The sequence below is a fragment of the Rattus rattus genome, chromosome 2, assembly GCF_011064425.1.
Source record: "Rattus rattus isolate New Zealand chromosome 2, Rrattus_CSIRO_v1, whole genome shotgun sequence".
NCBI classification, from domain to species: Eukaryota; Metazoa; Chordata; class Mammalia; order Rodentia; family Muridae; genus Rattus; species Rattus rattus.
Window position 1 is genome coordinate 158,527,161 of NC_046155.1, and position 144,179 is coordinate 158,671,339.

Genomic DNA, 144,179 nt, shown 5'->3' on the forward strand with positions numbered 1-144,179 from the left:
ATAATTATTTGCCAAAATCAGTGATGAAGGAAGGAAAGGCAGAGATCCCAGAGGAAGGAAAGTGTCAGCTGTGAAGGAAAAACATCTGCCCAGGAAGTTGGGAATACAGAGTAACAGAGTGTGATTGCAGGCATAGGATACAGTAACCAAGTTGTAACATTTGAAAAGCCCACCCAATTCTTTGTTTCAGTTTCTACCTCCTCTATAAAAAGTGCATACCTGGCAATGAACTCTGCCACTGCTTTCATAGGTGACCTTAGTTACTGCCCTGGAGGAGGGAGGAAGTAAGCATGATGACATGAACAGGTGTGTGTGTATGATCAGCATTTTGACAGGATCCACTGCCTCCGCTCCTAATTTCAGAGAATGGTTCACATAAAACATGCTGTTATTAATTTGATGTGAACACTGACTCCTTATATTATCAAGTTAGTTGTTTTTCCCTAGGTTGTGTGTGTGTGTGTGTGTGTGTGTGTGTGTGTGTGTGTGTGTGTGTGGATTTTAAAACTATTTCTAAGAAAAGATGATGTAACCAGATTATTCATGCTCAGTTCAGAGGTCATTGAGTCAGTTTTGATAACAATAAAGGATTTCACGTAATCCCTCGGATTTAATTCACATATTGGCAAACAATACAGATGCAACTTTATACCTGCTGAATGTAGCTATTCTTATGTTTGCTGTCTTCCTACTTACACAAATGAAAATGATTTTAACACCCTCAAAATATTAATTGAGCTATGGGGACTGAAGAATTTTTTAAAAAGTAACATTTCTGCACAGTAACTTCAGCAACTGAGAATTAACACACACACACACACACAGAGAGAGAGAGAGAGAGAGACAGGAGACAGAGACAGGGGGAACAGAGACAGAGACAGAGACAGAGACAGAGGACAGAGAGTTTACTCTTCTCTGTTAAAATCCCTTCATGTTTTAATATCCTTCATAGATGTAAGCCTACATATTCTTCTTACATTCTTCAAGTTTTCCTGACACATTCTACCCTTTGAAATGCATGGTGGTACAATTTTTAGCAAAGTAAATCAGTTCTCTGGTGTCTTGGCTAAGCAGGAGCTTCATGCGGCTTCGAAGTACTCAGGAATAGCTGCCAAGAAAAAAAGAATGCCTTGAAACTGGTGAAATCAATAAACACTCTCAGCCCTCTGTGGGTCAAACCCTCATAGTTATCATGAGCAATGCTAATTAAGGCATTCCATATTTTTCGTATTCATAAACCAAATAGCTGACAAACAAACAAACAAACAAAAAGCGACACAACAGAGGAGATTTACGCTCACGAGATTAAGGCTCAAGTTTGAGGATCTATCTCACCCACAGTTAGGAAAACGCATTGAGGCAGAGGCGGCTTTGTCACAGCAGTAGGCTTGTGACGCTGATGCTCACATCTCGATGGTCCAGGCAAATAAACAGAACAGGCTGGATGAGCTGTAAACCGCAAAGGCTCTCTCCCTCTCCGCCCCTTCTTCCTGTTCAATCCCATCCTGTAAAGGTTCCACAAACTTCCGAAATCATACCCTCAGCTTGGGACCTTACAATGAACAGAGAGGCCCCTGTTGTTCCTTTTTATATTCAAGCCACAATCCATTATTTGTAAATGAAAACATTAAACACATAGTTTTGCAACAGAAACAAGAGTTTATTAAGATAAAATCAATTGATTTTGTAACTTTGGGAGAAGTGAAAATTTATCAGTTTTATGAACAATGTGAATGAATTTTTCATTAGTCTTGCAGTTTGACAGAATTTCAAAATTAAGGGTTGGAAAGGAAAAAGATAATGAAGAAAAGTTCAAGAGTTCTGAAGGATAAAATGTAAAGACAATTTTACTGCAGAATCTGCATTCAGTATGGGGCAAGGGAGACTCAACAGATTAGTCAACAGAAGCCAGATGTATAGAATGGCTGGTAACGAGGATAGAAATCCCTACAAGGGAATGAAAGTGGAGTACAGACAGCAGATCTGTAATATCTGGTAGGAAAGCTATAGACTCCACAGTTCAGGGATCCGAACCCACTAGATCCACAGCCAACTGGGTAGCAGATTCTAGATCCATAACCCAGGGAACTGCAGCTTCTGGAACCAAAGCTCAGCGAGCCAGCATATGTCCCCTGGCAGGGACTGCAGGGTGTGGAGCTCCTGGGGTAGTAGCAGGGCTTCTGGCAGGGGCTGTGGACACCACAGGACCTCTGGCGGCTGATGGGCTCTGGCCTTGGGTCTCTGGCAGCCACTGTTCAGAGAGAGGATCCAAGCTGACAGGTGCTGGGAGAGCAGCTGGTAGTGGTGAACCAGGTTGCTGGGGTAGGAAGAGGCAAGCAGGATCTGGGGAGGAGGCAGCTCCTGGGGCAGGGAGGAGAATTTCCAGGCGGCAGCTGTAGGCCCATGTTGAGGAGGAGATGAGGCTCAGCTGGATCTAAGAGGAGTTGTGAGTTTGAATGTCCCAGTGAAGAACTGGGTTTTATATGTCGCCAAGCAGGTGTACCCAACAGTCTCATACTTGATGCATTTGTGTGCTTCCTGGTTTACAAATGTGTAACTCGGTAATCTCTGTAATTGTAGTTGCATTTGAATAGTTTTCTACACAGTATATTTATGAGTGTTGTAACAAAGGCCAAAGAGCTACTCCTATCTACAAAATGCTATGACTATTTTATATTAACGCCTGCCCCCTCCTAGTTGTGGAAGCCCTTTCCACCCTCTACTCTATACTGCTTGCATGGGCTTGATTGAACACTTCTGCCTCTGCTGGTGAAGAGCTCTCTAAAACTTGAGAAGGAGATAGTGTTAATTATCTGGTTGCTGGATGGAAGTATTCATAGGAATGATCCATCTTGTCAACCTCCATTGCCATTCTGCCAAATCCCCTTATTGTAATTTCATGCGGTGATAAGAGAACACAATTATACCATGGGCTACACTTACACATTGTGTATCAAGTCTAATAGAGACCAACTCAAAATAGATAGAAGCTAAGGGAATAAGAGAAGAATCAAGAGACTGAACCCAGTCATTGAAAAGGATCTCAACAGAAACAGTTTCACTTGAATGAAAGGAGAAAGTAAGTATTATAATATAAGTGAAGGGATAATGACTGTTTCCTTGTTGTTGGGTTTATAAATTTTAAAACAAGAACTTGCAATAATGTCTTGTAGCTGTATTGGAGTGAGTGATTATCTGCCTGATCTTCCTCAATGTTCAGACTGAAGGTGTCAGCCTTTTCCACTCTTCTTGTCTTATTTCAATGCCTGTATAATCAATTTTTCTAAATTAACAATGCTTAAAATTTCTTCTTATCTTTCCATCATCTGCATTTATAATCATTGATGTTTTCTAACCATTACAGCATACTTCTCCTTCTCATGTTTTGGGTATCTAGTGACTTCCTGTTAGTGATATGTCCTGGTACCCAACTACACTTTCCTTCCTAAGTATGATTTCTAATCCTTTCCTAGCATTCTTTTCTGTTAGGGAGTATGTGAATGTGTAGAGCTCCTCTTCCCCCCCCCATTTTCTTCCTGTTCCTACTCTTTCTGTTCCTCCTCTTCTTCCTCCTACTCTTTTCCTCTCCTTTTCTCTCCTTCCATCCATTCTTTCCTCCATACCTTCTACCTCTTTTGCCTTTACATTTTACTTTGTCTTTTATTTTCTTCTTTCCTTTCTTTCATTTTGATTTGTTATTGTTTTCATAGCAAAGTATCAGTTTAAGCCTGAAAATGTGTTTGGTATACTTATCAATTATATTCAATTGATATAATTATATTCAATTTATATAATCAATTATATAAATTATATTCAGGTAGAACTGGAATTTACTGCTACAGTCTACTAAAATTTTTTCTCATTTTTATAATAAAATTTAAGCCATTTTCAATACCAATAAAGCTTAATTATATAGTTGTAGGGAAAATACTATAATAGAGACTATGAAACTCAAAGAGGGATGATGTGAAAATACACAGAGCATATATATATATATTTAGGTATAAAAATACTTACACAGATAGATAAAAGTAAAATTATTTTAAAAATATGGAGTTTAATACATACTGTATGCAGAGACTGAAGGAATGGCCATTCAGGCCTGCCCCACCAGGCAGATCAGCCATATGTACAGCCACCAAACTAGGCAATATGGATGAAGCCAAGCAGTGCATGTGACAGGAACTTGATATAGCTGTCTCTTAAGAGGCTTGGAAGCCAGAGCTGACAAATACAGAGGTGAATACTTGCAGCCAACCATTGAACTGAGAACAGGGTCCTAGTGGAGGAATCAGAGATAGATTGAAGGAGCTTAAGGGGCCACAACCCCATATGGTTCAATGCCAACCAACCAGAGCTCCCGGGGACTAAACCACCACCCAAAGACTACACATGAACAGACCCATGGCTCCTGCTGCATATGTAGCAGTGAAGAGCGTTGGGGTACACCAGTGAGAGGAGAAGCCCTTGGTCCTGCCTAGGCTGGACCCCCCCAGTGTAGGGGAATGTCAGGGTGGGAAGGGAGGTAGTTGGGGAGGGGGAATACCATTATAGAAGAAGGGGGAGGGGGAAGGGATAGGGGGCTTATGGATGGGAAACTGGGAAAGAGAATAGCATTTGAAATGTAAATAAAAAATATCCAATAAAAAACAACAACAAAACAAAACATAAAAAGAAATGTAATGTTTCAACAAAGAAGCAAGCAAAAGAATAAACAGGGATTAAGCAAACTCTACCACTGCAAAACAAACCTGGCCTTATTCACATTTCTGTTTACTCAACTATGTAAGAATTCTTACGGTCTAAAAGGCCTGTAAAATGAATTCTGAAAAACTTAAAAAAAAAAGAAGTGTGCACTATAAAAAGAAAAAAAATAAGAGGCAATTCTCAAACAGAGAAATATGCTAAGAAATAGAGGGAGGGGAGCAACTGTCAGCACTCAGGCTCAAATCCAATAAATGCTTTTATAGCGACACAGCATGAATGAAAATGTTTGGAAGAAGAATTTTATTGACATTTTTGTACTCAGTATTCAGTGTACCGGAGACCTCACGTGGGGCATTAGCAAGATGCTAACAGATGCGGTGGGTGTGAGCGGGTCAGATGCTGCTTGGAAATTTACAGCTACCAGGAAAACGGGAAGAAATTAAATGGTTTAGAAGGATGAACCGGAATGACAAGACAACAGAATAATGTGGGAACATAGGAAGTTAGAACTCCCTGTGTCTCTGTGGAAAGTAGAAATGTGTGACATAGGAAAGGCATTCAGAGTTAGAGAAGTCAGATACTCATAGCCATAGCATCTGAACGTGTACAAGCTTAGCAGCATCACCACGTTAATGTAATGAACTCTGAGACTGGCACGCTCATTAGAATCATTCCTATGCCATCTGAATATAGATACCTAAGAATTTGATAAAGATATCAGTCGAAGACTGTTTAAATATTGATTAATTCTTCCAGGAAAACAAAAGAAAAACGAATATCCAAGTCAGTGTGTGCATATAGGCATATATCACCAGGGACACACCGAAGCCTTAGAGAATGACAGACATCTCACATGAAGCAGAGCTGACCAGCTCAATCTGGAGCTTTGATGCCCTTCAAGTTGTATCCTGATTTAGGCATCTGTGATTAAAGCAAGAAAAAAACAAAAACTTTCAGATTCCAAGACTATAGGATGAGTTTGGATTTCTAGGACTTTCAAAGTCCTGGAGACTGTAGACAGCCAATTCTGACAAGCAAAGTTGAGTTTCTTTCTTTCTTTTTTTTTTTTTTTAATTAATTTGAGTATTTCTTATTACATTTCAAGTGTTATTCCCTTTCCCGGTTTCCGGGCAAACATCCCCCTAATCCCTCCCCCTCCCCTTCTTTGTGGGTGTTCCCCTCCCCACCCTCCCCCCATTGCCGCCCTCCCCCCAACAATCTAGTTCACTGGGGGTTCAGTCTTAGCAGGACCCAGGGTTTCCCCTTCCACTGGTGATCTTACTAGGATATTCATTGCTACCTATGAGGTCAGAGTCCAGGGTCAGTCCATGTATAGTCTTTAGGTAATGGCTTAGTCCCTGGAAGCTCTGGTAATTCCCACATTCTTATTAGGATGCAAGCGGAGCACAGAAACCAAGTTTAAATCGCATCAGTTCTCGGTTGGGTTGAAAGGATCTATGGTATGAGGGTCCTTATTCTAGCAACCTGGCAGAACTGAGAAGCCTTTGACCAGGTGAAATGTCTTTTATTCCCCAGAGCATGGAAGGAATGTACAAAGCCCAGGACACGAGAGTGGCAGAAGTTAGAATGTTAGTCAGGGTACATGTAAGGCAGAACGAGACATTAAAAGCACATGTCACATAAGATTGCTCAGTCAGCAGCACATTGCATAAACAATGGGGACTCTATAGGATTATGTCACATAGTGAAAAAGCAGCCATGTTTGTTTAAATATATCCTAACATTAAAATGATGAAACTTGCTAGCAGTGCATTCTCCCCAACCCACACCCATCATTCAGCATGACACAGAAATCTAACTATGCTAAGAATTTAACTCTCTGACGAAACAGGAACATTTGATGCCAGAAATAATTATAGTAGGAACAAAAAGATGCAACTGGGAAATTTGGTGGGGAAATAAAAATAATGGAATTGAGTCTAACTAAAACTTGAAAATAAAAAGTAACTAATTTAAATGGTTTGTATTTCATCAGGATCCTAATGATGGCTACTCCCACAGTGAACTGAATTATGATAAACAAGGATATTTCCAAACTAAAGGTCATGGCAAATGATTGAAAAGAAAGAAACAAGTATGAGGGCCATGGAACTGAGAATGTACCTCTTTGTTATAAGTGGATCTAAGAAATACAAGGATGAATGAGGTATCGATAATATTTGAGAATTCTATTGAGTGTGTTTGAGTATTGGTTAAAGGCACCAGCAATGAAACAGTTAAAAGGAAGGAACTGTAATATTTCTAGTCAGTATAAAGAGGGTTAGAGACAAGCTCAGTAGACATGATTTCCATAGAGAGACAAAACATCCAGTTCTGTATTTTTAATAAATCAGCACAGAAACTTGTTTTGCCAGCCCCATTTGGCAAAGAGACAGTACCCTCCTGGATTTTGTACTAACTGCTAATAGTAGGTTCTCTTTAGAAAACATTATAAACAGAATGTTCTGTATTTAGACTTCTTGTATTGTTTTTCTTCACCATATTCTCCCTCAAAATGAGGACTCAAAGGGAAGAGAAAAACCTCCCCTTGACTGATGCAAGATCAGGGTCATTGATCAAGGGACTTAGAGAACCTATGTCAAGGTTGGCCATCAAGAGCCTACTAGAAATTCTTAGACCTTCACCGGACTTGAGAACAGACCATGACAAACAGGGTCATTCAGAAATCTGGCCTAATTTCAGGACACAGTAGGAAGAACCATAGTGAGTAAATCCCCCTGTGGCTTAAGAGGTGAGAATCAAACCTGTCACTCAGTCACATGGATAAGGAGCCAGTATGACCTCAGGCCTCAAATCACAAACACCGAGTGTAAAATTTATTCTTTCTTCTCCTCTCATGAGCGTTTTCTTCTTGATATCTTACCACAAGGGTTTAGACTTTTGACTCTTACATTTCTGCTCTGTGAGATAATGACACTCCCTTTATCTTACTCTATCTTCCTCGGTCCACCCGTACTCAGCTTTTCTTAGCTTCTTGATAACATGCTGCTATTTACCTGGGAAACTCACAGGGAACACGGTGTAATCCATTTGGCATAATTTTGGAAAACGGGAATAATTTTCAATTGTTAATCTTTAATAGGTTCCACAGGATACTCAAAATAATTCTGTCAGATCATTAACAAAAGAAGAGGCACATTACTATCATGCAATACCATAGAAATAAAAAAATATTTTTCATATAAGATCCCCTGGCAAAACACATACAACTAAGTTAAGAAGAAAATTAGGGATTTTGTTAGACACAATGGAATAAGTACCAGTGCAAAACAGTCACGACATCTCTGACATAGCAGCAGGTCATTGTCTTAACTATAACAAAATGACACCACCAATAAATATACTGTGTAGAAAACTATTCAAATGCAACTACAATTACGGAAATTGCTGAGTTACACATTTGTAAACCAGGAAGCACACAAATGCATCAAGTATGAGACTGTTGGGTACCACACCTTCTTCTGAGACTATATAAACCCAGCTCTTCACTGGGTGACATTCAAACCCACAATCTCCCTCTTAGATCCAGCCGAGCTCTCATCTCCTCTCAACATGGCCTACAGCTGCTGCTCTGGAAACTTCTCCTCCCGCTCCCTCAGGAGCTGCCTTCCCTCCTCAGGATCCTGCCTTGCCTCTTCCTACCCCAGCAACCTGGTCTACACCACTACCAGCTGCTCTCCCAGCACCTGCCAGCTTGGATCCTCTCTGAACAGTGGTTGCCAGGAGACCTGCGTCGAGCCCATCAGCTGCCAGAGGTCCTGTGTGGTGTCCAGCCCCTGCCAGAAGCCCTGCTACTACCCCAGGAGCTCCACACCCTGCAGTCCCTGCCAGGGGACATATGCTGGCTCGCTGAGCTTTGGTTCCAGAAGCTGCAGTTCCCTGGGTTATGGATCTAGAATCTGCTACCCAGTGAGCTATGGAAATTGTGGCTTCAGATCCCTGAATTGTGGAGTCTATGGCTTCCCTTCCCTGAGTTATGGGTCCAGATATTGCTATCCAATCTACTTTGCTTCTCGTTCCTGCCAACCTTGTTACCGACCAATCTGTGGGTCAGGCCTCTATGGAATCAGCTGTTAAGCTTTTAACGCTCCCATGTCAGTCTATGCTCTCAAGCTATTGTTTTCCTTATTAATCTCTACAGATAGTCCACTGTCTTTCCATCAATGGCTTTTTTCTTCTCCAAAACCCGGCAGATTATGAGATTAATGGTTTATCCAGAAATTATGCTTTACTCTCTGCACTGTTGATGTATACACAGTCTATTTGCTTTCTATCCAAGGTCATTTGAAAAATGAAAATTCTATCTAATAAACGTGTGCAATCTGATATCTCCATGTATCGTTCACATTACTATTCCTGCGCTCGTGATTTTTGGCGCCTCTGGTTTGGGAGACTTACATAGGTTCAGGATGATTATCCAACCGGATCTGGGGACACAGTTTTGCATTAGTTTGATTTTCTTTCTTGGCAGTTGTCTGTTCTAGAGAGATCAGCATCTGTGAGGAGACAACAGGGCTCAGCTAGAGTGAGAATTGCCTGAGATTAAAGAACATGAATTTCTGATGAGGCAGAAAACAAAGCAATTAGGATGGGAACCAGAAATGCAAGCACCCAGAAGAAGATGTGTAACTGACAGGGTGAAGTGCGCATAGGCAAAAGCTTAAATCTAGTATTTGAATGTGCGTTTTCAGCCAGGAGAGAGGACCTTTGAACACCTCTCAGGACAGACATTTATTTGTTAGCTTAAAAGCTAGTCTTCCTGCCTCTTGAGGTTGGTAATGACCCTCGCACCCTATTCACACACATCTATAAGGAGAAAGGCTAGGATCATGTTTCAAGAGGTGCTGGAAACTACCTCACAGTAACCCGACTCCACTTCACTCAACAGGGGAAGACGGTTTCTACTAAGAGGTTTTACTCACTAGTTTTCCTCTGCAACCCAAATGAGTTGAACTTAAACGTTTTGATGCAATTTATGTGACATTTGAAAATATCGTAAAGTAGGCTTAAGATTACAAGTACTAGGTGCACTAAAGGGAGGAAAAAGATAAGCAATCAAAAGATGCATTTTTGAGTTTTTATAATGAACTACTAGAATCCCATGTTCCAGAGAGTTCCAAGACTCTTGAAGGTGTCTATTCCTGTGTCTGAACAGGGAAAGTCATTTTCCCTCACCTTCTATCTTTGATTAAAGTTCATAATTAACTTCATTCTCATAAGCATTAAAGGGAGAAATGACAACAAAACGTTCCATGTAAAATTTGAGATAAACAGGTAAGTCACAAAGATTTATTGAGAATATTGCAGGTGAGATATTTATCATAGAAGCTGTGTAAATCCCCCAGAACATGGTGTGCCATGGCCTGTATGTGATAACCTGTTATTACATGCTACATAGATCAAGATAGTACCAGACAATGAATTCTCACTTAACTATTAAAGGATTAAGAAAAAGAAGATTCTTTTTTCCCCTTTCAGACAGGAGGGAAATAAAATACAATATGGGTTTGAAGTTTGCCAAATTTTTAGATCAAATCTTGGTAAAATTTTAATACAAAAACAAACATAAGTTCCTTGTTCTTTCTTGACCTGTAAATAACACACACACACACACACACACACACACACACACACACACACACACACACACACACAGTTCCTAGTGCCAAAAGTCTTTGGTGCTTCTGCTCTTCTGGAAATCACTTCTCATAACTGCTTTAATTTATTACATCTATCTCATTGGCTTTATTGGCGTTGTTTGTTCTAATTTCTATTTATTATGTTTTGATTTTGAGAGAGATACTGAGAATGAATATGAAGTTGGGTGAGGATGAAAGTGAGTATGATCTTGGAGGATTTGGGATAGAGGAAAGAACATGATCAAAATCTATTGCAAATAACTTCTAAAAATTAGGTTTAGGGATAAAGCTTAGAAGGCAGTAAACAATTTTGCTTCACAGATACTTTTAACCATGTGTTAATATGGTAAATCAATAGGAAATTAATTGATTCCAGGAACTTTCACTATTCTGAAAAGTGTCATTCATTTAAATTACTTTATAATTACAAAATTAATATTTTATAATTCAGTTTAAACATCAGTGTGATCAATATTAGTTGTTCTTTCCAACAATACGGAACCAAATCAGCAAGTACAGTTAATTTGTCAAACTTCTGTGACCTATCTTCAATACTGCAAGTAATATCCTAGTTTTAACTGGTCAGTTATTTAGTTAGTTCCGGTTAGTTATGCTGCAGGAGAGTAGACCAGCGATGAGGTCATGTTAGGGCCCTGAGTTCAGTAATGTCACAAGTTTCAGAAAGAAAAAGACTGAGAGTGTGTCACCAAATGTGCAAGTTCATCAACAAAAGGAAGCTTCTTGAAAAATGTTTTCCCTTTATAAAACAAGTATAATAACTTGTAAGTTAAATAAAAACGACTAAAGTGTAATGATGCCATAGACAGGGGTGAAGTCAATAATTAACTGTCTTGGGGAAACCAAGCTTGCCAATATTATTTGGACATGTATATGTTTTTGCATGTTTTTACATTTCTGCTTTCCGTTTTGCTGGAATATTTCAGCTTGATTGGAAACAGCAGCACCTGGTCTAGCATGGCTATCATGACTGCAAGTGCATTTGATCACAGGATTCACACTTAATTTTATTTATCGTGACATCATCAGGACTCGTAGCTTTTATTGTCACCGTGACAATGCTAGTAAAGTGTTGGAGAGCTTTATAAGGATTCTTTGGATTAGATTGTGAAATCCAATTGCTAGAAATAAATACGTCTTTGAAACACTTGGCAACCCTGGCAGGAAGCTGACTGCATTTTATCGTCGGTGGTATTTCTCTTTTGCTAATGGCCTGGGATTTCATACTTGGTGTGATTCAGTCTTCAGTATTCTGTGATTTTATTTTATTTTTTATTTTTTTTGTCTAAGGATATAAGTAAAAGACATGTTATTGATGTGAGCAAAAATAACTGAAAGAGTAAAATGTTTGCCAGAGTCCTGTGTCAACATATCCTTACTTCTGCTAATGTTCCTGGCCATCTTTTATAGGAGCTATCCTATGTTTAGTCTTCTGAAGAACACACAGGCTATGTGTTTGCCTATCCCCTCAAATTGAGATATTTTCTCTGATTGGATGATCCTAGGGTTTTGCATAACTTTCTCTTACACCTTTCATTTTGGTTAAGCATTCTGAAGTCGTAGTTACCCATCCCCCACACTGCTCTATTTTTGAACTTTCTACCCTTGCTCTACCTATGTTAACCACTCCAACTGCAGGTACTCATCCTGAGTGGCACTGTTCTAGGATCTCAGCTTCCACATGTGCTCTCAGCTAAATATAGAAAAAAAGGAAACTGTTTTCAAAGCAAGTGTCTGTCAGAGAGACAACGCATGGTGATAGCACTTCTGTGGCAGAGTGACCTCACCCATTGTGATTTCTTCCCAGTTTCCTCCACTTACTTGATGATTCTATTCCATCTACAGCTGGGTAATATCTTAATGTCTAGGCACCATATTCTCAACCAATTTTTGCCGAATGTCTTGGGTGACTCCGCGTCCTCCCAATTGTGAGTGGAGCTATGAGGAACATAGACGTGGGAGCAACTCTATGGTAGGTTATTATATTTTGAATTTTACCTCGAAATGCTCACAGATGGTATGGCTAGGTGCTGCGATTCTTCTGTTTCCAGTTTTGAAAACTCTCCATACCCATTCCCAGAAGGGCTGTATCAGCATCAGTTGTGAGCAGTACCCGTGTATAACGGTTTCCCTTCAACACACCCATGGGGTACATTCATTGACATTTGTAGTTTTGATCTCACCAATTCTGCAGGGGTGATTTTAAAGCGATTTTAATCTGTGTCCCCATGATTGTTGAGTACACTGAAGACTTTTTTAGGGTTAACTAGACGTCCATTTCTTCTTCGGGGAATTATTGTTTTCTATAGCCTATTTTGAATTGGTTGGCTGTTTTCTTGATGTATAGTTCTTTTTAAGTTCCTAATACATTCTAGATGTTAAATTTCTATCAGACGTACAGTGGCCAAATATGCTCCCTCCATTTTGTAAGCTACCTCTCCCCTCAGTTGATGATGTTCTTTGCTGTACATAATTTTTAAATGCAATGAGGTTCTGTGTGTTGATTGTTGAACTGATTTCCAGTACAATGGGAGGTTATTCTGAAAGTCCAGACTTCTGCATGTAAATTAAAACACACTCTCTACTTTATCCTCCAGCAGTTTCACAGTAAAAGGCCTTACGTTGAATTTTGTGACCCATTTAGAGTTGAATTTTGCACAGGGTGAGATACAGGAGTCTATTTTAATTTCTCTGAATGTTGAAATCCAAGATTCCAAGCACTGCTTGTTGAAGATGCTGACATGCTCCCATATTTGATTTTGTTGCTTTTATTTTATTGTTAATTAATTATTTTATTAATTTATATTCCAGACATTGCCTCTCCCCTTTGCCTCTGAGGAGATGCTCCCCCACCTTCCAGCATCCCCCTTCCCTGGGGCCTCAAGTCTCTACAGGATTAGGCACATTCTCTCCAACTGAGGCCAGACAAGGCAGTCCTCTGCTACATATGTGCTCGGGGCCATACGCCAGCCCATATATGCTCTTTGGTTGGTAGCTTAGTCTCTGGGAGCTCCCAGGGGTCTGGATTAGTTGACACTATTGTTCTTCCCATGGGTTTGCCACCCCTTTCAGCTTTTTCAATCCTTCCCCTAACTTTTTCATAGGGATCCTTGACCTCAGTCCAAAGTTTGGCTGTTAGTGTCAGTGTTGGTAGAGCTTCTCAGAATACAGCCATGCTAGGCATAACATGGTATTAGTGTGTCAGGGTTTAGTGCCTGGGCATGGGATGGCTCCCAAGTTGGGCTGCTCATTCTCTGCTTCATTTTTGTACCTACATTTGCTTTAGACAGAAACAGTTCTAGGATGGCCCCATCTCTCCACTGGGGGCCCTGTCTGTCTTATGGAGGTGGTTCCTCCAGGTTCCATCTCCCCACTGTTGGGCATTTGGCAAGGTCATCCCATTGAAAAACACGGGTAGCTGTATTTGTTTGCATTAATATCTAAAAAACTCTATGTTATATGTGTCTATCTTTGAACCTTTCTGACACCAATGCTTTAATATTTTTAATATTTAATATTATAGCTTGATGGTGTGATTTCACATAGGGCATGTTCATATATTTTGTTGTTGTTCAAAACAGTTTTGGCTTTTCTCAGTTGCATTCCTGAATACATTGTATTATTGATTTGTCTATGTCTATAAAGAATGGACCTAGAAGTTCCCTTTAATATTTCATTGAATGTAGATTACCTTTGGAAGGATGGCCATTTTCACAAGATGGTTGCTTTTTCTGACCCATGAGTATAGAACTTTTTTGTCTTTTTAGATTCTTTTTGAATTTACATTTTTATTGTATTAAAATTTTCATTGTAGGAATCTCATTCATTTTCTTGTTTTATGTTGATTATTAGGTATGTGTCTGTGGCTGTGAACAAGATTGATTCTTTGATATTTTTAGTGTGTTTTGTAATCAATAAGGCTATTGATTTTTGCATGTTATTTTTTATTTAGCCACTTTTCTGAAAGTATTTATCAGCTCTAAGGGTATTTTCAATAGAAATTTTAGGGCCTCTTATGTGTGAAATCATATTATCTGAATACAGGCAGAGATTAGCTTCTTGTTTTCCTATTTGTATCCTTAGATTTATCTTTCTTTTCTTTTCACTCTAAGACTTTTTAAAGACTATATTGAATGGGAAATGAAGAGAGATCACACACTGCTCTTTTTCCTGACCTCAGTACAAATGTTTTCTGTCTCTCTCCATTAACCATGGTTACAGGCTTCTCATATGTAGGCTTTATTATGTCAGGGTATAGTCCCCTCATCTCTAATTTCTTTTACAATGTTTATCATGAAGAAATTTTAATTATTCCAAAGGCAATTTTGCATCTATTGATGTGAATATATTATTTCTATTTTGTGTCTAATTGTGTGATGGATAATGTTTATTGATTTAAGTCTATTGAACCAGTCCTGTATTTTCAGGATTGTCAACTTGGTCATAGGCTTTTTGATTTAATATTGAATTTGCCTTTCCAGTATTTTATTGAGAATATTTTCACTGGTGCAAGTTGACCTGTAATTTTATCTACTTATTGTTGTTTTTCTGATTTTGATGTCAGTGTAAAAACTAGGTTCATCAAAAGGATTTTGTAATGTCCAATCCTTTTCCATTTCATCAAACATTTGAGTAATATTGTGTTAATACTTCTTCTAATTTCTCATAAAAATCCTACAATGAATTTATTTAGATTTCTGTCTTTCTCAGTTTGAAGACTTTTTATTAAGGCTTCAGTGAATGACATTACTAGTTACAGACTTTTACAAATCTTTTTATTTCTTCTTGCTTTAATTTTTATATGTTATGTGTACCACACATTCTGCAACTTCTTTAGTCTTCCCAACACTATGAAACAAAGCATAGTGTTCTGTGTTTTGTCCTCAGTTTGCTTCCAGATCCCATTGGTATTTGTTGTAAATGTCTTTTTTTCTTTTCTTTTCAACATTGTTTTATTTGTGTCACCCTCCTTCTCATTTTACTGAGGAAGCTAATGAGTTTTCCGCTTCTCTTTATTTTATCAAAGAGCTATCTTATTGCATATTGGTTTCATAGCTTCCTGTTGTTATCACTACATATTTTTTCCTGATTTTAGTCATCTTTCAATCTACTGCATTTAGGTTTAATTTTCGGCAGGCTACATTCTTAGGTTATTAATTACAAATTGCTTAAGATTCCGATGTAGAAACTTACTGCTATAAAACTTACTCATACTCCTGCCTTTGTTATATCTCAAAGATGTTGGTATGTTACGTTTTCATTGTGATGTTACTCTGTGGATTCTTTTTCATATTCATTTCTTCGGTATCACAGCTATCATTTAATTGTAGTGGAGTGCTCTCTGTTGTTTCTGTTTCCTCAAAAGAGTGCCTGAAATCTTAATTGGTCAGATAAGGCTACAGCACATGATTGGGCTGTGGAAGGAGGGGCGGAGCCGAAAGTTTTAGAGAAGGGAAGAGGGGGGGGCGGAGGGAGAGAGAGAGAGAGAGAGAGAGAGAGAGAGAGAGAGAGAGAGAGAGAGAGAGAGAGAGAGAGAGAGAGAGAGAGAGCAGAAGAAGCTGAGATGGAAAGACAAGATGGAACCTGAGGGAGAGGATAAGCCAGAACCGTGATCCTAGGAGCTATAAGTAACTGGGGATTTCATAGATAAAAGATTGAGTAATGTAGAACACATTTGTCTAATCTAAGTGTGCAGCTTGTATCTATAGCAATTGAATTTTTGTGTTCTTTGCGTGGAGCATTTGCGGGCTTGAAGATTTACTGTTATAAATCTGTTGGATAATACAAATCTCCGGAGTTATCATTTTACTGGGCCTTTGCAAGCAGGTTTCTGCAGGCTAGCCACAGGGGCCAGGTGACTCGGGAATGCGGAGCAGTTCGGTTAGGCAGCAGCAGCTTAGTGAACCAGGCAACCACTACCACTTGCGGCTCCCCATGGGGCTGGATAGACAGACCACTGTTGCCCGTGGGTAGCAGGCTTTGTGCGAGTTTTTTTTTGTTTTTTTTTTATAACTACACGCTGCATTTAATAGTGTTGTAAACTCTATAAATTTGAATACTTTCTCTTGTTTCTGTGATTATTGATAACTGGCTAATTTATTTTACGCGTGACTAAATGAAATGTTTGAAGGTTAGTTCAATTTTCCTTTATTCATTGAATCAGTGCAGAAACTAGTATAGTCTTACATGAAGAATAAACTCTATTAGAAAGAGAAATATGTTCAACAAAATGTGCTAGATGCTCAAGTCCCAGTGTAGAAGCAAAAAGCGACACAATATTACGGCAGTCATAATGAAGAAGGTCTGAGAAAATTACAGACAAAGAATTTATAGTAGTGATTTTATGTATGTTCAAACAACTGAACAAGACATAGATATACTCCGAGGGAACAAAAGCAAATAGCTGAATGAAATATAAAAAAAAAATTCATAAATAAATGGAATTGCTACAAAAAACAAATGCTGAAATGAAGTTGGAAATTTAAAAAAAAAAAAACAAAAAAACTCAATGAGTTTCATTAAACCTCAGTGGAAAGTCTCATTAAAAGAATAGATTATGAGACAATATAATATTCAGGCTTAGTGAAAAGCAGTAATTGGAACACCCAGTAAACTTCAGTGATAAAATTTTTAAAGAAATATAGAAGCTGCATGGGAAAACTTTGGAACAAGATGGGGAAAATACTTTCAAATTGTTTTCATGGAAGGCGAATACTAACAAAAATCTCTTAAAACTGTATAGAAATGTCTATACAGGTATAAGAGGGCTACAGAATATCACGTTTACAAGATGATCAGAGAAGCATCATGAATATAGGCAAAAATACTAAAAACATAGAATACTGAAACTATATTAAATATGTAAGAGACAAATGTAGGCTCATTAGAATGATGCACTTATTGCTGGATAGAAGCCCTTTAAGGTCATGAGTTCTTAAAGATATAATTCAATTTATAGCTCTAAAGGAATAGAACTGCCAACCCATACTATTATACCCAGAAAAAACTATCTATTAAATTAAAAGATAAATATGAATTGCCAACGATAGGAACAGAATAGCACACTTTTATGGTCACTATGTCTGCTGCTCACAGCATACTAGAAAGATTTGAACTGAGGAGAAATATGAACAGACTCAAGGGGACCTGGGCAATTAATAAACAATAGCAAATCAGTAAATTATTAGTATAAAGAAACCCCTAAAATAAACAAAGTGATAAAAAATACCAAATGTTGAGGTATAATTGAATGATCTCAGGTTTCAAATAGAAACTTACTAACTAACCAATTGGCTTAAAAACAAAACCCATTATTTATCTGTCTCTAGGGAATACATGTTGCCATTATCAATAGACACTATTTTTAGGATAAATAATGGAAGCCAGTATTTCAAAAAAGATATGGACCTGGGAAACTAGGTCCGGGGAACTACAACTATCTAGAAGTTGTAGATAACCTCACATCTGACAATGTCAACTTTAAACCAAAAGACTTGAAGGTTACCACATTCATTAAAAGTATTTCATCAGATGTACATTACAAGTCTAACATACACAAAAACCACACAGATATACCCAACTTCACTAAATAAAGGCAACCAAATGTACAAACAAAAATGAATCCCAATACGGGATGTGTTGGGTAGCTGAGGTCCACAGGTAGCCACTCCCAATTCCAGACCTGAGTGGCTACGTTGAGGCAACATGATCTTATCCTCACTTTCACCTCTCCCCACTTCTGCTGTGGAACTCGAAGTCTGGCACCTTAATACTACCCTCAGTCCATAACTTCCACTCTGTGTTATAGAATTGCTGACCAGACTCATCTCTGACCCTTTTTGGTCTTGACTTAGGGAAGTCCTGAAACTGAAGCCCAGGTGCTCCTGCTCTGGTCAGCTCTGGATCTGTTCTGGAGACCATGACTTTCTTCTGACCAACTTGGTGTACTAATGGACTGTACACCATCACCTTGGGTCAACTTTCTTTTCCTGGTTCCTTTTACAAGTAAACTACACCTGAATCTTTTGACAAACAGAGAAGACAAGGGAAGAAAAAACTGTTTAGCATTTTTCTAGGTTGGTTGAAGCTGAGATGGAAAAGTATCAGGAAGTTGCCCCTGAATTCCTGGACCCAGTTTTTTTACGACCTAAGATAACTGGGTCATTCTCCTTCATATGTTTTGAGAAAATGGGCAGGAATAGTGCCTAAACTCTGGTGTCAGAGATGCAGCATTTTGATAAAGCAAGTTTATATCTTGAGAGTCTTTTCAAGGTTGAATTTGATATGAATTTTAGTTGAAAATTCATATTCATGTATTATATTTAAATTGTTCTCAGAAACATGCATAACCTAGTAAATTATATACTATCGTAATTTGATGGGAAAAATTATTCATGTCCATCAATTTTAGGCAGCCGCCACTTTTGTGATCCTTATTACAATTCAAATTACAATCTTCAATTATTCACTAATTAAAAATATGAACATGCCAAAACTAAGTTATTTGTTCTCGAAATCAAGTTGATTATTGGTATTTAATTGAATCCTCAACCCATAAATGCGAAAGTATAAAACAACATAATAACACCATCAACAAGGCATTGAGGGTTCAGATTGCGCAAATTTATTGGATTAAAATTTCAGTTTTCAAATAGGATGGATTGAACATGAAATAGCTGATTTCAATAGCATAATATTTGAGGCCTAATAGGGAATACACAATAATCTAATATTCTAACAGAAGTAGAAGAGGAAAAAATCATTAGTGGAAAGACAAAGGAAAAATGATAGAGATAATGAGTAAACATGTCTACAGGACGTAGAGAATTCGATTTTGATATTGTAAGAATACGGAGACCTAACTGTTTAATTTCTAGAAGCCAGTGCCACAGATTGATGTATAACAAGAAGGTTGAAATCGTGTAGAATCCACATACACTGGGTAGTAGGTTCTAGACCCATAACCCAGGGAAGGGAAGTCATAGACTCCACAATTCAGGGATCTGAAGCCACTGCTTCCACAGCTCGCTGGGTAGCAGATTCCAGATCTGTAGCCCAGGGAACTGCAGCTTCTGGACCCAAAGCTCAGCGAGCCAGCATATGTCCCCTGGCAGGGACTGCAGGGTGTGTAGCTCCTGGGGTAGTAGCAGGGCTTCTGGCAGGGGCTGGACACCACACAGGACCTCTGGCAGCTGATGGGCTCGACACAGGTCTCCTGACAGCCACTGCTCAGAGAGGATCCAAGCTGGCAGGTGCTGGGAGAGCAGCTGGTAGTGGTGTAGACCAGGTTGCTGGGGTAGGAAGAGGTAAGGCAGGATCCTGAGGAGGACAGGCAGCTCCTAAGGGAGCGGGAGGAGAAGTTTCCAGAGCAGCAGCTGTAGGCCATGTTGAGAGGAGATGAGAGCTCAGCTGGATCTAAGGAGGAGATTGTGAGTTTGAATGTCACCTTGTGGAGAGCTGGGTTTATATACTCTCAGAAGCAGGTGTGGTGCCCAAGAGGGTCACCCTTGATGCATTTGTGTGCTTCCTGGTTTACAGCTGTGCAGTCGTCCGTGAATAGTTTTCTGAATAGTGTATTTATGAGTGTTGCAATTTTCTTATAGCTATGACCATGAGCTAGTCATGGGTGCTATGACTGTTCTACACCGATACTTATTCGTGGTGTCCAGGAAAAATCTGTTTTCCCTTATGGTCTGATTTTTATGTGTTTGCCCAAAGGTTCTGAAGAATATACTTTTTCCCCCATAGGAGACAATGTGAAGAAATCGCTCTTCTTTAGTTAATGAATTGCAAGTATCATTTTGGGTTCCTTTGAACACTAACCCTTGCATCATTTCTTATTTCCATTATTATTCTCTGTGGATGCCTGGCATTTCCCTTGTACTTCACCTGCACTAGCTATGGTGGAGCAAAATATATTGAATAAGATTGAACCTAAAAGGAGAGTGAAAACACACTCCTACGGTGGCTGCAAAGGCAGTACTGAAGCAGAGTCATAAGCACGGGACATTTTAGGCTGTTATGAATGGAGTCAAAGAAATGAAAGAAGGAGACTACTTCATAACCTATGTATCTGATATGACCTGAGGTGCCACTGGGTTCTCATCTGGTTTATACCAACATGAGTGAGTCAGTTTTAACTTTTCGGGGAAAGAGGCCCAGTTGACTATTGTCCTGTATCTTGTGGGTTCCACAGAAGGTTGTTTGCAAGAACTGATCCCAGAGAATGACTAAGTTTAGGTAAAGTGAAGAATTTCTAAGAGATGCTGATGCTGAACTGTAACACAGGGTGCAGACTATGGTCTCTAACTAAGGAAACATACAGAGGCTCTGTGGCTCTTGAGGACTTTTCGTTTCGTTGAGCTCTTAGAAGAGAGTCTGGAGCAGAACAACAAGTTCAAAAATCTCAACAAATCTCACCTTACACAGCTTTTATAATCAAAATGGTTTCTGGTAGATATCAGAATTGAGATACATATTTTGTCTTCAACACGTGGAACAGGGTTGAGAGAGAAAATCCTTTCAATTGTTTGCTTATTTGTAGAAGCTCAGAGTTTTATTTTGGTATCTCTGTGCAGGCCACATCTAAATACTATCTTCTAGGTGCATCTTTAATGTTATCACATAACTGTGCACACTTTAAGAGTAAAAATAAAGGACTGGTTTAAAAAATGATTGCTTAATGTTAGCAGAGGAAAGGAAGTGTTGATCTATCCATCATGTGCATTCCTAGCAATTCAATGTTTCCTATACCAATACCTAAAAAGTAACCTAAAATACTTCCACATACACATTCAAGTTACATGGTTAAGAGTTAATGAAATCACAACTTATTAGTAATGATAGACTAGCCAGTTGGGGAAATTGTGATTGACAAGGTGTGGAAAGCCATGACTCCCAACAAAACTTGGGTTACGCATGTTTTTCACATTTACTATTTTCCATGTAAACTGTTGAAGCTGTTCCATTTGGCTGGATAATATCAAGTAATGTAAGTATTACAATGACAAATGAACTCCCTCATACAATTCTCAGTCTATTATAAAGATGTCTGGCCTTTATTATCATGGTGACAACAGTCATAAAGCTTTGGAAAGCATTATTAGGATTCTTAAGACCAGATTACGAAATCAAATCATCAGGATTTGAGAAACTTGCTATATCTAATAGGAAATGGATTTTACCTTAACCTAGGTGATTGTTTTTTCCATCAGTGGGCTGTTGTGTTATTTATGTTGTTGTTTCATTTTTTTCTTTAACTAAAGATTAAAAAAAAAAAAACCCAAACCCTCATATTATTAGTATGCATAAAAGTCATTTAAAACAATTGCACAAAACTGAAACAGCAAATTCATTTGCTAGGACTAGGCGATAATTGTAAAAGCCTGCACATTTCAATTTTATTCTTATGACATGTACATGGTTATATGAGGAAGGTCCAAAATTTGTCTTAGCAGACATTATCTAGATATAGGTTGGATATAAAGTCCTGAGTGAAACTGACTTCTTAATTGTTTAATTGTTTTGATTAATTAAATCACATATTTATTAATAAGGTTTTTCATGTAACATATTTTGATCATTTCTCTTGTTCTCATTTACTTGCAGATCCTTCATATTCATTCAATTTCACATTCTCTCTCTTTGTCTCACTCTGTATCTTTCTCTTAAAATTTAAACAAAAATCTAAAGTACATACGCCACTGAAAAATTACTTATCAACTCTATCATGTGGCCAAGAAATAAAACATCAATATGAATTCTCTGTATCCAACAACAGGTTTTATTTTAAAAGTATAACATAATTTGATGTTTTCTGCACATTGTTTTCTTTTATTCCAGATCTCCCCCATTTTGAGAGGACTCCAGGATGAGAGGTAAGGCAGAGACCGATATAGCCCCATGGTTGTGATGCAGCCTCAGTTCTGTCACTTCTGGTCTTAAAAACTTCAACTTTCTTCTCTCTGTTCCTGGGTTCAATCTCATTTGACTTTTCTTGGCTAATACTGTTTCCCTGAATTTGCGTTAAACTGCATACGCAATGTCACATAATCCACACACAATACTGGAAAGCGAGAAAGGTGGGGACAAGTAAGACCCATCTTCAGTCCATTCATTAGAAAAAACACAAAAGTAATGGATGCCAATTCATTAACAGGAAGGGCCAGCAAATTATAGTCATGCTAACACATGGTGAAGAAAACTATTTTCCTCATAACATCCTATGACAAAACATGAGATATATGTCAAGAGAAAAAGAGGAAAAGCTTTTTTTTTGGGGGGCAGATAATATAATAGTCATTACTGTAAAAGTCATGGCATCTCATGGCATCTCATCATCTTTATTTAATAAAACGACAACACCTATAAACATGATGCAGAAAGGCAAATGCAATGCAATTACAGAGATTACTGAGTTTCACATTGTAAACCAGGAAGCACAACATGTCAGGTTGTAATGCCCTGTTACCACACCTGCTTCTTGAGAGCATATAAACCCAGCTTCCACAAGGTGACATTCAAACTCACAATCTCCTCCTAGATCCAGCTGAGCTCTCATCTCCCTCTCAACATGGCCTACAGCTGCTGCCTGGAAACTTCTCCTCCACCTCAGGAGCTGCCTTCCCTCCCTCAGGATCCTGCCTTGCCTTGCCTCTTCCTACCCCAGCAACCTGGTTCACACCACTACCAGCTGCCTCCCAGCACCTGTCAGCTTGGATCCCTCTCTGAACAGTGGCTGCCAGGAGACCTGCTGAGCCCATCAGCTGCCAGGAGGTCCTGTGTGGTGTCCAGCCCCTGCCAGAAGCCCCGGCTATACTACCCCAGGAGATACACACCTGCAGTCCCTGCCAGGGGACATATGCTGGCTCGCTGAGCTTTGGGTCCAGAAGCTGCAGTTCCCTGGGTTATGGATCTAGAATCTGCTACCCAGTGAGCTATGGAAATTGTGGCTTCAGATCCCTGAATTGTGGAGTCTATGGCTTCCCTTCCCTGAGTTATGGGTCCAGATGCTACTACCCAACCTACTTGGCTTCTAGTTCCTGCCAACCATGTTACAGACCAAGCTGTGGATTAGGCCTCTATGAAACCAACTGTTAAGCCTCCTATATCAGTCTATGCTCTCAAGATGTTTTCCTGCTTAACCATTCCTGATATCTTACCATCCTTCCATTAACAGCTTCTCTCTTCTCTAAATTCTGGCAGATTGTGAGATTAGTGGGTAAACTGATATTGTCTAGATGTTGTTACTCAAGGTGCTGCAGATCCAGTGGCTTTAGATCTCTGCATTATGGAGCACGTGGCTTCCTGTCCCCCAGTTATGGGTCCAGGTTCTTCTACTCAGTGTACTTGGCTTTTATTCCATTTCAACCTCACACATTGAAGCAGTGGATCTGGCGTTTTTCCATGCACCTGTTTCATCTTTGTAGTCTTTCAATATCAAAGTCACAGTCTCTATGTCCTTTGGCTGTTGTTTTTGTTCTTATTCCTTACCATTGTCTTGTCAACTGTCCATCAACTACTTCTTTCATCCTCAACCTCTGGCAAATTCTCGGATTCAAGATAACTCAAAAAATATGCTTTACTGTGTGTACTCTCAAATATATATATTTGGCTTTCATCTAAAAATGAAAATTTTAATCAAATAAATTTGATTTCTGCAATCTGACATTTCAATGTATCATTTGAATTCTTACCATTTTGCTTATAGAGTTTTCAGTTAAGTCTTTTTAAGTCTTTAACAGTAATCAGAAGGATTATTAGACTGGATAATTGTTTTGTCCATGGGGCTGTGTTAGTGGGAGTAGTCAGTTCTGGGAAGGCATTCATTGGCATCTGCAAACAGGGTCCAACCTACAATGAGAATGGCTTGAGATTGGAGGGCATTGAGTTCCTCTGTACCCAGCAAATTAAAGTCATTAACATGAGAACTGGAAATGCAAGTACCTAGGATATGATATTATATGATTCATATGGTAAAATTTGTACAGAAACAAACATTTATCTCTATCTAGAATTTGAATATAGATTTTCAGACAAGAAACAACGTGAGTTCAAACAACTCTCAGGACAGTTAGCTGTATGGTGTTAATGACAATATCCCTGTTTCTCCGGTTTGGGGTAGCATTCCTGCATCCCATCTCTATGTACGTGTATGGAAAATCAAGTAAGTTGTGCTCATAAGAAGCTGGGACAACTCGATGCTTCCCCAAGAGTCAATTTCATTCAACAGAAGAGTCATGTGTCTAGGATAATTTGAGGTTTTCTTCTTTGTCACTCTGGGTCTCAAAGACGACTTGGGGCTACACACCTGGGTGCAATCTGAGAACGAAGGTATTACAGGCATCATGAGAATTAAAGGTTGAAAAGATTTGAAAAAATTCAAATCTGGTTTTTGAAAAGTGTTTATTTTAGTGTTTTTATAAGCAAAAGCTGGAATGTACCATTCCAGGGACTCCCAGAGGGTTTTTGAAAAGTACATATTCTTCTAGTCCATGGAATGAAAGTAGTCAGGTTTCAGTTAAAAATTCCACCTTCAAGAATAAGTTATATAAATCAGGGAGTTATGTATATGTATGAATGTTTGTCTACATGTATGCATGTGGTTTACCTGAGTGTCTGGTGCCTGAAGATGACAGAAGAGGTTATTGGATATCCTGGAACTTTACATGCAAACAGCTGTTAGCTGTGAAGTGGGATTTGGAATTGAACCTGTATCTTCTTCAAGAGTATCAAGTAATCTTACCTACTGAACCATCACCCTAGCTCACATTGGACAGTTGGAAAGTGTTTGCTAACCATTTGTGTTTCTTTTATGAGATTTAATATTTATAATTACAGTTAAATTGTAATTTTATATATTTTTCGATTCCTGTCTTTAATTTTTTCCATGTTCCAATCCCCTAGTCCATACTCACAGCAATGGCATTTTTACTTTATTATTGATACACACACACACACACACACACACACACACATATGCATATATAGATATAGATATAGATATAGATATATAAAATCTGTTTAGTCTATTTAGTATTGCTTGTGTGTATGTTACCAAGTGTGTGGATTCACTACTTGGTTTTGGATAGCCAATTAGGAATCTTATCACCAGGGAAGACTTACTCTATCTTTCATCATTCCTTATTCGCCTGTAGTTCTTGATCTGGGATTGGCTTCCAATAGAATTTTCTCTTTAACAATAGCATGTCTATTAGTGTGAATTTTTCTGGTCCTATTTAGGCAACATTACTTTTGAGGTATCACGGGTATAGCTTCCCTGTGTTTTCAAGGAAACAGAATCTAAGAGTAGAATTTTATTTATCTGTCTCTTGCAATCTTTTTAATATCTTGTATGCTATTCCCTGAACTTTGGTAGCTGGAGTTGTGCTGGAGAAGTACCCATTAAGACTTGCCACCCAACAATCAGCCTCTGAGTTTTGACTTACTGTGGTTTCGGTAATGGTCTCTATCACTGCAGGAAGAAGCCTCTTTCAGAAGATATGAGAGATACACTTAATGGGAGGTTACTCTAAGTTTTTAGAATGAAGTTAGGAATCATGTTGGATTAATAATTGTCAGGAGGAGGTATTGCAGGGTTTTCCTTCCTTGAACTGGGCCTTAAGTCCAATTAGACTCCTGTTGGTTGTCACCAAGATTTGAATGTCACTGTGGCACCTTTAATGACATCTTGCCATGCTGGCCATTGTAGTTTATAGGTGTCCAGCTAGGTGTAACTATGGGTATCTCCCTCCTTTTGCAATTTACATAGCAGTCTCTGGTATTCTGAAAGCCAGTAATCACAAAGGAGGCTTTCAAATAAAATCAAAATGCCCAAGTTCTGGGTCCATAGTCTATCATGTTTTTGGAAATAAAACTTAACTTCTGGGAAGGCACCAAGGACAAGGACATTATCAATACTGTTTTGAGAGTTTGTTGGACTCTCCTGAACAACAACTCAAAAGGGGTTTCTTATTGTTCATGCCTAGTACTAGGGCCTTGTGATATATGTATCTATAATATAGCTATATCGTGTATATCTATATAATCCACATAAATACATAAAACATATATGTCACATATATATACATATACTATATAAATAATTTTCAAGTAAATTAAAAAAATATGATTTTTTTGGCCTTTTCAAACACCTTTAACATTTCTTTTGCTTCTTCTCTCCCTCTTCTACTGTATTGAGTACTCTTACTTCCACAGCTTAGTTTTAATTGGTTGTTTTATTGATGTTTAGTTCTTTAAGTTATTTGTATTGTCTAAAACCTAATGAAACACCAGATGGATCTCTGGCAAGGATTTTATCCCAATTAGTAGGCTGCTCCTTCACTTAACCGAAGTTGTCCTTTCCACAAGAAAATGTTGGGATTCCATGATTTCTCATTTGTCTATTGTTAGACTGACTTCATAGACTAGAGAAATCTTATCCAGAAGGTGCATGCCTGTGTCTATGAATTGAAATATATGGCTTACTCTATTCTCTAGAAGTTTAAGTGATTCAGGCATTATAATGAGGTCCTTGATCCATGGGGATTAAGTGAAGTGCAGGGTGGTAAATAAGGAAGGGTCCATCTTTTCTTTATGTTTAGAACCATATGTAAAAAAAGGTTGCCCATTCTTCAAGGACAAAGTTGTCCTTGTTACCACAGTAAAGTTTATGTACCTGTACTTGCTTGTGTGGCTGAATCTGAATCCTCTAATCTCTCTCATTTTTCTTGTGTCTGTTTTGTGTCAGTGACATATTGTCTTAATATTATGACTCCATAGTATATACGTTGAAATTAGTATAAAGCTTCTCATAGTTCAGGTTTCCATTCCAGGCTGTTTTGGCTGCCCTCAGTTGGATCACCACCTATGAGGATATTTGAATCTGCTCTTCCATATATGCTCGATTTCTGAGATTCAGCACCCTGTTGGTAGGTCCTCTCCTTCATTGAGTTAGGGTTGGCCTTCCAGAACCAGATCCTCTACTTGGATTCATTTCTATTCTGATACTCATTCTCCTCAAATCTAAACCACTCACTTCTATTCCTGACTGCACAGCTTCTGGTCTCTGTTTTAGAATTTGTGGTCTGTATTCCACTAGTCCATGTCATCCCCTGACTACTACTCTGAGTTCACAACTTCTATTGTCCTTAACTGGCAACCTTTGTGCTCCTCTGTCTGGTTAGTTCTGACCCTGTTCCTGGAACCATAACTTCCTGCTGCCCAAGTTGATGAACGTATGGCCAGTGCACCACTGCACTAGGTGGTTTCTCTAGTTTTATTTCCGTGAAACCGCGCCATCATCTCTGACTTCAGCTTGGCTTTTCCCTCTACTCAAGGCAAAGGAATAAAATCTACAAGAAAACTACATCACCTCTAACCTGATTGAAGCTGAGCCTTGGAGGAGCTTTAGGAAGACATCACAGATCTTGAACCAACTCTCTCTCCCCTGAGGTTGGTGTGCTTCTCCTTACACGTTTCAAACAGAGGCTCAGGATGGTTCCCACAACACAGCACGTGAGGATATCAGCATTATTAAGGAAATTTCCAAGCTTTTTGTTTATCTGAGCACTTCCTTTCACACACTGGACTTAAATATTTTTGTCTTCATTTATATGGAACCCAATAAATTTTATACCTTATTATTGATGCTGAAATTTTCATTTAACATCTTTATTATTCTATTTTCCTGATACAACCAAAAATCGTATTTTTTTAAGTATCAGGAAATCATCATTGTTTTTGAGCCTAATTTGCAATGAAATGACAGTCTTCCTATTATTAAGGACTCCTTCATAAAGAAAAAATATCCAGTAACACAACAAAAAATGTCACTTTGGTTACAAAAAATACAATTAAGGAAATACATTCATCTTTATTGTCTCCTAAATATGTAAATTCAGAAACTAAAACCAACGTAATAATAATAGGAACAATATATTGAGGTGTCAACTTGTACCAATTTATTGGATTAAACATTCTATTTTAAATGCTTATGTGTATATGAAGAGCCATAACTGGGAATTAGACATTAACCCAACATGAAGGTGAAAGGAACCATTAATGAGAGGATGGAGATAGAAGTGCAACAAGAAAACAAAAGCTACAGGAAGCAAGACTTTAATAAGCTGAGAATATAGAAACCTAACAGTCCATTCCACAGGATCCAGTCCCAAATTGTGGTCTCTAACAAGAATAATGGGAGATACTAGGAGCCAAGTGGACTGGCTAGGAGAATTCAGATCCATAATACAGAGAAAGGAAGGCGGAGACTCCATAATTTAGAGATCTGTAGCCACTTGATATGCTGTGTCTGACTCCGTAACCCAGCAAGTAGCAGCTGCTGATGTCAAAGGCCAGATATCATCATGGGTTGCATGACAGGAACTGCTGAGATAGGAGATGTTGGGGTAGTTGCAGGGCATCTGGCAGGTTCTGGATACTATGTAGGATCTGCTCAAGGGCTCAGTACAAGTCTCCTGACAGTGCAGAAAAGGAGCCCAGCTTGCAGGTGCTGGGGAAAGCAGCTGGTAGTAGTGTAGACCAGGTTGCTGGGATAGAAAGAGACTCAAGATGAATCTGAGGCGGGAAGGCATTAGCTAAGAGAGAAAGAGAGAAGTTTCCAGGGAAGCAGTTACAGGCCACATTGAGATTTGGACTTAGTTGTGTTTAACTGAAAATATTCAGAATTTTAATGCACCCTACAGATAGGCCATTTATCTGCTCTCATAAATAGATGTGGTGACCCACGTTTCATCTTGGTCATATTTGTATGCTTCCTGGGATACAAATGTGGAACTCAGCAATCTCTCTGTAATTATAGTTTCACTTGAATAATTTTCTGTACGCTATAGTTATGTGTGTTGTAACTTACTCATAGAAAGAGCTCTGACCTACCCCTGTGTTTTTACCCTAACATTTATTTCATCATGTCCAGGAAAGTTCCCCATCTTCCTCTTGACATTGTTAGTGGTGATCTGCTATAGTATGTTAGGAGAGCAATGTTATTATTTCTTTCCTGAAGTTGGGGTGTGTTTCCTGAGAAATCTACTAAAGACTGTACTCTCAGTGTGATTTCTCATTTTCCAATATTCTTCTTTGTGGATTACAGAACATGTTTCACTTCTAGTAACAAAGGCACAAAATTAGCCAAGGAAAATGGAACACTACTGAACCTATGTAGAAAGAGAAAGACAGGTAATGGATAGAGTTGTTTATGTTTCCTCATGATCCTCTTCAGGGAAAATCTGAAGAAGAAAACTGTAGGATGAATAAATTTCAAATCTTGCTTATGCTGCATTGAAAATAAAATCATTGTTGGTAGATGTCAGAGAATTGAAATAGATATTTTTCTTTAGCATGTCAGAGGAGTTTGACAATAAAATTAATTTGGTAGTGATAATGATTTTTTAAAACCTAGAATTTAATTTCAAAGAGTAGGCATAGCTTATATGTGAATAATGTTCTAAAAAAAAAAAAGCCCATTCTTGTCTGTACTTAACCAGAATAAAAACTAGTATGAGAAGCCTGCTTTAAAGATGATCACTTACTGTTATCAAATGAAAAGGTGTATTGGTGTATAGATTTGATGGGCAGGTTTTCCTTTATTTTAATAATTTACCCTCATGCTTAAAAATATTTGGCAGGAATTTCTAGAGGTAAAAACTCACTAAAACACTGGCTTGTAATTATTCTAATTCTAATTTAGGTTCAGTGAAATGAGGGCTCAAAAATAATGTCACAAAAAGTGATGAAGACAGTGATTGGCAAGCTAAGAAAAATTGTACTTGCCAAGATGGCTTACATATGTATAATTTATATTTATTTCTACTCTGAATGGTAGATTTTGTTTGGGAAGTGTTTGGGAATGATACTCCTGTATTTATCACAGTCAAAAATGCCTTAAAAGATTCTCAATTTATATTTTTAGGTCCAAATTCTAGCAGTTCAACAAAAGTCAGCATTCCTCAGGGAAGACAGTTCCCCTCTACCAAGAGCCATTTCTTTATTGGTGGCAGAAAGAGGCAAATGGCATGTGTGTGGTGCCTACTAGCTACCAAGTTACATGTGTCTTCCAGGTTCCCTCACATCGACAAGTACCTGTTACACATTTCAGGGTCTATGCAGACACCCTGGCTTTTTCTCATTGACTCCTACTCCAAACCTCTCTAGTCCATGGACTTCCCTTCTCCCAGCTTCTTCTTTCTCCTATAACCCTGCTATATCAGCAATGGTCCCTTTGGGTCCCCTCTTTTTCCTCTCATAGTCATCTCTTTCTCTTCCCTCCCACTCTCCTTGTCTCTCTTTCCTCTCATGGCCAAGTCCAGACTGCTGGCCATGTTCACTCTACCATGGACTCTCCAGAAGTCTCTGACTGTGCTCTCCTCAGATCTACAATAAACACCCTCAACCACACCTGGGAGTGCTCATGTTCTCCCTTATATGATATTATTTATGACAATATCATACTTTGTCAAACTTGTGAGATTTATTATCAATTTGACAAAATGTTAAGGGTTTATAAAGCTTTGTTAATTCATCTGGATCAGATGAAGAAATCAATTAAAACATTTTATAGATCTGGCATGGGGTTGGTTCCATTTTACCCTCAGTGATTCTTTTCTTCTGCTACTGGCAAGGAATGATAAATGCATGCTTTTCAGTTTTCCTTTAGGCATCGGTGTATGCAATGAGTCAACATATCCTTTCATCTGTTGAGAATGAGTGATCACCTTTTAAAGAAGCCAATAAAGAGAGTCCGGGGCCGGGCGGATCCCTGCCCTCAGCAGCTCTCTGCTCCCGGACCCCCTGGAGGGGAGTTCTCGCCGCCTGGTCGGGCGGGCACTCCTGAGGCAGCAGAGCGGAGGAGACCACCAACGCTGCCCACCCCTGCCCACATCCCTGGCCCAGGAGGAAACTGTTAACGGCCTCTGGGTACCCGTAGAGGAGGGCCCAGGAGCAGCAGGACCGCTGCACCTGAGACACCGCCATAATCTGAAGGGACCTACCGCATAAACAGTTCTCTGCACCCAAATCCTGTGGGAGGGAGAGCTAAACCTTCAGAGAGGCAGACACGCCTGCGAAACCAGAAGAGACTGCACTCTGCACACATTACTGATTCCAGAGGAAAACACCAAACTCCATCTGGAACCCTGGTGCACGGAGGCTCCCGGAAAGGACGATGCAGATCTTCTGGTTGCTGCCGCCGCAGAGAGCCCATGGGCAGCACCCCTCGAGCTAACTTGAACCTCGGGACCACAGGTAAGACCAACTTTCTGCTGCAAGTGACCTGCCTGGTGAACTCAAGACACAGGTCCACAGGAACAGCTGAAGACCTGTAGAGAGGAAAAACTACACGCCCGAAAGCAGAACACTCTGTCCCCATAACTGACTGAAAGAGAGGAAAACAGGTCTACAGCACTCCTGACACACAGGCTTATAGGACAGTTCAGCCACTGTCAGAAATAGCAGAACAAAGTAACACTAGAGATAATCTGATGGCGAGAGGCAAGCGCAGGAACCCAAGCAACAGAAACCAAGACTACATGACATCATCGGAGCCCAATTCTCCCACCAAAACAAACATGGAATATCCAAACACACCAGAAAAGCAAGATCTAGTTTCAAAATCATATTTGACCATGATGCTGGAGGACTTCAAGAAAGACGTGAAGAACTCCCTTAGAGAACAAGTAGAAGCCTACAGAGAGGAATCGCAAAAATCCCTGAAAGAATTCCAGGAAAACACAATCAAACAGTTGAAGGAATTAAAAATGGAAATAGAAGCAATCAAGAAAGAACACATGGAAAAAACCCTGGATATAGAAAACCAAAAGAAGAGACAAGGAGCTGTAGATACAAGCTTCACCAACAGAATACAAGAGATGGAAGAGAGAATCTCAGGAGCAGAAGATTCCATAGAAATCATTGACTCAACTGTCAAAGATAATGTAAAGCAGAAAAAGCTACTGGTCCAAAACATACAGGAAATCCAGGACTCAATGAGAAGATCAAACCTAAGGATAATAGGTATAGAAGAGAGTGAAGACTCCCAGCTCAAAGGACCAGTAAATATCTTCAACAAAATCATAGAAGAAAACTTCCCTAACCTAAAAAAAGAGATACCCATAGGCATACAAGAAGCCTACAGAACTCCAAATAGATTGGACCAGAAAAGAAACACCTCCCGTCACATAATAGTCAAAACACCAAACGCACAAAATAAAGAAAGAATATTAAAAGCAGTAAGGGAAAAAGGCCAAGTAACCTATAAAGGCAGACCTATCAGAATCACACCAGACTTTTCGCCAGAAACTATGAAGGCCAGAAGATCCTGGACTGATGTCATACAGACCCTAAGAGAACACAAATGCCAGCCCAGGTTACTGTATCCTGCAAAACTCTCAATCAACATAGATGGAGAAACCAAGATATTCCATGACAAAACCAAATTTACACAATATCTTTCTACAAATCCAGCACTACAAAGGATAATAAATGGTAAAGCCCAACATAAGGAGGCAAGCTATACCCTAGAAGAAGCAAGAAACTAATCGTCTTGGCAACAAAACCAAGAGAAGAAAAGCACACAAACATAACCTCACATCCAAATATGAATACAACCGGAAGCAATAATCACTATTCCTTAATATCTCTCAACATCAATGGCCTCAACTCCCCAATAAAAAGACATAGATTAACAAACTGGATACTCAACGTGGACCCTGCATTCTGCTACCTACAGGAAACACACCTCAGAGACAAAGACAGACACTACCTCAGAGTGAAAGGCTGGAAAACAACTTTCCAAGCAAATGGTCGGAAGAAGCAAGCTGGAGTAGCCATTCTAATATCAGATAAAATCAATTTTCAACTAAAAGTCATCAAAAAAGATAAGGAAGGACACTTCATATTCATCAAAGGAAAAATCCACCAAGATGAACTCTCAATCCTAAATATCTATGCCCCAAATACAAGGGCACCTACATACGTAAAAGAAACCTTACTAAAGCTCAAAACACACATTGCACCTCACAGAATAATAGTGGGAGATTTCAACACCCCACTCTCATCAATGGACAGATCATGGAAACAGAAATCAAACAGAGATGTAGACAGACTAAGAGAAGTCATGAGCCAAATGGACTTAACGGATATTTATAGAACATTCTATCCTAAAGTAAAAGGATATACCTTCTTCTCAGCTCCTCATGGTACTTTCTCCAAAATTGACCATATAATTGGTCAAAAAACGAGCCTCAACAGGTACAGAAAGATAGAAATAATCCCATGAGTGCTATCGGACCACCACGGCCTAAAGCTGGTCTTCAATAACAGTAAGGGAAGAATGCCCACATATACATTGAAGTTGAACAATGCTCTACTCAATGATAACCTGGTCAAGGAAGAAATAAAGAAAGAAATTAAAGACTTCTTAGAATTTAATGAAAATGAAGGTGCAACATACCCAAACTTATGGTTCACAATGAAAGCTGTGCTAAGAGGAAAACTCATAGCGCGGAGTGCCTGCAGAAAGAAACAGGAAAGAGCATATGTCAGCAGCTTGACAGCACACCTAAAAGCTCTAGAACAAAAAGAAGCAAATACACCCAGGAGGAGTAGAAGGCAGGAAATAATCAAACTCAGAGCCGAAATCAACCAAGTAGAAACAAAAAGGACCATAGAAAGAATCAACAGAACCAAAAGTTGGTTCTTTGAGAAAATCAACAAGATAGATAAACCCTTAGCCAGACTAACGAGAGGACACAGAGAGTGTGTCCAAATTAACAAAATCAGAAATGAAAAGGGAGACATAACTACAGATTCAGAGGAAATTCAAAAAATCATCAGATCTTACTATAAAAGCCTATATTCAACAAAACTTGAAAATCTGCAGGAAATGGACAATTTCCTAGACAGATACCAGGTACCGAAGTTAAATCAGGAACAGATAAACCAGTTAAACAACCCCATAACTCCTAAGGAAATAGAAGAAGTCATTAAAGGTCTCCCAACCAAAAAGAGCCCAGGTCCAGACGGGTTTAGTGCAGAATTCTATCAGACCTTCATAGAAGACCTCGTACCAATATTATCCAAACTATTCCACAAAATTGAAACAGATGGAGCACTACCGAATTCCTTCTTTGAAGCCACAATTACTTTATATCTAAACCACACAAAGACCCAACAAAGAAAGAGAACTTCAGACCAATTTCCCTTATGAATATCGATGCAAAAATACTCAATAAAATTCTGGCAAAACTAATCCAAGAACACATCAAAACAATCATCCACCATGATCAAGTAGGCTTCATCCCAGGCATGCAGGGATGGTTTAATATCTGAGGAAAACCATCAACGTGATCCATTATATAAACAAACTGAAAGAGCAAACCACATGATCATTTCATTAGATGCTGAGAAAGCATTTGACAAAATTCAACACCCCTTCATGATAAAAAAGTCCTGGAAAGAATAGGAATTCAAGGCCCATACCTAAACATAGTAAAAAGCCATATACAGCAAAACCAGTTGCTAACATTAAACTAAATGGAGAGAAACTTGAAACAATCCCACTAAAATCAGGGACTAACAAGGCTGCCCTCTCTCCCTACTTATTCAATATAGTTCTTGAAGTTCTAGCCAGAGCAATCAGACAACAAAAGGAGGTCAAGGGGGAGAGATCGAAAAAAGAAGAAGTCAAAAAATATCACTATTTGCAGATGATATGATAGTATATTTAAGTGATCCCAAAAGTTCCACTATAGAACTACTAAAGCTGATAAACAACTTCAGCAAAGTGGCTGGGTATAAAATTAACTCAAATAAATCAGTAGCCTTCCTCTACACAAAAGAGAAACAGGCCGAGAAAGAAATTAGGGAAATGACACCCTTCATAATAGATCCAAATAATATAAAGTACCTCGGTGTGACTTTAACCAAGCAAGGGAAAGATCTGTACAATAAGAACTTCAAGACTCTGAAGAAAGAAATTGAAGAAGATCTCAGAAGATGGAAAGATCTCCCATGCTCATGGATTGGCAGGATTAATATAGTAAAAATGGCCATTCTGCCAAAAGCGATCTACAGATTCAATGCAATCCCCATCAAAATACCAATCCAATTCTTCAAAGAGTTAGACAGAACAATTTGCAAATTCATCTGGAATAACAAAAAACCCAGGATAGCTAAAACTATCCTCAACAATAAAAGGACTTCAGGGGGAATCACTATCCCAGAACTCAAGCAGTATTACAGAGCAATAGTGATAAAAACTGCATGGTATTGGTACAGAGACAGACAGATAGACCAATGGAACAGAATTGAAGACCCAGAAATGAACCCACACACCTATGGGCACTTGATTTTTGAGAAAGGAGCCAAAACCATTCAATGGAAAAAAGATAGCATTTTCAGCAAATGGTGCTGGTTCAGCTGGAGGTCAACATGTAGAAGAATGCAGATCGATCCATGCTTATCACCCTGTACAAAGCTTAAGTCCAAGTGGATCAAGGACCTCCACATCAAACCAGATACACTCAAACTAATAGAAGAAAAACTAGGGAAGCTTTTGGAACACATGGGCACTGGAGAAAATTTCCTGAACAAAACACCAATGGCTTATGCTCTAAGATCAAGAATCGACAAATGGGATCTCATAAAACTGCAAAGCTTCTGTAAGGCAAAGGACACTGTGGTTAGGACAAAACGGCAACCAACAGATTGGGAAAAGATCTTTACCAATCCTACAACAGATAGAGGCCTTATATCGAAAATATACAAAGAACTCAAGAAGTTAGACCGCAGGGAGACAAATAACCCTATTAAAAAATGGGGTTCAGAGCTAAACAAAGAATTCACAGCTGAGGAATGCCGAATGGCTGAGAAACACCTAAAGAAATGTTCAACATCTTTAGTCATAAGGAAATGCAAATCAAAAAACAACCCTGAGATTTCACCTCACACCAGTGAGAATGGCTAAGATCAAAAACTCAGGTGACAGCAAATGCTGGCGAGGATGTGGAGAAAGGGGAACACTCCTCCATTGTTGGTGGGGTTGCAGACTGCTACAACCATTCTGGAAATCAGTCTGGAGGTTCCTCAGAAAATTGGACATTGAACTGCCTGAGGATCCAGCTATACCTCTCCTGGGCATATACCCAAAAGATGCCCCAACATATAAAAAAAGACACGTGCTCCACTATGTTCATTGCAGCCTTATTTATAATAGCCAGAAGCTGGAAAGAACCCAGATGCCCTTCAATAGAGGAATGGATACAGAAAATGTGGTACATCTACACAATGGAATATTACTCAGCTATCAAAAACAATGACTTTATGAAATTCTAGGCAAATGGTTGGAACTGGAAAATATCATCCTGAGTGAGCTAACCCAATCACAGAAAGACATACATGGTATGTACTCATTGATAAGTGGCTATTAGCCCAAATGCTTGAATTACCCTAGATGCCTAGAACAAATGAAACTCAAGACGGATGATCAAAATGTGAATGCATATGGCTCCTGAGAGACACAGCCAGAATACAGCAAATACAGAGGCGTATGCCAGCAGGAAACCACTGAACTGAGAACAGGACCCCCGTTGAAGGAATCAGAGAAAGAACTGGAAGAGCTTGAAGGAGCTCGAGACCCCATATGTACAGCAATGCCAACCAAACAGAGCTTCCAGGGACTAAGCCACTACCCAAAGACTATACATGGACTGACCCTGGACTCTGACCTCATAGGTAGCAATGAATATCCTAGTAAGATCACCAGTGGAAGGGGAAGCCCTGGGTCCTGCTAAGACTGAACCCCAGTGAACTAGACTGTTGGGAGAGGGAAGCAAGGGGAGGGTTGGGAGGGAACACCCATAAGGAAGGGGAGGGGAGGGGGATGTTTCGAAACCAGGAAAGGGAATAACACTCGAAATGTATATAAGAAATACTCAAGTTAATAATAATAAAAAAATATATAAAAAAAGAAGGCAATAAAATAATTATTTTTCCCAAATAGTAATTTATATTACTGAGTTATGTTATTTTAGGAAATAATAATAATTTCCTAAAATAATAACTATTTTCCACTCAAAAACTGAATAGTTTGTAGTACACATAGAGTGGTCAACAGGTATACTTAGTAGACACTAAGTAAACGTAGGTGCCTCCGAGGCTGGGTGAGCACAGAATAAATATGCATAAATAAGAACTGATCATGTAACATGATTTCCTTCATCCACCCTACATAACACACCCAAGGGAAAACATGAATTCTCTGTTACCCAGCAAAACCAGATTTTACTTCTAAAAAAATACAAGCATGATCGAATCTACTCAGATTTTGTCCACATTTATTTTCCTTCCTCAAATCTTTGACAGGAGATGGGTCAAGAGAAAGAGTGAAAGTTCTTTATACGACACCTATACAGATACATGAAGTGTAGCCTCATGTTACTCAGCAAACCCCTTTGTTAAGGCTGGTTACCAGACACTCCTAGGAATCCCTATTTCTTCTCCAGGCACAGTTAGAGTCTAGGGGAGCCCATGCGGAGAAAAACTTCTATGAAAACTATATCAGAGCAATCAGACAACAAAAGGAGGTCAAGGGGATACAGATCGGAAAAGAAGAAGTCAAAATATCACTATTTGCAGAAGATACGATAGTATATTTAAATGATCCCAACAGTTCCACCAGAGAACTACTAAAGCTGATAAACAACTTCAGCAAAGTGGCTGGGTATAAATTTAACTCAAATAAATCAGTAGCCTTCCTCTACACAAAAGAGAAATAAGCCGAGAAAGAAATTAGGGAAACGACACCCTTCACAATAGACCCAAATAATATAAAGTACCTTGGTGTGACTTTAACCAAGCAAGTAAAAGATCTGTACAATAAGAACTTCAAGACTCTGAAGAAAGAAATTGAAGAAGACCTCAGAAGATGGAAAGATCTCCCATGCTCATGGATTGGCAGGATTAATAAAGTAAAAATGGCCATTTTACCAAAAGCGATCTACAGATTCAATGCAATCCCCATCAAAACACCAATCCATTTCTTCACAGAGTTAGACAGAACAATTTGCAAATTCATCTGGAATAACAAAAAACCCAAGATAGCTAAAACTATCCTCAACAATAAAAGGACTTCAGGGGGAATCACTATCCCTGAACTCAAGCAGTATTACAGAGCAATAGTGATAAAAACTGCATGGTATTGGTACAGAGACAGACAGATAGACCAATGGAACAGAATTGAAGACCCAGAAATGAACCCACACACCTATGGGCACTTGATTTTTGAGAAAGGAGCCAAAACCATCCAATGGAAAAAAGATAGCATTTTCAGCAAATGGTGCTGGTTCAGCTGGAGGTCAACATGTAGAAGAATGCAGATCGATCCATGCTTATCACCCTGTACAAAGCTTAAGTCCAAGTGGATCAAGGACCTCCACATCAAACCAGATACACTCAAACTAATAGAAGAAAAACTAGGGAAGCTTTTGGAACACATGGGCACTGGAGAAAATTTCCTGAACAAAACACCAATGGCTTATGCTCTAAGATCAAGAATCGACAAATGGGATCTCATAAAACTGCAAAGCTTCTGTAAGGCAAAGGACACTGTGGTTAGGACAAACGGCAACCAACAGATTGGGAAAAGATCTTTACCAATCCTACAACAGATAGAGGCCTTATATCCAAAATATACAAAGAACTCAAGAAGTTAGACCGCAGGGGAGACAAATAACCCTATTAAAAATGGGGTTCAGAGCTAAACAAAGAATTCACAGCTCCTCAGCCGAATGGCTGAGAAACACCTAAAGAAATGTCAACATCTTTAGTCATAAGGGAAATGCAAATCAAAACAACCCTGAGATTTCACCTCACACCAGTGAGAATGGCTTAGATAAAAAACTCAGTTGACAGCAGATGCTGGCGAGGATGTGGAGAAAGAGGAACACTCCTCCATTGTTGGTGGGATTGCAAACTGGTACAACCATTCTGGAAATCAGTCTGGAGGTTCCTCAGAAAATTGGACATTGAACTGCCTGAGGATCCAGCTATACCTCTCTTGGGCATATACCCAAAAGATGTCCCAACATATAAAAAAGACACGTGCTCCACTATGTTCATTGCAGCCTTATTTATAATAGCCAGAAGCTGGAAAGAACCCAGATGCCCTTCAACAGAGGAATGGATACAGAAAATGTGGTACATCTACACAATGGAATATTACTCAGCTATCAAAAACAATGACTTTATGAAATTCTAGGCAAATGGTTGGAACTGGAAAATATCATCCTGAGTGAGCTAACCTAATCACAGAAAAGACATACATGGTATGTACTCATTGATAAGTGGCTATTAGCCCAAATGCTTGAATTACCCTAGATGCCTAGAACAAATGAAACTCAAGACGGATGATCAAAATGTGAATGCTTCACTCCTTCTTTAAAAGGGGAACAAGAATACCCTTGGCAGGGAATAGAGAGGCAAAGATTAAAACAGACACAGAAGGAACACCCATTCAGAGCCTGCCCACATGTGGCCCATACATATACAGCCACCCAATTAGACAAGATGGATGAAGCAAAGAAGTGCAGGCCTACAGAGCCGGATGTAGATCTCTCCTGAGAGACACAGCCAGAATACAGCAAATACAGAGGCGAATGCCAGCAACAAACCACTGAAGTGAGAATAGGACCCCTGTTGAAGGAATCAGAGAAAGAACTGGAAGAGCTCGAAGGGGCTCGAGACCCCATATGAACAACAATGCCAAGCAACAAGAGCTTCCAGGGACTAAGCCACTACCCAAAGACTATACATGGACTGACTCTCGGCTCCAACCTCATAGGTAGCAATGAATAGCCTAGTAAGGGCACCAGTGGAAGGGGAAGCCCTTGGTCCTGCTAAGACTGAACCCCAAGTGAACATGATTGTTGGGGGGGGAGGCGGCAATGGGGAAAGGGAAGGGAACACCCATAAAGAAGGGAGGGAAGGGATTCGGGGATGTTTGCCTGGAAACCGGAAAGGGAATAACACTCGAAATGTAAATAAGAAATACTCAAGTTAATAAAAAAAAAAAAAAAAAAAGAAAACTATATCTGGGTCATCCACAGTCAGAGAAATCCCCTGTTTCCTAAAGTGTGAGAATGAACAGCACCATGATTTCATATGTAAGAACTGGTATGACCTCAGGGACACGTTAGACACACAGGATCTCAGGTATCAGTTTCCTGTCATCCCTTGTGGGTCTAATACCTTTTCATTCATAAAGCTCTAAATGTCGAGACTTGTGATCATATCTCGGTTCTGCACCTTGATGCCTCACAGGTATGGACGTTACCTCACTGTGCCTCTCTACCCATGTTCAATCTTAAGTCAGTTTTTCCTGATGTATGTCTGCTATTGGAGGAGACATGCATGCTGATCCTGTGGGACCCTCATACGAGATATGGAAAATTTGAAAGGATGCAGCCACGTATGGTTATTTCATGTATATTTCATATGGAATTGAAAGTAAGGCTTCACATTCTTAAACAGGAAAAATGATTATTCTCATTTTATACCATGAAAGACAAGCATAAAGCATTATCCCTCGTGTAATCACTCTCTCTCTTTCCCTCCCCTCCCCTCTCTCTCCCTCCCTACCCTCTCTCTCATATGAAAATAAGGGATTTTTCCTGGATAGTATGTGATAAACTTTGGTGTAAAACTGTTGTGACATTTTCGAGATATGGGATAGCTTTTCTGTGTATTATGGAAATTTCATCCCTAAATAAACTGTAGTGAAAAGGGATTGAGTGGAAGTGTAAGCACAGAGAGAATCCAGCACTCTCTCTTATAAAAGAGAAGACAGAGGAATGAGCAGGACCGAGCCTATTGGTACCACACCTTTTGTTGAGAGGATTTAAGTCCATCCTTTCACATTGTGAAAATTTCCTCAGAATCTTCTAGTTATATCTTGTTGAGTTCATATACTCTCCGCATGGCCTGCTGCTCTGGAAACTTCTCCCACTCCCGTAGGTGCTGCCTAACCTGCCCTGGTTCCTCATGTGGCTCTAGGAAGCAACCTTGTCTACAACATGACCAACTACAATTCCGGAACCAGCCAGCTGGAATCCTCCCTGCACAGTGTCTGTCAGGAGAGTTGCATTGAGCCCATCAGCTGTCAAAGGTTCTGCATGCTGCCTAGCCCTTGCCAGATGCCCTGCTAAACCCCAGGATTTCTACACTTTGCAATGCCTTCGAGCGGACATATGCCTGGGCTCTGGGTTTGGGGTCCAGCAACATCTACACCTTGGGTTATGGATCTCTAAGCTACTCAAGCGGGGCATGGATCCAGTAGCTTCAGATCTCTTAATTTTGGAGCCCATGGCTCCCTTTTCCTGAATTATGGTTCCAATATCTGCTACCTAACCTACTTGGCTGCTGGTTCCTGCCAACCTTCTTGTCCTAGACAGACATTTGGGTTTGGCCTTTATGGATTTGAACGGTAATTGTCTTACTCTTTACACCATCAATGGCAATGCCTTTGTGTGTGCAACTACTGCTTTCTTGCTAAGCACACTGGCAATAAGTTTATTATCCTTCTGTTGACAGACACTTTCATTTTCTCTTCCTTTTTTTTTGTTTGTTTTTGAGAGAGAAAATGTCTTTTATATGCTATTAAGAAAAAAAATCCACGTTTTTTAGAGTCTAGAAAAATGGAGAAACATCACTAGCTTTACAGCAAGAAAGGGTAGCTTCCGTGTAAATGTGGTGGCTACAGCCAAGGTGTGTCTGTTGTGTGTTAGGAATGAGGCTGCAGGCAGATCACCATCCTCGCCACCATTCATAATTGTCCTACTTTCTGTCTTTGGAAAATGACATGACGCTCACACCTCATTTTGCTGATCAGTAAAATGGGTGATTGGTACCTTCCTTATGAATGTGTTGGAAGGAATATACTGCCAAGAGGTCAGGTCAGAAATGCAAGGGGTTTTTTTCCCCTCCATCTTTCAGCACAAATGGATGCATCCTCAGTCGGAGCCATGGAGCTATAAACCCCATTTCTGACAGTTCCTCAAGCGGCAGGAAGACACAGTTCTTATTTTCAACACTTTGTCTTTCACAGGGAGACTTAATCTTTGGCCATGTTGATGCGTGAACAGTGCACCATGCCAACACAAAAACTCCAGGCCACCCTGCTCACTACAGCACCTTTGCTTACCTGGATTGTGTGTTTTGAGGTGGTGAACTGCTTTCTCTGAGAGTGCAAGGGCGTTTGTTCTGTGTGTTGATAGCGAGACAGACAGACATTCACCATACAGAGCAAAGACTTTCACTTTCATCTTCTTCCAGATTCTGATATTTTGGTTAATCACAGGTTTTGCCTTACTCTCTGGTCTATGGATGCATACATGTAATCTTTGCTTTTCCTCTAAGCGCAGTTTAGAATGCAAGCTTTTTTCTGATAAATGAGTGAATTCTGATAGCTCCACACATTGTTCACTGTGTTATTTTTTTATAACGTTTCATTTTTAAGAGATGCAATTAAGGACCCAAATGATTAGACAGACGGATTTGAGAACATATAATTTTGCCTTTGTCACATTAGTTATTGGTGGTGTTCAATTCTAGGAAGAGTGCCATATGCATCTGCACACTGGGCTAATCAGTAGTAAGAGGTGCTTGACATTGAAGCATAAAGAATTTCTGCTGAACCAGAGAGCCAGAGTAATTAGGATGCGGCTACAATATAAACACAAAGATTCAGATATTATATAATTCATAAGGTAAGGCATCCACATAGACAAAAAATGATCTAAGATTATTATTTGAGTGTAGATGTTCACCGACGATGGAAGTGAGTCTTGAAATACTTTAAAGCCCAGCACTTTATGGCTCAGAAGCATGTGGACTTCTCTCCTGCCCCAGGTCGGGGTCTTATCTGTGTGCTTCAACTCTAATGTACATAAGAAGTGGGGAAGAGCGTTTGTCCTTAGTCTTAGTCTGAATCTCAAAGTACTGAATACCTCAAAAACGCAGCTATTCATTATCTGACAAATCTATCAGAAATCTGGTATTGTCTGCCGTAGGTGATACATAAAGGAAAATTAAAGAGAAAAATTATGGTTTTAAAATAAAAACCTGGAAGTGTCTCTTGAAGTTGCATTGATTTTTTTTAATAAAAATAAATAATTTAATAAAGGGAGAAATGTGAAAGGTCCTGCAGATCCAAGAGGCAGTCCTGTAACTCCACTCCTACCACTGTTATCAAGTTCAATAGAGATAGGACATGGTCACACATTTATGACACCAGAAGTAATGCTGAGCCGACAGAAATGGGAAGGGAGGCACAGTTTGGCCAGGTGCATTTCATTCTTGAAGTTGCATTTATAAGGTGCGATTAAAATTCTGAATTCCAGAGACTTTCACGAATGTTTAGAGTCACTCATGAAATTGCGGAACTCAGGGTCTTACCCATAGGGGATAGCTTTATCCTTTAGCGGCTGATGGTATGTAATATACTGCCTTCCTATAAGTTTATGAGGGAGGAAAAACAGGCATACGTGTGTGTGCATATATATCAACAGAAATCTATAGGAACATACATATATATATATATACACATATATACATACACACATAAACACATATACACACACACACCACACGTGTGTAAGCAAAGTTAGTTTATCCAAAGTGTTGAGCCCACTAAAGTAAAAATGTCATGTGTTGTAGCCCTGACATAGATCATCTGAGGCATCATGTTACATTGAACATTGAACAAGGTAACATGAGACATATGATACTCATTTAATGCTAGGAAATATGAGAGAGACAAGGCATTTTGATCATTTTAGGGAGAAAGGATCTTCACAAAGTATTTAAAACTTTTCCATGTTCATAGATCAAACAATCACAGAAGCTGAATTTTTAATTTCTGTACCTTGTTGCTTTCTTTTTCCTGAGCTATTTAATGTAAAATACATAGCACCTACTGTAATCAAGGAGTCTTTACTGTTTCTGCTCGTCTTGAAATTGCTTCATAGAGTAGATTTAACCTACTGTATCTATCTCATTAGCCTCTTATGAAAGACTCAAAATAAGGAATAAAAATAAACTCAGATGTAGGCAAAGAGCTAAAAGGGAATAATCTATTTCATTTCAATATATTTTATTAACTGTTATACTAAATGATAGATTAATAGAAAAATATTTAATGACACCTTAGGAAGAAATCTTTTCTCATTTTTTATTAGTTCTTTGAAATGTGTTTTGATTATATTCCACCCTCAAACTTCTTCAGGTCCCATTCCCTACACACTCTGTGTTTTATCACTTAGAATTTAATTAATCTATCAAGTTCAGTCTGTGCTGTCCCAAAGTTCTTAGATATGAGGACTTTCACTGGAGAGTAGTTGACCTCTTAGGCGCTAACCACCTACAAGAACTGACACTCTCTTTCCTAGCAACTATCTCTTGTCAATAGCTCCTCAGAGAGTGGTAATGGGGGGAGGGCTTCATCGCTACCTGTCCCCTCCTTGCAGTGATTTGGTCTGGCTTGAGCTTTCATGAACTGTCTATCCTTGCAGTTCTACTACCGGCGGCTCTTCTACACTGTGTATGCTTCCACCATGCCCCTTGAGCCTCGGGACAGGAGGCATGGCAAAGACGTCTCATTTAAAGATGAACATCCTGCAGAATTTATTTTCTGTGCCTTGAGTGGCTGTTGGCCTTTGTATTAACCACCAATTCTGCAGATAGATGCTTTCTGATGAAGCTGAGCGATGCATTCATCTGTGGGTGTGTAGTGATTAACTTGTAGTCTTTTAGTGCAGGGTCCATTTAGAAGACTACGAGTAGTAGGTTCTCCTCTAAAGTCTTACCCAAGGGTTTGGATGTGAATTCTCCATATTGCCAAACACAGATGAGCCCCCATTATCTCCCCAGGCTTCACGACAGATGCTCTGTTTCATGTTCCCATATGTTTTTGTGATTTACACTTTAACTGTATTTTATTTATTGTTCCTTTTTAACATTTTATACAAAATATTTGATTATGTTTTCCCCTTCCCAACTTCTCCCATCTCCTCTTCCCTATGTAATGACCCACGCAGTTTCATGTTTTCTCCTCTCTCTCCTTTTCTCCTTCTCTCCTTCCTTCTCCTTGCCCACCTCTCTGTGTGTGCACATGTGTGTATTGATGTGAGCATGCATGTCTATCTGTCTTTCTCAAAGAAGAAATACCAAAAATACCAAATAAAACCAACAACAATAAAACTCTAATAAGAGAAAACAACTCCAAAATCAAAACAAAACAAAACAAACAAACAAAAAAAAACCCACAGACAAGCATAGAATTAGCTATGTATTGGCCCACTAATCCAGCCCATGAGTCCTGTCCTGGAGTGTGGTTGATGTAAACAGTAACATGTCATTGAGAAAGCGGATTTTCCCTTTGCCCATGGACGTCAATTGCAAACATCTTCTTGGTTAGGGTTGGGAGCCTATGTCTGCTTCTCCCTCTCGGGGCTGGGACCCTGTCTGGCTTGGACCTGTGTAGGTCTTATGGGTTCCACATTCTCTGTGAACTCACTCATACATCAGACCTGTTGATTCTGAAGACACGGCTTCCTGAGAGTCATCTAGCACCTTTGGCTCTAACAGCTTTTAATCTCCCTTTCTGCATGGGTCCCTGAGCCTTACATTTTCATAATGGTCCAAAATACCAGCCTGTGTGAGGCTATCTTGTTTCTGTCCTTTGTCCTCACAGAAATGTGACAGTTGTCTTGCTTAGTCTCTGATTATTTTGATGATTATTTTTCTTAGATTATTCTTTTGCTGCTAGAGGGTGAAACGCATATGTAATTCTATATACTCTACACAGAACAATTACGAAAGTTGCAATGAAGACAAGTTTGTATAATCTTCAGTAAGTTTTAAATAAAACCCTAAATAATGACTCAGTTCATTAACAGGAAGGAGGAAAATGACACTACTTTCATTCTCCACAATGAAAGACAAGCATATCTTCCTCATAATATTCTATGACAAAACACCTAGAAATTAAGTCACAAGGAAAAGGCGGGATAATCCCAGATGTGACAGAATAAATGTTAGTGTAAAGCAATCTTGGCAACTCTGACATCGTTTTGCTATAACAAGGAAATTGTAACATACATAAATACACTGTACAGAAAACTATTCAAATGCAACTGTAATTACAGTGAAATTATTGAGCTGTACATTTGTAAAGGAGGAAGCACACAAATATGTGAAGGGTGGACCTGTTGGATACCATACCTGTCACTTAAAGTATATAAATCCACCTTTCCACAAAGTGACATTTAACCTCGGGGTTTTTCTCAGTGATACTTGGCTGAGTTCTTCTCTCTCACTATGTTTCTGGAAACTTCTCTCCCTTCCTTAGGCCCTGCCTACCTTCCTCAGGATCCTGTGACTCTTGCTATCCCTACAACAAGCCCTGGGTTTGATCCCAAGAACCATAAGCCCTACAACAAGGTCTACACCACTGCCAGATGTTCGTCCTGAACCTGCCAGCTGGTGCTCTCTTAGCAGGGGCTGCCAAGAGACCTTCATTGAGCCCCAGAGCTGCCAGAAGTCCTGTGTGGTGTCCAGTCCCCGACAGATGCTCTGCTACTGTCCCAGGAGCTTCACAGCCTGCATTCCCTGCCAGAGGACATATGCTGGGGCATATGCTTGGACATATGCTGGTTCTCTGGGCGTTTGGCCTGGCAGCTACTATTCCCTGAGCAATGGCTCTAGAAGCTGCTTCTCAGGAGGCCCCAGACCTCTGAATTATGAAGCCTCTGACTTCCCTACCATGACTTACAGAACCGGAGTCTATTATCCTGTCCACCTGGCGGCTAGAATCTGTCAACCTTCTTGTTAAAGGCAAACATAGATCGGGTCTCTATGGACTCAACTGTTAAGTTGCCTTATTCTCACACCATGCATGTCAGTCTCTATGCCCTGTAGCCATTGTTCTTATGCTTGCTTCCGAGTACAATCTTTACATTCTTCTATTAACAGCTTCTTCATTTTTAATTTTAGGAAGATCCTTGGAACTTTGTTACCATAAATTTCTCTCACTATCTATATGAATGATAGGTACATGCAATATTTTATTTTCTTCCAAGAGTTATTGAAAATAAAATTTTCATCTAATCAATTTCTATAGTCTGACACTTCAATATATTTCTCACCACCACTTTTATGGTTTCTCCATTATAGATATGAAAACTTCAATTAAATTTCCATATTATGTGGCACTGGATTTGGGAATATATAGTTCTATATTTGTTTATGCTTCTTACTAAGAATATTCAATCTATATCTTTGCTCATTTCCCTTTGAATCTTCAGGTTGAACTCAATGGAATCAGAATTGCCTGAGACTTGTGGCCTTGTATCTTGGTTCAGACAACAGAGTAATTGTTGTGTTAATTAAACATGCAAACAATTAGAATAACATAGTTTTCACATGGTGAAATCATTATATAAACAAAAGATTGTATGAGTCTAGTATTGAATGTAACTTCTAGACATGATAAGGATGATCCTTAAACAATTCTGAAGGCACTCGTTTTCTGGGTGATTTCAATGGTGTTATTTCCATTTCTCACAGTTGAGAGTTATCAGTACTCTTCGTCTCCCAGCACATGCAAGAAGAGTCACAGATTTTAGGAAGCACTGGATATAGGAAGTGCAGACAACCTGCTGACACATCTGCATGACTCACCATCCATCATCATAACAGTGGTTTGTCTAAGAAACGTTGAGTGATTTTCTTCATGGGGCTTACTCTGAGTTCCACAGCAGAGTTAAAGACTTGGGTCAGTTTATTTATCTTAGATCCCATAAAAGAGATACCACAGACTATATAAAGTAAATAGTAGAGAAGAATTATCAAGTTTGAAGAGTAACCAAGGGCAGTGGCAGTAGCCTGGATTGTCTTTCAGAGGCTTTAGAACACCTTTTATCAACAACTTAAGAAGAGTCCTCTCACACTTGGCATAGGACGTTTGATTTGACAACACAGGGCTTCTGGGATGATCATGATGCTCTGTGTAATACATTAGTAAACATGTTTCCATGTGGTTGTTTCAATCATCCCCAGAGTTACCTATTTCTTGATCTACCTGTTTCTGTGCTTCCCCCCCATTAGTCTCCCTATTTAAACTGCCCTCCCCTCATTCACCCTCCTTCCCTAATACCCCCTTCCTCCTGTCACCTGTGCTTTGTAATGAACACTCCAGTGGGATTGTTCATCCCTCTTCCCATCATTGGTGCCTTTCTCATTTCCTAAATTCCACAGGTACCCTAAATCAAACATATGAATATAAAGGTTCAACACTAAGAGTCACATGTGAGAGAGAACACAAGGCCATTGTATTTATGTACTATATCTTTATTATCTATTCAATTGATGGACATTAAGGTTGTTTCCATTTCATAACTATTTTAAATAGCACATCTATGAATGTAGTTTAGATAGGCCCATCCACAGGGAAAAAATGGCTGGTACTGAAAATCTGGCCAAAATCCCATAACTGGTGAGATTGATGGGTTTCAGTGGTAAACATATTACATTGAAGAATACAGGTGGGCACAAACATAGAGAAGATAAAGATATGGGAATGGATCCGAGAACAGCTTATGAGAGGAATGAAGATGACCGTGATCAAATAAATTGTATATTTTTTCCAGAATTAATAAAATTAATTATTTTCTTAGAAGGATTTAAAAGGAAAGACATCATTTAACAGAAAGTGCATTTGGGTATTGCTTTTTAAAAAGAACTTGGGTTCACACCGTTTTAAGAATATTTGGAGAAGCTCAGAATTGTTTTCCATAGGAAAAATAAAAAAACTTTTCCTCATCAACTTATATTCTTTGTTGGGTGAAGATGTGTAATTTCTGGAATTCTCATAATGTCATCTTCAGTTACCACAGTGTGACATTTAATATATTGAGATGCATGGCCAGGTAAGCATTATGTACACTGCAGATGAGATGCTATTTATGGAAGGTACATTAGCATATCATTATATTGTGTTCCATGGACTGGCCTCTGGTCATCTGTAACCACATGAAACAATGAGTAAGGGAACAGAAGACAAATATATATTAACATAAATATATATTAACATAAATATACATTAATATATATATATATATATAAACATTTAGATGTGTGAGAAGGGGAACATAGGTTCAGGGTTTCAAAAACTATTATATGTCATCACCAGGATCTGGACAGTCAGGGGAAGTGTTATCTGGTTGGACCTGGAATGCATCAATAGGAATAGTATGGACAGAGATCTAGGAATCTGGGAGCATTTCTTTCCCTGTCAGGACCTGAGCCCTTATCTGTTGGTATCTAGAGATGACCAGGCTGGAGAAAGTTGCTTTGTAGGGTTGATGTCTGAGGACTCCTTACCTGTTGATGCCTAGGCCAGACTAGGGATGAAATGGTTCCATTCCCTATTCTTTCCTGAACCATTATAAATGTACAACTGCTAGTGTAATCAAGGAGTGTTTAGTATTTCTACTAATCTATTGACTCTGTCTTAATACAATAAATAGTAAAAATAAAAATACAATATAGGTTTAGAGAAAGAGCTACTATTGGTTCTCGGCCTTTTGGCTAAGATCATATGTAAAGAAAGACCAAATAAGAAACTGACAGGAGAATGTTTGATGATATCTTAGCGGGAAATTATTAGCAAAGCTGAGTGCTAAGGCATGACTTCTTGGTTTAAATATTGATAATGATAGTTATTATGACCATTGTCAGAGCACTCAGATTTGGTCATCGGTATGGTCAATATCCAGTGTTCTTTCTGCAAAGATTTAATGAAATGTACAAGAATACTGAATTGGCCAAACTTCCTTGACATATCAACACAAATCAGACTGGTTTGGGTTAGTCAGACAGAAGGAGAATGACCAATGATGAATTGTAGAAGAACCTTGGAACAGAGCAATATCATAATAGGACAGAAATTCAATAGAGTGTTGTGGGGAAAAGATTGGCATAGAATGGACAGCTCACTGAAACACAGAGCATGTACATACTTTGTTTTAGAAAACTATTTTAATTTTAACTAAAAGACAGATAAAAAAAGATAAATACAAGCATGCAACCCCAGGGACGAAGGCAGGGACTGACAAGCTAAGAAAAATTTCTGGGAACATGACTTAGAATAGGTACATTTTTTACAGTGTTTTAAAACTGATCTTTGCTAAAACAGAGCAATTTTGTTGGAAATAAAATTGTCATGAATATTTATCATGCTAATATTATCAATACATCAAATATAATAACATCAGAATAATAATCAAATGTATATTAAGACATAGTACATTCATTTTCCTCTCCATCTTCAATTATATTGGAAAGAACACATGATTTTGGTCATACTGATGAGTTAATCTGACTGATGAGACAATAATAATTTAAATGAAGAGGATAGGTCATAGCATGGAAATTTACTAGAAATTACTTGGTAAGATGTCATCAATTGTTTTCCTGTCATTCAGTCGATAATGACAGATGCTAGCTAGGAAAAATGTTTTTGAAATAGACTATCTCAAGTCACATATAGATTTTTCTTTAAATCCATAATTATATTTTTATTTTTATTATAGATTCTTTGCATAAGAATAATGGGATAAAGGCGACACATTAAGTCTATCTGTTGTATGAAGTGATTCTATAATAGAAACATCAAAAAAATCCTGGCTACACTTCAATATTGTTATGTTTTTTTAGAAATACATTGAGAAATACAAATTGAAATTACTCTGAGGCTCTCCAGTCTACCCATCATTATGGCTAAGATTCTCCAGTGTACCCATTATTATGGCTAAAATAAAAAAGTCAAGTAACAGTACATACTGACCAGGATATGGAGCAAGGAGAACACTCCTCATTACTGGTGGGAGTGCAAACTTGGACAACTTCACGACCCAGCTATACCACTCCTGGGCATATAACCAAAAGACACCCCAATATAACACAAGGACACTTGTTCAACTATATTCATGGAAGCTTTATTTGAATATCCAGAAACTGGGAACAACTTAGATGTCTCTCAACCAAAGAATGCATAAATAAATTGTGGTTCATTGACACAATGGAGTACTACTCAACTATTAAAAACAAGGACATCTTGAAATTTGAAGGCAAATGGGTGGAACTAGAAAAGATCATCCTGAATGAGTTAACCCAGATGCAGAAAGACAAACATGGTACATTCCCACTTATAAGTGGATATTAGCCATAAAGTACAGATAAGAATATTATAGTCTACAGACAGGCTAAGTAACAGAGAGAGCCCACTGAGAAGGGGAAATAAAATAGACATCTGGGATGGATGGAGGGGAGGGACGGGGTGAAAGAAGAGTAGGGAGGGTAGAGCACAGGAGAGAGCAAGTGGGGGAGGGCAGAGGGAGCTAGTTCTGGGAAATAGAACTGGAATCATTGAGGGTGGGAATATCTGCGATAAGCTAAAAAACCTAGGACAATGGAAGCTCCCAGGAACTTATGAGGGTGACCCAAGATAAGAGTCCTAGCAATGGGGGATATGGAACCTGAAACAGCCAACTCCTGAAAACAGGAAAGTCTTCCAATGGAGGGGTTGGGAAACCATCCTAGCCATAAAACCCTCAATCCACAATTTGCCCTGCCTACAAGATGTACAGAAGTAAAGATGGGGAAGAAATTGAGAAAATGGCCAACCAGTGACTAGTCCAGCTTGAGACCCATGCCATGAAAGAGAGGCCACACCTGACACTATTATTCTGCTATACTTGTAGATAGGAGTCCAGCATAACTGTCATCTGAGAGGCTTTATCCAGAAACTGATGGAAACAAATGTGGAGAACTGCAGTCAAACATTAAGGCTGAGATGAGGAAAACCTATGGATGATGGAGAGGTAGGATTGTTGGAGCCCAAGGGGTCAGGGACTCCACAAGAAAATCTACAGACTTGACTAACCTGTCCCCATAAGGACCCACAGAGACTGAATCATCCAACAGGGAGCATTCACAGGACTGACTGACTTAGGCCCTCTGCACACATGTAAGAATTATATAGTTTGGTCTTCATGTGGGACTCCTAGTGCAGGATCAGGGGCTGTTTTCAGACTCTGTTGCCTGACTTTGGATCCTTTTCCTCTATCTGGTTTGCTTTGTAGAGCCTCAATGGGAGAGGATGCTATGTGCCTAGTCCTATGACAACTTGATATACCAAGAAAGGGTGATAGCCATAGGAATTCTCTCCTTTTCTGAGGATACAGACGGGAGGGAGAGATGAAGGGGAAAGAAGGTAAGAGGGAGGGATTGAAAGGAGGGAGAGGAGGGGAGCTTCAATCAAGATGTAAAGTTAATTAATAATGGTGATGATGATTGATGATGATGATGAGGATGATGGTGATGATGATGCGAAAGAAGAAACAACTGACATTACTCTAGAAGTTCAGGTTCTACAGGGCACTGATTGACAAACCTTGGTAAGTTTGAAAGCCTTTTTGAGTCTCCCCTTTCTCTTGTCTAAACTTTGTCAATATTAGCCTTTGTTAGTCTAATGTCTAAATGTTACGTGAAAATTCTTAGTCTCACATTACCTCAGTGAATGCTGTCACAGATCATCCTAGGCATGACTACAGCACACCCCATTTGCGGCAGATTCAAATTCTTTCTCTAAACAGCATCTTCCCTGAAATGTGAGCAGTATATTCTTGGCTATCTCAAAAACCACACGAGGCTGATGGAAGAAATCCACTGCCATTCTTGCCTTGCACTATTATGAGAAGCCAGAAAATTGTAGGACTTTATCAATGAAAGACAGGCTCTGATGAAAAAGTGGTTTTACCTGGGAATCAGATACTGGGGTGGACATGTCTGTAAGTCTTTCTCAATGCCCCAGAAAGTACCTAACATTTTGTATTCTATTTATTTTCTTGTAAAATATTACCTTTCTACTAGACTTTTTTTTTCCATTTAATTTTTTTCTTTTTCTCAACCTGTGATGCACGCTTTCTAGGACCTTATACCAAATGAACTGCACTCAAGACTTTGACGTCAATTCTTTTAAAGCCTGACTGTAACAAATGATTTAACACTGTGCCTTATTTCTGTGGTCCCTCACTCTTAGACTGAAGTTGCAACAGGGCACAGTATCAGGGAGTTGCCAGCACAGCCTGAATTCAGATCTCTGTGATTATCTGTACCCAAATGTGGAGACAAGATGCAGAGATATTCCTCAACAATGAGGCATGGAGACCAGCATAATTACTTAAGGATCAATTTTACCTTGGCTGAAAAATTTTAAACACTTGTTTTACGCAATTTAATTTTTCTTTAAAACCTCACCTTACTTTTTTTATAGTAGGTTTGAATTTCATCTTAATTACGTTATTTCACTTGTGAGCAGACATGGATGTGCCAAATCTCACAGAGTTTGCACCTTCCATGGACCTACTATGCAGAAACAAGTGATAGTCTTCATAGAATTAGCAACTCCAAACAGAAATCCCAAAAAACATATGCCACATTATTTCCTTATTCGTCCTTAAAAATCTATCATAGAACCTCTGTCAGAAATTCCCAAAAGCATACATAATTAACAACAACAACAACAACAACAACAATAATAATATGAGCAATACACTGAGGTGTCAGGTTGCACAAGTTTATTAGGATATATTTTCGATTGTCATCTGCCATTGGATAACAACCAAAGAGCACATACGTATGTCAGCATTACTGTCAGTAATGATTAATTTGTGATTTTACCCTTATCCCAGATTCTACTGGAAGTTAAGAAGTTCATATTAGAAGAACAAGAGGATCGTGGTAAGTGAAAAGCAAGAAAACGGGTACAGAATATAGAGACACCGACTTCAATACTGTAGAATGTAGGCAGTTAACAGCTGATTCCAGAGAGACAGGGCCCGTATGTTGGAACACAAAATGAAGGCGGGTAGGCATTGAAAAGCAAGTACACTGGGTAGCACAGTGTGTTTGTACAACTCAAAGAAGGGAAATCAGGGACTTCATAATACAGAGACCTGAGGCCACTGGATCCACAGCTCCCTGGGAGGCAGATTTTAGATCTATAGCCTAGGGAACAGTAGCTGCTGGACCCAAAGTCCAGAGAGCCAGCATATGTCCCCTGGCAGGGACTGCAGGGTATGGAGCTCCTGGGGTAGTAGCAGGGCATCTGGCAGGGGCTGGACACCACAACGGACTGCTGGCAGATGGAGGGCTCAACGCAGGTCTCCTGACAGCCAATGTGCACAGAGGAGCTCAGCTGACAGGTGCTGGGAGAGCAGCTGGTGGGCTCAATGCAGGTCTCCTGGCAGCCACCGTGCAGAAAGGGGTCCAGCTGGCAGATGCTGGGCGAAGCAGTTGGTAGTGCTATAGACCAGGTAGCTGGGGCAGGAGGAGCCACAGCTGGATCCTGAGGTGGGCAGCAGCACCTAAAGGAGGGAGAGACAATTCTAGAGCAGCAGTTACAGGTCATATTGCGAGGAGATGTGAGCTCAGCAGGACGTAACTGGGAAGATTCTCAGCATGAATGTTGTCTGTGGAGAACTGAGTTTATATACTCTCGACAGCAGGTGCGGTGCATAACAGGGTCATCATTGCCCTATTCACAGTCTGTACTTTACAAATGCGCAACACACAAATTCATCTGTGGTTACAGTTCACTTGAATAGTTTTCTGCACATGATATTTATAGCTGTTGTAATTTTGTGGTCATAGCAAAAGACAATGACCTACTGCTGTGTAGCAAATGCCATGAATGTTGAACACTCAAGGTCATTTCATCATGTCCAGGAAGATTCTTCTTTTTCCTCCCATCATACTTATTTGTGTGTTTTGTCACAGGCTGCTATGAGCAAATATTTTTCCTTACATGGTATGGGATGAGAGTAATTGACATGCTTTTGCTAAAGAAATGGTAGCATTGTTTTGGGCTTTATATGGAACCTATGGAAGATTAACCCTATGGCCACCATCCTTTTTTTTAAAAATTTTTCAAACATCCCAAATTTGTAGCTCAGCATTACCCACCTGTTCTCCTCCAGTAACTAAAGGACAATAAGAAAAGAGGAGAAGAGAAGACAAAAGAACAAGGAAAAGAAAGGTTTAACAGCAGTGAACCTAGGAAGAGTGCAGAAGACTATGACAGGAGTAGTGGCAGCCTCAGAATGGCCAGGTTTTGGATAGTGGAGTTTAAGCTAGTAAATTCCTGAGAGACAAAAGAAGAAAACGAATTTTAAATCCAGTGCACCTGACACGGTGCTTAAGGTGGCACTGGATTCTCATCTTTGTTTAGCATGGAGATTCCTCTTGGACCGTCTTAAGCTACTGAGATTTAGCTGACTCTGTCCCTTTCTGGTATGGTTTTTGCAGGAACTCTGGTGTTCATGGGCTGCTGCCAGGCATGGACTGAGCCTGAAGACTGCCTAGGGGACTGTGACAGCCAAATTCAACCCAGGCTTCTTCCTCCTGCTACTCTATAACCACATTCAGTCTGGATAAGTGTTCAGGCCTTTTATCTTTCTCCTTAACCTTCTCTTGTAGAAGAATCTAGAGAAGGAGAATGATGTGTGAAGACTAAATTTATCAGGTCTTTCTCATACCATTTTGAAAATTAAACCCACTGTTAGTGTTTATCATGGATGCCACCTTCCAGAGTTTCGAAAACAAGCCAATACAGATTATGCTTCCATGTTAGAAACATGTTTTTTCCATGTTCTTTGACTCAATTATGTTCTATCTTCAGCAACATACTCTCATCAAGGTCTTGAAGTTAACCAAGAACAATGTCAATTTACCTGAATGTCTGGGGCTCCGAAGAACCTCATTCACCAACAACTCTGAGAAAGGTAAGATACTCCTGGCACAGGGCTTCTGTATGTTTTCCAGGAGGGACATTACCCCTGTTATGTGCATGTGTGTGTGCGTGTGTGTGTGCGTGTGTGTGTGTGTGTGTGTGTGCGTGTGTGTGTGTGTGTGTGTGTGTGTGTGTGTGTGTGTGTGTGTGTGTGTGTGTGTGTGTGTGTGTGTGTGTGTGTGTGTGTGTGTGTGTGTGTGTGCGTATGTGTGTGCGTGTGTGCATGTGTGTGTGCGTGTGTGTGTGTGTGTGTGTGTGTGTGCCTTGTGTGTGTGTGTGTGTGTGTGTGTGTGTGTGTGTGTGTGTGTGTGTATGAATCAGAGCAACAACAACCACAGATATATATTTGGTGATGGGTTAGAACCCCAGAAGCCACACTTTATTTCTTCTCTCAGTATTTTTTTCCTTCTTAAACAAAAGTTCTTCATAAAATTACCTCATAGGTAAAATGTTACACAAAAGGGGAGCTACAGAAGGATGTTAGTAGTAAGTTCAAAAAGCAGTGTTTCATTCTATAAGCACATTATAAGTTCAGAGCAACAGTTTCACATGACCTTGCTTCATCATAGTGCATACCTGTAGCTTCGTCCTCGGACCTGACCTAGAATGAATGTTTTTCCTTGATCACAATCTGTCCCAAGGATATTTCTCTTAGTGCAATTTATAAAAGCTCATTATAATATCCCTTATTATGCAGCCTTTACTTCCTATTCTGTGAGTAAACTGCACATTCTATCCTTGATTTTTACTTTATTATATCTTTCTGGCAAAACAACTAAAAACACTAAAAATATTTGATTTCTATAAAGTCGTTAATTCAACTAAATAGCATTAATTCATGAAAGTTCATCTTCATGTTAATCTGCAAGAAATTTGCCCAAAAGGGTGAGCTGATGCCCAGGAATAATTACGTTATCTGATAGTGTCAGGAAAGGCTTATCAGCAGCAAGAAGCATTCCTGAGACAAAGTCTCTGGAGCTGTGCCTCTCCAGAGTGCACCCATTGCAGACACGCAAAACAGTGGGCTACCTCCAGGAGACTCCCTTGTTTGCCATAGCATTTCCTAGATGGTTTTTGTCATTTATTCATTTACCAGTTTATGAACATACCAGGAAAGAAATCCTGATATGATCCTATTTACAATTTAAAAAATTATTGGGAATAAAGAATGTGAAATTTTAAGCAATGAAACTCTACAACACTGAGTAGAAGAATTAAAGACAATACCTGTATGTGGAAAGACCTCCTATGTTCATGAATTTATAAGACCCCTACTATCAAAATGGTCATCCTAAAAAACGGAATCTCTAAATTTAATACAGAAAAATATACATCGATATTCCAAAGTAATTCTTCACAGAAATTGAAAAAAACCCTAAAATTTAAGTGGAAACATAAAAGACTCTAGATAAATAATATAATCTTGAACAAAATATTGGTGGAAGTATCACATCATGTAGCAAGTTCCACTACAGTGCAAGGAAAATGACAGTGTGAATATGAATACAGTAGTAATTGTATATTTGGGAATATTGAAATATTAATCTAACTGAAATTAAATATTCATTAATATAAATTTAACTGAAATACAGTTAAAGACATAGACAAAAGTCCACTATCATATAGCCATCTGATTTTTAAGCGACATTAAAAATACACATTTGAGAGAAGCTAGGATCATCCAGAATGATACTGATTAAACTAGAAAGCTGAAGGTCATAGAAAGAAACTAGAATCTTATCTCTCTTCCTGCTCAAAAACACAACTATAAATGAATCAGGGACTCTGGCTTAAGACCTGATCCCTTGAATCTGTTTAAGGAGAAATTAGGAGCTGTGCTTCAATTTAGAATTTAGGACTATCTCAACAGAACACCAGTAATACAGTCATTAAGACCAACAATTTACTAATCAGACACCATAAAACTACATAAAAAGCTTTCACGATCAAAGAACCCACATTTGATTAAAGAGACATCCTAGACCAAAAGTCTTTATTAGCTGTACATCTGACAGAGAGTTAGTGTTGATAATATGCAAAGAACTACAAAGAAGCAAACACAAAACACCACCAAGGAAACAAAAACTGAAACAGAGAAAGGTGGAGAATGGTATTGAATGAAGGGTCTCTGTAGAAGAAGGTATATGGTTAAGAAAAAATATTTAATACTTAAACACTTAAAACTTTTCAACATCTTTATCCATGAGGGAAATGCAAATTAGAAATTACTTTGAAATTTCTTATTACATTAGTCAGCATTGCTAGTGTTTTGAAAAATAATAATGCTGATAGGACTCTGGTACAAGGTACAATCCTACTGTTGGTAGGATTTAAAACTGGTGCAACCACTGTGGAAATCAATGCAAAGGTGCCTCAAAAAGCTAGAAATAGATCTACCACATAATCCAGCTACACTACTCTTGGACATGGATGTATGAACTTAATATCCTACTACTGAAGATGTCCATGAGGATAATGTGAGAGATGCAATTGATTCAATCTACTCATATGAATCCATTTCCTTTATAAGAATATAAAGCATTCCTTGATTATGGCAGTAATTGTATATTTTGGATAACAATCATTCAGGAAAGAAGGAAGAACCAAGACACCTTTAAGAATGTAGATTTTACGAGGCTTTGGTACACATAATTTGGCAAGCCCCAAAGTTCTTTTGAGACCTTTTATTCCCTTTGTCAGAACTGTCAATAATCTTTTGTCCTCTCGCATACCTGAGAGCTAAATGAAAATCCTTCACCTTGTATTACTTTATTCCACATAGCCTGCTGCCGTAGATGACACAGAACACAACACTGTAGGTTCACATACATCTTATGAATAGTATCTTTCCTAGAGTTTGCCCAATACTTCTTTGGCACATAGTTATCTCAAAGGTCACACTAGGAAAACAAATGGTCCCACTTGTTCTTCCTCTATTACAAAGATAGAAGAATTCAGGAAATTACACAATTTCAACCAGTACAAGACAGACGCTGATGAAGAAATGTTTTTCCCTTAGAACCATCAGATACCAAGGTTTGCTGTTCCAAGAGTCTCTCCAAAATGTGTGAATCCCTAGAACACTGCATATCAGTGGTGACTTGTAAAAGCAACTTTACGATGTGTCTTTATAACTTGCTTTTATTTATTCTCATAGTAAAACCTTCTTTCCAAGACCATAGGCTAATTTAACTATTCTCAGATCTCTGGCTTACGTTCTATCTTGAGACTAAGTAATAAAATATCTTCAAGACTTTTAGGAAGCATTGCTCCCAGGCTGATTGATGGATGCTGAGCCTAGGAGAAATATTAGGAGGTTCCCATAACTTCCTTAACTATGGTGTTCCCAGCTAAAATCATTGTGATGTTCCTTCCATGTGGAAAAGATATGCAGGGAGAATGTCCCAGCCATGGAACTCAGGGATATTAGCCAAAGATGGTCTATCTGGAGAAAATATACCATGTTTTCTCAAGGCTGAAAACCTACATTTAGATAATATATTACGTTTTCCCTGTGTATAAATGCATTGAAAATTATATATATTTCTTGGTTTTGCACCATTTGGTTTTATTAATGCCCTCCAATCTGAGCAGTGCTCCCTACCTTTGAGCACAGTCTACAGTTACAAAGGACAGTCCTCCAGGAATTGGCTGCTCTGAGTAAGGCATTGAACCCAACGCAATGTATGTTTTCCAATCCACTTATACAATCATACCTATATTTGATTAGTCTCTCAAATTCACACATGGCAAAAACTATGAGCAAAATATCAATAATAGGAGAAGGATATTGTGGTGTCATGTTGCAATGGTATGTTTAAAGCTGGTCTTTCACCAGAAACAGAGCACAGGCATACATCCCTAGTACAGAAAATAGGTGTAATTTGGTTTCTCACTTATTTCAGAAACTGCTAGAAATTGAGGATGAATAAGAAATTGTTAGCATTAGGAATACTAGATAAGGGCATAGAGAGGTTGACTGCAACAGTGTGAGAATATAAGACCGAGTTGTGGATGCCACAGGCGTCATTGCTGTTGCATTACAGTTGACTGTAGCAAGAGGGTTTTGGTATGAAACCCCAAATATGTTAGGTAGTATGGGACATTTAACTCAAGAAAGGGAAGCCAGGAACTTCATAATCCAAACACACAGTGGGACAAAGCACACGTCTGCATATGTTTCCTTTTAACTAGTGAGTGAGAGACAAGGCTGAATGCAATGATTGGGAAACTACTAAGGGGAGAAGAGAACTTTTATTGAAAGTTTAGGTAATATACACCTTTTTAAAACAGTTTAAAACTCCCCTTTGATTGCTACAATAACCCTACTGAGTAGCCCATTCATAAGAATCACAGAATTTTCTGCATAAATTTCTCACTTTATTATATTTGACACGATATTATCCTTAAGTAACCGTGATTTGTATCTTTTATTATGAACGAGACATAGAGCCTCTGTAAAGCTTCATCTTGATCCCAAGAACCAGACTAAAAAATAAAATTGACTGCAATGTTGGCACAGGTGTTACAGAAATGGCCACCCACCTTTTGACTAGAATCACAGTCCACTCCATGACACGGCTGAAGTGTCCAAGTGGCTGATAGATTACAAGCCTAGGACAGAACATACTGCTCTTAGTCCTCTAAAGGAACATAGCAAGAGAATAAGTCCTAATGCTATTGTTGTACCCATAAAGCAGAGAATCACTCAAGTTTGATTAGAGAAGCTTCAACTTGAAATGGGAACTGACACAGAGATCAACAACTGAACAACGTGCAAAGCATATAAGATTTCTAAGTACTCAGTATTAGGATGTCTTCAGTAAGCTCCTCTCCTCAGAGCTCAGGAATCTATGCAGAAGGGAAGACAGAAAGACTATAACAGGCAGAGGAGGGATTTCAACAGTGTCTTCCAGAATCAACAGAACTGATATGCAAATGTGAGCTCTCAGAGAACCCTAAGAGCAAACAAAAGACCTGTACAAGTTCAAACCAGATAAAATTCTAGCACTGAGAATGGGAAATTGATACAATGTTCCACTCCATAACCAAGAAGCCATTTGCAATTGCTACCTTCTGACAAAGGGAAAAATCAGCCTTTTGCAAAGGAATGTCACCACGTAGATCAGGCACACTCCAAGGCAGGGACCATTTCCAAGAACAGTTGGCTAACACAAAATGCACTTCTCTCTCTCTCTCTCTCTCTCTCTCTCTCTCTCTCTCTCTCTCTCTCTCTCTCTCTCTCTGTGTGTGCATGAGTGTGCATGGTCTTGGTTTTATTTTGTTTAGTGGGCTTTTTGTTTTGTTTTCTTTGTTTGTTGCTTGGTTTCTTCCTTTCTTTCCTTCCTTTCTGTTTTTCTTTCTGGAGTTTTTCTTTTCTTTTGTGAAAGGGTGGGCATCACATGAAGTTGGGTGGTTAGGGAGGTAGAGATAAGCTGGGGCAAGTTGGGAAAAGACAATAATGTATTCAAAACAGATTGTATGAATTTTTAACAATAACTTTAACAAAAATGATTTTTAGAGTTGGGTTCGACTGATATGGAGAATACAATTTTCGTTTCTTACAGACCCTCAACTGATCCTTCTGGTGTGGAGGACACTCACCTGAAGACACTTGTTCTATTTTTGTGTCTCACAAAAGCTAAGGCTTGTATTCCCCCATGCCTCGTCCTTATAGCCCCCCCTCCTGCCACTGACCTCGTTCTCATACCACAGCCATAGGAGATTGATGATGCTAGATGTAGCATTGTTTCTTGTACCCATCAAATGAAACTCACTTTTGCAACAGCTAGGTATCATTAACCTAGCATATTTCTTATGCTACATGGACACGGTGTGTGTTTCTCACCCCAGCCTTACAAGACTGCCTGCCTAGGGTTAGATGCCACCATACTCCCAGGAGTGTATAATCAAGCTTCTCATAACTTCCCCTTTAGTTTTGATTAGTTGGTTTGAACAGCTTACAGAGCTGACAGAGATACTGCCATATACTTCTTTGTTTATTACGAAGGATATTCCAAAGGATTCAGTTAAAGTCATGTACACCTGAGGCCTGAGAGGGGAATATTTGCCAGATTAACTGCAACCAAATGGTCCAAAACTAACACTCGTCAAGCTGTCTCAGTTCTGTCCCTTGCTGCCACGACTACAATCACTCAATCATGGTTTTCTTCCCTTTCTCTTGCAAGGTTCGATATCACTCAGCTTTCCTTCCTCTCTTTTTGTTTTAAAGTTTTCGGTTAGGTAATGTTGGGTAAATTCACAGAGGATGATTTGAAGGTTATAAAGGTGAAGTGACATTAGGGTTCAGCTTCAGTAGGCTCCACATCAAGCCCAAAGGTATGCTTCCAAGTCATTAACAACAGCGAAAGCAACAATAACTACAGGATACCTGCATCCCTTACCTTGTAAAGAAAAATGTTTTCCTCATAACATCCTATGACAAAACACACAAAGAGTATGTCAGGAGGAACAAGGGTTTTCCTGGACATTATGAAATAATGTTTAGTGTAACATAATCCTGACATTTCTGATGTAGGAGCAGCCTATTGCTCTGTGTTACAATGAACTTACCACAGCCATAAATACACTGTGCAGAGAACTATTCAAAAGCAAGTGCAATTACAGAGAAATTTGTAAGATTCACATTCTTTTTCTAGTTGCACACTTCTAAAGGACAACTTACAAATAGGACAGGGCTGACACCCCTGGGCACCGCACCTCCCCTTGAGAGTATATAAGCCCAGGTCTCCACAGGTGGCTTTCAAACTCAGGATCTTCTCAGATAAATCCTCTAGAGCTCACATCTCCTCTCAACATGAGCTGTAACTGCCACTCAGATAACTTGTCTACCTCCTTTAGGTGCTGCCTGCCCATCTCAGATTCCTCCTGTTGTTCCTCTTGCTCAAGCAACCTGGTCTACACCACTACCAGCTGCTCTCCCAGCACCTGTGAGCTGAGCTCCTCTCTGCACGGTGACTGTCAGGAGACCTGCGTTGAGCCCTCCATCTGCCAGAGGTCCTGTGTGGTGTCCAGCCCCTGCCAGATGCCCTGCTACTACCCCAGCAGCTCCACAGCCTGCAGTCCCTGCCAGGGGACATATGACGGCTCTATGGGCATTGGGTCCAACAGCTGCTGCTCCATGGATTATGGATTTAGAAGATGCTACATCATGGGCCATGGATCCAGTGGCTTTGAATTTCTGAATTATGGAGTCTCTGGCTTCCCTTTACTGAGTTATGGGTACAGATTCTGCTACCCAACCCACCTGGCTGCTAGTATCTGCCAACCATACTATGAAACCTGTGATAATATACTCTATGGATTCAACGGCTAAGCCTCCCTCTTCCTTCAGGCAATATATTAGTAAAAGTCTGTATGCCCGGCAGCCATTGTTTCTTGCTTACCCCCTCTTGCTTTCTGTTATTTCTTCCATTAACAACATCTCTCATTCTCAATAACTGGGAAATTCTGGAATTTGTGGGTAACCTCCAATTATTCCTTTCTCTCTTTACTATGGAAAAATGATATATGTAGTTTGGTTTTCATCCAAGAGCAGTTGAAAATGAAAATTTTAACCTAATAAATGTATGCATTCTGAAACCTCAATGTATTGATCACTTTATTATTAATTTGCTTATAGATTTGCATTCATATCTTGGGGAATTCGTTACACATCAAACTACGTATTTAATTGTGTTTGAAAACCTATTTCTACATTTAGTTGTGATTCTCATTTGAAATAAGAAACTGTAGGAATATCATGTTTGACACTTGAACACATGGCTGACTAGCAAAGAGAATTGCTGGAATTGGATAAAAGGAATTTCTGCCGATTCAGAGAAAAAAGGCAATTGGGATGATAACTAAAATTTTACACCATTAAGAATAAGATAAATAAGAATAAGATTTAAAAGTGGGGTGTATACATAAATAAAAACTATCTAAGCCTATTAGTATTTTAATGTAGAGAGTTTTTTTTCCCATGAGAAATATGAGTTTCAGGTAACTGTCTGGACAGATTAGATAGTACAAATGCTGTGTGACCGTATCATTTCTGTATATCATCAACAAACATGCATAAGGAAAAAACACAACTATCAGGGTTCAGGATGTGTTGTCAACTCTGATGCTTCCCCCAAATTCAACTTCCATAAACCTATAGACGATATATGCAGAGCAGAAGTCATAGATTGGCATATGTTTTTGGAAATCATGTATTATAGACTATGGGAGGAAATATATATATATATATATATATATATATATATATATATATGTGTGTGTGTGTGTGTGTGTGTGTAATTATATATATACATATATAATTATAAAAAAAAGACATCTAGCAAAGAAATTCATTTTGAATTAGACCTTATCAACAGCAAACGGGTTGCATTCTCCTAGGAACTTTCAAGAACATTTGGAGACTTTCACAGTTGTCCACCTCAGGATCCCTCCGACAGTGAACATGTCCTCATCACATTGCCTCTTTCCTTAGTTGGCATTTTGTAATCTCCTGGATTTTCATCACTGTATAGGGAAAGAATGGCAGTAGGCTTCTTCTGTTACCCTAATGCAAATTTTGAGATACCCACATATGTGTGTGTTATATTAGAAAAGGGTGATTTCAGAAGGACTGTGAGCCTACCACGTGTATGTGTGCCAGTGTTCTGTCTGGCATCATCTTGACAGCATGCTCTATGGAGCAAGGTGATATGAGACATAGGATTTATTTCTTAACATTTACACATCCGAGTGAGACAGATTATTGTTCTCTTTAGACAGGAGGAAAGGGAGTCTCTACAAGGGCTTAGTGCTTGCCATAGTTTGAACAAACATTATTATAATTTGAATTCATAAACAATATCAGTTCCTTGTTCTTTCTGGAACTGTTTTTGTTTTCAAAGAACACAACTCACATTATAACCAAGGACTGATTGGTATATGGTAATTGTGTCTCAGGAGGAAATTTAATCTGTTGCATCTAGTTTATTAGCTTTATATAGATGAAGTACAATAAAAAATTAAAATAAATGCAAGTTTAGATTTAAGAACAGTGTTTCGAGAGAGTTTTTTTTTGTTGGTTGTTGTTGTTTTTTCTCTCCCTCTTCTGTCTCCTCCTTCCTGCCCCATGTCTTTCTCATCCTTAGTAAAAGTGTCTTCTACCAATAGATTGTCTTGCTTTCTGCTGGTGCTTTAAGGTTTGTGTTTGTTTAAGTATATGTATAAAATGTTACTTTTACACTAGGGAAATAATTTAAAACAAATGAAAAAAATTATGTAGAAAGTTCACACTTAAATACACATTTGTCTCGCAATATTAAGCAACCATCTTCCAATTAGTTTCTTCAGAGTCTTGAGTTACCCATAACTTTTTTTTTATCATGTTTAACCCCCACCTATCCTCCAGCTTTCCCCAAATTTAACCCCCTTTCCCTATTTACCCAAATGTTATCCTTAAAAAAAAATTCAAGAGTGCTTGTGCTTCCTAAGTCTGCGGACTTATCAATGAAGTATGGTCAACCTACCAGAGAGGTACACTCTTAAAAACAAAACAAAAACAACAACGAAAAAAAACAATCAAACAAAACCACCTGACCTTCCCTTTTCCTGCAGCTAACAATTGCCAATCATGCCATAGCGAGGCACCCTTTGTGTCCGGCCCTTCTCTCCATGCCTGGATTTCTTCCAGTTTGGGCTTGTACAAGTTTTGTGTATTCCTTTTAAATCAATCTTCTTTTTTAATTTTTATTCTTTCTTTTATTTTTTATTTTTAGATTATATATAATTTAATATATATACATATATATGTATATAATTTAATATATATATACATATATCTATGTGTGCGTAATATATATACACATATATATACATATATATATATATATATAAAATCAGCCCCACCCGTTAATCACGAGGGCATCTCTCCAGTTCTATAGACACTATGTGTCTTCAATTACATGCAATCAGAGATGACATCGGCCATCATGAGAATGTCTCCCAGTTATCATACACATTATAGGCTTAAAATGAACCCTTTATGATAGTATAAATTCAATGCACAACTCCTCTTTACCATTAAAAAGTGATATTATTTTTAACTAATTGTTTTAGAAAAAAATGCTTTACAAAATTTTAAGTTCTACACGCTGTTCCAAAATAATAAGTAGCTGTGGATTTAAAGACTACAAAGCAGGCTCACACCACAGTCTCTAGGGAATTCGGATTCTTCCTCATGTGTTCAGAGGAAGCATAAACTGGTGCCCACACTGTACACCTAACTACTCCCACCTAGTGGTAGTTACTGGGTATTGCTGCATCATGTTGGGTGTGGATGTGCCCATTAGTACACAACTGGAGAAAGGAAAAAAGATTCAGCCTGAATGTAAGACTTTTTTCTTTTCTTTCTTTCTTTCCTTTCTTCCTTCCTTCCTTCATTCCTTCCTTCCTTCCTTCCTTCCTTCTTTCCTTTCTTCCTTCCTCCTTTCTTTCTTTCTTCCTTCCTTCTTTCTTCCTTCCGTCCTTCCTTCCTTCCGTCCTTCCTTCCGTCCTTCCTTCCTTCCGTCCTTCCTTCCTTCCGTCCTTCCTTTCCCCCTGTCCTTCCTTCCTTCCTTTCATCCTCCTCTTCCTCCTCCTCCTCCTCCTCCTTCTTTTTTAATCTATGTAGATTGTCTACGACATTATTAAAAAACAATAAATTATTTCATGGTGATCCTTCTGAGTGCTGTCTCTGACTAAAAAAAAAAATATTCTCTTTGGTGAGAAGATTTCTTTTCTAATGGGAGAATCCCATTGTTTCAGATTTGACAAGAATAGTTTGCTTTACCTAAAACTTGAACCACACTAGATGAACTCAAGGCAAAAGTCCAGCGATAGCTTCCTAGAGCAGCCAGCGCATATGCTGATTAACTTAAGCTGGTTACACTAAGTAAAAGGAAAATTGTGAGAACATTAGCAAGTGAAACTGGATGCTGAGACAAAACTGGAATAAAAAATATCATGGGGTGACCCTGGGCATAGATCATCTCCACCTTGGACAGCGATTCCTGGAAGGAAATGGTGAAGCCTTCGTGATACTACTGACCATTATCCAAATGCGACACCCCACTTCCACACCAGGTCAAATCCTGAAACAAAAGAATATTTACATGGCTTTTAAATACAGTATAGGTATATGATGTATATGATGTATATGTGCATGAATATGTATATTTATATGTACATATGTTATATGTACATAATGCTTTTTGTCAAACCCAAGAGACACAAGACCAAACTAGGGCATCACCAAAATATGTAAGTATCATATGAACAATGGCAACTGCTTGAAAAGCAACTGCTTTCATTTGAAAGTTCTCTTTATGTGTCAGTGAAGATGGGGGGCTGGTCCCCATTTCCACCTAGCAGATCATGTAACTTCTTACCTACCTGTAATTTTGCTCCTATTTTAGAATGTGTTTCATAAGGCTAATCTCTCTTCTGACATTATACGGCACAGTTTGGAAAATTGCAGCTCTAAGTTTTTTATTCCAGTAAGGTGCCCTCTTCACTTCACTGTGTGAAATATTAACAGATGGAGAAAACAGAGAAGTTGAAAAAAATGCTTCAAACACAAAAGGATGACTGTACTCTATACAATTAAAATGTCAAGTTCACAGTACTGCAAAGCCCACAGAGATATTCTGAAGTAGTTTTGAAGACAAGAAAATGAAAGTAACAATAATGGTATTCACAAGACATTTAAAAGTCCAGTTGAATATTTTTATTTATGCTTACAACCTCCTGCTTTGCAAAAATCAAGACAGGAAGTCTGAGTAATTGCTAAGAGATATGAAAGGATTATGCTTGATTTTTTCTTGCATGCCTATAACATAGAAGAAAACAATTCAGCATCTTTCTCCAGTTAAATACATTTTCCAATTACAGGAACTCATGAGTAGAAGTCAAATTCCTAGACTAATGCAGAAAATCCAAAGGCAGTGCGGCTCTTAGCATAGAAGGTAGTAGGTACCTTTTACATTTCTAATTTCCCCAATACGGATCAGAAGAAGCCAGTCCCACAGGTTGGCTGGTAAGAAACAGACTGGCAGGTTTTGGAAGAGAAGCAGGTTGGGCGGAAAAAGCTGGACCCACCATTTAGGGAGGAGAAAGTACGGGTACCACATCCCACTGACTGGAAACCATGGGATCCAAATCCTGGGGTTGGGTAGCCACAACCAAAAGACTGGAAACCTCTGGAACCAAGTCCCAGAGATCCTGAAAAAGTTGACTGGCAGGGGCTGAAGGACCCTCGAATCCCCTGACTGTAGAAAGGCCTCTGGCAGGGTCTGGAGACCACGTAGGATGTCTGGCAGCCGGTGGGCTCACAGAAGGTTTCCTGGCACCCACTGTGAAGAGAGGAGCCCAGTTGGTGGGTGATGGGAGTTTGGAGGTCAGTGCTGTAGAAGACATTGTTGGGGTAGGAGGAACCACATGAAGAGATCGGATGCTGCAGTTGGACTCCAAAGGACTGGGAGAAGGTTCCAGAACAGCTGTTGTTGCAGGACATGTTGAGAGGAGATGGGACTTTGAGGATGGGAGATGGAGAATGTTCGGAGTTTGAATAACCCTTCTTAGACACAAAGCACTTATATACCCCTGTCTTTGGGTGCGTCATCCCCATGGCACAGAACACAATTTACCTGCGGCTTTAATTGAATTGAAAATACCCTCGTAGTCACGCATATTTACTTTTTGTGTGGTTTCACAACTGGATACAGCAGTGATGTCTGTGGCCCTGGAATTCAGGTAATAGTGTTCAATCTTCAAAGCTATTATTCATCTTCCCTCAGCAAAAGGTCACCCTGCACATCACTCAGAAAACTGCTTTAGAGGTAGACTGTCTGGGCTGAGGGAAGCTAGCTTAATTAAAAATAATTGATACCCATTGCACAATCTGTCCCAAAATTGTTGCCATCTGGCTAGCAAAGATGTTCGCTGCTCCACACGTAGTCATTTCTTTTAAACAAAAACGCACACTGATTGCTGCCTCAAAATGGCAAGCTTCCGTGATGAATAGTGTCATCAAAACACTGATATGCAAGATGTAGAAGGACTTAAAAAAATGGACTTCAGCAAAATGGTGTTACTGAAACATGGGTAGATTCTTATTTCTCATGTAACTGCCGAAGAGTGGAATCCAGATATTTAATATCCATCTTAACTTGTGTGGTGTGTGTGTGTGTGTGTGTGTGTGTGTGTGTGTGTGTGTGATGTGCATTCACATGCATGAGCACACGCGTGTGCCTACAGATGAGGTAGGGTTGGTTTGCTGTACTGTAAGCTAAATGCTTTATGCTTTGTGCTAGTTTGAATGTTAAAGATTATTCATCTAGGATGATAAAAATACTTGAAAAGGAAGAAAGCTCGATGTAATAATGTCAAAGATATTTCTATCTCCAATCAGGATCTTTGTTTCCCACTAAATGACTCTCCAGAACCTGGTAAGGGTCCTTATTCTAAAAGGAAAAAAAAATCATATGAAGCAATTGCCTTGAGGTGTCGGGCCAAAGGAGCCATGGCTGGGAGGTGCTTCCCCTGGCCGTAGGCAGCATATATCATTTTGACTTAAATTGTTTTCAGGTGCTTCTGACAAGTATTGCAAAATGTCCAAAGTGAGGGTCATATTTCCTTGATTTCCACAGCTTGTCTTCCACCTCGGTGGAGTCTAATGAAGACTGATGCCCGGAGGTGGGGGAGGAGAACCTGCAGAGGGCTGGCTCGGGGTGGCTTCAATGCTGTTTGATTTGTTTCATTTTAAAGAACAGCATTTCCCTGTACTTCTGAGCATTAGAATCTTTTTTTTAGAGAGATAGCATCATTTTCTTTCTTTCCTTTGTTAAAGTAATATGTTCAGACCCATCAAGTCTCCAGCTTGAGAGAGAGGTTGGCGAATGTCTCCAGTTCTGGTTCTTCATCTCCTTTTTAAAATCAGATTGGAATTCTAGCTACAGAAATCTGATTCAGTATTCCCAGAACCCTAGAAGAACAGCTCATTTTTTTTATTTGTCCTTAAAAATGCAGACCAAGTAATCATAACTTTTCATAAAATTAGTCTCAGCTCATTTTCAGTGTCTAATTTGTGCTGAGAACGATGACGTACAACACTTTTTCATCTCCACAAGGTTATTTAGGCAATGTCCCATGCCAGTGTACCATTTCCGCAGCAAGCTATTCCGCGCCTGTGGAAGAGGGCAGAGACATCGTAACGCTTCGTCTTCTAGGAAGAATATATGAGCTGGTTGATAGATACACAGCATTAGCGACTCCAAAGCAATGCCTTCACATTCTCATCCCATTCGACTCCTTTCCGTACTGCTATGTCAGCATGGAAGGGTCATTTGTAACCATGAGTTCTTCTAAGTCTCAGTCCTGTTGTGATAGCTCCACGAGGCAGATATTCTCCATATTCCCTAATTATGTGTAGCGAAAATTAAATGAAAGAAAGGGGTGGCGGCACAGCAATAGGATAACCTTCAGAACGTGCTCTTTTGTTACCAGGGACATCAGCACCACCAGCAGGGAAAGAGATGAATATTATGAAGACAAAGGTGTTTTATTTGGATAGTGAAGCTTGTTAAGTTTATTGATAATTTCCATCATGAAGCGATGATGAAGGTGTGGGACACTAGATTGCAACTAAAATACAAAAGGGCCAGCAACACATCCCAGGGTAGTAGTGGATACATGGGGCCCTGAATTTGTTATCCAGAAGGAAGGAACGGGAAAAGAGGAGAGAACAAAAGAAGAAAGAGGAAAGGGGAGGCACTTATTCTGTGAGGTAAATATTTTACAATCTAATGTCCTAAGCATTGGTGCAAACATTGGTCCTCTCAGCCTTCTATAGTCGCGTTCACAAACACAAACTCACAAAGTGTGTTATAAACGACGTCGAACTTGAATTCCTTCCTCCCAAGGATTCGTATCGCACTGTTTCATTCACAGTGTTTACAGCATTTGGAGAGAGACACAAAGTGGGGATTTATTTTTTGTTTTCAATCAAGCTTCTCAACTTGGGGCATCATACTTTTCTTTCCAGAATACAAACTTCTGTGGAGTTTTGAACCAGGCAGGATTATTGCTGTATCACACCCTCGATCACATTTTGAAGCCTGGAATAAATAAAGCATCCATCTTAAAGATTCAATTATGGTGGCTTTCGTCCGACCTACTGTAGAGATTGAGAAATTGCATTTTTACTTCATGAATAATTGCTTTGAAAACTAATGAAATTCCTTCATTTAGAAGTGCACATTCATAAAACGTCCTTTGAAGGTTAAAGTATTTCATTTTTACTGGAGCCTAATTAGGCATTCTCATTAAAATGGACACAGGCTACTACACCCATCCTTCTGGTATATAAGGACCCAGGTTAGACGGTGGTATTCATACTCGCAGATTCATCACTGCAACTCAACTCAAACCAGAGCTCCTGACAAACATGTCTTACGCCTGCAACTCTGGAAACTTCTCCTCACAGTCTTTTGGAGGCTTCTTGAGGCAGCCGGTCTCTACCTACAACTCTTTCTACCCCACCGGCCATGTAGTTTATTCTCCAAAGCACTTCCAGCAGGGCTCCTCTTTCTGCAATGCACAGCAGGAGACCTTCAACGAGCCACTTGAGGGCCACTTGCCCTGTGTGGGTACTGCATCCTTCCAGACATCCTGTTTCCGCCCCAAGCAATACTTCTCCAGCCCTTGCCACGGAGGATTTACTGGATCTTTGGGATACGGCAATTCCGGCTTTGGATCTTTCGGATTCGGAAGCTGCGGCATTCGCTCTCAGGGCTTTGGATCCAACTTCCACCGCCCAGGATACTTCTCTTCTAAGAGTGTCCAGTCATCCTATTACCAACCAGGCTACACCTCTGGCTTTTGTGGGTCAAATTTCTGAACATCCCACTTGTCTCCTGAAGGTTTCTCTACCATATGGGACTTAAATGGCCTTTTCTCCAACATTTAGGATTGTTCAATGAGCATTTGTCTCTCCCGGACTCAGCATCTTGATATACCTGGAAGCAAATTATTTTTTGAAGACAAAGTAACCTTGGCCTTTAACCTACCTTTGACCTTTCAACTCTACCACAAGAGAGAGCTAGCATTTTTAACTATTATGTAAATGCTGGCGTCGTTTCTGGTACCATCAGTGTTTCTAAATTTCTTCTCTATTTCCTGAGGATTTGTTCACTCAAATTTATTTTAAATAAACTTATGCCTGCAGCATGAATTTTGGCATTCTCGTATTTTTTTAATCGATGATACATTTATTTATTCAATGCATCTGATGTTTTAACTGTTTTAAGATTTTGTTTTCTCTGTTTCCCTTAATATTTCGTTTGACAGAAAAGCAGATGCTCTGGGAGAAAATTCATATTCATATATATATATATATATGTGTGTGTGTGTATATACATGTATATATATACATATTTCTTACCTCATGTCATCTTTCATATCTTAAGAGATTAATATTCCTTCATGGGCCCATTTGTTCATGTAATTACTTCAGACATCTCACTTTTGGTGGGGCATTTAGTGGAAAAGAATTATTGGGTTTTTGCTATACTGTGATGGACAAAGGTGTGAATTCTCAGCTTCCAAGAGGCTCCTACAAATGCAATTCTAGTTTAACATCACATGACACGTCAATACTGGGGATAAAAACCTAAAATTCAGAAGAAACACTGAGAAGGTTTTGCAAAGAGACAGAGCATGTCATCATTCAAACAGAAAGCGTTAGTCAGTCAGTCTGTCAGTCAGTTAGCTAGCTAATTACTTCGTTTAAACCAAAGGCATTCTACTGATGTGTCACACCACTTTGAGTCCATGAGAGAGCAGCTGCCACAGAGGGTTAGACAAGAAAGGGATTTGTCATTACAAAGTAGGAGTGAGGGAGATGTCAAGGTATCTGAGGAGGGATATCTAAGCTCAGTGAAGGACAGAGGGAAGGAAGTTTAGATCAAAGAAAACCTTTCCACAAAGAAGAAGCACTAGAGCTTGAACTCCGTCTCTTGCACGTGCAAAGCAATGTCATATCACTAAGATACAGCTAAGTTTTAAAATAATTTTACTTTGAATAAGGTTTTAAAAAAATTGCCCAGACTATCTTCCAAATTACAATTCTCCTGCCTTAACCTCCTGAGTGGCTAAGATTACAAACATATACCACTACACATAGATTTTCAGAGAAAAAATACAACAGATATTTTTGGCAGGTTACCATCTAAGGAGACCCTACATCTAACACAAAACAGGGTGGTCTTACAGCCAGGGCCAAGTTAGTTCACTAGAACCCACTGGATGAAGTTGTAGTTATGTAACAAAATAGGACAGACGACTGAGAGTAATTAGAACAGTTATCTTTTTCTTTGATTAGTGTTAAACACTAGAGTAAAACCAGGAAGCTACTTCATTTCTTCCTCATACATCTCAACTTTGTTTTCGGTGTGAGGACTCTGAGTTCTACAAAACCCCCAGTAACACAACAGAAAGATCGATTCTCAAACTAAAATGTTAAGAAATATTTTTATTTCTTCTTAATTGCTAAGCCCTAATTGTCGGGGTTCATCTGACGCTGCTGTGTATTCAAAGGCTAAATTTTTAACCCCTAGATCGGGTTGCCCCAAAAGCAAGTTCTCATATACACCAGCTTTTGTTGTGCAAAGCTTGTTCCCCAAGCTAAATGGCCAATGAAAAGCTAAAGCCGGTGATTGGACAGTAGAGATAGATAGGTGGGACTCCCGGAAAGGGAGAAAGGAACTCTGGGAAAAAGAAAAAGTAAGGACTTCTCCTAAGGAGACCTGAGGGGAGACAGAAATGATTACTGGCTTGTCTGGAAGGTACAGATAGCTGCATGGGCTAGTTGAGAATCTGCTCAGGTAAGGCTTAAGTTTTGAAATATTAAAAGGTCTCTGTATGGCTATTTGGGGGAACTGACCCGTTAAGGAATAACTGCTGCCATATTAATTTTCAGCATTAATTAACTGATACAGAATATTAATAATAAAATTTATACTTAACTAGTATTAATTAATGGAAAAATTTTGCAGCCCCATCTAAAAATTTGCCTTTAACCAACCCCTCTCTGGCCTGTGGTGCAGTCCTTCTGATACCTGCTTGAGGTAGCTTGAGTGTGTCTCTTTTTAAATCTGTTTCTGGGACCTTGTTGTCCATAAATCTAGGCTGCCTCACTTGTGACATATTTTAACCAAAGGAAAGAATGAGTGGAGGCAAACTGTGGTTGAGTGGAGGAAATCAATGTTTCTGGTTTCCACACGATGGTTTAGAGTTTCAGTCCCAGAGCCATGTGCTTGTTCATTTCATAGAGCTTGCGGTGGAGAGAGTCAAGGTTAGACCCATGAAAAAGCTCACCAGGGCTTCAGAAACTTCTTACTGACCAACATGTGGGACATCATAGTGAAAAAGACCCATGTAAGGAACTCTTTAAAAAAGCGACAGTTTATATATGGAGAGATTTCTTTTGGTGTGGAGTTCCGTATTTCTGTATGCTCTGTTTGCTATGCCCACTAATCCACAATATTTCTCTTCTTTGAAAGAGGACACTTTAAGTCAACTTACTCACAATCTCATATCTAACACCTCTCTTGAAGATGCCAACAGTTGCTATAAGTGAATTCATTGTTAATGCAGAAATGTTGAACACTGTGTTTTATTAGCAGGATGTCTGGAGCTATCAGTCCGTTTATTGGGGAAGGTCTTTAGAATTCAACATTTTCGGTTATCACACATTCCGGCATGTATTTGTATGAACTCCTCAGGGAAAGCAAGTTTAATGCTCCCTGAGAAGAATCTCACTGGGGGCCTTTTGTACATAATCAGATTTGAAATACCAATTCTTTGTCTTGAGATTAGGGTTCACATAGAAAAGACAAGAGGGTATGCTTCCTTTCTCTCGTTTCTGCCATGCGAGGATACAGAAAGAAGGGAGAAGCTACAAAACAGAGAAAGAAGCCCTATTCAAGAACAAGAACTCAACTAGCTAATACCCTTTCTTGTGTTTCCTCATCTCTAGGAAAATTAGCAGCAAATACTTGTTTAACCTTTGTAATATATAATGTCTTATTGTAGCAGTCTAACATAAGATGTCTCATTTATCTGAATATTGCCATTTCATTCCAAAGAGTTTTTGTATCAGGATAGTCTGTCTAGATTCTCTCTCTCTCTTTCTTCTCTCTCTCTCTCTCTCTTTCTCTCTCTCTCTCTCTCTCTCTCTCTTTCTCTCTCTTTCTGTCTCTGACTCTCCCTCCCTGCCCTCCCCTCTCTCTTTGTTCCCTCTCTCCCTCTCTTTCTTCCTTGCTCCCTTCCTGGCTCTGTCCTGCCCCTTCCCTCTCTCCTTTACTTCTCCTCATGCCTGCCCCTTTGCCTTTCATCTCTCTATACTATATTGCAGAGAGATTTTCAAACCAACTCACATGGCAATAGGGTATCACAAGCTGGAAATTCACTAAGAGTTTCTGTAATAACCTAGAAACATTTCTTTTACATTCTCTGTACAAATATTTTTCCCTCTTCTCCTTCTTCTTAGTCCTTTAACTGAAGTTTTCATCCTGACAATTACCTTTAGTTTGGGTCAACCAACTTTAATTTGGAGCGTATCTACAAAATACCCTTCTAATGAAATCAAGTTTATGTTTGATCAAACAGCCACATATCACAACTGAGTTAAACTGACATGTAAAATTAACCCCCAGTGTCCAGTTCCTAGAAAACTTGGTTGCTGATAGACTATTTCAAGAGTATTAAAAAGTCTACATGAGGTAAAAGACCTGAAACAGAAACAAACGGAACTCTTAAATCATAATCTTCCTATTACTTTCTAATGTTAACTTTATAGGTTATTTTTTAATCTTACATTCTAATGTGGAACTTACATGATAATTTAGAATTGTCTAACCATTATTCAGTGAATTTGTAAGTTTCTCAGTGAGATGCTTGTGCATATTCAAACACTGACATTTTGTGTCAGTGATCCCTCTGTCTTCTCCAGGGAAGCATTGCTGAGAACAAAGCTGTACTGGATGCCCATCAGCATATATGAGGCATTCTGGGACTGACAGTAGCACCTAAGGATTCTTGACCTATCTGCCCATTTTACGCTGTCTCTGGCCAGCACGTTTTTCATGTTGATTTGTGCTCTGTGACCTTTCCTGTCTTGCCCCCACTTTTTTCACTTCCTACCTCTCAAAAATGGGCTTCTTGTGCTTGAACCAGAAAAATTATGTTTTGCATCCACTGTGTTTTGTCTCCATTTATATTTGTGTTGGGTGCTCTCAGTTAGAATTCAAGTACTCTGTGTCTGACGTGCTGGTATGAAATGACCTCTTTGTTTCGATATCAGTAGCAATGTTCCATTGTGACAAGAAAAATATCCTGGATTTTGCTAAATATTCTCTCTAAGCCAGGGGTTCTCAACCTGTAGGTCACAATACTTTGGGGGTTGAATGGTCTTTCACAGGGGCTGCCTAAAAGTATCAGAAAACACAGATATTTGCGTTATGATTCATAACACTAGAAAAATTACAGTTATGAAGTAGTGACAAAATAATCTTAAGGTTGGGGGTCATCACAACAGGGACAGCTGTGTTAAAGGGCCATAGCATTCAGAAGGGTGAGGAACACTGCTCTAGAAAATGTTCTCTATACTTGAAATTTAAATATATGTCCTAGGAATGAACTGTTTCTGTTTGTGTTTACTTGTACACACTGAACTCCAGCCCCACAGAGTATGTGGACAGAATATTATGAATTTGACATAATATCACTCTACTTATGTGTCCTTGTATGTTCAAGAATCAAAACTATGTGAGACCAGGTACCAGTTCACATACTATTTCCTGTCTCCTGGATCTTATAAGAACTCCCTGTATCTTGTCTTCCTCATTTTCTGTACTGTGTACAACCAAGAATGGAGGTATTTTGAGAATGACTGACAGTGACAGAACTGACCATGAACTACATTTTTTCATTTCTAGGCATCATGGCTGTTCCCATGGACTTGTAAGGTTTTAGTGTCTCACTAGAAATCTATTAAATTTAAAATATTCAAATTTCATTAAAACATTTAAATTTCATTAAACTCCACCAGAGTTCATTTCTGTAAACATCTCTAGTTCTTGCCAAAGTGCAGTTTAAAACTGGAAATGAGATAATGGAGTTGACACACAGATAACGTTCATATCACAGATTAACTATAATTTTAATTGGAGTGATTGCAGTAGTTTCATGTGTCCAGTTGTCTGGGTGGGTAGTGGCGTGTATGTGGTTAAATATGCGGTTCCTCTGCGTGAGATCACCACGTGAGTGTGTAGACTCAAACAAAGACAATGAGGTGATACATTTACAATCTGTCGGGTGTCAAAAGACAAGATCATGGAGGGAGGAGAAATCTGATTTTTTTTCTTTCTGCCTACTTGCCTGATCAATTGCATGTGTCTTCTTCAGTCTTGTACTGTGGGTAATAATTTGGCATCTCATAGTTGTTAGGCCTTTTAGACTCTGCTTAGACTGAAATTATGCCACTTGCTCTTCTGCATTTCCAGAAAGAGGATCAATGAACTTCTCAGACTTTTGTAGCTATGTGAACTCATTCCTGATATCAAATATCTATAGATAAGTAGATAGATGATAGATACATAGATACATAGATAAATAGATAATTGATAGATTAAACACATTATATACAAATGGAGAACTTTAACTAAAAGTATATATGCATATAGCATGAGTAAAGCAATTAGACTGGAAGACATTTCCTCATAAAGGTAAAGCTCAATTCAGGGTCTAAAGAATAATGGTGGATAGAGAGAAATCACAGGGAGGACAAGATGACTGCTCATTGTGAAAAGCAACATTTGATGGAACATTTGATGAGGTGATGAAGTCACCTCACAGCATACATGAGGAAAAAAGCTTGACAGGGAACTACAAATCCAGTTTCTGGGGGTACAGTATTAGTAATCTAATACAACACCGTGTGATAAGAAGATTATTAGAAACTTCTAAGTAGCAATTTCAGACCCAAACGTGGCATTTACCGAGGCGGGGATATAGTGGATAATTTTAATAAAATTCTTAATTGATTTTTTTCAGTCAGGATTTTATTAAGATAAAGTATTCAGTACTGACTATCATTCGTAGTAACTCTGGCTAGAATTTTAATAGAAAGGTTTTGTGTGTGTCTGCAATAACTTATTTCCAGCTTTTACCAGTTTTCCCAAAAGAAGTCATCAGAAGAGGCTTGAATCTTCCATACAAATGTTCGCCTACAGGAAATCATGTAATTGAAAGTGTTTCATTATTTCATGTACATGTCATATAATATCAAACATATGTCATACACATATGTCTTTCATATATATATATATATGTTTTAAAGGTCGTTAAAAGTTCTTCAGAAATTATCCTGGACTGATGAGGTATCATTGTGTTATTTATCTTTCTTTTTAAAAATTATTTATCTTTTATTATAAAGAGGTAGATTCTTCACTCATACAATAAATCTGGATTGCAGTGTCCCATCTGCCTCATCCTAGCCTCCCATCTCCTCTTTCCTAGATCTTTTGCTCCTCCACTTCCCCTTCAGACATGTGCAGGCAAAAATCAGAAAAGGCTGATGAGGCTGGAGCCCCTGAGGGTGAAGCCATAGACAGTTATGACCACACTTTGGGAACTGGGAACTGAACCCAGGTCCTCTGTGATGGGGGTAAACACACAACCACTGAGCCATCTCTCCTGCTCCAAATCCTGTGATTCCAGACTACGGCACCCAAATCATATTTCCTGTGAGCTGCTGCTTGTTGGAGATAGGAAGCCATGAACATCTGAGTAGTAGTCCTATCAGAGGAAAGGAATAATTTATTACAGAATCAGAAATACTTCTTCACAGTTTCTGTCATTTTTATTTATAAATGGATAAAAAACTGTTTGAAGAATGTTTCATCATTCATATCAAATTAGCATTCTGGGCTTCGCTCACCAGGGCAAAACAAAATACTAGCATTTACAATTCTTCCCATGGATTAAAATAAAATTTATTACATTTTGAATGATTAATATATCGACTTATAGATTCTTTTCAAAACTAAAACCACATCTCTGGTATTTAATATTTTCACGAAAATGCATTATGAACGCCTTAGCTGACTGACTCCTCACTCCAGATGCTTGCTTACCATTTTTAAGCACTTGAAGTCAGGAAGGTATTAAGAATTACTTCTTCAAAAATGCTTGACTAAGCTAATTTTTGGTTATTAGTTGTTTCTGCACCATTAAGGGCTACTGTAGAGCAGTTAAAAGGACAGAGTAGGCTGAACTTTAAGCACACACAGTAACACACATGATGAAGCTTTACGAATATTGACTTAACCCAGTAAAGCACACATGGAAGATCAGAGATGCTGGAAAAAAACAAAACAAAACAAACAATAGTACAAAGAGGTGAACCGGACCTGGAGAGATCGCGTACATGGATCCAAACATCCACATAAGCAGCCATGCGCATGTCTGTATCCATAACTCTGTAGAGTGGGAAAGGGGGCATAATGGAGATTGGCCAGCGGCCATCCAGGCTCAAGGTTCTGGGACAGACCCTGTCTTAAAGGAGTGAAGCTGAGCCCACGTGAGGACACCAAAAATGTGAAAAATATAACTGTCCTAACACTGTGGATGCCGCAGATGTATGCGTGAGACGTAATGCATCCTCACTAAACCCATTCGGACATGGCATTTTCCTGTCTGCTAAGTGAGAAATGACTATTCCAGAATTGGACTATATAATCGGATGTCACAGAACTAGAGAAAACCACCCAAAGGAGGACAATTTAAAGGCTAAAAATATATTTAATTTTTTATTATTTTACATGTTCTTAGAATACAATGCCCATTGAAATAGTAAAAGAAATTTCTTTTTTTAATCTATTAATCATCTTATTTGTTTACATTTCAAATGTTATCCCACTTCCCGGTCTCCCTTCCACGAACTCCCCCACCCAATCTCCCTCCACTTTGCTCTAAAAGGATCCTCCCTCACCCACCCACCAACTCCCACCTCACCATCCTAACATAACCCCTCTTAGGGCATCATGCCTCCACAGAATCAAGCGCCTTCCCTCCCACTGATGCCAGATAAGGCAGTCTTCCGCTACGTATGTAGTAGGAGCCATGGTTGGCAGTTGAAAACACAATAGCAAACTGGTTATAAAGCTCTTATTAATTAACAAAAATTTTGTTCCAGTCCATTAGAAACATTTTCTAAATCACAATTTTAAATACATTGTATAAGGGCAAATTTTAATTTATTCACTTTTCCCACCATCCGACAAATCATAAACATACTATATTATAAATTGTACTGAGTAAATATTCAGGTTACGTTTGTGGATGTTTTGTTACATATACAACTATTTTTATAAAATAAGTATCATTAGTATGAGCTCTTTTAAATTTGAATTATATTCACCGTCAGACCAGGAACCGTAGGTAAGAAGGGGGTTATGTACTTATTGAGAGTCTAGGAGTTTTCTAGCCTCTGCACAATGGTATAAAATGCTGCCTCAATAATATTTCCCAGGGTCTCCACACACTCTTCTTTGGAAACTCACTTAATCTTTCCCCTATTCTAGTGATTCCCTGACTACATTTATTTTCTTTGAAGTTCAATGAAATGGTCTATTTGGCAGGATAGTGAAGTCTCACTTTTGTTTAAGCGTTTTTACAAACAGTTAAGTCTCTTCAGCTCTTGAATAAAGTCACTCATGACCAGTTAGCATGGGAATGTTCTTACTTCCCAGTCTTGCTATGCTGTAGAGTCTATGCAAATACACATCCACTAGGTCCACTGGGTGACTGTCCCCTTCATTTCTGATGCAGGCATCCCATTGGAGATGCTGGAGATGGTCCTCTGAGCAGTGATCGTGACTCATACTGAAAAAGATATTTCACTTCATAATCTCTCTCTGCCTTTTTCTCCTCCTCTCCCTCATCCTTCCTCTCTCCTCAGAAACTAGAATTTCTATATCTTTTATATAGTTTCAGAGACTAGTATACAATATCTCCTGCCATCCCCTTCTATTTTAACAGTATAAGTCACACATTTTGAAAATATTTTTGAGTGGGATTTATTAAGTTAACTAGTTCCATGTCTTTTTTTTTAAACCCGACAGTTTCCATTTCTTGATAAAAAAAAATCTAATATTTCCTCCTTGTGAGTGCATTACGGTTCTTAATGAAACTTGAGTCAGTCATGTGTTCCCTTGATAGGCACATGAGAAAGATTAGATTTCCAGATACTTTATCACATGAAATTGCAAACTTTGGACTGAAAGATAATTAACAATAAAATCAGAATTTCTACTTGACAAAAAGTCAGTGAAAATCAGAAAAAAACATATTAATGCAAGTTTGACTGGGTATCCTATAAAATAGCCCTGGTATCTGCTTACATAGTAAATTGAGAAGGCTGTGGCTCAGATATTCACATTCATGTTATTTTAACAATAATCTCAGCATTACTTTTTCTTCTCTAAGAATGCTTTGTGGCGTGCATGATACTTAACTTTGATTTTCTTGTGAAAGGTACTGTACCATGAATATACAATTCCCCCCAATATTGGACGACACCTTTGTAATGGAGAATTGTGAGCAAGTGCATTTACTCGTAAATCCCTACCAATGTACCAGGCCGTTTATTGGAATTTCCTCAAGTTTATCAGTTGATCTGGGATGATTATGAGTCAGAAGTCCATGCAGCCAGTGCCTCTGCAGGATACAATGGAACAATCCTGACTGGAACTCAGGTGGGAACACAGGGTTTCTCAGTCCACAGGTCGGACTCACTACTGCTGGTGCTTAAGGTCTGATATATTGTCTCTGTCAGGGATGGGAGAGGATACATGAATCATACTCTAGTCAGCTACCTCGAGGAAAGGATGCCGACAGCCATCGAGGAATTGGTGGCAACTGCAAAGGGCATTGGCAAAAGAACAACAGAAGTCTCTTGGAAAGAAGGTGAAGGAGAGAGATGAACTTGTTCGCCAAGGTTTGAGGGAAGTTCTCAGAACTGTAGCTTTCAGATCAAAGGTCAGCACATTTGGTTTTGATGAATGGTTCTTTGTCTGAGGGAGAACACATTCTCTCTCCTACTTTGACCCCTGCTTGTCCTCTCAGTGAGTGTCGTAACTACGAATAAAGTGGACATTAATTTAGTACACTTGTTTACATTACAAACAGAAGCAGGACACGCACACTTGTATCCATTGGAGACTTATGGGAGGTGGTAGTGAGTAAATCCAGCATACATGTCAGTAAGAAATAACTTTGATATTTGAAAATGTAATTCATACTTTGAAAAATTTTATACCTTGGTGTTAGCCTGAAAATATTGGTAGAATATGTACTATGTGTGAGATAAAGAGGGGGGGCATACCTAAAAGGCAAGCCTTCAAAAATATCTGAATAATATAATTATATTGCTGTAATTTAAGCCAACTGCCACTCAACTTTCTTAAGACCCTCAAAAGTATTGCATGTATCCCAAGGAACCGAGTGGAGGCAACATCATTAAGGGCTCTTGCCCTTAAGCTCCTGTGAGTCTAATTAGGGAAATGGTCATAGGTTCATAGAACCATAGAATGTGAGAGGGAAAAAGAATTCGCATGTCAGTCTGTCATTCCACATGATTTGAACAACCACTGTGTCAGGAACACAGAGTGCAGGGTCATGGAGGAGGCGGGAAAACTCACTTCCCTGTGGTTTCCCCAGTTTTTGCAGAAGATCGATAGAAGCCAAAGGTGGTCACCAGTGCTGATTTTAGTTCACAGAGTGCCTGACTCGGGTAACGGGTTTGACCTTAGAAAACCCAAACAGTATCTCTGGTCCCTTCTTATCTCTGGCACTTCAACCTGACCTTTCACCCTATACTCTACCAAATTTTAATTGAAATCCAAACAAACCCTTGGGAAAATCGATAGCATCATGACTCAAAATGAAGAGTCTGGGCAGATTTTTCTCTGCGATTCGATAAATAAACAAGCAGTCTGAAAGAAGTCTCCCTCAGAGTCTGCCTAGTTCAATGCTGTGAGTCAGTGTCTGCCTGCAAACGGATCTAATCTGTCCTCCAGAATGTATTCTGAATTTGTAAGGGAATGAATAAATTAATGAAGGGAAGCCTGCACTGTGGAAGAAACTTCTAGATACACAGGTGATCCAGAGCATACTTAGTGTGTCAGCCACCAGGCTAGGTGCACCTAGCATTATCCTTCCAGGAACCTAGGTAGCAAAATAATAACATGACGCTCACTCCCTAACCTCTAGGCTTGACTAATTGAGTTTGTTAGCCCAGATAAGAGAACAGACTTGCCTTTCGAATTAAGTGTCTTTTGATCTTAGGTTATTGATACTCTTAATTATGTTCATATTTAGACACATAATATGCATACATACATGTGTATACATTCATATTTAAGTGTATTTGCACACACATATCGAGAGAGAGAAAGAGAGAGAGAGAGAGGGGAGGGAGGTAGGAAGATAGGGAGGGGGACTGTTTAGACTCCATTATTTTTTGGAAGTTTAGATTCAGACTGAAGGCCGTGGCAGCTATGGTGATGTTTCATTTTGCTTCGGTAGATCCAAAAATATCACTTGCTTCTTAAAGGCTGTTCTGCAGGCTTTTAGAAATCATTCCTCTTATTTTAAGGTTTTCCTTTAAAATCAAAGATCGTATTTTTATAAGATGTCATCATCCTCGTGGTATACAGCACAGCGCCCATGGCTAATAAAACCCTAAAGACTAATTAGTGCATCTTAATCAAAGTCACAATAGTGTACCATGGAAAACAAAAGCCTCCGGGGTTGAATCATTCAAGATACTTAACGTAGAAAATGGGAAATTAACAGTACAATGGCTTCTTTAAGATCTGCTGTGGCCTCTGTAGTTGGTTTCATAAAAGCAATTAAGCTCAGAGCTCAGGACAACCACAGGTCTGCATGATCAGCAGTGCACTTGATACTGAAGACTATTATCAATAAACAACACAACTTACCTTGAGAATCAGGCTGTGTTGAAAGGCAATCCTATCACATTTCTCTCCATTTTTCAGATATACTAACACTGTTTCTCAAACGTAGCCTCCAGGGAGAAAGTCTCTAATTTGAACCCAGTAAGTTGGGAGACCAACTTCTAGGTCACCAAATCCTCTTTTTATTCTTTAAGGGAAAAATGTGCAGTATTCCTGACCTTATCAGGTATCTTTATAATTGGATGCAGCGTTGACAAACCCAGAGTATCTTACCCCTCATTCAACAAGCAATGTGTAAAGAGAAGCCAGAAAGGTGAAAAAAAATTAAAAAACAAAAAGCAAAAAACAAAGAAACCCCAAAAAACCAAAACACAGTAACAGCCATTTGCTTATAACAAGTAAAAATGGTTCAGCACCAAACTTGTGTATGCTCTACAAAGGGTGGAAAGTAATCTCAGAGAACCGGAGCATGCTTGGGTAAATATGTGGCCCCCATCCTGACAGTCAACCATTTCCCTTCCTCTATTGACCTCCCTTATTCTTGTAGATGTAGACTAGGAAGCTCTACTCACTGTCCTCTCATGCACAGTGACCACCGTCTCCTGCACTACACTGAAAGTCTGGGCTCAAAGTCCCCTCTGACATCCTGAAACTCAAGCCCAACTACTTCTCTTCATCCTTACAGTTACTTGCTCACTTTAGAGCGGACCATTTCCCCACCTTTCATCCACCCATGGACTTCTTGCTAAATGGTTGATGTGATTTGTACTCTTATTAGATAGGTTCTATCTTTCTGCTTCTTCCTGTTTAATCCCCCCACACAGGCGTACTTGACGAATAGAGAGAGGAAGCCTTCTTCCTTCTATGTAATCTTTGTGTTCTCTTCCACATTGGTGGCACCAACACTCCTGTTTGTCACTACCAATCTGCCACACTGTTTGACAGTTTTCACAAGAAATCTCTACCCTTCTAATATTCTAAGAACATCCCATGATAATATAAACTAACCTTTAGTCCATAGGTATATTTTTGCCTTCTCTGTTTTCAATCTCTCTCTCTTTCTCTCCCCTATGATCTCCCTCTCATGTTGCATTAACTTACCCTATGTAATTTATTTTCATAAAGGTAGAATCTGCAGCAAATTATAAACAGAGTGAAAAACGAAAACAAGACTGCATTCCTTAAAGGAGCTCTAACAGAGAGTCTTTCCTGGCGGAATGCTCTCTGTGCCCTGAAATGGTAGCAACCAATAGCAATAATGGTAGTAACGGAGGGCAGCCTGGAACCTGTTAAGACATCACAGGTGAGGTCCTTCAGGCTGTGAAGAGACCCATACTCACTCACTCATGATTAGCTCCCAGAATGCTTCTGAGCACCTGACTGTAATAGCAACTCCTGCATTATCTTGTCTGGCAAACGATGACTGACAAGGTCTTCTTTTATTTTTACTTGAATATGTCTTCATGATTTTAAAGTAGAACATCTACAAAATAAGTTGTTCCTTTTATCCCCCCCCAAACTAATAATGTCCAGAGAAGCACCCCAGTCTTTAACTCTTTCACTGCAGATGTTTTTTTTCTGTAAATTTATCCTTAGAAGACTTCACACACGTACACAAAGAACACTGCATACTCTCATTCCCAACCTCTCCTATCCATGTATCACCCCGTCCATCCTGTCTCCTCCCCAGAAATCTCTCTCCTACTTTCAAGCCTATTGGTTTTGTTTTGTGTCCAACTGAGTACAACTAGGGCTGTCTGTCTGTGTGACTGTGGGTGTGGAACTCCATCTTAGAGCTTGATGGGCTCAATAGTAGTTATACCACTAAAGATAAGGGATCCTCCTCACTCCGAATCTATTAGTAGCCTTTAGGTCAGTGGGAAAAGTTAGAGCTTTGTTTCTTTGATTCTTCTCTGGGCTTAGACACAGGGTGTTATGACTATTTTTATGGGATGGATGTGTACAGCATTTTATGCTGTCTAGATGGGCAAATTAGGTCTTATCAATTGGATCAGAGGTTATTGTGTGGTGTGTTCTTTCGCTGGGCAACTTAATTGAATCCACAGTAAAAGAGCTTCGATGTAGGCGGTCTCTGTATGAAACTGAGGTGGCAGTGACCCGCCAAAAGAACTGTGAGTGAGAACAAGGCGGCTTGGCATGGTACCGGGCTGGACCAACTGGGTCAGAGAGTACTTGGGGGCAGCATGGAGCTGCTGAAATAAATTAGCTCTAATTTCAGTGGCCCGCCAGAGCCGGAACTAGTGAGAGAGCTACGGCCAGCCAGCGTATGCTCGGCAACCATTCTTCCCTTTTTTTATTTTTTACAACAGGATCCCTTGAGTCTTCTTTCTTCTACAAGTGATAGTTAGCAGGGTCAGTTGTGTGTTGACCAAATGCAGTTACCCACAGAGGAGAGCTCATGATTGTAAAAGTTATATGGAATCCTGAAGCCCTTCACTGTGTCTTCTTACATACTTTTCTTCCCATCTTGCCCTCTGTCTTGCCCTCTCTTCCACGGTGTTCTCTGAGTCTTGGCATGGGAATGGTATTGCATCTTACAAATGATTCCATTGATTCTGGGCAACTCCGCTCAGGTTGTTACCGTCTACCACGATTTTTCAAACTGCAGAGTGATGCTTTGAGAACTCATTAATGAACTCACACTGTTTTCTATCTTAAGACTTAAATAACATCTATATACTTCTTAACTCCTATTCTAAAGAAAATGAAAATAATTCCCAAATGAGCTATATATGAAATGAAATTCCTATGCCCTACTTTGAACAATTTGCAAGGGCTAATTTACTGATTAGAATTGTATGCATATGTGTATGTATGTATGTATGTATGTATGTATGTATGTATGTATGTATGTATTTACATTCCAGTCATTATTCCTACCACCCCCTTCTTGGTTCTGCATGCCACAGTTTCTCATCCCATTCCTCCTCCTCCTTGCCTCCCAGAGGGTGCTCCCTCAGCCTCCTCTTTCCCTGGGGCCTCAAGTCTCTCAAGGATTAAGTGTGTCTTCTTCCACTAAGACCTGACCAGGCAGACCTCTGCTATGCTTGTGATGGGGCCTTGAAGTGGCCAGCGTATGTTCCTGGTTGGTGGCTCAGTCTCTGGGAGCTCTCTGGGGTTTGGGTTAGTTGAGACTGCTGTTCTTCCTATGGCGTCTCTCTCCCTTTCAGCTTCTTCGATCCTTCCCCTAAGTCAACCGTAGGGGTTCCTGACTTCAGGTCAATGATGGGGAGTAAGTATCTGCTTCTGTCTCAGTCAACTGCTGGTAGGAAGAGGTTGGATGTCTCAGGTCCAGAGCCTACTAACTCATTATCTATGATTATTTTTATCTCCCTTGGTTCATGGTCCATTTACATGTATGGATTTACATCCTAATGGCCATTAGGAAAGTCCTTTCACAAGATATTAATAGATCTCCTCCTTTTCACCAACTGTGAAGCTAAGGACGCCCTTTAGTTGACTCTGGGGCTCTTAGCAGAGCTTTGTAAGAGATTTTGGATGAACTCACCCGTATTTTTGAGAAATGATGTGATTTATTACTGTCTGTTCTGTTGCTTATAAAGTTTATTCAACTGATGTCAGTCTGGAATATGATACTTGGGACAAAAAGAATCCATCTTTCTTCTTGGTCACACATAGTTGGTTCTACAATACACTATTTCATACTCACTGGGGTGAAAGCTGTGTCTTACATCAGTATACGTTGTTAAAAAATATAGATCACCCTGCCTCCCTGCAGAGGTGATGGAAGCCTGCTAGGCATCCCCTCCTGGCGGCGAGAGCAGCTGGCATGACCACATGAATAAATATGTGATCCACAGATGAGAAAGAGAAACGCAGCATGGCTGTGAGCTGTGGGGAGAGGAGGAGTTGGAGACACCACAGTGGTAAGGACCGGGCTGCTGTGGGTAGCCTGCTCTGCTTCCTGAGGCCATGGTGATATGCAGATCCCGTGCTACCACTGAGGGCAACGGGCAGTGTCCCGTCCGAGGTCCTACTGCAGCCAGGCTCTGTCTTGATGCCACTGAAGTCCAGGATGATGTCCACGGTATTGGCTGTTGCCTGAAGCCATCTTGATGTTGATGTTTGTGGGCCGTACTGTCACCGGAGGCCATACTGATCTGGGTGTTCTGTTCAACGTAACCTGAGCCCTGGATATCCGGTCCAGGTCTCCCCTGAGGGCCTTGCCTTTGTCCATGGTCCTACTGCAGTTGAAGGGCATGTTCATGCTCTGTGCTGTCACTGGAAACCACGTGGAAGCCCGCGATTTGTGTTTCCACTTACGTAAAGAGCAAGAAAGCAACGTTTGCACTGATATCAATGACTACAGACACATAGTTGAGAGGGAGGGGCATGGAAGGCTTCTGTGACAACCACTACCCCACCCCAAGCCCCACTCTTCCAAAAACATGGCAGCCTAAACAGGAAACCATCAAAGAGAACTGTTAAAAACTGTGATTGGGATGCTGATGTTATTTCTTCACAATTAATGGCTTCTTGCTGCAGGTGGGTGGGGAGGGAAAGGAATGACTCAGTTCTATTTAAGGGGTGGGCCTCTGAGAGCTTGACCATGCTCCAATGAGCATATAAGTAGTATAGATTGGTTTTTAAACTGTATTTATTATTATCATCATCATCATCATCATCATCATCATCATCATCATCATTATTGCTAGGGGAAGTCACAAGGACAGCATATGGAAGGACTGGAAAATGGGTGATAAAAGGTAAATAAAAAAATCAATAGAAATACTATGTATTTTTAGTCTTTTTTTATAGTTCAGACTTAATCCCTCTCATGGTCTACCCTCTTACTGTTCCACATCCCATACCTTCTCCCCCTGTCTCCAAGAGGATGTCCCCACCCCCTACCCCTACCCCACCAGACCTACCCACTCCCTGGGGCCTCAAGTCTCTTGAGGGTTAGGTGCATCTTCTCTGACTGAGGTCAGACTGGGCAGTCCTCTGCTGTATATGTGTTGGGGGCCTCATCTCAGCTGGTGTTTGCTGCCTGGTTGGTGGCTCAGTGTCTGAGAGGTCTGGGGGTCCAGGTTAGTTGCTGGTCTTCTATAAGGTTGCCCTCCTCCTCAGCTTAGAAAACTGACTTGGAAAGTAAATGTAAAAGAAAAGAGTTTATACAGAATGGGTGCACAGTTCTTAGCATCTCTGTGGGGAACAGTGCCACTTAGAGCCACTTGGAAACCATTTCCAGCCTGAATGTGGACACTGTTTACGTATTGTCATAAACTCCCTAGTCCTTGTTACTGATGGCCTGTGTGGCCCAGCTTGGGACACTCTGTGTAGCTGCATTAAAACAGAACAAAAGACAAATGATACCTTCAAAGGATATAAGGCTGATTGAGTTAATAGTGAAATTGGTTTGGGTTTATGTACACTGAATATTTCTTACTGAATCGAAGTCACCAGCTTAGTGTATGCATTTATACGCCTTTTGCTTTTATTTCTGCTAGGGGTCCCTTTCGCTATAAATTTGATTCTTTGACAGTTTTCAGATGTGCCATCGTACCTTCTGGTCCTGCTCTCCGACCCTGCTCAGCTGTCCCCACTTCTTCCATACAGATCTCTTCGCCACCTTTATGCCTCTTTGCTTTGTCCTGAGTCCCACGGAGGTTACTCAGGGCTACCCCAGGCACCATGGGGAGGATGCTACTGTTGTTTAGCAAAGTCGGAACCACATCAAACCACCTCCAGAATATCTGTTTATTCACCAAGAAAAGTGGTAGTCAAAGTATAAATCTGAGAAGTCTCTTGGTATTGAATGAGGTGAATTCAGAGGTCCATGGCTACACAGAAGCTAGTTAAAGAAGATAATTATACTAACTACTCTGGAGACATTGTGGAAGAAGAAGAGGAAAGACTGAAAAAGTCAGAAAAGCAGAAAAACTGCAAAATACGTTCTAATAATGACACGGCCACGACAGGCACAAACTCAGCAATTAAACCTACCATCGCTGAGCCTGACCAGCAGTCTCCTGTGAATGGTAAGGGGTCTTGCGGGACTGACCACTTACTGCTGAACTGATTATGGGGGGGAGAGAGAGAGAGAGAGAGAGAGAGAGAGAGAGAGAGAGAGAGAGAGAGAGAGAGAATATCTAACTGGGTACCTACAGGTGTGTCCTCTTTACGTACACATATATCACCAGTTTGTAGCCAGGCTACAGAAGGCTTGAAACAAAACAAAACCCAAAATAATCAAAAAGCACACACTCCACCAGTGGCGTAATTCATTTCATAGAATCTGTGATGACAATCAGTGAGCAGAATATGGTAGAAAGATACTGAGGATGACTTCTAGCATATTCTGGAACCAAATCCAGTCAAGCTTAACTGACCTTCCACTTTACTGCTGTCACCTATGAGAAAAATTTTGGAAAGGAGCAAGCTGAGTGTTGCGTTCCACAGAGGAGAGGGGACCTGAAAGGCACTTATACAGAGAAAACCCCCAAAGATTGGTTAACAGGCATTGATCCTTTCTGTCAATATGTTGAAATGTTGCTCTTACTGAGTGGCACGGAAGTGGTTCTGTGTTACAGCAGAGTGTCATTTAGATAAAGACAGTTTCCTCTTGGAATCATGGGTACTTATGCATGTCTGTTTACCAAAATTGGAGAATGAACATCAACAAATCTGAAACTCTGCTTCTGACTGATTATGTTTTTAAAAATTTGTTGTTATTGTTTTTATACAACAAGTATTTTATTACACTATTATACAGCCTTTTCTACAAATTCTAATTTTATGGATATTAGCAGATATAAAATATTAGCATAAAGTAAAAATTTCACTAGGTGGACTTAGTGAATATATAGATGCCCCACACACACATATTACACTTTGGCATAGGATCTTTTGGAAGGGACATATGGGAGTTAGAGGGGGAAACTGAAGGTATGATTACAGTTCATTGTATATGTGCATGCAATTCTCAAGAAAGAAAAAAATAAGATTGAAAGAAAAACCAGGAAAATAGAAAATATAGAAAAATATAGAGAAGGCATGATATTCCGTGATCTGTACATGCTTAATGTGCAGCAGGCATTAATAAAGTATGAGTTATTGCTAAAACCTCAGTATGGTGTGGAGTTACATTTTTTCTGAAAATATCTTTTGACTTCAAAGAGGCTGAACTTTCATTGAACCTTCAAAGTAAGTTACTAACGTGCTTTAGGATCATTTAAGACTATGTCATTAGCCTGCTGTCATACTGTGTGCTTGGCCTGTTTAAGTTTAAGTTGCCTTTAAAAGAATAATATAACCAACATTACTACAACTAGGGTTTTCCATGTAATCAACTTTATAATCCAAGATAAACTTAATCTTATGTTAACTACCGTTCTTTGCCCCTGCCTGAGATCCAGAACGGAATCCGTCTGCCTCTCCCTGTACTTCTCCCTCACCCTCTCCGTGTGTGTGTGTGTGTGTGTGTGTGTGTGTGTGTGTGTGTGTATTGTGGTAACTACTAAAAGCAGCCAACAAGTTGAAAGCAACATTAAACAAAACGAATATCCCATAAATGTTGAAAGTAACTTGTGGATGTAGGTTTATAACTTATATTTAAGATTGAGTGCTTTTCTGGGTCAGTTGAGGTCAGCAAAGTAAATCCTTTTCTTTTAGAATTCTGTTAAAGATATCTGGGTAAAATGCATTACGCTTTCCCATAACATGTTTTCCGTGTTGTTCAATAAATGCAGAACAAAGTGCTTTGCTAGGGAGAGACACAGACACAGGCACAAAAGAGACACAGCACACCACATAGACACACATGTAGTCACAAGGATCGTAGACAGACTATAGACAGGAAGTTACCACGGACTTCAGACAGGTGGAGGAAACAGAAATACAAGTTGGAAATTCTAATTTGGGTTCGCTCTTTGTCAAACCATGCCAAGGAATAGTGTCTGTCTTCATCCCATAATGTAATACCGACACAATATTGGGCTGATATGTTGGTATCAACTTGTTTAGCATTTGAGGTGAGAAGAAAATCATCTATTCCCTTCTGACAGCTCCTTTATCCTCAAAAGAGAGGAAGGCAGATTCTGCAGTCTTTCTCCCATGAAATCACATTGCTAAGCAACTCTGAATTGATACTTCTTTCAAAAAGCTTCTAACATGAGAACAGTGGTGGATTTTTTTTTCTGTACTTGTAATTGACTGCAGCCTCTTGAGAAATAAACCACAACAGAGCCACCGTAGTTGCTTTGTAGTTGGAGTTGAATTTAATAGGAGATGAGTATTCTACCTGACCCCGTATACGCAGGTGATTGTCAGCAATGACATTTCCAGAGTACAAGCAGGGGCTAATTTATGACACACCTGAGAGGCCCCATCATCTGCCCGTCTTTGTCTTGTCAGGCCCCGTGAGAAGTGCTTGTCTTGCTCTGCCTGGGCTCTTTAAAGCATATCACAGAACACACTTTCTATCATTGAGACCACAACCTCTTGTTTCCCTCAAGTTCAAGTGTCAAAAAAAACACTTAACCACTTCCTTTCTCTGGAACACCCCTACCACACACAGAAATGGGCAAAATTTTTCAAGAATGAATAAGAGTAGATTTCCTGGAATTCAATCTATGTGTGTCCTATTGTTTAAAATTGCTAGAAGTTCATTTCTTTCTCTGTTAATGAAGAAATGCTACAATATGTCCTCTGGACACTAACGGGTATGTTACAGCCGTTCCAAGTTGTTACATGTTTTAGTACCTGAAAGAAAACTTTGTTACTAGATGAATGATTTTGCTAGAAGAGATGAACAATATTCTAGGATTCTTCTCCCATGGTTGTTTCTGACCTGTCTGATTTTAATGGGAGTCGTTCCTAGAAATAAAACTAGAGTACAGTCACAGGAAGATGTTGATCCCAGACATTAGGTCCTGCTCAGCCTAATTTGTAGCAGAATTGTTAAGCGTCTTAGGCAGAGAGTTTAGACTTAGACATGATGAATAGAAAGTTGGGAGAATTTTATTTCAGTCTTAAAATAGTTCTCAGTAGCCCCATAAATTAAACTTAAAACGGGAATTCGCAAACGATTTTATGTTATGAGCTCCAGAATAATATAAGGGGAGACAGGTTGAAAAATCAGCCACAAAGTAAATGGTGATGAGGGAGAGGCACTGACCTTTATGTGTGGGAGCAATTGTAATCTGCCCCCTTGTGTTCAGACGTTGTAACTGCAACTCATGGCCAGGCAGCAGTAACTGTTTACCAAACGTATCTGTGGCTAGAATTTATACTGACCCTGGAATTGAAAACGAAATTATCTTTTCTCACAGCCATGGCAGTTTGTAAATTCAAGTATTTCTTTCTTTAGCTATTTTTTATGTTATCTCCCTTTCCTTTATGTTCTGCCATCATCTGATGCTCAAATATTTTTAGCACCAAGAAGACGATTAGGGTGTGTCAGGTAATACTGGACATTAGCAGACATGCTCTGCAAAGGTAAAAGTATTTCTTCCTTATTTCAGAAATATTCAGGAATAATCTTTCTTTTGGAAAGCTTAAAAAAATGTTCTCTTTCCTAACATGTAATCTACCTTTAACGAAATACTTTATTCTCTCTGAGACTCTACTATAAAATCCACCTTATTGAAAATGTGTCAGATGGATAATATTCCATGGGAGGGGAGAGAACATAAAAGAGTGGGAGAGAAGTGGCACAGTGGTTCAGTAGAGTGGACACTTGCTGCCCAGACTGATGACTCGATTTCAATCCTGGAGATCCATATGGTGGAAAGAGAGAAATGGTCCCACAAGTCATCTCCACAAAAGAGATACAGTCCAGCACAATACCGCCCACCCCCCCAATACTAAACACACGTGCAAATGTAAATGAAAAGATTTAAAAGGCGAATTACAGGAAGTGAGAGCTACTGCTTGCCCAGCTGCTATTCTTTACCCAAATGTATTGTTACTTTTGTTCTCTGCTGAAATCATGAACACAACAATTTTTTTCTTATGAGTGAACTTTATGCTAGCTTTTTACTTAGAATTGTGAATCTTGTTTAATAGACACGACACAAAACTTCTATTTTTTCTTTTTTTTCTTGGATTTTTTTTATTTACATTTCAATTGTTATCTCCTTTCCAGGTTTCCCGACATAAAACTTCTAATGCTAGATTATGCAAGAAGAAATACTAAAAAGGATTTCTCACAACTGACTGATATGAGAGCCGCAATATTTATGTATTGTGCTACCCACTTCCTGTAGCTATTCTGGCCCTCACAGTGCTATAGAAGTCCATCCACTTACACTCAGTTCTCATAACTCCATTTGGTTCTCATCTCAGCGCACTGGTAAATGCAGTCTCTCAGATAACCCTTGCTTTCTCGCTTCAATAGGAAGGACACAGAGAGACTTGAAATCCATACTGAAATCTCAGCTTTGGAACTAATGCACTTTGGGATTTGTAGAAATTATTTAAACACCCCGATTCAATGTCATCATCCTTGCACAGAAGATATTTCAGCTTTGGGATTTCTGTAACGTTCTCAAAGTAGTTTCCTTAAAGTAGGCAGAGAAGAAGCGATGTCTGTAAACATTTGGATATGTGTCACACTTCTTTTCCTAAGCATCCCCACTGTAGAGGACCTAATTTCCTTGCTAATATTTAATCATCTTTCTCATAGTCCATGAAACAGTGCCTTCTTCCATAGTACTATTCTGTTGAAGGTCCAAGATTTTACAAAGCCATTTGAGAAAAAAATTATTACTTTTCACTCAAAATAGAAGCAGAAAAGCAAATAAGTTCTTAGACCAAATAGGAGATAACACAATTATTCCGTATTCTCTTGTCTAGAAATGATTACAGATTCAGATCCGTGGTAGCTTGACGTCGGTAAGAGTTGCTAGACAAGCAGGGATAGACATGGTTTACCAGATGCTCAGTTCTTAGCTTCAGAAGAAAGATATATGTGGCGATTAACCCTCAGTGAGCAATCAGATGTACACAGCAAACTATCAACCCTCTGCACTTGGACACTGTGCTTCAAAAGAGAGCAGTTTAGCCAAATATTTCTTCTATGTTCTCTGCATTTCTTAGTCTGATTCAGTACTCTTCCTTTGGAAGTGCAGTGACAAAGAAGGACGTGCACCTTAAAGGTTCTTTCAAGTATTCAGTGGGAGAGGCCGAGGGACACTTAAGTTGTAACAGCCAACATCAGTGCTTGATCATCTCTTACAAGGAGCCCTTTTCTTTTAGTTCAGGTTCTCTAAAGTCCTATAACCTGCAACACTGTCCTCTAGTATGCAGCTAATTTCCTTCAGGACGACTGTAGACCCAGACCGATATGCATTCACTAAGTGCCACGCAAGGGAAGTCTTTACATTTAGAAAAACTTTAAGTCCATGTATAAGTGCCCCATCTGTTTGCTCATTCACAGACATCTGCCTGGCATTTACCATGGAAGGCATTTGTAACGCTGAGGAGTTTCTGTGTAATTTGCGGAAGGACACTGTGTAGACTTGGCCCTTCCTCCTGTCATCCTTTGCCAATTAGAAGTTGCAACGTAAATGCTTACAGGAGCACACAAGCTAGGAAGGGGTTTCTGTTTGAGTAGGGACAGCGTTTAACAGAACATTTAGAACTAATGCAAATTTGAACAGAATCCAATGGTAGTGACCTAATTTATATATGATGAGAAGAAAATGGTCTTATACAAAAAACCCTAAAATTAGTGAGCTTAAGAGTTATTATCTATGACAGTTATTTATATGTACGTCAAGACTAAAATTTTTAATATAAAATTGCATGTTAAATAATGTGGTTTTATTATATTCATATTAATTGATCCTAGGTGCTTGCATCTGAATAGAAAAAAACTGTAACTCCAGCATCCATTCAAACACATATGTTCACTAGTTTTTATTTTTAGTAATAAAGATGAGTTCACTAAAGAAAATAAGCCTTAAAGTGAAGTTAAGGGTTTTTCAAGCCTAGAATATAAAAGCCTACTTATACCTTAAAAAATATTAAATAATGGCTACTTTTTAAGGTTCTGGGTTTTAGCTGAGCCTGGAGGCGCCATAATCTTTCTAAAGCTGTGGCACTTTTCTCTATTGATTTATGATTCATTAATCAGAGAGTTAGATAAATACTACTGGCAGGCAATTCACAGCATATGATAGTCTATAAGATAAATTGACCACAGAGAGCAAGAATAGGTTAAGGTGTAAAATGTATAGAGGAACTGGGAGTTCCCAGCCACTTGGCTGACCTAATAGGAGTTCTATCCTTTAAGTTTAAATGTACATATTTGGAGGGAATTCTCAGCGGTGATGGTAAACGTTGGGTCATGGCCTGAAAGGTATCTTGGACAGAGAGTTTGTTCAGGTCACGTATATTACAGAGGCAGGGATTGAACGTGATCTCCCACAGAAAGCAAGAGTGACATGTGGTGTATGTGAGTGATCTATGTGGCTGCATTGTGCTGTTCTTTGGAGCAAATGGTCAGGAAAGGTACGTCCACAGACCACACTAATGATATCAGGTTCTTCCCTGGTGTTTCTAAAATCAAACTTTTATGAACAGTCGCAGAAATTGCTTAACAGTTCTTTGCAAGAGGCAAATCTTCTCAGTCATTATCATCAGGAGTCTATGGAAACACATCTTAGTAAAGACAATAAGAATACACGGTTGATTTAGAAGACCCAATCAATACCTCGAGTCATTGTTCACCGACATTGTTCTTTAAAACGAAAATAACTAGAGTCAAAGCAAGAATGCACAGAGAAACATAGTGCTCTCATGGAAGTTAAAACCAGGTCAAGACCTAGCAAAGTTTAGCACGTTATTTCAGGAGCAGACCCAATGGCAGATGACAGATTGTTTAAGTCAGAAAATCTAGTACACAAAGGGCCAAAGAGGCTGAGAGATGTCAAAGGGTCAACCATCATACTGGGACCTTTTACTAAAATTAAGTTGGTTCTTCATCTAAGTCTTTTGCCACAAAAGTAAGTTTGCTGTTGTTGTCTTGCTACAGACTAAATATTTAATACATTGAAATGTAGGAGAAAAGTTTAATGTATACAGCAATATTGCTGTACATGGTACAACACCAATTCATCATTTACCTGACTTGATTAACTGGTTTCTTTCAGAGGCACAAGGTTAGTTCTGAAATAGCTTCAAGTGCTGCTATTGTTGTTCATTACACCCTTGGTTTGCAGGGGTTAATATTATTGCCAGTGTTCTATAACCGCCAACGCCTGGGACAACAACAATAACAAAAGCAAAAGCAAACAAGAGTAAGTGTACCAGAGGTTACTCTTACCAGAGAGCAAAACCAACTACAACATCAAAAGTCACTGTAGGTAGAAGGGTGGACAAACGCTCTCTTCTAGATTCAATATAACCATTTGCAATCATTCTGCACAACTGTGGTTGCCTATTCTGGGCCCAAACAACACTGCCTCTGTCAACAATCACTAGAAGAAGGGAAAGACATTCACAGTCCTATATCCTCTGCCACTGAACTACTGACCACTGATTGATTCTGAGTCGTGTACCCATCACTCACTGACCCACGGGGGTTGGCATCGCAAAGGAGAGCTCCAAGCCTCTGGTCACACAGTCCAAGCGATGGCTGCCTTCCGAGAGGCCCAACGGGCAGCTGAAAGAGTCAAATGCAGATATTTACACCGGACCGATGGACAGAAGCTGCTGACCACTGTTTTGAATTAGAGAAAGGCTGGAAGAAGCTGAGGAGGGTGACCCCATAGGAAGACAAGAAGTCTCAAGTAAACTGGACCCCAGAGATCTCTCAGACACTAAACTACCAACCATACAGCATACACCAGTTCATATGAGGCCCCCTGACACATTTACATCAGAGGACTGCCTGGTCTGACCTCAGTGAGAGAAGATGTACCTGACCTTGGAGAGATCGGAGGTCCAAGGGATGGGAGAGGTTTTGTAGGGTGAGGGATGGGGTGGGAACATCCTCTTAGAGATGGAGAAGGAGGAATGGGATGAGGAACTGTCAGAGGGCAGATCGGGAAAGGGATAATGAGTGGGTTGTAAAAATTGATGAAATAAGAAAATATGATGATGATGGTGGTGGTGGTGGTGGTGGTGGTGGTGGTGGTGGTGGTACTCGAAACAGTTTGAGAAAACAAATATCATGTGTTAAAAAATTAGGCTGCAAATGTTCTAAACAGTGACAGGTCTGGGAGTAAATTAATTGAATAAACACAGTCTGAAACATTTCATCAGGACACTGAAATAATTCCTGATACAAGATGGAGAACGAACATGGTTTTTCTGGCTTTTCTAAGTATCATCCCAATGAGTGAGATGCGAGTGTGACTTACCCTACGAAGGCCAAGGCACTCACTCAAAGCCTTGGAGAAGGCTTATTATCTACAGAAGCACGGATTCTGCTGGGTAATAAAAGCCGTGTTACCAGTCGCCCTCTCTGCACAGTGAATTTACAAACCCTCAGAAGTGGGGCTGGCAAACCCAGGAGCCTTCACATCTCAGAAGCACTGGAGCCCACCAAACCCTTTAATATTCTCTGGTTCCCTAAAGGAAGCCTCTTGTATATTAACATGTTTTTAATTTAGTATACCTTTAATCACCTTTGTGCCCATTAGGGGTAATTTTCCACCCTCAAAGCCTTGGCTTTTATCTGATCCTGGTTGAAATTCTCATAAATGTACTCCAGAACATGAGGTAATACTCCAACTGCATTTCAAAAGATTGTTTTGGTTCACTAATTACACATGACACATTCTGACGTTCCCCACAAGAATATATTTTATGTCAACACTGTGGTCTGTTCACCATTATTCAAAACCAACATCCATTAAATGGTTAACCACTTGAACCGAGTGGCTGGGATGGGCATACTGCTCAACACGGCAAAAGTAATAGTAAGGACAATCAGTGTTTATTAGAAGTTATTACATACCAGGGGCTTTAGATGTAGTCACTTAATGAAGCAACCACTCTGAGAGGGCGGGTCCAGTATTAGCTTCATTTTCTAGTTGCTGCAGACTGTGTAAGCAAATAGCTTCTTCAAGGTAATATGACTATGTATGTGTGAGTATATATAAAATATATATACATATGTAATGCAATGTATGTATACATATGTAATGCAATGTATATATACATATGTAAATATATACATATATATATATATGTATAATATATATATATTACAAGTTTCACCTAAACCTCAGTAAGCTGATTCCAGATCCTGTGTTTTCTCCATGCACTGCACTGTTGATTTAAAAAGGTCCGTAGAAGGAGATGCGGGCCAACACCCTGTGACTATCTTTGTTTTCACATGTTTATATCACCTAAAATCTAGAGCCACAAGTGCTATACCTGTCTGTGTCTGACTGTTTTGGACTTACGATTCACACAGAACATCTTGGTTCCTCTGGGTTTCTTGCTTACGTTGCTGTCACATCTGTGTGTTTTTCTTTTTTTAAACAATTAAGTCAATTTATTGAAACAGTTGACTTAGGCATCTGCAATGGTGACTTCAACCTCCTCCACTCCTGGCTCAATACTGATGGAAGTAATCCGCTTAACAACCTCGGAAGGACTGTGTAAGTCAATGAGTCGCTTGTGGATTCTCATCTGGAAACGATCCCACGTCTTGGAACCTTCACCACAAGGTGTTTTTCTGGTAGTGATTCTCAGTGTCTTGGTAGGCATGCGCATCGGTCCTTCACTTTCAGATTCTTCTCCTTTGCGCCTCTGATGAAGTCGGCACAAACCTTCTCCAGTGACTTCTCGTTGCGGCTGGTGAGCGTGATTCGAATCCGGTGAATCGCCACTTCGGGCTCCATGGGAGTCTTCCTGGTATCTTTAAATGCCATGGCTGAGGCGCGGCTTCCTGACCGACTTGTTCCTCAGCAGGAGCGAACAGCGGTGAGTCAGGGCAGAGCAGACTGGACAAGGCTACGAAGCACGCACCGCCAGGTCTCAGAAAAAAAAAAGGTCACATCTGTGTTTAATGGTTCAGTACTACACGACTTCTCCTGGGGGAGATGTTCTTACTGTGTTGCCATGAGTGAACTGCCTCCTTCAACGCTAACTCTCTGGGTTCAAACCCTCCCTTCACTGGCTTCTTCTCCTGCCTCATTCCCTTCCTACCCTTTTTATGTCTGATGGTTTATAGTACCGATCAATAGCTTACAGGTCAATGACAGCCTAAGAAATGTAATCCGCATTCCTTGAGAAATGATTTGATTTAGTGTCTAACCACAGACACCGGCATGGTAGGACAAATACCCTTGAATAGTTCACATATCACTTAGCCAATATGGCTGTGTATATATTTATCGTTTGTGTTCTGTACTGAATTTGGTATATAAGAGACGGTGGCTCCGGTCTTATTTAGCTCTAAATAATTGACATAAAATTCCTGATGTTTTCAGAACTTCTCTATCTCTGTCTTGTTTGTATTTAGAAAGAAGAATATCACAAGTTTCCACTGCACAACCCCTTATACCGCCCTCGGGAGTAATGCCTTCCACACGTGAATCAGACTGCGCTGATAAAGTATCCCACCGGAGCATGAGTATTGGACAGTGCCCCACAGACGATAAGATGGTTCGGAGGAGGCCTCCAAAAGCAAAGGGGATGGGCCTCGGGGTCTACTTACTACTCGGAACAACCCATTCCATTGGTAGCGGCAAGCAATAATGGCCGTAATGACTAAAATAATATTCTCCTCCCAGTCCTGCTGTTCCATTGACTTAGGTAACATCTCAGGTGTCTTGACAACTCTCTCTGCTGTGCAGTTTTCCAACCTAAGTCCCTAGACTGTCCTTATCCTCAGTAGGTTTCTTCTGTCTCAGTGATTTGCACCTCTCAGTCAGAAGCTGTAGCTGGTATATCTTGTTTCTTCTTACATCCATTACCTCTACACAAATGTAAACTAACGAGGAAGTCCATTGGCTTTCTATTAACCACTGTCTCAATTTTTGCATAGTTCTATCCTAAGATCATCATGGAAGTGACACAGTGAGTTAGGATGGTTGCTGCAAAAATGGATGATGTGAGTTAGATCAAACATTGTTCTTTGACTTCCAAGTGTACACTGCGATATATAGGTATATACAAACACTCACGATTAATTAATTGACTTACTGATTAATTAATTAAAAATTTTTAAAAATCAATAAATAAGGCTATGAAGAAAAAAATAATGCAAGAGACCTGGTGTCAATTGTATGAGACCACTCCATAGTCTTTTTATGACTTTTGGAATAAGGGTCTAACGGTTTATTATACTTGTATCACACTTTTACTATATGCCTAGCAAGCAATTGTCTATTTAATATGACCTGTTTAAATCTTTTTTTAGTAAAATATTTCAGTGAGGAATTCAATATGAAAATGCAGTTTAAAGGAAATTCTTCCTCAGATGGGAACATCAAGTTTAACAGCCATCCAGGATCATAGCCATGAGGGAAGTAAGAAAGTGGGACATTTGATTGTGTGAATCTGAAAGGAACTTCAATTTGGAATCATTAAAGCTGAGTAAATTTAGTCTTCAATAAAAGAGCTTCTAATTGTATGGGAAAGAAAGATTCAATATATTACCTTATGTAATAAGAATGATTGTAGAAAAATGTGTATGAATACAGCGGAAGCTATACTGTTTATTTGTGGTCCATGGTATCAGAGGAAGCTCCTTTAATATTAGACACATTATAGTTATACTATTTCAATGTGCAAAAAATAAACAAAAATAGAGTTTAAAATACATTGCCTTGCGTGTTGGGATATTAACCCTACAGAAGCAGGCAAGTTCATACATACTAAAATCTAAGCAGCCCACCTTAGACTATGGACTTTTGGTCAATAGGAACAGCATCTCATGAAGGGAGATGGGCAGAAGTTGAGTTAGTAAAACTCCATTGAAAAGAATGTGATGAAGTGATGAGAATCTGGAACAGCCAGTGAGAATTGGTAATAATGGCAACAGACTCTTTGAAAAACATTAAACACAGGATTAAAGATAATTTAGTAGCCAGGGAATGAGGCAAGACAGATAAATGGCTAATTATTTTTATGACTTGACTTTTCAGTTTTGGGGCACTGGGAACATGGCAGTCTGGGAAGGTGGAGACCTGGGGAGGAAGAAAGGCTACATGTGTAGAATGAATTGTCTGTTGGTTAAAGCATGCTGAGGCTTGCCTGTCACACAGATCCACATTCAGATTCATTTCTCAGATGTGAATATAAGAAGACAAGACAGACCATGAAAACTCCACAGTTAGCATCAAGAAAACTCACAGTCAGTATGCCTGGTTATATTTGAATTTTACATAACCAACCATACTTCATAGGCTGTTTTTCAACATTCTTCTACTACAGGAATTTTTTTGGTTTTTATCTGAAGCCTAAAACTGACAGGATAACTTTTATCATTTTGTCGAATCCCTACAGACTGGCAAACAGATTTGAGTTTCACCAACTTGATGAGGGGACACAACAATGCTTTGTGTCAAGTTTCCCAATATAAAAGAATATTCAAGGAAAAAGACCCAAGTGGGTAATGCGACAGGGTTTTAACCTTACCCCTTTCACATATTCTTTCTTTCGTCTTATAACTGTACTTTCTTATATTTGGCTCCCCCCTGTAATATAGTATGACACGTAGAGAACATGAGGTGATGGTGTGTGAGCTCTGAGATGAATGTTCCTATGTAAATATTCTTGTCATTCATACTCCTGCCAGTCCATAAGAACGCCGCAGGTCTAGTCTAATGGTGAGAGACGCAGAGCAGACCCAAACCTCCAATTCACCCCAGCAGATGGTCAGCAACCCTCGGTGTGCCTATCTCCAGGGAGGTTATCTTACTTTTCCCAAGTGTAAGCACAAGCATTGACTATGGTAAAGTCAATAGTACTGAGGTTCACTGAGCTGTGTTTCTTAGCAACACAGAGTTAATAGAAAATGGACATGGAACCGAATGCAGAGTCACATAAGCAGGAGGAACAGTGCCATACACATTCTGATTGTACGTGACATGGAATGGAATGTTGTAAGGGATGTCTCGCTTTGTTAATAGTAAGGCCCCTGTGAAGTCGTTACTATCATCACCCCAAATCTTACTGCTGAGAGAAGGGAAGCACCAGGAAAGTCAAGTAACTTAAGCAGTGTCACACTGGGGAGTGGCAGATCTTGAAATCTAACTTAAGCAAATGTTCTATCAGACAATTCCTGCCTGCATCTGGTGACACTGTGTGTCAATGCCAGGAGCTCTACGGGCTCCATCTCCCCTTTGTTGGGTATGTCAGCTTTCATCCTCCCTGTTGGGTCCTGAGAAACTCTTGGGTCCCTGGCATCTGGGACTTTCTAATGTCTACTCCCAGTTCCCCCTCCCCCACTGCTGCACACCTACTTTCAAATTCCTGACCCTCTGTACTTCTCTCCCGTCTCCTCCTGTATCTGAACCAGACCCCCTTTTCCCCTCCCCCTCCTCTCTTCCTCCCAGATCCCTCTCTCCCTCTACCTCCCAGAGATTATTTCTCCCCTTCTGAGTAGGACTATAGCATCCACACTTTGGTGTGATCTGCTTTCTTCTTGGGTGTCGTAGGAATCGTGAGTCGTATCATGAGTATTCCGAGCTTCTTTTTGGCTAATATCCCATCTTTAAAGGACACATTTTTTTTCCTTTAGAACGTTCTTCTATAGGAAGTATTTTCCCTTCGGGATGTTCTTTTTGCTCGCTTGGGTGCCCTGCCATGTATAGGAATTTCCTCATATGGAGGAACCAGGACTGATTTACTTGCACCACAATCTGTCTTTCAGGAAGCTATGCTTCATGCTTAAAAAAAAACTTATGCACTATTTGAATGCTGCAAAACTAAGCCTGTAAAGTTTAAAAATCACCAAAGCCAAATCATTTTACAGTAAAGCTCTCTCTTTAACTCAGGAATCCTGAGGAGAAGGCACAGTCTTCAGACATAGGAGTCCCTGTCTAAAACAAACACACAGAAAACAAGCTTAGCCCTCAAGTGTACAGCAGCCTATCCTTAAACAAGAAAAAAAGATTATTCTAATTCTATACTACAAAAGGCAAGCAGAGGAGACAGGGATGATATACAGAGGGTCAGGAAAGCGGACAGAGGTGTGTAGCAATGGTGTATGGGGTACTGGGGGTAGCCACCAGAAAATTCCAGATGCCAAAAAATCGAGAGGCTCCCAGGACCCAATAGGGATGAGAAATGACCAACAAAGGGGAGGGAGAACCTGTAGAGACTATATCCAGTGGATAGGAAGGGCCCCTGGCTGAGGGACAGAGCCACCCGCTCACCTCAAAAATATTAGCCCAGAATTCCTCCTGTCAAAGGGAAATGCAGGGACAAAGAGTGGAGCAGAAAATGAAAGACAGGCCATCAAGAAACGGCCACACCTAGAGATCCCTCCCATGTGCAGACACCAAACCCAGACACTATTGCTGATGCCAAGAAGTTCTTACTGACAGGAGCCTGTTATATCTGTCGCCTGAGAAGCTCTGCCAGAGACTGACAAATACAGATGCAGATGTACACAGCCAACCATTAGACTGATCACAGAGACCCCAAAGGAGAAGTTAGAGGAAGGACTTAAGGAACTGAAGGGTTTGCAACACCATAGGAAGAACAACAACATCAACCAACCAGACCTCCCCCCCCGACCCCCAGAGCTCCCAGGGACTAAACCAGCAACCAAAGATAACACATGGAGGGACCCATGACTCAGCTGGATATGTAGCAGAGGATGGCCTTATCTTGAGTCACTGGGAGGGGAGCCCCTTGGTTCTGTGGTGGCTGGATGACCCAGGGTAGGGGAATGCTAGGGTGCTGTGGCAGGAGTGGGTGGGTGGCACCATCATAGAGGCAGGGGGAGGGAAGAGGAGATGGGGGCTTGTGGAGGGGAACGTGGGGAGGGGGGATAACATTTGAAATGTAAATAAATAGGATAACCAATAAAAATGGAAAGGACAGGTGCAAAGGTGCAGACAGAGATCTCAGATCATTCAGGCGAGTGTGGCTGAGCTTGAATGTTCATTGAGCATCGCATCTGGTAACACGGTAGAACTTGACCTAAAGGTTCTCAGATTTCTGTTAACTTCAGCACATTTAAAGCTATATTATACTAGCAGGGACATTTTTCACAACAGTAAGGTACAGCCATCTTAAACAAAGGACTTTCAACAAAGGGACAAACAAAAAAATGACAGATTTAGACTTCACAGTGCCAACCAGCAACGAATGAATGAGAAGGTCCAGGTGATTCGAGTGAAAACCAGATTAAGAACAACTTCCAGTAAGAGTAAGAAAAACATTGCCTTTCATCACATTGATACTTCAAGAAGCTATCCACGTTCCCACTTCTTCCATGAACCTTAGTGTTTGTTCTTAACTCACGTGATCACAGTTCCCTGGCGGACTGGTTACAGTTCCGACTATTAAGGCCTGCAGAGTGGGCACCAGCAGGGACTGAGATGGCCCAACTGGCAAAGGCACTTGCTATCAAGCCTGAAGACTGAGTTCAGGCCTGGAGACCACATGGTAGAAGGGTAAGGAGAGATTCAAACGGACCCTGGTACCCTGTTCTCTGACCTTCACAAGCACACTACAGCACTCCCATGGTCATAATAAAGATTATGACTTGTAGTTTTTTCTTCTCCCCACCTCTCAGCAGAATAATTAGATGTATTCAGTGTAGGTACATGATCTAGTAATGCTGAAAATCCTATTTTTGTGTTCCTAACAGAAAGATAAGATTTAAGTAGAAGGCAAGACTATGGAATTACTAAGCACTAAGACATTGTCCTGCCCAATACCCAACAGCACTATGTCAGCTCCAGTCTCTCCTGGAAGAAGAGCCCATCCCTTTCTTCTGAAAAAAAGAAAAAACAAACAAACTTGTTCTTTTCATCTAGAGAACGTCCAAATATGTAATTGATGTACTAGATCAGCAGTCATCAACCTTTGAGTCTCCACCCCATTGGGGGTCAATTATCAGACATCCTGCATATCAGATATTTACAGTTATGATTCATAACCATAACAAAAGTACAGTTGCGATGCCAATGGAAGAGCTTGGGGAAGGACTGAAGGAGCAAAAGGGGATTGCAGCCTCATAAGAAGAACAATATCAACTAACTGGACCACCCAGAGCGCCCAGGGACTAAACCACCACCCAAAGAGTACACATGGAGGGAGCCAGGAATCTAGATCCATATGTAGCAGAGGATGGCCTTATCTGACATTAACAGTAGGGGAGGGAGGTTAGGGGAATTCTAGAGGGGGTGAGGCAGGAGTAGGAGAGTGGGGGAGGAGCACCCTCATAAAGGCAAAGGGAAGGGGGAGAGGGAAGATGGGATGGGGGGTTGGTGGAGGGGTACCCAGGAAGGGGGATGTAATTTGAAATGTAAATAAATAAAATGATTAATAAATAAAAAAGAAATAGCAACCAAATGATTTTATGGTTGAGGACCACCCCCCACCCCATGAGGAACTCCATTAGAAAGGTTGAGAACCACTGTGGTAGATGGAAATAAAATATTGCTTCACCCCAACAGAACTATTTTAATGACCATAATCTGGAAATTTATTTCAGGTTCTTTTGCTTCTGGTTTTTCTTTTTGTTGTTGTTTGTTTTTTGTTTTTTTGTTTTGTTTTTGGAATGCGGTCAAGAATGTAAGCATAGCGTTTGAAATCTGCTTCAGAAAGCCACAGTATTAGAAGCACCAATACTTTGGGTACAAGTCAATTTTAATAGCATCTTGACAGTTTTGAACAGCAATAAGTTAAAAAGAAATCCTTCAAATGAAGCTTCAAACAAGACTTGCATTTAAACCAAACGTAGATGCTAGACAAGGTCATGTTTGGTCAATGCAGTGCCCGTCTGCTGAAAATTATGGTGCGTGATCACATGTTATATGTCCTAAACGATAAAAAAATCCACCATTTAAAAAATGTGTCAACAGGGCAATCTCCACCTATAATAGCACCCCTTAGAGAGCAAATGTAAATGTGTGTTTACATGTCATTAAATTTTAGAGTTAGCAATAAAGAATGAAAACTCAAGGACATAAATCATATAGAACGGTAATCACAGCCATTAGCACACAGGGAGCGTTTCCGAGCCCCGCTTAAAGTGGAAGCCATGGAGCAACTCTGCCCAGAGTATGTAGAACATCTGAGCTTTAGATTTTAAAACTGCAGTAGCAAAGTTAATTGTGGTATATGCAAACGAGATTTACTGAAAGTCTTTGTATCCATTCCTTCCGATTTGACAGAACTTGGACACAGACCGTCTTTGTTTCCCATTTAATTATTATACAAAATTTAAAAGGCATGTAAATAAGTGACTCAGACCTTCACTTGTGAATTAATTCCTTCCTTCCCCTAAGTTTAAGAGGAAAATTTCCTCCCCTCCATTTCTTTCTTCCCAACCAAATATTTTTGTACTTATTCAATAATTGATTTTGTTACCAACACAAGCTCCATTAAGAAGCGACCATAATTAATGTGAGCAGTTTTCCTGTCTTTCTCTCCCTTCCTCCTTTCGGTTTACTTCCTTCCCTCTTGCCTAGCTTTCCTTCCTTTTATTTCCATTGTGTGATTTGAAACAAAAATCAACATGCAAATCAAAGAAAATAATTATTCCATGAAAACTTATTCAAAGAACCCTTCTCCTCTTTGAAGTGAATTGAAGTGCACAAAGATCTCTGACATCAATGGTAAGTGGTCAAACCTGAATTAGCAGGATTCACACATGTCAGCCTACGATTAAAGCCATGGTAGAATGGGAGTCCCTGGTCATTTCCTGTGTTGGCTAAGAGCCTTGGAGGCAGATCCAGTCCAGATTCACTGTTGATGTCCTGGGTGTTGAACTAGGGATGGTAAGTTGAAGAGCAAGCTTCAAGTAAATTTGTTATGCATGGCCTGAAGGAATTTCTGAGTAGAAAACCTCTGGGAAGAAAGAGTCAGGATCCACAGTCTTAGTCGAATAATAGGACAAGAACTGTCAACCCTGAGTAGCTCTTGTTGGTAGAGAAGCCTGTGCTATTAACTAACACTTTGTGTCACAATCCACCATGGAGAATGTCTACAGAACATTAAAGGTCATTTAACAAATGGAAAATAGAACAGAAATGCTCCCCTTAAAATACACACACACACACACACACACACACACACACACACACACACACACACTCTCTCTCTCTCTCCTGCATCCATCAATTCTTTGTAGAAAACTTTGCCATTTATCAAGGCGGTGGCAAACAGATTGTCTTTATAAGGTGTCAGTGAAATCAGGCTGTGTCCAGACTTAAGTTAATGCATACTGCATGCTGGTTTCTTAGACTGTACCTTACAAAATGACAGTTGTGAAGGCTTCTCCATTTTAAAGAGAGAGAACAATTGTGCACCTGGGTGGGCACTTGAAATGCACTTGGAACATCTCACGCAGCACAGATAAACCACTTATTCACAGGAGTAGACAGAATGCCATCTTATTAAGTGTTAATACTTGACAACATGGGAGCATGTGTGTTTGTTAATACCATGTCAAAAGGAAGCAGATATAAGGACTTATTGAACATATCAAACTAAAGAAAAAGTATAGTCACCTCACCTGAACACCAAAAAAAAAAAAAAAAAAAAAGGTCTACACCTAGAATCATGATGACTTTGATTCCAAGGGACCTGACCACCTGGTATGAACATCCAAGGCCAACAGACAGAGAATTTATAACTGTCCCTGGCCTTCAAACTTGTTTGGTCCCTAATGTGACTTACTTACCTGCTGTCTGCCTGATTGTCTATAGAGGGTTTCTGTCTGGTCTTACATAAGTGTCTTTTGTTTGATTTGGTTTTTCGTTGTTATTGTTTTGTTTTGTTTTAATTTGGATTGTTTGATTTTCCTGTTAGTTTGGGTTTATTTGTTTGCTTGTTTGTTTGTTTGGTTTTGGTCTCCACCTGATCTTGCCTTCTCAATCCCTGCAGCTGGACTCCATCCTGCAATCCACTTCCAAACAAGTTAAACTCTCGGGAGCATGGTCGCTGCTTCAGCTCCTTCCCTCACACTGATTTGGTCCCTTATCCAATCAATACAATTTGTATTTCCGTTTCCATCAAACTATTTCTTAAACATCTGGCTTTCTCTTTCATCAGTCACTTTACAACATATAAATTGTGTGTGTGTGCGTGTGTGTGCGTGTGTGTGTGTGTGTGTGTGTGTGTGTGTGTGTGCGCGCACGCCTGTGTGTGCGCGCGCACGCGCACTCGGTGCATTTCTGTTCACATGCTCATGTGTATGTGTGATGCATGATTCTCAAATTAGTATTAGTAGTTATTGTTGGAATAAAAGCACATGTGTTCATAGAGTTGGAGAGATGGCTCAACATTTAAGAATACATACTGGTTTTATAGGGGACCCAAATTCAGTTTCTAACTCCCAGGTCAGGCAGCAGGCAGCCATCCATAATTCCCTAATTCCCACTCCAGAACATTTAGATCTCTTTGGCCTCTCTGCGTGAAGTTACTCATTTGTATTACCCTCAGGAAGACAAATAATTATACATTCACACACACACACACACACATGCGTGTACACACACATGCACACTATTAAAATGATAATAAATCTTAAAAATAAAGAATCTATATTTCACTCTGGCAGGAAACTAGGTAAGGGCAGTTTTGTCTTACTAATTTGTGTCATAGAATGTCCATCATCTTATTAGTTTCCTGTGATGTAAGAAGTTTTAGCAGTGCTTTGTTTCTGACAAAGCATGATCACCACAGACATCGTAGCTCTCAGTAGATGCTAAGGAACATCGCAACGCAAGACGCCTAGGCCTATCCTTCCTTAAGACAAAGATTAGGGGCAGGCAATGCTGTGATTGGCTAGAACAGTATCACAGAACAAGATACAGCCAAAAGCAATACTCCACTGCACAGTAAAAGAAGGCGCTTTCTTGGCGACGGCACAACTGAGAGACATCTGAGAGAGTTCGTATCTTGAGCAAACAAAGAGAAACAAGTTATTTCTCATTATTCTTCATAGATAACCTACCTGTTTCTAAGCTTGCATAGAGAAATGAGTTAAGATCATTTCCATCAAGCTATAGTGTGCAGCCAGATATCAGAACTTCCTGTTTTAGTTGGGGTTTTGTTGCTGTGAAGAGACCTTAATAGTTGACAAAGACAACTCCTATAACGGACATTTAATTGGGGCTGGCTGACACTGTCAGAGGTTTCACGGTGGGAAGCATGGTAGCGTGAAGGCTGACATGGTGATAGAGAGGCAGAGAGTTCTACATCTTGATCCAAAGGCAGCTAGAAGGGGTCTCCCTTCCATACTGGAAGGGGCTTGACCAATGGGAGTCCTCAAAGCACAGCTACACAAAACACACTTCCTCCAACGAGGCCACACCTACTCCAACAAGGCCACACCTCCTAACAGTGCCACTTCCCTTGGGCCAGTATATCGAGACCCTTGAGTCAAAACTATTCAAGCCAACACACTTCCTAATTTAAAAAAATCTTTATATTAGTTGCAAGGTAAGAATCTAAACTAATAATAAAAGCTTCGAACATTTACTAGATAATAGATATAAAGCATAAATTTTCTCTAAGATATCACAGAAAGAATATGGCAACAGTAATTAAAAAAACAGGAAGAGTAAATTAAAATTTTATTCGTGTTAAATATGCATTTTGGTAATGGGTTACAGAGGATAAAGATTCAAAATGTTCACAGAAGCTGTTTAAACATTCCTTGAATAAAAGCAAAGAACAGTATTTCCACGTCTTGTGCTTGCTTCTCAATATCCATGGCCTCCGAAGCCAAAGCCATATCCGTGGCCTCCAAAGCCAGAGCCATATCCGTGGCCTCCGAAGCCAAAGCCATATCCATGTCCTCCGAAGCCAGAGCGATATCCGTGGCCTCCAAAGCCAGAGCCATATCTGTGGCCTCCAAAGCCAGAGCCATATCTGTGGCCTCCGAAGCCTGAGCCATATCTGTGGCCTCCGAAGCCAAAACCATATCCGTGACCTCCAAAGCCTGAGCCATATCTGTGGCCTCCGAAGCCTGAGACATATCTGTGGCCTCCGAAGCCAGAGCCGTATCCATGGCCTCCGAAGCCAGAGCCATAGCTCAGTCTGTGGATGCTGCTACACCCACAGCCCAGGCCTCCAAAGCCACCATAGCCATTGCCCAGACCTCCGTAGTAGCTGCTGTAGTAGCTCATGGTGTCAGGAGTGGTAGTTTTGTTCTTGTGTTTAAGGAGAGATTGAGTGTGAGCACCAGCACTGACAGTGAAGCTTATATACCACGGGCCGCGGATATGATAAAACACGTGGGCCTCCTTTGTGTCATTCCATGAATAGCAATTACCTGAGACAGCACTTTCATCCACTGTCATTTGGCCAACATCTGTTAAGGATGTTTAAGATTTATTTGGCTACTTAGTGAGTTTGTCTCAGAACTTAATGCTTTAACCTTATTAGAAAGAGTCATTGTATCTTCCAAGTGCAAAGATAATAGACCATAACAGAATTACTTATTATTAGACAATACCAAACGCACTAAGTGTTCTTGAGTGTAAATTAAAATTCTTCTAAGATCATTTTTGGGGGGACACTGCTATAGTTTGAATCCACAACATTTTGGGAAATAGTGCAGATCAAGACTGAAATATATCTGTGCTTCAAAAGACATATATTTTCTATCATGTAAGGCAAAGACAAGCCACAAATTGCCACCTGATTTCTAGAAGTATAAGATCTTGAGTTAGTATGATTGCCATATTTCTTTTGGGAATCACACTCAATTATGTTATATTTATTTCTGCTTAATGACATAACTCAATCGAGCTACAAGTGGAAAGAGAGACAATGACAGTGATTGAAAATTCACTTCACTTCTTGGCGGAACTCTCTGTAAGGGTCTTCATCTTGTCTCCATAGGGAGTCCAGTACCAGGTCTCCCACAGACAACATCTGCACCCTCTCTCTTTATCTTGTTTCTCTCATTATCAGTCTGTTTCTAAGGTCTGACTCCTTCAAGTATCATTTCAAAGATCTCCTGACTTGAATTTGCCACTGTTTATTCTACCAGCATGAAGGGATGAAGAGGTACAATGGACATGGCTATACCCCACCCACTCGACTCTACATTATTTAGTTCACCATGCTCAGTAGATGGCATGGACCCTCCACCACTTTCTCTGTTTGGACTCTTCTGTTGGTTTCGTTACTTTCATGTGATTTTGAGATAATATTTCCTATGGCATAGGAACCTTTGCCCTAAAAACAGCTGAAACATCCTAAAAAAAAAAGTCCCTAACCTTTCTAAAACCAGTTAGTTTGTTATAACTAAGTTATTTAGTACTTAAAGAACTAATAATAACTTAATTTAGTACTTAGTAACTTAAATAATAAGAGTTATGTAGCATGTAAAACAATTTTACAACTCAAAAAGAACTTAAATTCAGTAAATGTAAGGCACAATGAGAAGGAGTAGATATTGTGATAGATATTCTTTAGGAACATTGTATAATTGGTTTTAGTGTCCCCTTGGCTCATCCCAATGAGGTGGCTCTGCCCAAGGCTGCCTTTAAAATTGACTAAACCTTACCCACATGAAGCCACATCTTGAAAGCTGAGTCTCACATAACTTATTGTATGACCATAATTATCATGTTAGGTTTTTCTTGGAATTTATAATATTTTTTGAATGACATGATTTTTAAGACAGTAATATTCCATCTATAATTTTAAAAAGGGGGCACATTCTTTGTTCTAATGGGTTTGGTTTTTTTGACCTTACCTAGTGTTAATATTGAGTGGTCAATACTCATTCAATAAGTTGTAAGAATGGAGTTTATTAATATGTTATACGAATCTATGGATCATCCAGAGAATAACTTGAGAAGCTTATCAGACACTCTAAGAAGTATTTCAAGACTAACATGAACTCCTGCTCTCTTTCTGTGCATGTAAACGTAGCAGTAGAGCTACACTAACCTTTTCTTGAGTGTCAGTGGAACTGTAGCCAAATTTCCTTCCATTTTCATTCCGAGGCAGACCCAGATTTTTTAAAACTGTAGTGGATATCGTCAACCCTTCTATTCACTCTCACGAACCACATTCTTTACTTAAAATCTCCTCCCTTAATTCTCAAGATGTTTTAAATATGTCTACGGTTTTGTGTCAGGCCCACTGGAAGAATGATTTATAACTGCAAATAAATCGTAGCTAAGAATTTCAGGTTATGATTCTGATACTCTCTGAATGTTTTACTTGTTAGATGCATAATTTTGTGCATGGAAATAATATGGGATAAAAATGAAAAAACCTTTCAATAATTTGATAAATGGTAAATGCAACTTCATAGAAGATGTACAACTATACAGTGCAAAGACTCTTCCTCTGTTGTAAGCAAGAAAAAGTACTTGAAAAGTAAACGCAACAAAACCATTATTTTCCTCTGATTTGCAACCTGTTGAGGACCCCACATTTTTCTGTCCATACATTGGATCAAAAGACAAATTATGCTTTTATTACTCATTAGAAGTATCTACTCGTGGCTTACATGAGTCTTTACTTGGTTTATGGATAGAAGGGTGAAAACAGTCTCACTGTTTACAGAAGTGTAAAACCTTTAAAAATGTAAAGCATTGCCTATCAACATAGAAATTGATTGATAAATCTTAAAGAAAACAAATTGGTATAGTATTGACTAAACTAAGAATTTCAACAGTAGTAATAATTTACTTTTCTCCTTTATAGCCTTGTGATAACTTCAGGAAAGGTATTATCTAAGTCAGAAAGGAAATGCCTTCTGGGAAATCCTAAGACACTGGATCTGGTTATACCACCCAGCCTTCCACAGCATTGCTGAGTGCCTAGTCACTGGGTCAGCCCGGAGCCCTGGGGAATCCCAACCTCTAGCAGTTTTAACTGAACGTGCAGGTCATAGTAAATTTTCACTGAGAGTTGGGTTTTAGCACTGGCCATTGGTTAGTTAAATTCCAAGTAGATAACTTGTCAGTTGGTTGGGTCAATTCTCAATTTCAACAAAATGAGTTTACTAAAGAAGCAAATGTTAACACTGGTCCTGACCTGGCAAAATTTCTAAACTTATTAGATAAAGTATAAAACTTAAACACTTGTATCCAGCATGTGCTGGCCAAGTCATGGGAACCATATTTCTATCTTCTTACCCTTTAAATACTACTCAGCCCTCACCCAGCCCTTCTTGTTCTTGCCCTCTCTATATATCTGTCTGTATATATGTGCGTTTGTGTATTTATTTAGGTGTATATATTCTTGAATGCGTTTTGTTGTTCTTGACAGATTCAACATTTTTTCATGTACACCCCCCAAAAAAATTTTTAAAGAATCACATTTCAATTTCTTATTGAATCATTTATTGGCAATTGGACACAAACCCACTGTAAGTCCCCAAGCTTAGGATGTGGGCATGTTTTATCCATGGAGTCTTTAAAATTGTAGAACTTGACCTATTCAGTTGGCTTAGCACCATCGAAGCTTCTTGGCTAGGATTTCTCAGAACAAGTAATGAAGATATCGAATGGTGAGTTACTAGAGTGGGATTTCAGTAGAAGCTGGAGAACCCATATCCTCCACAGTGTGAGGGGCGGTGGCAGCCATATCAGTAGCCTCCGAAGCCAGAGCCATATCCGTAGCCTCCGAAGCCAGAGCCATATCCGTGGCCTCCGAAGCCAGAGCCATATCCGTGGCCTCCGAAGCCAGAGCCATATCCATAGCCTCTGAAGCCAGAGCCATATCCGTAGCCTCCAAAGCCAGAGCCATATCCATGGCCTCCAAAGCCAGAGCCATATCCATAGCCTCTGAAGCCAGAGCCATATCCGTAGCCTCCGAAGCCAGAGCCAGAGCCGTATCCATAGCCTCTGAAGCCAGAGCCTCTGAAGCCAGAGCCATATCCGTGGCCTCCAAAGCCAGAGCCGTATCTGTGGCCTCCAAAGCCAGAGCCAGAGCCATAGCCTCCGAAGCCAGAGCCACAGCCCAGTCTGCGGATGCTGTTAAAACCACAGCCCAGGCCTCCAAAGTAGCCGCTGCTCATTGTGTTAGGAGAGGAAGGTTTGAGCTGTTGTTCAAGGTAAGATCCTTAGTGTGAGTATCTACACGTGCAGGGGGAAGCTTATATACTCAGTGCTGAACACGTGATAAAACCCGTGAGCCCTCCTTTCTTTCATACCAAGTTATGAATTCACTAGAGACACCTCATTCATCTGTTCTGCTAACTCAAAGAGAGGAATATAACTCATTAAAATGTTGCACCTTTCTTCTCTGCCTTGTTAGAATACCGGTGAACTCACTGTGTCCTTTTTAATGGGAAAATGGCAATGCCTTCAAAGTTGGGTAATTTAAATTCCTGTAGTAGAATTCATTATTGGGCTTATTGTAGCATTCATATGAGACAGCCCCTTTTCTCTAAACATTTTCTCACTTACATCATTCGGCTAAGTTGTAACATCTAATATCCATCGAAATCCTAATAAGTGAGTTTGTAACCTCCAAATGTGTTTTTGGGATTGGCAAATGAAGGATCTGTCCTCTTTCAAGTTAAGAGGGCATGTTTACATGATACACACACACACACACACACACACATACATATATGATATATACAATATACATATATATTACTTTGTTCATCATCATATGAAACACTTTTGGCTTATTAGAATATTAAAATTTAATGTGGAAATCAAAATTATCAAGATACTAAATTCATTTTACGATCACCTAAATAGCTTTTCACATATTTCCTTTACACCATTATCCATTTTCGACATTTCATTTCCCCAGACTGGACTCTAAGATGCTCAGGACCCCCGCTGCATGCCTTTCCTTCTGGCCCCTCCTCTTCCTCCTATTTCATGCAGCAGTTATGTATCAAGCCACGCTCTACCTCATCGTTCGTATTTATTCTCTATTTTTTTATAGTACCAGCTGGGTCTTTACTAATTCCTCTGTTTTGTAAAACAGACTTTTATATTTTTATCCACAAAGTTAATATTGCCACAAACGTTCCCCCTGGTCCCGTGTTTTCTGCTCTGGATGCCTTGCCCACACTGTTCTGTTTCACAACCACTGAAGAAATTGGTGATTTGTAAATGTTTGAGTATTTTGAGAAGTATTTCTATACTTTTGAGATTGTACTGTTTGACCAGGATGCTTCAAATTTCTTATGACTTTCCACCTCCAAGTATTAATTGCATTGTTTTATGTATGAGGGTACAAAGAAGGGTGTGAAGGGGGACAGCCACTTCTCTCAGATTTAAAAATGTTATTCTTAAAGATGGGAAATGAATCCAAGCTCGATCCTCATTGGAATGCAACCATATTATAGGCTTTGAGCTTTAATCAATATTTCACGTTATGTGACATTACCAGAGAATATATTTGTTCTATCTCTTTTTTTGATGTTTGCGTAAGGCATTCATGATAACATATTTTTCTCAACTAGATTAATCAGCTTTCTACCAAAGGAAATAACCATCCTGTTGGGTAAAAGGGAAAAAAAATGGGTTCTGTCTAAAACAGCTTCCAAGCAAAGTTTGATTCAAACTTACATTTTCCAAAGGGATATTTCAACTAATATTTGCTTTCAGGTGAATTGTTTTCCTGCTTTATCCAAGTTGGTTTTACTGTTCATTCTGTAAAAAAAAAGAAAAACACAGGTAGAAAAAAGTAATCTCTTTCTCAATGAGTCATTTTGAACCCCAGCCACACAGCACATCCATTAAAAAGTTAAGGATGCCATTAGAAGCTGAGGCAAGTTTCAGAGATGTGTGCTCACAGCTAAAGGTTCATCCATGCTCTCATTTTGATGCACATAGTGGCGTGCACTCACACTGAGGTAAACACTACAAATGAAAATGAACTCGACTGTGGTATACCCTGGATCCCGTAGTCACAATTTCAGAGAAGCAGCAAGTTCTATGTTCCTGTGTCTAGCCCATTTGTATGCATATCCACAGTTGTACATATATACATGCTTAAAGATAAATGGTAAAAGAATATATATATATATAATATATATATATATATATATATATATATATATCAACAGGTCAAAGCTGAACATAGTGGTGTGTGTTTACAACACCTGCTCTCAGGAATCACAGTCAGTCCTGACACAGTGAGAACCTCCTCGTGAACTAAGGTTTGCTTTGATCATAACCTACGGAAACTCCATAGAAAGGTGAGGTTTGCTTGAGCTGTGCACGACAGTAAACATCCAAGCAGACAGGCCATTTCAGTGATGTGATAGGAGAACAGCCAATGTGGTATCTATAATAAAATTGTAGGGACCAGTTTTATTGTCATATAATCATAAACACACAAGCAAACAATTGCAAGCTCCAAATGACAGTCCAGAAGTGAACTGCAAGGCAGACATTTGGATTGAAAATACTTTGCTATGATGAGGAGTAGAAGGAAGAAAGTCCTGTTGTAGAACTGAGTGAAATGAGACAATCAGTCAACTGAATAAGTGCAGCTAAAAGCTGCTGAATTAAGTACGAACTAACCTCATATGAAAAATTGCCCTGCTTAATTGCTAACGTAAAGATCAATGGCACATTTAATTATCAACTAAGAATGTACAAAGGAGTAGGGTGAGATTGGAGAATTCAAAAACTTTTCTGGCAGAGCTACTTTCCTTCCCCAGTATGCTTAATGATATGGTTTAATTGAAAATATTCTATTGATTTTATAATTAAAGCAGGAAGCTTACTGAATGTGAGTTGAGAGCAAGTTGACAAATATCCGTAAGTGTAACAAATCACGTTTAACATATGAAAATATAGTTATGTTGTCAGCCTCTTGTTGACCTGAATGTGAGTTTTACCTTGTGGAAAAGAAAACAGAAAAGTATCACTTATTGATCTTCGCGATGCTTTTAATTCAATCCCAAACTATTATTAGGGCAATTTATAATGGTTTGTATGTTTATGGGCTCTTTCCTTCATAATGGAATTGTTTAGATTCATCAGCATGCACACATAATTAAATTTATAAACAGAAAGAATATGTTCTTTACTAAACATGTGGATTTATTAGAAGGTGAAGAAATAAATACCAAATCAATTACAAAGTTAAAGAATTCTGGCGTTGTGAGGTCATCTGTGCGATAAACTGAAAACTGTGGGGCATAGTCAATTTTTGTGCACAGCTAACCCTATCCTGAATTTAGTTGTAGAGTGAGTGAAGCCATCTTTAGAGAGTTCTCCTATTGCTACTCTTCCTGTTACTATTATGGTTCTTGATATTACTTATTATTGAATGTGAAAACAATCTACTAGAGACCAGAGAGTCCACATCCTAGGCATAATGGGTGGGAACGTGCATCCACAGCCCTTGTAGCCAGACTCATAATCAGAGCTCTCACAGTCACTGCCACACCCCAGACTGCCAGGGTCTCCACATCCATAACCACAGCCACTGTACTAGATTCTGAAGCCACCATGGCTGCAGGCTAGCCCAGATCATAATTACTGTGCTTGTTCATGGTGTCCAGAGTATCGAGTTAGTCTGGTCAGGGCAATAAGACCAAATATTTATCATTTACTGTCAAATTTTCATATAATTCTATGTGCCATACTTCACAAAGCCCTGACAAAATGAAGACGGCCTCCAACTCACCGCAGTGTGAGAGTTTGCTTTGTGTTCATGGCGCCCCTGAAACCCATTACATCACCTTTAAGGCAAGAAATTTCTGGTTCTACCTTCAAAATCTGGACCCAGTAAGCCCTAAACAGAGTTGTTCACAGACAAACAGAAGACAGTGTTTTAGTACTATGTTGAAATTCAATATCACTTGATATCTAGGTTTCTTGGAATTATTTTGTTTTGCTTGCTATTAAATGAAAAAAAGGCAATCAGATCCAATGTATTATAGCCTTCCAAAGCCATGCCTGTCTCACACTGAGCTTCGTTTCAGTGGGGGGATACCTTTGAAAACCCTGAAGGCATCAGCCGACCGTCTGCTGTGGGCCCCAGTCATGATGAACTTCCCCGGGGAAAGCTGAAATGGACTCATCAGTTTTTTAAATCTTCCTTTATCACTATTTTAGAGCATCGATCCTTATAACCATAAGCTTTACCTTAATTCATGAAAAATAAAAACTGTTTTTATCTTTTAACACGGCATAATTGTTTAAATGTGAACGGCAGTTGTTAACGATAACTAGAAATCTATTTTGTAAGCAGTCTCACAAACAATCCAAAATTTAACTGTTTTATAATGATTTCATGTATATTGGGTATCCAAAGTATCGTCATAAAGTAGTGGTTACGGTCCCCTCCCCTGTCACTGTCCTCACTGAGTCCTCACTTCCTCTGAACCTTTCTTCCTGCATCATCTAGTCAGCTGCTCACGTGCCCATCACTTTCCACTGAAGACTTAATTTTTCATATAAAATCGGTGTTATCATGTAGAGACACATAGCTCCTTTCACCACAATCATTTTAATCTCTTCCCATTTGCCTCTTACATGTTTATTTACAACATAATAGCTGACTGGTGGCTCATGAGATAATAAATATGTATTAGAATCTCAAATCTTGAGAATGTTCTGTTACAAATGACTATATAACTCAACAACCATTTACACTGGAGATGCCTTGAAAAATCCCCCCAAAATAACCATGTTGTAGAGAGGTAGAATAGAAGAGATAATATTTGAGATGGAAATGATTTTCAGCCATCCTTAAGATGCTGTCCATGTGTATGGAAACTCAAGGTTGCTGTGAAGCATGCCTAATCTTTACTCACAGATAACCTCGAGTTCAAGTTTAAACATAAGCAGCTTCTATGCCTTTATCCGTAGAGATAATTTTCATGATTGTTAATATGAACATGGTTATCTGTGTAGGAATACCAGACTATTTTACAACTTAACTTAGAGAATAGGTGATGGTTTTGACCATTGTTATCTATAGCTGTAGGTTAAATATTTGTGACTTTTGGCTTCCATGCAGCCTTTCACCGTGTGTGTGTGTGTGCATGTGTGTGTGTGTGTGTGTGTGTGTGTGTGTGTGTGTGTGTGTATGTGCAAACACATACACATACATTCATACATGTGCACAAAACACAGTCAGGAATTTATAACAATAATACACATTACCTATCTTTCTGCTTCTTTTAAATGTTTATTCTGAATGAAAAACAACATTTAGGAATTTAATATTTCATTCTCATTAATTCAAGCTGAAGCCAGGAACTTACAAATAAAACAAGTGGTTTTTAAGATGTCACAATTTACTTACTTGAATTTACAAATTATTTACATGCTTAAGTAACAAATTGGTGCAATGTGCTGTCCATAAGATAACCATATCCGTTCCCCATAATAGGAGATATTCTAAATCCTTCCATTTATTCCTGCAGAGATGCACAGAGGCAATAGATCAATATCCGATAGCACAGTACCTCTGCACTGTACTGTTTAATACATACTATATAGATCACTCTTCTTTATTAGTATGGGCAATCCCTATAAATAATATAGATGGTATTAATAACTTGAAAATTAATATCTGTTGTTACTATCTGTCAAACTCTGTAATCCTCTAATCAAATCACTGGATCATCATTGCTCCGACGGAGTCCAGTAAAGTGATAATACCCTTGGAGAATACAAACTCAAAGGAGCTCTCTCTGACTGCTGAAGAAGGGATCCATACCTGTGATTAATGAGCAGGTCTGACAGAATTACTTACTACTTATTTGTATTCATACTGAAAGACACTACATTAATTAAAACAAAAATACTAAATAGGAAGATAATTAGAATACGAATATGAAAGGTAAGTGAATTCTTGCAAATTTATGTCTTGATTGGATGAATTGGTGGACAAATCTGTTTTGAAATGAAATGGCTTATTTGAAAATGCTCGTGAACAAAATGTGGAGCAAGGGCTGAAGGAAAGGTCACCCACAGACTGCCCCACCTGGGCATCCATCCCATATGCAGACACCAAGCCCAGTCACTTTGCTGTTGCCAAGAAGTGCTTGCTGACAGGAGCCTGATATGGATGTCTCCTGAGAGGCTCTGGCAGAGCCTATCTGATACAGATTAAGATGCTTGCAGCTAACCATCCGGCTGAGCACAGGGACCCCAATGGAGGAGTTAGAGAAAGGACCGAAGGGGTTTGCAACCCCATAGGAAGAACAACAATATCAACCAACCAGACCCCTTAGAGCTCTCAGGGACTAAACCACCAACCAATGAGGAAACATGAAAGGACTCGAGGCTCCAGCCTCAAATGTAGCAGAGGATGGCACTGTATGGCATTAATAGGAGAACCCCTTGGTCCTGTGAAGGCTCATTGTTCCAGTGTAGGGGAAATGTCAGGGTGTTGAGGTGGGAGTGGGTGGAGGGAGTGGGAGCTTCCTCATAGAAGCTGAGGGAGGAATGGAGGGGGTGGAAAGGTGAGAAAAGGTGATAGCATTTGAAATGTAAATACATAAAATATCCAATAAAAAAGAAAGAAAAAACGCTAAATAAACAAAACATAAAGCAAGAGCCAAAGACAGCATTTTCAGGAGCAAATAAGTAAATGAATGCAACATATGCTGATTTCCAGTAGAATAATTTATTGCAAACTAAACCAGAACATTCTATATGTATTGTCTATATGTATTGTCTATATGTATGGAGTGTCTACTTTAATGATGAGATGATAAACCCTCTTCAAACCTTGAACTCTTCAGATTTTCTTGGCTCAGTCCATAGTAGTATAGATTCAATATTTGATTGATTTGACCAATCTTATTATGATGTCAAGCACTGGTTTCCCAGGACAGCCCTTCAGTAGATGGAAGAGAATCCACATCCTCCATAGGAAAGTGGACGGCTGTAGCCAGAGCCAAAGCCTCCATAGCCAGAGCCATAGCCAAAGCCTCTACAGCCAGAGCCATAGCCAAAGCCTCCATAGCCAGAGCCATAGCCAAAGCCTCCATAGCCAGAGCCATAGCTAAAGCCTCTATAGCTAGAACCAGAGCCAAAGCCTCCATAGCCTCCAAAACCACCATAGCCCAGCCTGTGGAAATTGCCACAGCCATAGCCAGAGCCAGAGCCCCGGCCCCCAAAGCCTCCAGAGCCTCCATAGTAGCTGTTGTAGTAACTCATGGTGTCTGATTGAAGAGCTCGGGATGCTTCTCAAGGGAAGATCTTGAGTACAAATGTCCTCCTGTGAGCCCTGCTTATATACCCCTAGAAGACCACGTGACATGCACTGTGCCTTCCCGCCTTTTGCATCATTTTACTTTAATAAGTTACCCAAAACTACTCCTTACTACCTTGTCCACTGGCAAGGAGAGCCTCCTTGACATTCATTAAACCATCGAATGTGCTCAGCTTCCAAATTACCATGGCCCTTAAAATGCCTCTCATCCCTTAATGAGATGGAGTTGCTGCATCTTCAAAGTCTGGACGGACCAACACCCTAATAGAACTCCTCATACCTGGCCTGTTTGAATGATCACATCTAACAATGCCTTGTTCTCAATTAAACCTATTCATGTCCGGCTTTTCTTAGATGCTTAAGTTACAAATTAAATCAAAGGGCTATGTTCCACTTGGAGCTCTGCATTCTCCCTTACCCACTACAAGTATTTTATTTTTCAGACTCTAATGTAAATTAATGATCTGTTTGGGGGGGGGGGACCCAAGTAGAACACACATGAAAGTCAGAAGGCATCAGTTCTACTGTGTTTGAAGGATAAGGCACTCTAGATACAAAGGAAGGTCTATTTTTCTTCTTTGCCATCGTTAGGGGATTATTCACCATAACTGTCATTTGTTCTACAGTCTGTTCCAGTTGGTGTTTACAGACGGTGAATTAACATCGCTATTGTATTTAAAGCACATACTCGATTTGTCGGAATTCACTTTTACTACAGCAAAGCTCCATAAGCTTGGGCAAAGGTGAGAAGGAAAAGAACTAATACGGAAGACACTTATAAAAATGGTTTCAAAAAAGGGGCTTGAAAACCCATGGCAAATCCTGACACTCTCCTCTGCACACCTCTGTAATGTATTACCAAAAACAGCCCAGCATCCTGTGATCTGCATTTGACTTTACTTTAACTTCCATTTCTTTAACTGTGTACCTGATATATTTTTTTTCTTTTCTTTTTTTTCGGAGCTGGGGACCGAACCCAGGGCCTTGTGCTTGCTAGGCAAGCACTCTACCGCTGAGCTAAATCCCCAGCCCCTGTGTACCTGATATTTAATGTGACTCTTTTCCTTCATAATTGACTTTATATTTGGGATGGTTTTACATTTCAGAAAAATGAACATCAACATGACGATGTCCCTATAACACCCCCCCCCCACAATAATGTTCTTCTATAAAGATACTTCAATAACATTGCACACTTATCGCAGAGGATGGGGCCATTGTGATAGATTGTCATTACCCAAACCTCACAGTTCAACCAGAGTTTGTGGTTGTGTTTTCCACTGGATGATCTTTGACAACTTTATGGAGTCATGGAAACACGAACCCAGCATCATAAAAATATTTCCACTGAGCTATAAACAATCTCCTTTTCATATAATCATTCCTCAGTACGTCTCCCATTCTCTGGGAAAATGTTGGGATTTTATTGCTCATTAATATTTATGGTTCTTTATTTTGCCAGACTATCATGCTGCCAGATTCCTATAGGAGTATACCTTTTCAGCATGGCTTCTTTATTTAAGTAAATACCTTTTAGGAGTCTTCTTCTATGTCTCGAAGGCTCATTTCTCTTTTATCTCTGCATATGACTCTGTCTCATAAAAATAACGCTTTGTCGATCCACTTACTCTGTAAAAGGCATGCTTATTGTTATACACATTTGTTAACTATGAAAACAGTTAGTCATTTGTTCATATTATCATGGGCACATAAAGTTTCAGCTCATCTGTGTAAATGTCAAGGAGGGAAATTGCCTGGGATGAATAAGTTTAGCTTGGCAGGAGATTGCCAAAGAGTCTTCTTACTGTGCTATGCCCATGTGCATTCCTGGCAGGAGTAGACATTGCCCTGGCAGCGTTTGTTGCTGTCAGTGTTTGTTGCTGTCAGTGTTTGGAACTTAACTCAATGTGATATCTACTAACATTAATATCACTTTCAGAAAATCACCCACTCTGTGTCCTCACATATGTCAACATGATATGGTGAAACACGTGAAATAAAAATTTAGGAACCATTGCTTTTATTCAACTCCATAGCATATATATATATATATATATATATATATATATATATATATCTACTTCTTTTCTCTTCTTTTCTGTACATTGCTTTTTGCCTCTTCTGTACCTTTCTTGCACTGTGTTAGAACATCACTGTACATAAGTATTAAGTAGATTCCAGATTCTAGATAGGCATTGTGACTCTCACTGGCTTGTATAATTTGCTGAATGCATATAAATATTCAGGAGTTACCTAAAGACCCAGATATACCACTCCTTGGCATATACCCAAAAGATGCTCCAAAATATAACAAGGACACATATTCTACTATACCCATAGCAGCCTTATTTATAATAACCAGAAGCTGGAAAGAAGTGAGATGTCCCTCAACAGAGGAATGGATACAGAAAATGTGCTACATCTATACAATGGAGCACTACTCGGCTATTGAAAACAATGACTTCATGAAATTCTTAGGTAAATGGATGGAAGTCGAAAATATCATCCTGAGTGAGGTAACCCAATCACAAAAGAACACACATGGGATGCTCTCACTGTTAAGGTGGATATTAGCCCAAAAGCTCACAATACCCAAGACACAATTCACAGACCACATGAAGCTCAAGAAGAAGGAAGATCAATGTATGGATGCTTCAGTCCTTCGTAGAAGGGGGAACAAAAATACTCACAGGGGGAAATATGAAGATAAATGTGGAGCAGAGACTGAAGGAAAGGCCATCCAGAGACTGCCCCATCTATACCATATACGGCCACCAAACCCAGACAATATTGATGAAGCCAAGAAGTGCATGCTGACAGGAGTCTGATATAGCTGTCTCCTGAGAGGCTCTGCCAGAGCTTGACAAATAATACAGAAGCAGATGCTTGTAGCCAACCGTCAAACTGAGAACGGGGTTCCCAGTGGAGGAATTAGAGAAAGGACCAACTGAAGGAGCTGAAGGGTTTTGAAATCACATAGGAAGAGCAAGGATATCAACCAATCAGAGCTCCCAGGGATTAAACCACCATCCAAAGAGTATACAGAGATGGACCTATGGCTTCAGCTGCATATGTAACAGAGGATGGTCTTGTCAGACATCAACGGGAGGAGAGGCCCTTGGTTCTGTCAAGGCTGGATGCCCTAGTATAGGGGAATGTCAGGGCAGGCAGGTGGAAGGTAGTGGTTGGGTAGGTGGGGGAGCACCCTCATAGAAGCAGGGGGAGGAGGGATGAAATAGGGGGTTTCTGGAGGGGAAACCAGAAAAAGGTATAACATTTAAAAATGTAAATAAAAATCCAATAAAAGAAAAAATAAGAAAAAAGTTCAAATGGCTTCTGACTTCAAGAGAGCATAAAATTCTCAATGTATTTCATCTCCACTTGCTCTTAATGTAATCTATGATATGATGAACCTCACAGTAAACATTTAAGTGTGACACTTCATGAATTATTTATACTTGTATCCCTTACAGCTTCCGACTGTGCCAGTGAACTACATCCAACTGTGATCCAAAAATAGCAATAAAAAATTCCAGAATGGTCATAAATTTCAAACTGTTCTCCATGATTGATAACACAAACTGTACTTACATCCTTGTTTTCATGTCTGGAATATTCCCTTGTCAAGCGGTATGAGCTATACACCAATGAACTGCTTACTCATCTCAGTCATTGAAACAGTAGCCATGGAATCTTGTAGTCTGTATTTGTATAAGTCTGGTGTAGCCAAGACCATTTGAGCATCGACCATCCTCCATCTGACTTCCTTGCATATCGGATAGGCACTGTACAATCTCACATCTGCAACATAAGGATGATTACAGTAATTCATTTTAAGTCAGATAGAGTACACCCTCATATGGAATTTGATAAACACTTCATAGTTACAATTGCTAAGCTCTCTCTTATAATATGTGAATATAGTTTTCCCATACAGATATATGACTAAGAAATTTTAGAGATTTTTCAAGTGATGAGATTTAGACTGAATTAACACCCTACTCTTGTTTGGTAAAATAATTGTTTCCATCACCTGAGAGAAAGTCTCAATGAGAAATTTGTCTATACCTAGTTGGCTTGTGTTGGTGTTTGTGGGAGCATAGTCTTGAAAAAATAGATTTCACACAGACACACACACACACACACACACACACACACACACGTGTGCATGTCTATGTGATATTTATTGTTTTATAATTTCATGCAGTATATTTCTATACATCCCACTCTTCTCCCTCTCTACCCAAATTCATGCTATTTTTCTCTCAAAAACAAAAACAGCAAAAAGCATTTAAAAGCATGGAGTCATATGGGTAAACATTTCTAAAATGTCACTATTGTACAAGTGGGCATATCTTCTGGGCACATGATTATAGCTTCTTTCAAGCCATTTGTGATGACGGCATCCATGGCTTAGTCTGGATGCATGTCATGTGTTGCTGTTGTCTATTTGTCCATCTCACATGTTGGGTAGACAGTGGGTACTAGTAAGGCTTCTTTTGATTGCTGTCTTGATTCCTAATAATTGATGTTGGAAGACATGGCCTAATTTTATGTGCACCAAAATTAGGGTCCAGGAGTATATGAGAGTAGAGGATATGAGCTGTGGAATAAGCATGCATGTCTTTACACCCTCTGCTTCTGTACGTGGAGTGGACCTACACTGTCTGAGGTTCCTGCATTGACTTCCTGCAGTAATGGAGAGCAATCTGAAACCGTGAGCTAAAATGAACTCTTTCTTCCCTAAGTTGGCTCTGGAGGAATATCTGATCATAGCCACAGAAATGAAACTAGGACAGCAATCATCAAAGTGGAACCATGTGCTTGATCTTCATCTCTGACAAAGCCTGCCTCTCAACCTCATGGAAAATTTCACAAGACGTGATTTTGTTTTCCTATTTGTTTATATCTTATTGTTTATTTGTCTTCTCTCATACATGACATCTCGACCAAAATTTCCCCTCCCTGTCCTCCCATCCATCTCTTCTCCACTCCTCTCTCTACCAGATCCACCTCCTCCTCTTCTCCCCAGAAAAGAGCAGGCCTCCAAGGGACATCAACCACACAGTGCATAACAAGATACAGTAAGATCAGGCACAAATCATCTCATCAAGACTGGAAAATGTAGTCCAGTAGGACGGAAAAGTTTCCATAGATCAGGAACACTTCTAGCTCCCATTGTTAGAAATCCCACAATCAATCAATCAATCAATCAATCAATCAATCAATCAATGCAAGAAAGCTACTCAGCCATAACACATATGCAGAGGACATAGGTAAGACCTCTTCAGGGTCTCTGATCTCTTCAAATTCTCATGAGGCCCAGTCAGTTAACTCTGTGGGTTGTATTCTCATGATATGTCCCTGACCCCTCTGGTTCCTTCTGTCCCTCACCCATTTGACTGTGGGCCTCTGCATCATCTCCCATCAATTGTTGGATAAAGTCTCTCCGGTCTCTTTGATGATGATTCTGCTAGGCTCCAGTCCCAGCATACTCTGCATGTGGGGCAAATTATAAGTTGAAGGTTTGGAAGCAGGGTTGATGTCCCAATCCCTTCACTTGAGGCCTTTCCTGATTACTGGAGAGGGCCAGGCCAGCCTCTGTGTCCCTTACTACTAGGAGTCTTCGCTAGTGTTATTCTCATAGATTCCACAGATTCCATTTGCTAATGTAGGCATGATGTTTTGTTCTCTGTACAGTTTACCTTAGTGTTATTAAATTGCTGATTTCTCTGACCTCCTAACTTATTTCAATCTGAGCATGGTAGTATATTACGTATACCAAAAATCTCCCATCTCAAGTTTATGTAAACAATTCTTACCATTTATTCTCTGCTTGGTCAATAAATGCTGATCATCCAGTGGCTGGGCAAAACTGAGTATAGGGCAAGATGTCTACCAGCCATCCTGGTGGGAGGGAGAGGGAGGGAGGGAGAGAGGGAGAGAGGAGAGGGGAGAGAAGGAGAGAGGGACAGAGGGAGATCAGAGCAGCTGGGAGAATGGAGGAATTGGAGCCATGAGGAAGGGTTCCAGAGAGGAAGAGGGAGGGGGGGTCATGGAAACACACCTGAAGCCCAAGGAGCCAGATCAATAATAATATCCAAGTATCATGGGATGGAACTGAGAGGTAGTCAGATTAGCATAGGAGGTTATGGTAGAACAGTTAACTGCTCAGCTACTGGGATGCAGTTTTAAATAAGTCTTGGTTTCTCTATGTGGTTATTGGGGACTAGCATAAGGTAAAGAAATATAGCTGCCAGATTAACTCACTGCTTACACTTATATTAAAGCTAATTCTTTTACAACTAGGTTTCTACCTTGCCCCTGAAATTCCACCCCTAATTTCAGTTTCTCCTAGTATTTTCTCCCTTTCTCACCCACATGTTATCTCTCCTGTTCCTAACTCTACACACCCCAATCCACTCTGAAAATCTATTCTATTTTCCCTTCCCGAAGATATCCTTGCATCACCCTAAAGCCGTCCTTATTACTTATTTTCTGAGCTTATGGACTATGGCATGAGTGTCTTTTACTTTACAGCTAATATTCCTTTATAAGTGAGTGCATACCATGTTTGTCTTTCAGGGTCTGGGTTACCTCATTTAGGGTAATTTTATTTCTAGTTCCATCCATTTGTCTACAAATTTTAAGATACCATTCTTTTAAAGAATTGAGTAATGGGAACTTTTGCTATTCTATTTTTGGAATTTCATAATCAAGTATTTTATTCATTTTTAATTGAGTTTTGGAATGTCCTATCATTGATTTATAGGAGATATTTCTGCAGAGATCTTGAGAAGATTTTCTGAAAAAAAATTCCTCAGAATAATATTATTCACTTTAAAATGATTTCTTTGTAATAAATTGATTTCTTTTCATTTTGCTACTATATGCATTTGAAGGAGGGAGGAAAGGAGGGGGGAGGGAGGGAGAGAGACAGAGACAGAGAGAGACAGAAAGACAGAGAGAGACAGGGGAGAGAGAGAGAGAGAGAGAGAGAGAGAGAGAGAGAGAGAGAGAGAGAGAGAGAGAGAGAGAGAATGCCATGCCATGACTAGTGAGTGAAAAGAGGAAACATTTCAGGAGATAGTTTAGTTTTCTGGTTTCTGTTTTTACCAGGTGGGTTCCAAGGATCAAGGTCAGGCTGTCAGACTTGGCAACAGACATTCTTCACTGAAAGCTCCTGCTGGCCCTTAAAGTGACTTCTGAAAATGATTATATTCAATATATTATTATGTTTATCTTATACAGTTATATTGTTGTCCAGATTTATACACTATTGGGTCTCATGTGTTATTTTCATTTCTTTGTCTAGTGTCTTTAAAACTTGTCTTATTTTGAGATAACATATACAGTGACTCATGTGAATACTTATTTCTCATGTAGTCAATTAGAAGCTATAGAAATTACAAATCAATCAAAAAGTTTTAATGATGTCACCCAGCCAGACCTTTTCTTCTTTGGGAACTGATGTGCCCATGATATATTATGTCTTAGGAAAGTGTCCTACAGCTTAATTTTATCTTAAGTCAATGCAACCTGACAATTGGTGGAATAAATATGATAAAATGCTAATATGCTAGGAGTGGCAAATCTTGTATTCAAATTGATCCTATTTACATATAATGTTTCTTCAGGGTATACTGCCATTAACTACTTAGGAATGATACTGTTTCATGTAAAATTATGACTTCATCAAACTTACTAGTGTCGTTTGTATTCTGATCTTGAAAGAGGAGGGCCTCTTTATCAGAGGAAAAGTGTTGTTCAGAAAATGATTCTGTGTCTTTCAAATTTATTTTTATTTATTTATTATACTCATATCATTTCAAAATTATTTTTAAAAATAAACTTTGGAGTTGGCAATTATTATAGCTCATTTTCTCAAGCAAAGGACCCCATGATTTTACCAATGTTGCAACCCTTTAATACAGTGCCTTATGTTGCGGTGACCCTCAACACTGCTTCCTCATAACTATAAATTTGCTTGCTACCATTTGGAATCGTAATGTGAATATCTGTGTTTTCTGATGGGCTTAGGCAGCCCTGGTGAAAAGAACACTTGATTCCCTTCAAAGGGCTGGCAACCCCCAGTTGAGAATCACTGCTTTAGAGCTTCTCCTCATTCTACCCTTAATCCATCACTGTGACTATAAATGTGGGCCACTACACCAGCTTATATATATCCTAGTGATTAGAACTCAGATCCCAGTAGTTGTGCAGTGAACAAACTTGTCTAGGACTCTCATTCACCTCATCCACTGAGACACCTCCTTGGCCCCTCAAATATTTTAAGTGGTTTCCTATCTAGGTTCATGTTAGTGTCAACATTGAGCAAAGTCTAAATATATTACCAAGTATATTACAAAAGGGCATTAACACAAGAGCCATAAACACAGTTCTAAGTTAGGATAATTTATTGCAAAAGATCAAAGAGTCCACATTTAAGACTGAAAAGAAATAAGGGGGCATCATATGGAGAATTACAAGATGGTAAGCATTCTCTCAAAGGCTGACACGTTAAATGGTCGCCTCAAAGGCTCAGATGTTAAATTGTCTTCTTCTTGGTTTGGTTCAGAGTAAGTATGTTCATTTAATTTAGTTTTTATATAAGTTTGCTGTCATGTTCTTAAAGTTAAGGTGCTGGTTCCGCTGGAACGCATTTCAGTAGAAGCGGGAGAATCCATATCCTCCGTAATAAAATGGGCGGCGGTAGCCATATCCGTATCTGCCATAGCCAGAGCCATACCCGTAGCCTTCAAAGCCACAGCCACAGCCATAGCCGTAACCCAGGTTTCCAAAGCCTCGGTAGCCGGAGCCCAGGCCTCCGTAGTGGCCTCCGTAGTAGCCTCCGTAGTAGCTGCCGTAGTAGCTCATGGTGTCAAGAGCAGTAGGTATGGATTGCTGTTCAAGGAAAAGATCTTGAGTGTGTGTGAGCCCGTGCAGGGGAGGTTTTTATACGTACTCTGGCTGGAGCAAGTGACAAGTCATGCACATACCCTTCCTTTGTGTCACCGTAGGTATTGCTTGTAACGTAGCAACTCATTGCTCTGCCATCTCCTGACACACAAAGGCCCCCTTCTCGTTAAAACACTTGAGATGGCTTAAATGTTCTATTTAGAATGTGCTTGAATTTATTGTTTTGATTTTTGTGAGGAGAAACGGTTGAACAGCAGAAATACACACACTTCAAACACTGAATAAAATGCCTCATTACCAAGAGCATTACATCATCGACATGTGGTGGGGATATTTTGATATGTAACAAGGCGTTTCTCCTGCTCTGTTGCCTCTCAAATTGACAACTTCATCTCCAACTATACCCACGGCTGTTTGTTCCACACACAGTTGTCAAATCCAGACATATCGCAGAACAAACCAATTCATCAGGAAGATTACTTAAAAAAAAAAAAAAGCCTAGATTTGTGCTACCAAAATAGTCTAATTCACAAGGACTCCTTCACCGGATCTGTACTTTAGATCTGGAATCACAGAAAGGAAAACGTGCCAATGTTTGCATTTTAAGTACAATACCTCTGTAATTGTTCTATTTCATACCTGCTGCATACCTTTTTGCCATAAAATATAAAACACGTGCAGAAATTGAGAACGTGAAATTTTTCCTCTGAGGCAAGCTTATCAGAGTCAGCTCAAGAACTCTTGTCTAACAAGCCCTTGCCAGCGTGTTTCATCGGCTCTGTTGATTTCCAGGTCTGTGCATGTGCGACTTCCTTTCCCTGCACCCTGAGCGTCCTTCCCAGTGCCTACCAGGAACCCGCAGGTCATGGGATAGTGATGCCACACACTTTCCTCTGTGGCTTCCTTTCATTTACTCCAGCCATTGCTTTCGTTTGTCTCTCTCTTCTTCACTTTGCCCCGATTTGGATCCCTTCACCTCTGCGGTTCACGGTCGGCCCACTCATCTCAGACAAGTTTGACCTTCTCCATAACTTTGTTAAAAGGAATTTAGCAACACACTATTTGCAAAATCTTATGGCAGATCCTAAGCTTCCTGTTAAACGTTAAAAGGTAGGTTGATTTAAGGCTTATGAAACGAAGCTATATGGTGAAGTGACACAGGTTGATAAGGACCTGTGAAGAAGTGGGGCGAGGCTCCAATAGTCTCTCTGCTCACAACACTACGAGCCAAGGGAGATCTAGGATGAAAATGGTGGGTTTGAAACCTGATAGAGAAAATACCAAATTCCAGGCAGGTCTGGGCTGAACACAGTCAGACCCTTTTTTTTCCCTCCATCTTTATTAAATTGGGTATTTCTTATTTACATGTCAATTGTTATTACCTTTCCCGGTTTCCAGGCAAACATCCCGCTAACCCCTCCCCCTCAAGCAAATACAAAACTAGGTCAATTTTCAAATTATGTTTCGATGTCGTGACCTAATTTTAATTTTAACCCGTGTTAAATTACCATGAAAATACTTGCAAACTTGTATCGCAAAGTGTCCTATGCCAACCCATTTTGTTAACAGGCTTAACATAAAATCAGAAAACATAACAACAAAAATTGTTGAATTTTTCTTACAAAAGCTCTGAGTAATAATGAGATGGTATTATGCACACCCTATATTAGGACAGCTAGCTAAAAAAACCAGAATAAATAATACAAACTTTCTCATAATATTTCTAGAGTTTAGTTCAGTGATACCGCATGAAGCCTCATGTAGCTGCCCAATACACATTTCCTTCCTATTATTTAGGATACTATAGCTCTGAGCTAGAGGTCACATGGCCAAGTAAATTAATTTCAAGACTATTGATAACTAGAAATCAGGAATTATAAAATTAGAAATCATCGCTGTAAAATAGAGCTCAAACCAATATAATGTTTATTAAGACTTCAGCCAATCTTATGTCATATTAAACCCCTTTGTGACTACTTGCCACGGAGATGATTGATAGGTCTCCTGGGACTGGAAGTCATAAATGAGCCACCGGAAAAGACCACCTGCAGCTTCCTGTCTCTTGATCTTTAGCTTTGATACTTATTTTTCATTGACATAATAAGAATAAATTGTATCCTCAGAAGGAAAACAACTGCCTTCCAACCAAACGCTCTAAGAGGGATGAACAATAAGATCTATGACAAGAGCTAGGACCACGTTGCAATGCCACATTAAACACATATAATGGAAAATGATTATAGAGATATTTCCCAATATAAAATATACTGTGGAAATTTCAGATGAAAAATGACTAGCTCGGGAGTGAAAGGAGAAATAACTGTTGTGGTAAAATATCCGATATTTATGGAATAACTCTAAATTACTATTGAACAGCTGTTATGTACACCGACAGCTCTTAAATCTTATGCCAACAAGCTTGTAAAATGCATAATTCATCTTCCCTGCCTTCTATAAGTGGGAAATGGATGAGATACAACGAGACCTCAGAGACGCTAGATTTTTTTTTCAGTGGATCATTTTCTCATGAGTGTTAGGTCCTAACATTGTTCCAGAGACTGAAGGTCCAGCACCTTTGAGTTGAAAATTAAATAAAATGGCAGTTTCTAAAAGCACCGATCCAGTGTCACAGTCAGGTCCGATGAAAGTGACACATGACAGGCTTGCTCATCTCATGGGCCACCTAGATCCTAAAGTCACATTCCAGGTCTTCAAGACCCATACCAGAATAGCTCACTGCACAGAAATGAGGCCTGAAACTGAAAAGTATTTCAGCATCTTCAGCGATAATGCGGTCAGTTATTTTTTACTCTACATAGAATATTCATACATAATCACATTCTTGGAAATATCAGTAATTCATTTTCATGATATATGATCATTTGGGCATCATGACTATGAAAAAGTTAATCAATATTTTACCACTTGCTCTGTTTGGTAGTAGTAAATAAATAAATAATAATAACATTATTATTAAATAACACTAATTTAAGACATAATTATTATATATTATTATAATTTTTATTTATTATTAAATAATAATATTCATACAATAAATACAACATGTTCATTTTGAGTATAACTTTGTTCTCTCTATTCCTTCCAGGTTTCCACATACTATACTTATTAGTAATATTTCATGTATTTTTCTTATACAAATTTCTAAATTAGTGGTTCTCAAACTTCCTGGTGTGTGACCCTTTGATAGAATTCCTTATGTTGTGGTGACCCCCCAACCATAAGATTATTTCATTGCAATGTTATAATTGCAACTTATTAGTAATATTTCATGTATTTTTCTTATACAAATTTCTAAATTAGTGGTTCTCAAACTTCCTGATGTGTGACCCTGTAATAGAGTTCCTTATGTTGTGGTGACCCCCCCAACCATAAGATTATTTCATTGCAATGCTATAATTGCAACTTTGCTATTTCTATGAAGAACAGTGCAAATACCTGATATGAAGAGTATCTGATATTTGATAACCAAAGAGGGTGAAGACCCAGAGATTGAGAACCACTGTTTGAAAGGCTGATGCCAGGAGTATCAACCCATAAATTACTTTTGGACTGGATTTTGAAATGAGATACTGTTTTCACTGAGTAAGTAGTATTCAAAGGGAAAAACAACCCAACTTCATTTACCTCGTAAGACCCACTGTAGACTCATATGTTTAGACAAACCTATGGGAGCCAGAGAGTAGAATGTGGTGGTTTGAATATGCTTGGCCCACAGGGGGTGGTGCCGTTAGGAGGTGTGACCTTGTTGGAAGAAGCATGTTACTGTGGGGGTGGGTTTTAAAGCTCCACCCACTGAGGAAGAATCAGTTTTCTCCTGGCTGCAGTTAGATCAAGATGCAGAACTCTCTGCTCCTCCTGTGCTATGTGTGTCTGGTACCTGCCATGCTCCCGCCTTGATGATAATGAACTAAACCTCTGAACCCATAAGCCAGCCCCAATGAAATGTTATCCTCTATAAGAGTTGCCTTGGTCATGGTGTCTCTTCACAGCAGTGGAAACTCTAAGACATGTGTACATTAAGCACTGCCTAATAATCTCTAGTTGATTCTGCACTGAATTTATTATTTGTCCATTAGGAATCTACCACAGAACAAGTGCTCAGGAAGGCCCCCAAATGAATTATCCCACCTTTATTTATTTATATTATGTGCGTATATCTTCAACGTCACACAAGTGTAGTGGCCACTTGGAAGGAGTAAGAGTCAGCTTTCCCTAAAAGTTCACTAATCCCCATAAAAAAATAGACTTTACCCAAACTGAAGATGCCCTTTCTTTTCAATTCCTTACATATCATAGTCAGGAGTTCAATTTCCTGTAAACCTTTTTCTACATCTTCTAATACACTCAAGCAGAATCCTCTAACACAGCAATGTCTCATATGATATATTTCAATTCCAAAGATGGGGGAAAGTCTAGAACTCATTTGGAAAAGAAAAAAACGATCAATACTGATGTTATTTCCCTTCACAGACAGGAACAGGTTGGCAGTGTTTGTGGGGATCTCAAGCACTACAGCATCAGCCCGTAGAATACGGTCCCGGCAAGCAGTGAAGTCGTTAGTACTTTGGTGGATAAATCTTAGTCTCACTGCAGAATGCACAGTTTCAATGTGCGCTCTGATGATTCTACAGCCATAGTATTTGAAAATCATGCATAGTCAGAACTAAGAGCGATGCTTTCTATTTACAGGAGCCAGAAATACATGAGTTACCCAGTAAAAATCATTTTTAATATTTTTCGCAATCAAAGTTGTATTCCAAGGGTTGAAAACATGAGCCAAAACCAAATCTTGTTTCGGGGGTTCGGGAAACACAGTCAGAACTGAAGGAGTCCATTGTAGGCCCAGCTGAGCCTCCTGTAGCCTCTTGCAATCAGGGTTTTTGAGTTTGAGCAGAGCTTGCCCATGTTTCCTTGTGTACTGACTAGTAACCAGCAAATGACTGGTAGCTTCCCTCAGAGTGCAAGAACCAAATAATGTTGACAGATTTCAAGTTCATTCAAATCTGAGGCTTTTTTAATACAGTAGAACAAAAAACCCATTTAAACAATTCTCTTAATTAGATGAGATCCAATTAAAGAGGCTTACATTTTTAATTTGATTTGCCTGCTGAGCTTGCTTTCCGTGAAACCTATTCTGCCCACGATGAGGAGCGGTGATGCACTCTGTAAATTCAGATGTGACTTAGCCTCCCGGTTCATTCTATGCCAGGCTTCAGTCTATAAACATGCTTCTCGTCACAGATCAGGGACGTCTCCCCGCTCAGTCCTTTCCTTACTGTTTATCTTCTGCTTAATCCCATGGTTCTCTTTTCATTACTATCCTGCGTGTTAACATTTTAGCTCTCACAGAACCACATGGGCAACAGGGCTCCCTACAGATGTTAATGATGGTGGGAAACTCCCACAAACTCGTGATTACAAACCATCATAACACCCTGACACAGCAGATTGCTCTGTGTCATGTTGGGAGGATGGTGAGCAACTTCTCTGCCCTTCCTCTCCTGCAACAATATAGCCTCATGATTCTGAAGACCTAAAAGTGAGACCATGAGTACCTCATAAGTTGATTGATTTACTATTCTATAATTTTTTGTCCTCATTTTAGAATGTGTTCCAACTTGTCCAAAATGTCTATAGTGAAATAATATGCCACGTGACACCGGCAGCAGCATTCAGCAACTTATGCTCCTGACTCATTGGTTGCATCATTCTTTATGCTAGCGCTTGCTGTAACTTCGTGTCATCTTGTTCACGCTGGCCTGCAAACTTATGGAATCCCTGCCTGGGCTGTCAGTAGGTGACCATAATGTGACTGGTTATGAAACAAAAATTTAAAATCACTAGCGACTACAGAGGTGAAAAAATATGTGATGGTTGTTACCTGCCATCCATTTTCAATTTCACTATAGTGACCATCTTGAATGGCAAAAGCAAAGCGGAAGAAATGATGGAGGAATTTTCTTCATTGAAGACAAGGAGACTAACAAAGTTTGAGAAGGACTATACCCAGGTATAGAGAAATTTCTCACACCCTGGATTGAAGGTCGTGTGCAGGAACATCTCTCTCAGCATCAAAACAATCATAGCCAAACAAAAATCGGTTAGGGTATTAGTTATAATATGTTCTAATTAAAATATTTATATAATTTCCCTTCTCCCTTTCCTCCATCCATCCTATCCTAGATATATACCTTCACTTTAAGCCCTCCCATGTCCCCCCACTGTCTAGTTGCAGCCTCTTATTTATTATCATTTTACACACACACACACACACACACACACACACACACACACACACACACACAACCTGCTTAGTCTTGCTTTCTTTGTATATGGTTTAAAGGCTGGCCCAGTCAGCATTGGAAAAACCTGTAAATGGGTTTATCCTTAGGGGAAGCTAATTTTCCTTTTCCCAGCAGTCACTGGTTGCTGTTGCCCTTTGTCTAGTGGTGGGACCCCATGAACTTTGCCCCTTCCATGTAAACAGGTACACTGATATTGACATTGTTCTTGTCCTGTTTATGTAGCCATTTCTAGGAGACAGTGTTTCACAGCAGACTTCCTAGCATCCTGGCTCTTTTAATCTTTTCACCCCCTCTTTTGTGTGGTTCTTTGAGCCACAGACACAGATGTTGTGAAGTAGAAGTATCCTTTGGCAGGCTGGGCTCCCCACGCTCTGTAGTTCTCTGGGTTGTGTCTAGCGACGGTTTTCAGTAATGCTCACTTACCCTAAAGAGAAACATCTTTGATGTGTGGTGGTAGCTGCACTTACGTATGGGTATAAGGATATGATTTAGAAATTTGCTGAGGAACTACGCTGATCTATCAAAGTATGAGATTTTTTTCCCTAAGGTCCATGCCTTCATTAACCCCAGAAAGTTGGCTAAGTTTCCAGTACCAGGCATGAATTATCTCGATGTCCTAAATGTGTGGTGTCTTCAGTCATAACGGCTCTTCCTTAGGGGCATCCAAGGGTCAATACTCTATGTTGTTTTAGTTCAAATCTAAACAGTGTGTGTCTCTTGATAAGCTATCTATTCGGCATAAGGAAAGACTGGTATTTGTGTTTAAGTTCTACTGTCTGAGGAGGACCATTCGGTAGGCGGTTTCTGTCACTGAAGAATATGTGATGCAATTTAGGGAGGATTGCAGCATTTGAGACTGCAGCTTGGGGCTGAGGTGATGTCACCAAGCAGTGTTTAAGTGATGCCTGAGAGAAAACATTCAAGAAATTCATGCACAACGTCAAAGGAGTTGCCAAGGGCAAGGAGACTGGAAAACAATCAAGAAGTCTGTGGCAGGGATCATAAGCATAAATCCTTGATAGAGGAGTGTGAAATTAAGTAGGTCCTGTATTTTCTGAGCTCTAGGTAATAGATTAGGAACACATACCTGAAGAGTAGTCAAGACCATTGAAAGCTGTTGAGAAGACAAGAGTCTCCAGACATATTAAAGAGAAAGGCTTAATAGAAATTATTGCAGCCTGAAGAAGTTCATTCAAGAGTTTGAAAACATGGATCTCAACACTAAAGTATGCTAAGTCACTGAAAGGAATATTTGTGATTTTTCATCTGCTTATAAGCTAATATGTAAGAGTAACAATAATAATAGTAATAATAATAATGACATAAAATTGGTCAGTCAGGTGGCTCAGCCTGTAGTGATGTTTGCTGCCAAGCCTGATAATCAGAGTTCAAGGCCAAGGAGTATCAGGAGGAAACCAAGTCTGCAAGTTGTCCTCTGAATGCCACAAACATGTTGCAGAACGGTCTTCCCCTCACATCACACTCATATGCACATAAAATAAATAAAAGGAATGTAATATCGCTTGAAGGGACAGTTTGAAAAGAAACTCAAACGAACCATCAGAAGAAATTCTGAAAACAGTGACTTCCCTTCCAGCAGAGCCTCAGGTACGTCAGGTGGGTTCCAGAGAAAGTCATTGTTACTACAGGAGGTGGAAACTTCTTGTGTGTCATTGTCAAAGGGACCCTTAAGTAAGAAAGAAAGTGGTTACTACAACCTGGTAGATGCAGGCTGATGTCTTAGTCATGGTTCCTATTCCTGCACAAATATCAGGACCAAGAAGCAAATTGGGGAGGGAAGGGTTTATTTAGCTTACACTTCCACATTGCTGTTCATCACCAAAGGAAGTCAGGACTGGAACTCAAGCAGGTCAAGAGGCAGGAGCTGATGCAGAGGCCATGGAGAGATGTTACTTACTGGCTTGCTTCCTTTGGCTTGCTCAGCTTGCTCTCTTACAGAACTCAAGACCACCAACCCAGGGATGGCACCATTAAAATGGGCTGGGTCCTCCCGCCTTGATCACTATATGAGAAGATGCCTTACAACTGGGTTTCATGGAGTCATTTCCTCAAGGGAGTTTCATTTCTCTGTGATAAATCCAGCTTATGTCAAGTTGACAACACAAAACTAGCCAGTACAACTGATAATCTCATTAATTAATGTATATCTTAGCTCTAAGCTAAAAAAAAAAGAGGAAGAAGGTGAGGATGAGGATTCAAAAGCAAGTAAAATAACATAATGGCTCAAAAATTAGGAAATAGTAAATAGGAAAAGTAATTTTATAAAAAAAGAAAATATTGATTCAGAATACACTTATATTTTAAATTATTTTTACAAAAAATCAAATTTAAAAATAAAATATAGTAGATAAAGTGGTTACAAAAGATTGGTTTACTTTAGTACTAAAGTGATGCTTCAAAAATCAACTTAGATCAAATGTGCAATGATTTTGATGTGTAAGGTTATATCATATTGATGCTATTTGATAACTCAGCAGCTCTCAGTCTGGTTAGCTCTCTTCTGAGGACAGACCAATAGAGGTGTGTCATCCTTACCTTACTTTACCTCACATTGTATCATGCCTTTATATTTATAAATACTCTACAACTTAACAGTACAGTGTGATCGCCTACAATATTTATCATTGTAGCAGGCTACACAGGTAGGTCTGTAGCCTAGTAGCAAGGTTGCATGATCTACTCATGTTCTATGGAACAGAGTTCAGACTGAGTAAGCACACTCTGAGGTACACACAATGAAACACACCACTGAGTATATATCTTCTAGTCTTTGGAGCAATTTGGTGCATGGTTAACATTCTCTATGCTTAAGGTTCACCATACTTCTAGATCAGTTAAGCTCCAATATTATGCAAAACTGGAACTCAAAATGAATAATTTTTGGAATAAAAATAGTTGGAAGAGTTCTATGTCATTCAAATTTTGCACAATTTCTCATGGGCATTTCAGCCTGTAGTAGCTTGTCAATACTTTACTCTTCCAGTAAAGGTGTTTTGAAGTATGAGAATATTGAGGTGCATGTTCTAGTAGGCCATAAGCAGACTAGTATTCAATGATGGCACTGATGTTAAGGTAACAGCAAGGAGTAGGCTATTTTCATAGTCTTTGTTCACTGGTAATTAAAACTTCATAGCAAAACGTAACAAAATTTCATGTTCCTACTGAAATTGTTAAGTTTGCAAAGCCAATACAACTTAATAATGTTGTTGTAAGATGTATCAAATTGATTCAAAGTTGTTTTTGTTATTTTGTTTATAGTTAATGTACTATTATAAAGCATTTCTTCCATTTTTCTTCTACCCCTCCCTCTTCTCTACCACCATTCTTCATTCTAACACTGTGTAAATAAGTACAATAAAAGAGGAAAATAATTCCTAGTTCTTGTGCCCACTATTGGGAAAATAAATATAAAATTTCAGTGAGTCATAATATATTCATATAGTTTTAATAGTATATGAACTCTCCAATTCTTAAAATTGAAATTCAAATGTTTAAGAAGGTCAAGAATGGAAACAGAGTGATGGGGCATCTGGCTTTCCTGTTGGGACAGAATAAGCGCTAACATCGCAAAAGCCAAGAAAACTCTGTGCACTCAGGAAGGTGGTGTGGTTGGTCACCTTTTCACTACTGAGAGAATCAAAGCAAGGGTTTATGAACAAACATACTTATATGTGCCCCAGTTCAATTAGGTAGAATGTAAATTTAACTGATGAAAGATCTGAAAAGAAAAATTACCTTTCATACTAAGAGAACAAACAGTTGCTTGTTGTAATACTACAAGAATATCAAAATAAGTCCTTAAGCCTTGAATTGTCAATTGATCTTTGTAACCTTAAGTGTGTTTCTCATTGGACATCTGATCAGAGCAACAAGAAAATAAATCAAGACAGTACACAAAGAACACTTGTTCTTATTTTTATTTTTAGTTCATAGAGTTTAAAATATATATTCTTGACCAATCTGCATTGAACTTCAAATATTACATGCCTACACATTAGTTTTTTAATTAAAAAATTTTAAATTATTGTTATTATTTATTATTACTATTATTATTAAACTTTTTCACAGTCTTGTCGCCATCCCCCTCCTGGTCTGCCCTTGACCCCTCTCCATCCCACAACCACTTCTCCATCTCTAAGAAGACATCCCCATGCCCCATCACCACTCCATCAGACCTCCTGACTCCCTGAGGCCTCCATTCTCTTGAGGGTTAGGTGCATCTTCTCTCGCTGAGGCCAGACCAGGCAGTCCTCTGCTGTATATGTGTCCAGGACCTTAGACTAGGTGTTATATGCTGCCTTTGGTGTCTTAGTGTCTGAGAGATCTCAGGGTTCCAGGTTAGTTGAGACTGACAGTCTTCCTATAGGGTTACACTCCTTAGTTTCTTCTAGCCCTTTCCCAATTCAACCACACAAAGCACACATCACATACTTCAATTTTGCCCTACTATTCTTTAGTTTTTTATATTTATGTAATTGTTTTTCCTTTAAATCTCATTTCAACCACTTTACCTTAATTGAAAGAATTTTGGCGTTTGCTTACTATTCACCTAATTCATAGAAAGGGCTGGGTTTTTAATAATTCTACTAATTCCCTACCATGCTTCAAGACCTTTGCTTTCTTTTTCTATAACATCATGCTTATTCTGTGTTATAGTTTACTTTCTCTTCCTTGATTAGTCATTTCTCTTCATATGGAGTCTAATTTTACCACTATTAACACACAACGATAGATATTTCACATCTCTTGCTTATTAATCTATTGATAGTATAATTCATGTTGGTTCAGGTAACTCATTTCGTCCATCAGGATATGTTTCCCTTGTGTTAGGAATGCTTTACATATTTTTTCTTAACTCTGAATATACTGCAACAGATAACAAAATTGGAGATGCACACCATATCGTTTGTTTCATATGCACAATGGATTTATGTCTGTCTTACTTAGGAGACACAGTGGTCAATAAAATGATGAAGGTAACTTTCAATTTCCCATTTACAAATGAATAAATTTACTGTTTAATTTGAATATTGCAGTGTTTCTATTGTTTCTCTGTTTTCATAACGAATATCCTGATTTTCTTCTAGTTTCTTGTGAGCCATCAGAAGAAATAGGCAGCTGTCCTATTTAATAACTTTTCAAATATATCACGACTTTTCATCAAATTATATCTTTCACCTAACTGGAGCAAGCTAGACTCTCCTATCGGAATTCAGAATACACTGTTCCTACACAGAATTGACATCACTGCAAAAAGGCACTCTAAACTCACATTCATGTTTCTCTTTCTTATTTGTCAGATATGAGGATTTAACTTGTTTCATATGTTCTATAGGAAGTTTTTACTTGGAGTTAAGTTTACGAATCATCAAACTAAGTCTCACAGTGCTGATCTGTGCTTCTCTGCAAAATTCCATAGTGTGTAATGGTCCTCATAGCACTACAATTTGCTCATGTATTTTGTTATTCTCCATAGTTCTCATTGTCTCTACAATAAATGACAAAGTAACTAGAAAAGCATCTCCTAAAGTGAGTAGAACATGGAATGACTCAGCACTATTTCTATAAACTTTATTCTTTTTTTCATCTTTATTAAATTGGGTATTTCTTATTTACATTTTAAATGTTATTCCTTTCGATTTCAGGGCCAACATCCCCTCCTCTTCTATATGGGTGTTCCTCCCCATCCTCCCCCCATTAGCACCCTCCCCTCAACAATCATGTTCACTAGGTGTTCAGTCTTGGCAGGACCAAGGGCTTCCCCTTCCACTGGTGCTCTTACTAGGCTATTCATTGCTACCTATAAGGTTGGAGCCCAGGGTCAGTCCATGCATAGTCATTGGGTAGTGGCTTAGTCCCTAGAAGCTCTGGTTGTTTGGCATTGTTGTTCCTATGGGGTCTCAAGCCCCTTCAAGCTCTTTCAGTCCTTAAGGCACAGGAAAATATAGAATAGATTCCCTTTGTGTAGATGTCAAGTGTGAATGCACAATGAAAAAAGTACAAGTTAAAATGTATTCAAGCAAGAAGGAATCACATCCAAACATTAAAAGGTTTGCATATATCTACTGAGAAAGACAGAATGAATCCACAGTTTGAGAGAATATTGCTTCCCAATCTCCTGAAGAAATGAATTCCTTGTTTCTTTGCCTTCTTCCAAGCTTGGGAATGTCCTCTTGCCTTGGAGCTAAGGGAAGCCTGTTTCTCTTCTAGATGTCATTGGCCAAATCCACATGGCATAATCTTATAGACCTACCTCTTCCCACTTTGTCAA

At 39.5% G+C, this 144,179-nt stretch overlaps 7 protein-coding genes and 2 pseudogenes across 8 annotated transcripts; 4 read left to right on the plus strand and 5 right to left on the minus strand.

Annotated features, from left to right (window-relative positions):
• The first annotated feature begins 8,239 nt into the window (after positions 1 to 8,239).
• Positions 8,240 to 8,722, plus strand: LOC116894407 (keratin-associated protein 23-1). Its single transcript, XM_032896113.1, is given in 2 exon segments — positions 8,240 to 8,392; positions 8,395 to 8,722. Coding segments are annotated over 2 exon segments (342 nt in total). The 5' UTR covers positions 8,240 to 8,280; the 3' UTR covers positions 8,625 to 8,722.
• A 10,535-nt stretch (positions 8,723 to 19,257) lies between these two features.
• On the minus strand, positions 19,258 to 19,835 carry LOC116894408 (keratin-associated protein 13-1-like). The gene has a single exon (XM_032896114.1). It carries the CDS (start codon positions 19,768 to 19,770, stop codon positions 19,258 to 19,260), a length of 513 nt encoding a protein of 170 aa, XP_032752005.1. The 5' UTR covers positions 19,771 to 19,835.
• Positions 19,836 to 22,956: 3,121 nt separating this feature from the next.
• On the plus strand, positions 22,957 to 23,721 carry LOC116894409 (annotated as a pseudogene).
• Positions 23,722 to 52,232: 28,511 nt separating this feature from the next.
• On the plus strand, positions 52,233 to 63,912 carry LOC116894410 (keratin-associated protein 13-1-like). Of its 2 annotated transcripts, none has more exons than XR_004387025.1 (2): positions 52,233 to 52,333; positions 52,595 to 52,631. XR_004387025.1 is itself a non-coding variant. In XM_032896115.1 (2 exons), exons 1-2 carry the CDS (start codon positions 52,323 to 52,325, stop codon positions 63,638 to 63,640), a joined length of 486 nt encoding a protein of 161 aa, XP_032752006.1. In that variant the 5' UTR covers positions 52,233 to 52,322; the 3' UTR covers positions 63,641 to 63,912. The 2 variants fall into 2 exon arrangements, 1 of the variants encoding a protein (XP_032752006.1); XM_032896115.1 differs by lacking the exon at positions 52,595 to 52,631 and adding an exon at positions 63,166 to 63,912.
• Positions 63,913 to 68,060: 4,148 nt separating this feature from the next.
• On the minus strand, positions 68,061 to 68,893 carry LOC116894411 (keratin-associated protein 14). The gene has a single exon (XM_032896116.1). It carries the CDS (start codon positions 68,852 to 68,854, stop codon positions 68,348 to 68,350), a length of 507 nt encoding a protein of 168 aa, XP_032752007.1. The 5' UTR covers positions 68,855 to 68,893; the 3' UTR covers positions 68,061 to 68,347.
• Positions 68,894 to 71,752: 2,859 nt separating this feature from the next.
• On the plus strand, positions 71,753 to 72,565 carry LOC116894413 (keratin-associated protein 15-1). The gene has a single exon (XM_032896117.1). It carries the CDS (start codon positions 71,786 to 71,788, stop codon positions 72,236 to 72,238), a length of 453 nt encoding a protein of 150 aa, XP_032752008.1. The 5' UTR covers positions 71,753 to 71,785; the 3' UTR covers positions 72,239 to 72,565.
• A 27,325-nt stretch (positions 72,566 to 99,890) lies between these two features.
• LOC116894414 lies at positions 99,891 to 100,252 on the minus strand (annotated as a pseudogene).
• A 14,822-nt stretch (positions 100,253 to 115,074) lies between these two features.
• Positions 115,075 to 115,506, minus strand: LOC116893354 (keratin-associated protein 19-2-like). Its single transcript, XM_032895159.1, has one exon. The coding sequence runs from the start codon at positions 115,504 to 115,506 to the stop codon at positions 115,075 to 115,077; it is 432 nt and encodes a 143-aa protein (XP_032751050.1).
• A 6,760-nt stretch (positions 115,507 to 122,266) lies between these two features.
• On the minus strand, positions 122,267 to 122,587 carry LOC116894415 (keratin-associated protein 19-2-like). The gene has a single exon (XM_032896118.1). The coding sequence runs from the start codon at positions 122,585 to 122,587 to the stop codon at positions 122,267 to 122,269; it is 321 nt and encodes a 106-aa protein (XP_032752009.1).
• Between the last annotated feature and the right edge of the window lie 21,592 nt (positions 122,588 to 144,179).

What these genes read in the sequence shown, in the direction of transcription:
- LOC116894408 (XM_032896114.1), bottom strand. Translation starts at nt 19,770, where the DNA reads ATGGCCTACAGCTGCTGCTCTGGAAACTTCTCCTCCCGCTCCCTTAGG.
- LOC116894411 (XM_032896116.1), bottom strand. Translation starts at nt 68,854, where the DNA reads ATGTCCTGCAACAACAGCTGTTCTGGAACCTTCTCCCAGTCCTTTGGA.
- LOC116894413 (XM_032896117.1), top strand. Translation starts at nt 71,786, where the DNA reads ATGTCTTACGCCTGCAACTCTGGAAACTTCTCCTCACAGTCTTTTGGA.
- LOC116893354 (XM_032895159.1), bottom strand. Translation starts at nt 115,506, where the DNA reads ATGAGCAGCGGCTACTTTGGAGGCCTGGGCTGTGGTTTTAACAGCATC.
- LOC116894415 (XM_032896118.1), bottom strand. Translation starts at nt 122,587, where the DNA reads ATGAGTTACTACAACAGCTACTATGGAGGCTCTGGAGGCTTTGGGGGC.